At 38.2% G+C, this 126,907-nt stretch overlaps 5 protein-coding genes across 8 annotated transcripts in view; 2 read left to right on the plus strand and 3 right to left on the minus strand.

Moving 5' to 3' along the window:
• The first annotated feature begins 942 nt into the window (after window positions 1–942).
• Window positions 943–40,379, plus strand: znf276 (zinc finger protein 276). Its single transcript, XM_065291160.2, has 11 exons — window positions 943–1,280; window positions 11,648–11,918; window positions 13,966–14,012; window positions 14,538–14,843; window positions 17,681–17,765; window positions 24,298–24,384; window positions 27,628–27,732; window positions 29,274–29,349; window positions 29,441–29,558; window positions 39,586–39,685; window positions 39,759–40,379. Exons 1-11 carry the CDS (start codon window positions 1,184–1,186, stop codon window positions 40,078–40,080), a joined length of 1,614 nt encoding a protein of 537 aa, XP_065147232.1. The 5' UTR covers window positions 943–1,183; the 3' UTR covers window positions 40,081–40,379.
• Window positions 40,380–40,937: 558 nt separating this feature from the next.
• LOC135788075 (Fanconi anemia group A protein) lies at window positions 40,938–100,287 on the minus strand. 3 transcript variants are annotated; one of them, XM_073813411.1, is made up of 43 exons: window positions 100,071–100,241; window positions 99,930–99,981; window positions 99,627–99,736; window positions 86,266–86,338; window positions 85,501–85,643; window positions 85,321–85,416; window positions 76,993–77,060; window positions 75,579–75,685; window positions 74,489–74,581; window positions 74,220–74,277; window positions 74,005–74,117; window positions 59,700–59,776; window positions 59,126–59,267; window positions 58,906–59,039; window positions 58,661–58,771; window positions 58,395–58,490; window positions 58,218–58,280; window positions 56,217–56,299; window positions 56,071–56,131; window positions 55,837–55,886; window positions 55,657–55,733; window positions 55,419–55,517; window positions 54,892–55,010; window positions 52,260–52,330; window positions 51,952–52,051; window positions 51,394–51,569; window positions 51,220–51,313; window positions 50,561–50,734; window positions 45,878–45,951; window positions 45,659–45,787; window positions 45,297–45,366; window positions 44,694–44,851; window positions 43,619–43,727; window positions 43,472–43,531; window positions 43,286–43,390; window positions 43,093–43,208; window positions 42,828–42,951; window positions 42,671–42,733; window positions 42,494–42,596; window positions 42,281–42,356; window positions 42,057–42,201; window positions 41,900–41,983; window positions 40,938–41,557 (listed from the first exon to the last, which is right to left on the minus strand). In XM_073813411.1, the coding sequence occupies exons 3-43, from the start codon at window positions 99,672–99,674 to the stop codon at window positions 41,477–41,479; spliced, it is 4,023 nt and encodes a 1,340-aa protein (XP_073669512.1). In that variant the 5' UTR covers window positions 99,675–99,736; window positions 99,930–99,981; window positions 100,071–100,241; the 3' UTR covers window positions 40,938–41,476. The 3 variants fall into 3 exon arrangements, with proteins under 3 accessions (XP_073669512.1, XP_073669511.1, XP_065147230.1); XM_073813410.1 differs by having other exon boundaries at window positions 99,924–99,981; XM_065291158.2 differs by lacking the exon at window positions 99,930–99,981 and having other exon boundaries at window positions 100,071–100,287.
• A 2,635-nt stretch (window positions 100,288–102,922) lies between these two features.
• Window positions 102,923–106,070, minus strand: slc10a3 (solute carrier family 10 member 3). Of its 2 annotated transcripts, none has more exons than XM_065297970.2 (2): window positions 105,943–106,070; window positions 102,923–105,714 (listed from the first exon to the last, which is right to left on the minus strand). In XM_065297970.2, exon 2 carries the CDS (start codon window positions 105,673–105,675, stop codon window positions 104,302–104,304), a length of 1,374 nt encoding a protein of 457 aa, XP_065154042.2. In that variant the 5' UTR covers window positions 105,676–105,714; window positions 105,943–106,070; the 3' UTR covers window positions 102,923–104,301. The 2 variants fall into 2 exon arrangements, with proteins under 2 accessions (XP_065154042.2, XP_065154041.2); XM_065297969.2 differs by having other exon boundaries at window positions 105,859–106,063.
• A 1,131-nt stretch (window positions 106,071–107,201) lies between these two features.
• On the minus strand, window positions 107,202–118,008 carry chmp1a (charged multivesicular body protein 1A). The gene is made up of 7 exons (XM_065291156.2): window positions 117,861–118,008; window positions 117,527–117,546; window positions 117,349–117,426; window positions 111,636–111,782; window positions 111,337–111,465; window positions 110,387–110,580; window positions 107,202–108,653 (listed from the first exon to the last, which is right to left on the minus strand). The coding sequence occupies exons 1-7, from the start codon at window positions 117,865–117,867 to the stop codon at window positions 108,632–108,634; spliced, it is 597 nt and encodes a 198-aa protein (XP_065147228.1). The 5' UTR covers window positions 117,868–118,008; the 3' UTR covers window positions 107,202–108,631.
• A 6,091-nt stretch (window positions 118,009–124,099) lies between these two features.
• LOC135788073 (zinc finger C3H1 domain-containing protein-like) overlaps window positions 124,100–126,907 on the plus strand; it is a 26,179-nt gene continuing 23,371 nt past the window's right edge. The window contains exons 1-3 of the mRNA XM_065297972.2: window positions 124,100–124,625; window positions 126,268–126,660; window positions 126,741–126,817. Coding sequence (XP_065154044.2) covers window positions 124,244–124,625; window positions 126,268–126,660; window positions 126,741–126,817 — 852 coding nt within the window. The 5' untranslated portion in view covers window positions 124,100–124,243. The remainder of the gene's footprint in view (window positions 124,626–126,267; window positions 126,661–126,740; window positions 126,818–126,907) is intronic.

Raw genomic sequence — 126,907 nt, forward strand, 5'->3', positions numbered from 1 at the left:
CAATAAAACCAACAGAATTCCCATTAAAACCATTACAGCTTTTCAAAGAAACCACTAAATCTATTGGAGTCATAATGGTTCCTACTGGTGTCCAGTAGATACCACCGTAAGTTTTCAAAGGTGTTCTTTTGGTCCTTAATGGTATCCAATAGACGATGCATGCCACCAATAGAAGCAAGCAAATTACCAATAGAGACCAACAGGGACCATAACAATGTCCAATAAAACCATTAGAATTCCCATTAAAACCATTACAGATTCCGTAATGGTCTCTATTGTTTTTTTTCAGCAGGGCTGAATTTTGTAAAAAGTCAGCAATCCAACTGCAAATTTTGCCAATTGCATCGTCTCTTGGGTCTTCTTCCTCATACTCTTCATCTGACTTCTTATCCATACAATTGGTAAAAAATACCATTAGAAAAAAGTTTGTACAATTTTGAGTTGTTATGGTTGCTCGATGACAACTGTGTTTTAGTTGTGTTCAACGTTTGCCTGCCTGCATTTATAAAACAAGTGCATTAATTACTGTTGTTACATTTTTAAATATTAGTATTTTTGTCAGTTTCATAAAATGCGTTTTTGCAGCTTTTCAATAAATGATTCACAATGATTCACATGCATCGTCTATTGGATACCATTAAGGACCAATAGAACACCTTTGAAAACTTACGGTGGTATCTACTGGACACCAGTAGGAACCATTATGACTCCAATAGATTTAGTGGTTTCTTTGAAAAGCTGTAATGGTTTTAATGGTAAAATATGTGTTTTAGTGAGAAGTTTGTGTTTAGAGTTAGAGTTTTGCATGATCTGACAAATGGGTTAGGCCCTTATGATTCTGGTTTAAAGAGTGGGGTGTTTTAGCAATTCAGAAAAACTGCATTATTAGGAGCCTTGGTGGCGCTGTGGGCAGTTTTGGCGTAATGACGTCAAATCCGCTGTGTTAGTGTTGACATTAGAACACTTCCGGTCGTGATATTTGCTGTCGGGGTTTTGTGACATAATAACATAAAGAAATAGAAATACAAACATATATTTAAGATTTCATAAATTATATTCATAACTAAGTTTTTAACTCGTGCTTTTCAGAGCACGTGGCGCCAGTGACTGCAGATGTGTGATGTGTTGGTGAATAATAATATAATCAGAGCCCTTATTGACCACGTATCGATCAGTGAAGAAGATGAAACGACATGCGCGCAGAGTCAGTAAAATAAAGACTGTTATATCTGTGGATGAAAACACAGCAGACAGAGAGCAGAAAGCACACAAGGAGACAGGTAAGATCAGAATGAGATCAGTCTCTGCTCTTATGATTGATTTACCTCAAAGCAGTTGTCTTTAGAGCGGGTTTCATACAGGTACCATGTTCATCTGTTTTAAATATTTTGTAACCTGTCGCTTATTTACAGAATGACGACGTCATGATCATCTTCTGTAAGCAGCTAGAAAAGCACTTTAACAAAACACGCGTGCTCTATATAATGAACAGAAAAACGTGTTATATAGTCGTGATGGTTTTGTAACACCTCGCAGTTTTGACAATACCTGCTTAGGTACGTAATTTATGTACTTGTTATGTTTTTAAGTAAAAAAATTAATTTAATTGTTTAACCGTTGTATCTGTAGTTAAACTATTGTAAAACAAATAGAAATCAGCCATATAAAAAACTTTGTTACAACACCTTTTCCATGATTAAATCATGTTTAGTGTTGGATTTATATTTTGTCATTCAGCCGGTGCGGTGTCTGAAGTTTCCTAATTACCAAAAAACAAATACATTCACTCATTTTAGATTTCACTACATAAGACTATATTTTACTAGTTTGTAACTGAATTAGTGAGTAACCTTTGATCCAAGTCGGACTAGTTTGTATTTTTATGTTTGTTTTGTGTTACAAGCACTGGTGATGGCACTTGACAGCTGTATAGATTTCTATATATTATGTCATATTGTGTTAACTACACAATATTAAATAAGTTTGAAACTCTTATAAAGTCCTAATACTCATTCAGATACTATGGTATTAAGAGGCAATTTACAACTGGCATTAAGATGCATTTTGGTCAGTTAGATTGTAAGTGGACGATGGTAGACGGGTGTAAACAGGGATTGACCAAAATGCATCTTAATACCAGTGGATCACAAGTGGACAAGAGAGACACATTGACGTTTACATCTGGCATTTTAATTAGTCTCTTTTGTCCACTGTCAACTGCTTTGGTCCTGATTACTGAGGGGGTGGTCTGTTGGCGAGTCCCTCTGCTGTTGTTTAAACATGAGTGGGAGAAATTATATGTTTAAATTGATGCAAACTAATATTATGACAGAGTCCGCTGCTTTAACATGCCGCACAGATTTACAGTATTTACAAGCTTTCTCTGATATATTACAGCAGTTGATGACATAATGTTGTGCAAATTTTAAACGCTCCCAAAATGAAACAAAAACGAAAGAGGCAGAGAGCGTCAACTTTACTTAATTAAATAAAAGTATAAAGATAGCACTGTACAAGTGTGCACTAGATTAATAGGGAATAGTAGGCGACAACCTGCGTGTTTTCACCACAAAAGCAATTTGATCAAATGTGTTTTCAGCTACCTCTGAATGTGGTTGAAAGTAGACAAGCTCAAGGGTTTTACATTAGGGCTGGGATAAACGATTATTTTTTAAACGATTAATCTAGCGATTATTTTTTCGATGCATCGATTAATCTAACGATTCATTTTCCCAAACCGATTCGAATTCGATTCGATTCGATTCTCGATTATCTCTCCATTAATTGACAAATAGCAATTTATACATTATGATTTACCATATCTGAATGAAAAAATACTACTTACTTAACATTGAAATATATTTTTATTTCCCTTATAATTCCAAAATAAAAAAGACAAGTGCAAAGTAATGCATTTTTTCATCAGAGGTAGCAGTCAATACAACCTTAAAAACACAGACCTAGCTTACTGTAAAAAGTGCATTGTGTAATTCTTCTTTCAGATGAAAACAACCACAACAATTGAAAAAACACATTAACCAATGTAACCTTGAAGGCTTTAAGCTAATACACAGAGGGCTTTTCCAACAAAAAATAAATAAAAATTAACAGCGACAGTGGGAGCCAGCAGCCTTCCTGAACCAACAGAATTGAACATTTATGTTGAAAACACATAGGCCTAGCTTACTGAAAAAGTGCATCTTTTAAATCTTCATTCACATTAAAATAACAACAACATACAGTTATACACTCTGCCACTCATCTTTTTCTTAAAATCAAAATTCAAAAATAAAAATCAACTAAGAGTGTACAAGAGCAAAATAATGCATTCTGATGTCTAGCATTCAATGAAAAAAATAAAAAGATCACCTAGCCACCCTTTCTGAGAGGTACTGAAAGAATACTGTACCATTGTAAACTTGGGGGCTTTATACAGAAAGTGCTTTTCCAACAAAAAATAAATAATGAAAATAAACATTCAGAATTCAACATTTATGAACATAGGCATAGCTTACTGAAAAAAGCATCTTTATTAAATTGCAAATAAGATATAAGACTCTGACACATTCCTTTCACCTTAAGAATACTGTGTGACTGTGTTTGTGTCATTCAAACAAACTAGACTCATATATTGGAGTGGAGGAATGTGAGCATTTCAACATGCTCAGGAGTCAGGCTTGCCCTTTTTTTAGTAACAATGTTCCCAGCAACTGAAAAAAGCCTTTCAGATGGCGTTGATGTGGCAGGTATAGACAAATAGGATTTGGCTACTGCTGCCAGGGCGGGGAACCTTGTGGCGTTATCCTTCCACCATGTAAGAGGGTTATTATCCCTTGGGATAGGGTTGTCCCCAAAATACAAAAGCACCTCTTTTCTGACTGTCTCACTGTCCCCATCACCATCCTCCTGGTCCATGTTTTCTTCATTGCTGTCTTCCCCCTCAGAATCTGTGCCCAACAAAGTGTCCAACACAGAGCAGGACCTCTTCTTTGGTGGGGAGCTTGCTGGGGCTTCCTGCCGCATAGCTGCCTGTAACAATCTCCGCTTCCTTCTGATATCAAGAGCAAGTGTCTGTATTTGTACTTGTAGTTTGAGTGCATCATCTGCTGGAAGGAACTTCAATTTCCGAAAACGGGGATCAAGTGCAGCAGCAATGAGAGACACATTTTTCCCATCCTCTTGAAATACAAACACCTCCTGCCACCTTGACAATATCTCCTCTTCTGCTTTGGTCTGAAAAAAGGTCATTGCAGCAGAATCAAATGATTTATTTCGGGTGGATTTCAAAAGACCCTTCAGCAAGGGGGGGAGAACAGAGGCAGTGACATAAGATTGACCACTAAGGAAAACTGTGGCTTGCTCATAGGGCTTGAGCACCTCTACCAGTTCCTCCAGAAGAAGCCACTGATCGTTTTTCAGATCAAGATAGTGCTTTCCGCGCTGTGTGATTTCTGGATCTGATAGCGTCGCAACCACTGGCCATCGCTGCTCTAAAAGACCTTCAATCATATAGTATGAACTGTTCCAACGGACTGCTACATCCTGTATCAGTTTATGTTCAACTGTGCCCATCTGTTTTTGTTTTAACTTCAGCTTAGTGGTAGCTGGCTCACTTTTTTTTATGTGTTTTACGAGGCACCGTGTAGCTGAAAGTGCCTTGTTAATCACAGGGTTGTCCATTGCATGGTTGACTACCAGTTGTAGTGTATGCCCAGCACACCGATGGGATACCACCCCAAATCTCTCTTCCAAGATTTTGAGAGCTGCCACAACGTTACGTGCATTGTCGTGGACAATAGCAAGGACATTCCCAAACGAAATGTCAAATTTTTCTGCCACATTCTCCAGCCAGGAGGAAATGTTTTCTGCTGTGTGGCGTTCTTCAACTGGCAGTGTTGTCAAATTGAAGGAGACAAGATCCCAACTGTCATCAATAAAATGACAAGTTACCCCTAAGTAGGCTTCTGTGACCAGACTTGTCCAGGCATCAGTGCTAAGGGAGATTTTGGATGTAGCCATTTTAAGTTTGTTTTTAAGTTTCTCCACTGAAGTTTCATACTTGTTCTCCATCAGAGTAGTGAAATGGCGCCTAGAGGGCAGAGTGTAACCTGATTCAAAGGTGGTCAGCATTTCTTTGAATCCCTCGCCCTTAACCACAGAAATTGGCCTCATGTCTTTAACGATCATTGATAAGACGCTCTCTGTAAGAATGGCAGCCTGCTGGGGGGTGCAGGGGGTTGTATTTTTCTTGTGAAAGTAATTTTCCACACTATTCTTCATATTCCTGAAAACAAAGTACACACACAAACGATTAAATAAATATAATAATAAACCTAGGACAACAAAAAACCACACAATATACAGTACAGGCCAAAAGTTTTGACACACTTGACTAAAATGTTAACTATGATCTTAAAAATAAATTTAATTTGAAGATGTATGGCTCAATCCATAATTACATTTGTAGACAAAAATATAGCTGTGCCAAACAGATTACTTACTGTTAGTAGAAAACAACAATTGTATTTAACAATATTATTTATGAAATAGATGACTTACACTGAATATTGAAGAAAAAGCAGCCACTAAGAGCCTGGATTAAATTTTAAGTCCTTTAATATTCTTTAAAGTTCATCCTAAAGTGAAACTTCAAGAAGCTGCTTTATAAAATATGGTTTTGCCATTTCAGATAACAATATATAACACAGTTTTGATTTATTTTGGATGCTTTTAGTCACCAACATAATTCCCACAGTTGCATTTGTGTTATGCCATAGTTTGGACGAGTTTATTATAATTCTGTTATCTGGAAAATATTTAAATACAGAACGAGTGAGTGTGTCAAAACGTTTGGCCTGTACTATACGATTTTTCCATGTATCCACCTCAGCCTAAAGGCTATGCCCATTGATTAAATATCAACAAGTTAGGCTAATAAAATCCTATGCGTGTAACATAATACGTCACTTGCGCAGTCACGGCAAGACAGTAAACACAGATACATGTCACATTAGGGACTATTACGGGTGCCAATATTTCATTTAAAACCGGAATAGTCCTGTGCTCACTGACCCACCGACGACAATCAATGAAGACATAACATAACATAATAATGTTTACTTAGGTTGCTTAAGCGTGTCATTTCACACATTGAATGCACGATTATATTACATATAGTAAGTGATTATTACACAGAAAACATACACTAGCCTAACTCTTTCGCTATCGACAACGTATTATAGCCTACCTCAACATCAAGTGCAAAGTTGGGAGTTGAAAATTAAACTTACGGTGCTCTGTCGTCTGAAGCTGCTCCCGGGTGGCGTCTCTTAAGGTGCTGGTGCATTGCCGTGGTGCTAGAATGGAAGGCCATCTCCATTTTGCAAAGACGACATATTACGGAATTGTTTCCTTTAAAATTAAAGAATTCCCACACTTTAGATGAACGAGTGCGTGTCGCCCTTGCACATCTGAGAGCCGCTCGCGTTGTTGTTACTCTCCGGCGCCGCCATTTTGGGTCTGACGAATCGACGCGCGTTTTTTGCGTCGATGTATTTTTTGCGTCGACGTCATCGATTACGTCGACGCGTTGTCCCAGCCCTATTTTACATCCTGTTTACACCTATCAATTTAGCCTCATCTACTTGTGATCTGATTAACACCAGGTGTAAACAGGCTAAAATGTGTCGCAAAAGGCAAAAGAACTGATTAAAGGCCGTTTCACACGGTATGTGGCAACCGCGAGTGTTTAGTTCTTCTTCAATAGAAGATGTGCGGAAAGCGGCAAAACTGGGGCGGTTACAGAGATGATGCGGAGTTGGTCCACACACCTTGCTCCTGCACCCAAAATTCTGTCCTTTCTCCAGACATGGTACTTCATGGCAGGCGCCGTTGAAGATAAACATAATTGCACTAAATGCTGCACAAAACGCTTCCAATACAAGGGAAAAGCTGAAGCCGTGCGTCGGTTTTGCCGCTTGCTGTGTACCAGGGTGCCCCCATCCGGAGTTTTTGGGCCGGTCACCTTTCACTGGAAGCAGCAGATAAAATTATCAGTTACCGATCCTGGGATCTATTTAGAACCTTATTGATTATGTAGCATCATTTTTATTTTATATTTTGAGCCCAACCGATATACCGTTTTGTCGGCCGATATGAGCCTGTTGCAGATATATCTGTATCAGTGTATAAGCCGCAGATATGCAGCCCATATGAAAGTTTTTTACAGAGCACAGAAATGCTTGTAAATGATGTAAGTACTTGTTCGTCCAGCAGAGCGCGCTCCATTGTTTGCTACTGGCGACTGGGTAATGACACCAGCCAACCCTTTTACTTCAGTCAGCGGTCTCTTGTTCAGGCAGCGGCAGACAAGCAGTCAAGTGGTGTCTTTACATCATTTTCACCTAGAGACTGAGATAGACGTAGAAGAGACTGATTATTAGGGCTGGGTATCGATTTAAGATGTTCCGGATCGATTTGATTTTTATCAAGAGCTATCAAATTGATTCTATTTCAATTCTCGATCCGATTTTCGGTTCCGATTCTCGCCTTTATTTTTATACCCGATTCTCGATTCAACTCAATGAATATAGATTATATAAAATATTATATTATATTATAATATATTAGAATATAGACTGAATGAATGAATGACAGGCTCACCTCTCGCTCCTTGGTAACATCGCGCAAGGCAAAAACAAAGGGTGACCTCTAGTGGAGAAGACCAGTAATTAGATTAACTTTAATCTTACGTTCAATGTTTGAGGAAATAAAATGGGAAAAAATCGATTCGTGGCCTGTGAGAATCGATTTGGGATCAACCACAGAAAACAAAACGATTAATCGAAAAATCTATTTTTTTGCCCAGCCCTACTGATTATAGATGTTTTAAAACAGAAATATAGTTTACCTTAATAAATAATAGGGCTGGGTATTGGCAAGGGCCTCGCAATACGATACATATCACGGTACATGGTCGTGATCCAATGTATTATGATACGATACAATACATTGCTTGTTGTAATACATTACATCATGTTTTCTTTTTTTAGCAAAATTTACTGCCATTTTCTCACTCCCGCTAACTTCTGAGACATTGTCCGAATGGCTGTATATGACAAACAACTGGACAGCATGGTTTTTGTTTTATATTGATACTAGAGATCGAAATATCGTATCGATAGATGTATCGATATTTTTGCACATCCCTAGTAAATAATAGTGTTTTTTCATTCAGATGTTTAAGCTACAGACAGACTTTGCCGTATAGGAAGACTTATTTCTAAAGCCTGCGCTTTTATCAAAATAAACTGGTGAAATAAACTTTTACAGAAGCTCTGGAGATTCATATGACAAATCCATGAGTGTCACACATGTAGTATGTTAAACTGCAAAATTTATTCAATGAAGAGACGCGCAAAACAAGCAGATTTTAATCCATATCACGACTTATACCTGTATTTCTCTGCAGAAATATGATGATGTGCGTCGTGGATGTAACGCCAGAGACTGCAAGTCTGGAAAACACTGTTATGGTGTTCTTGATTCTCAGCCTGTGGATGTTTTTCACTAGCCTGGGTGCCAGCCGATCTTAGCCCCGCCCACAACATTTTGAGGAACGGGAAGATCGGTCTGGAGTTTCACCGTTGAGTTGCTACTATGCTCGACCCAAAGCTGGTCGAACCAATCAAATTGTCAGGGCGGGCTTTATATGATGATGGACAGATGATCAGTAACGTAAATCAACCACGTCACCAAAGAGCGCGTGTGTTGAATCTGTTGTTTACAACGAAATGGCTGCCGCGGTAGAAATCAGATGTGTGGACTCTGACATTGAGTCTGTTCTAAAAGATATCGACAGAGCATTGACTTTAAAAGAGGAACAGAGAAACGCGAGCAAGGCATTTGTTGATGTTTTTGCCGTCCTACGGGATTCGACAAAAGTTGTCGCACTTATGAAAGATCAAGTTAAAGAAGCAACTAAAATGGGTATCACGGCGATGCAACTCGGTGTGCACGACGAGATGTATATAACAAGCAAACGTAATGGGTATCGTCGTGGATGAAGTTCAACTAATGTACAAATGGTAAGAGATAGTCTTACTGTATGACTTAATGTGATATAAATGAAATGTTGTAAACATAGTAGGTGTTGATGTACGTTCGCAAACTCAGACTTGTAGTGTGTGTCGTAGCGAAATAACTAGCAGTTCGGTCAAGCTGCAAATACGTCATTTCAACATACGTCTCACACCCCGTTGCTCTGATTGGTCGTAGGTCTATCCAATTGAGTGCAGAGGCATTTTTCGGTTGAGACACGCCTCATAATTATAGCTCAATGGAGCGGTATCAGACTCAAATTCTGACTAGAATTGAGTATGACAACGTCAGGCTAGTTTTTCACCGCTAAAAGGAGTTTGGGAACTTACAATAATCTGGGATATTACAATAAAGCACAGATTAGTGTTGTTGGGCGATATGCCCCATTTAAAGATCAACCTACTGTCAGCCTGTGAGTTCGCGGACACACGATAGTATCAGGGGGCGGGGCAGTAGTGTTCTCATTTATTTATTTGTTCATTTTTTACTCATTTATGAAGTCACTTGATTGGTGGACAAAAAAGAAACAAGGGCAACACGGTCATGACTGCAACCACCTTAAAACTGATAACATTAATCAGAGCACGGAAAAGCCCAGGCGCTCTAAAATTTTCTGCGTGCCAGGGAGCGGGAACAACACACTCGCTGGTTTTAAACCCCTGCGCTTCTAACAACCCCTCTAGTGCATGGAAATGTATGAGGGTATTACAAGCTTGTGTCCAAATCATGTGCATTACAAGTTCAGGTGCTAGAGTTGCTGTTCAAGCGTGCTGAAAATCCTCCTTTTCGAAATGTACGTTTTAAACGGAAGTAAAGATAACAACCATGCATTAGGAAAATTAATAATTGCTTTATTTAGGCTATAGTATATTTTCTATAGACGTGTAAAACCATATTTTGGCGGATTGTTTTTTACTTTCATTGTTTTTACTAGTTTGCCTGCCCATTTAGTCTTAATAATTAATGGAACTTAAACAAACTTGGCTTGCTGTTCTCGAAGGCAGCTCGAATCTTGTTCGGGCTCGAGACCCAATTCCAAGTAACAGAACGGAAGAAAAATGCAGTGAAGGAGGAGAGATGCCAGAAGAATTGCGGCTGGGCACAGAGGCACGGAGACTCACGTTTACCATATGATTTTAATGATGATTGACAAGTTTAGGTTCCTTTCAAACCTACGTTAAAAGTGTAGCCATTAAAATATTATTAGCCTAATAGTTTATTTTGATCATGGTGCTACGATCGATGGATAATTCTGAAGTTGTTTTAAAGAAGAATAAAATAATTACTTTTCAGTCATTTGCGCTGTCACACATTTGAACGGGTCCGCATATGTACATCATTGCGACGTACATTTGCAAATGATTCATAAAGTCATACCTCCGCAATTCTTTGATCGATTGTGTTTTAGAAGTACTGTATGCTCAAACTCTAATGACAGCAATGTGATCGCTGATGCGCTGGTAGAGAGAGAGAGAGGCGGAGAAAAAGAGAGAGAGCACGGCTCTGTTCAAAAGTGGAAATGATTGATGTTATTTGAAGTTGGCTCTTACAGTACAAAATACCCAATTAAGCTATTACGTGGCTATTATACACATTTTTTCGGGACGTTCTTGCGACCTCTGCTGTAGAGGGCTTTGTCTCTGGTCCTGAATGCAGCATTGCAGGCTTTTAAGAGAGTCGTGATATCTATTTATACAGGACTTCTGGTTGGGAGATAATAATAATTTGTTTTTCAACAATCAAACATGGAAATGTATTATGTGTAAGGTAAGCCTTATAACTTGTAAATCTTAGAAAAAATCAAGACTTTGTAAAAGAGCATACTATGACCCCTTTGAAATTCAAATTTTTGTGTTTTGAACTTGGATATTTGATATAAAATAGTTTACTGTTACACAGTACTGTTTTTTTTCATGGTACTTTTAATTCTTGTACTTGAAAACATTTAGCAGTTTGTGATGTATAATGAGCACTAAATGTCTCTCATAGCACACTACACTCATTCTTCTCTCGTCAGTAGTAAGTCAGTATTTAATTTGAACATTTATTTATAATAAAAATTTAAGTAGCTTTTTAAACTTTGTATGGTAATACTACAGTGGCCGAGAAGTGCAGAACAAAACAACAAATTAAAAACACAACAACAAATCCAGTGACAAAATAACAAGTCAAAAAACACAACAACAAATCCAGTGACAAAACAACAAATGAGAAATCAACTGACTTGTCTGACTTGTCGTTGTGTTTTCTAAATTGTTAGTTTGTTTTCTGACTTGTTATTTTGTCACTGGGTTTGCCTTTATGTTTTTTGACTTGGTATTTTGTTTTTAAAATTTGTATGTGTGGTTTTAATTTGTTGTTTTGATTTGGACTTCTCAGCCACTGTATAATACTGTTAAAACTCTTCATGGTGATACTATTTAACTTTTATGGCACTGCTTTATATTGTTGACTACCTTGATACCTTGTTATTTCTGATTTTATTTATGTTGAGTACATAAATGTTATAATTATTATTAATATTATTAAAGCCTTTACTTATTCACAGGCAGGGTGAGCAGTGAGTTTTGTCGGTTGTGTCATGGGAAGTTTTCAACACGGAGATTGCGACAGGCATTTGCACAACTGCAGGGAGACTCCTGTAGCGTTTATCCTCTGTTCTGCACAGACTTCCAGCAGCTCTTAGGAATTCCCATGATCAGAGATCCCAGTTTGTCCCAGTTTATCTGTAACAACTGCCATGCTCAGTTCTACAAGTGCCACAGTATCCTTCTGGACTTCAGGAACAGAGTCAATTTGACGCCCTTCTCCAAAGACAAGTAAGAAGGACACCACATTAACACAACTTCTAGATGTCTAGCTTACATTTTATCCCAAACCACAAAATAAATTAGAAAAAATTCTTATCTTAAAAAATTAAGTCCACACTTTGGTTGTCTTGTTCATCTAAGTCTCGAACAAACAAGTTAAGGGTTAGCCATCAGGGCCCATATGAGTATTTTTCTAGTCTAGTTTTTACAGTGTATTTCACAGTATTGGATTTTCAGCCAACTCAGTGTTGAATCACTTTGGCTGTTTAGCTTTTTTAAATATGAAAGTAACCATATTTGAATAGGAGAAACGACATACATAAAATTGGATATTTCAATATCTGTAAGAATTTTGATGATACTTGATATTACCTCAGTAATAAAAAAGTGATTTATGGGCTCCAGACTGCGACAAAATCGTTGCATTTTGCAACCCGTTTGTAAGACAACACAAGCAAGTACCTGCGCATGTGCAACCTGCAAATTTGGTATTTCTTCTAGTTGTTATTTATTGCTGAAAGACGAGTATGCAGTGGCGGATTTCTTGTGGCACTTACATTTTTAAGTTTAATCAACTTGAAATTACAATTAAAGCTATGGTCTACGATTTCAAAGATTGTTCATTATTAATAACCTTGTTTAGATGCTGGTTATGGTTCTACAGTAAAATCCTAACAATATGAAGAGAAAAAAGAATGAAAAAATCCATTCACTCTATTGGGTGTACAGCGGCAGAGAACTTGACCAATGTATGCTGTCCGGCCGGACAGCTTACATTGGTCGACTGCTCGCATCCAATCCCCGCTCCACTTGAAACTCCACCTTGCGCTCGCGTCTCCACCCCACCCCGCCCGCGACATGAAATTTCTGACAGTGTATGGTAGCTAGCAAAGTAACAACAGCTCACAAATGGAGAAAAAACTAACCGACGGCAGCAAGCGGCCCATGCTTGAAAGAAAGAGAAAGTCTGTAGAAGAAAGAGCAGAGATATAAATGGAGACTCAAACGCCGGACTCAAAGTCAAATTTATATAGGGTCTGCCATTGACCGTTAGAGGAAGCTTCAGGGAGATATGGGACTGAAAACTCCATTTGTGAGCTGTTGCTACGCTGACACGGCAGACTTTTTGTTGAGCAGGTACGCATTTATTTATACGTTTATGGTGTGCGGTGTTACATAAATATGTCTGACAACATGCTCATGCTGCCGGTCGGCATTGGAATGTTAGCTGTTTAGCATCGCATATCATGGGTCAAAGTAATTATATTTATTAAAGTGCTTGAATTTCAATAAGCCTAGCGGGTTTCTGTTCGAGCTGATCAGAATTTGAACAAGATGCGTTGTGTGTTGCTATAACGGGATGAGTTTTTTAAAACTTACTAACTGTCTCAGGCGTTCTCTACCGATTTTCAACATCGTAGACCATAGCTTTAATTTCAACCTTATTGACTACTGAGGAGCTGTAAATTATAAAAATAAAGTTGAAATAACTTAAGCTAATTCATCTTAAATTTTAACAACAAGCGCTCCTCTACATTGCTCAAAACTTGTGTTTGAATCATGGTTTAGTCGGTAGGAATTTCTTTAAATATGAAAACATATACTTTACAAGCTCTATGTCAGATGCAGGCAGAATTATGATAATGACGGTCCTGTCCATGTCAACAGGCCAAGGAAGTAAACTTTTGCCTAGAATCCGTGTGTTTGTTGTTGTCCAAAAAAAGAGATTTCAGTTGAATACAATAACTAATGCTAGGGCTGTGGTTTTCTTGCCGTGATTTTGTGTGGCTCACTACCATGGTATGTTTTTTACCCTAATTACCCTAGTCACTTTAATGCTGACTTATGATACATGAATGACAAATAGTAACAAAAATAAAAATGTATTTTTCACAATGTATTTGTCAAATTGTTTTCGGGGTAAAACAAACACTAGACATGTATTATACAGGTTTATTTTTTTTATGTTTCATGAGATTATATACTCAACTATTATATGTGAACAAATGTATTGTTTTTTTTTTTTAAATGACGGTAATCACAATGTCACCTTCAGGAACAATACTACACACTCATCATCAAAGGAAGACATCTGTTTATTTCGTAAGTACATGCTGGTTAATGATAGGGGTGCACCGATATATCAGCCGATAATGCTTGCTGTGCTTCTCAATGAATTACGGTGAAATACCACTAATCCAAAAGTCAGGAGGCACTGTCGTGCAGAAACTTAATATGCGCTGCAGACGAAGAACCATACACCCGCAGCTATGACACGCAGCTCCAGGAAATGGCTTAAGGATATATTTATCTTGCTGTTCTCTAAACCTTTTCAGGTATTTTTATGATAATAAAGAGTATGTATAATGATTATGTTGCTTTTTCAAATGCATGTTTTAAACGACTCAAACTAACAGTGATTTCAGATCGATAAGTACTAACTGATCAAAAGCCGTAGTACATGAAATAGCTGTGAATAATATCGGCTGTGTGATTCAGAATAGTTTTCAGCCACATATTATTAGTGTACATTGGCATTTATCGGTGCACCTCTAGTTAATGATAATAATCATGGTTTATAGGTATTCCTGTAAGTGTTCTTGTCTTATACTTTTTGTCATTCGATAGCATCACACATTACGTCGAACAGCAGATGTTTGCACAGTTTGGTGTCGTGGGCTCATAGTCATGCAGAGAGCTGCCATTCCTGCCCTGACCTGCAGGAGGTGCTGGAGGGACAGTGTCGAGGGACACTGAAGGCACTGTGGGGATGTGTGGATGGGCACACTTATGTGATGAACACAGGTGCTGGTCAGCCTGAAAGTAGCCAAGCCGAACCAAACGATAAGAACCACCACTCAGGATCCAGCCATGATGGCAACCAGATGACGAGACCCAGTAATGCTGCTTCACCTCAGAGTAACAGCACAAAAGGTGAGGAGTGGAAGTTCATCCCAAACTCTTTTTACAGAGGTATATTAGCAGTTGAAAGTTAAGACACTGATATTAGAATAAAAGTGAAATCACCAAAACCTACTCAAACCTAAAACTGAGGCAAAACATGATCCATGATCCAAAATAATAATTTTGGATTAATCTCTGAAACAAGGTCACACATACATTTATGTTTGGTTGCTCAGTCCTGCTTTCAGTTTATCACATGATGTGTGTTTTCCCTTAATGAGCTCTTAAATTTAGTTGAGGATACAAAAATAATTTCTGCTATTGCTGGTGGTTCTGGTTTTCCTAGTAACAACTAGGGCTGTGACGATGACCGCATCACCGCAGTAATGAGATGCCTACTTTTTTATATTTTCATAATTTATTTATTTTGCTGGTGAAAGTTACAGAAGTCATATTCTGTATTATATGAACTATACACAAAAGTCATTGTTAATCATAATTTACTGTCTTCCATCCTGTGTTCAGGGCTTCTAGAGAAAAAACAGTTTTCCGCACAAGTGGGAGGGATGGTCCATTAAACATATATAGGAGTTTATTATGTGCGCGTGTCTTAATTACTTAGTTTCAGTACTTGGTGTCTACAGAAAATGTTCAATTAAATACACACAAATAGCCTACTGTCACGGGCGCAATCTTCTTAAAGACCAAGCGCATGCGTCATGCCCAGGTGCCCTGATATTTATTGCATGGCATGGAACGGTACCAACTCACTCACTGCGCGAATAACAAAATCTCAAGTGCATTTCGCGCATTGGTAATGATAAGAATAGGATAATTATTTAAAACTATAATGCAAAACATGCCAACTATAGTTATGAAGGCTAGCGCGATCGGCTGTAGACCTATATGTCTGACTATCGTAGAGAGGAAATGTCACTATCTAAAATCATATCTTGTGATGATTAGCTATCATGTGGTGTTTGTCGGACTTGGGAGCACCACACACATACCTTAGTAAAGCATAAAACTTTAGCCCAGCAGTGACAGTAGGGAATCTCCAAGACTTTTGCGAGAGGAGCGAAGTACAGCAGTCAGGCAGGTGAGCGCTTACTGACAGCGTGACTCGCTAATGCTGTAAACTATTTTCTCCAGCTCGGGATCAAAAAACTCTTATTATCTTCTTGATTATGTAAATGGACAGCAGAAATTTAAAGCATTAATTGGAGTATCCATAAGTTTTGCGCAGTTATTAACGGGATGATGCAATAGGCTATTTCGTTTCGTATCTGCTTTGAAATGTTAACTATAGCAACATGAAATAGTAGTTATTTTCGATATAATAGTATATTATTTTTGAGTTTAATATGAATTATGGAACAGTTTTTGTCATTGTTTGTAACCCATTTTATTGTGCAATAAATTATTTAACATTCAACCAGTTGCGTTTGGAGGAGTGCGTTAAATGCACGAAGTGTTACCCGATACTCTAAAAATGTCTAAAGAAATTGGAATCGAGGTTTCGCTTACAAGAAACAATGTTGAGCTTGGCATGTTCTTTCTAGTTTTTTTTTCAGGTTGCTATTCTATGAAATGTATTGTACAAAATGGGTTATAAACAATGACAAAAAAAATTCTATAATTCCTATTACATTCAGAACTTATAAAAAAGCTATGTAAATACATATAATGTTGTTATTGCTAATATAATTTGTTGTTTTAATAATAAATAAGAATACCCGATGCTTTGCAAGGGGGCTTTGAGGTCGTTTGGGCTTTGGGGGGTTACTGTTGTCTGTTTACCGCATAACCGCGTAATTTTTTGATGCTTCACCCGGTGATAAAAAAATCCTAACCGTCACAGCCCTAGTAACAACAAACAAATTAGTAACCGTCCTTTCAGTAAATGATGAAAGATTGATGACTTGAACTCCACTGCTTTACTCTAATTTGTAGTTGCCTCTGAAAGTTGCATAAAATTAATTTATTCTTAACTTTGTTGCCCACTTCCTGACGGTTCCATTGAAATAGACGAGATTGCGCAGCTCTGCCTTTGTTAGTCTGCACTCACAGCACACTTTATCATCCGTACCCAAGTACGCTTATGTCATTAAAAGATGTGATTGTTTTAAAGGTGACATAGAATGATTGAACGGAGTATTTATCCTTGTTCTGTGATGTGACATGTAGACAAAAAAATTTGTTTGGGTCTGAAATGCCTTAGAAGCTTCCTAAAAACCTCTCTCAGATAGCTCTTTTAGGGTGGGGGATTTTAAACAAGTGGTTTTGCACCTATTTGGCTCCCCCTATTGGCTTAACTTGCAATCTCATTACTGATTGGCTGACTTTGCTGCCACTCAAAAAATGTAGCCAATTATTTTAAAGTGGAGGGGCAGTTAGATGCCTGTGATGTCATAAGCTTCAGTTTTTCAAATTGGGCCATTTTCTGGCTGACATTTCTAAAAGAGGAATTTCTATGAGACTGAGATGTTTAGCATGTTTAGCACTTTTTGTATGTTTGTGAATGTGGGTAGACTACCATTATTCAACAAAGACAAGGTAAAAATGTTTTTTCATTCTCTGTCCCTTTTAAAGAAAACTAGAAGATTCGTAATTAGGAGTGTATGGCTTTCTGTATGTTTCGGGGGTTTAAGGGAAAATTATAAATTGAAAGCGTGTTTAAATAAATAAATGAATACATTTTGGTAGTTGTTGGTTAACAGTGTAAATGATTTGGGAAAGAAATTCAAGGCCACCCTGAGGTTTTGTTTCTTTTACATTGGGAGATGAAACAGATTGCTTGGTTATAGTGCACCCTTACTGTATGTCATAATGTAGCATGTGATGTGATTGTGTTGTTCATCTGTTAGATGTGCAGAACTGTGAGACCATGAGTGATCCAGTAACAGCATCTGTGATGGAAAAACATCATGCAGACATTGAACTTTCAGACAGGTAACATTATCATGTTTTTAAGTCTAAAGAGAGTGGATTAATGTTAGCCTTCACTAGATGTATCTTGTCTGTATGGAATATTCTTACCATCTGATGAAGATCCTGTTGCTTTGGTCGTCATGTCTTCTAATGTCTAAGATTGAAGTCATCTACAGTGCACATCACTAATGTTGACAGCCTTGGCAATTGAAAAAGGTGGTGGAAAAATGTCTTTATTGATTAACGTTTTGATGATTTTTTTCTTTAAAATATTAATCTGGCTCTCTGAGATATCAAACAACTGCAAACAGGGTTTCCCGCAGCATATTTCAGTTAAGGCGGCCCGCCTAAGCTTGGAAACCCTACCGCCTTAACTACTGTAGGTCGTCCAAAAAAAGGCTGTCACAAGGCTGTTCGCTGCACAAAAGGCCGTCAAGTGCATCTCGGAAAATAGAGCGTATGCGCATCACACCGCAAGCGGGGACTCGCGCCACATGGCCGAAATGAGAAAGACCTGGTCCGAACCGTCTGGAGGCTAACTAGCCAGTTGCTAAAACATCTCGGAGAATAGCGCAGACGCGTGTCACATCGCGAGCGTGCACGCGCATCACACGGCCGAAATGAGATAAAGGGGCTGTTTACACTTGGTATTAAGATGTGTTTTCATCGATCGGATCACAAGTGGACACATTACGTTTACACCTGGTATTTAAATCCATCTCTCTTGTCCACTTTCGACCGCTTTTGTCCTGAATTTTTTTACACCATTTTTGTACTTGCAACAAACGATTATTTTGATAATCGATTTATTTAACAATTATTATAACGATTAATCGCCTAATCATCGATTAGTTCGATTGACTAATCAGTACGTTTTATACAATTATTTGGCTTTTCATTAACTTATTCTAACTTATAAATAAAAAAAATCACTTCAGCTTTTGAAATAGTTGTTTTGACGACTTTGAGCAGGAAATTCTCATTAAGTTTTGGATTTCTGTCCAACTCAAATTACACACAAATGCTCTCTAAGCATTGTTTAAATATTCTGTTCTCTTTTAAAGCTCCACTGTGTAAGATCTACTCCCATCTAGCGGTGAAAATCTATATGACAACCAACTAAATTTTACTTTCTAGCCCCCCCCCCCATTCAGAACGCGTTTTAACTCGTACTGTGGCCGTGTCATGCCAAGGTTTACATGGCTTCCAGTAGCTACAAAGCAAAAGCTAGGGATGCACCAAAACCACTTTTTTGGAATACGAGTATGAGTACTTGCATTTCAGTACTTGCCGATACCGAGTACTTAATAAAAAAACATGATTTCAATTTACAGGTAACAGCTTAAGTCATATAATTTAACAAAAAAACAAAGGACTAGTTTTCCAGTTTGTTGTAAACTCTGCCTCTTTGGACAACATAAGAGGCATTAACCCCTTACACGTCGCTCAAACATAGACATTTCTCAGACCATGGTATCGATTCCAGGTATCGGGGGACTTTTAACGAGTACGAGTACTTTAGAAAATGTGGTATCGAGGCCAATACCAGTATCGGTATCGGTGCATCCCTAGCAAAAGCAATGAAAAAATGAACAATGTGCAATGTCCTTTGCCTGTGATCCATCAAAGCACACAGATTTATGTTAAACATGGAAAAAGTCTGATTTTATGATATGTCCGCTTAAAATCACATACATCCATAAATGTTGCTTAGACACTCCTTTTTCATCGACGCGAGGAAAAATATCCCAGGGGCTGTTACACTTGGTATTAAGATGTGTTTTCGTCAATCATATCATAAGTGGACGAGAGCGGCACATTACGTTTACACTTGGTGTTTAAATCCGTCTCTTTTTGTCCATTTTCGACCGCTTCTCTCCAGATTACTGAGGGGATGGTCTGTGGACGAGTCCCTCTCCTGTCATTTAATCATGAGCGGGAGTAATGACGGGTTTAAATGGACGCAAATTAATATTATGTCAGAGTCCAACGCTTATGTTTTAAGTAAACATGTTACATGTCCGTGTATATGTAAGAGCTTTCTCTGATATTGGTGAAATAAGATCGCTCAGCTTTCACACGCTTGTAAAATGAAACGAAAGACGCGCAGATCAGTTTTATAAATGAAAGGCTAAAAATAGGGCTGTCACCGTGTGTTTGTGCTAGAGGTCAGAGAAGATGAAAAACATTTATCTCAGTACCTCAGATTACATAAATGGGCGGAGAGACGGCGTGTGGCTGTTCGAACACATTAAACCACATGCATGTTTACCCTAACAAGTGTTATGCATAATCATGCTATAGTTAGCCAGGGAACTATAAAACTTCAAGTTTACAACATAGACTGTATAGATGTAAACGAATATGCTGAATTACCTGTGGAGAAGATATAAAGTGCAACTTCTGTCTCCCTTGAGTCCCATCTTGGAAAACTAACATTACTCCAATATTGACTTTCGTCTTCTTGTTTTTCCTGTCCTTTCATTAACTTATTCTAACTTATAAATAAAAAAAATCACTTCAGCTTTTGAAATAGTTGTTTTGACGACTTTGAGCAGGAAATTCTCATTAAGACTGTCTTGATGACGTATACCGCCTACACATGCAACCTCGGGAGGCTTCAGCTAGCGGCCGGCGTGAGTGTAGTCTGAAAGCGTGAAAGGCGGAGCTTGAATTTCAGGAACTTCCCTTGTCGGCGAATGTATTTCAAAGATTGAGGCACAACATGGATGCGCCAGTCGAGCGACTCGACCGTATGTATTTTAAATAGCAGACGCTACACTTACGAAAATACTTTGATTAGTGGGTGGAAGTAATTACACATGAATGAGCACATACTTTTGAAAGAAAACATGGGTTTTTGCTAAGAATTAACTCAAAAAAGTACACAGTGGAGCTTTAATAAAAAATAAACAAAAACTAAGCAGCATTACAAGGCAAGGCAAGTTTATTTGTATAGCACATTTCATACACAGAGGTCATTCAAAGTGCTTTACATAGAAATTAGAAAACAAAAAATAAAAGATACATGAATTTAAAATATCAATTAAAAGAAAATAAATGTGATTTTAATAAAAACTGTTTAAATGTGTGAAAAAGAATAAAACAGGAATACAAGTATAAAAAAACAAGAGAAATAAAAGAATTAAAATAGTGCATATAAAATATAGTGCAATCAGTTCGGACCCAGCATAGTGCTCATTCAGTAAATGCATAGCTAAACAGATGTGTTTTGAGTCTGGATTTGAATGTGACTACTGTTGGAGCACATCTGATCTCCTCTGGAAGCTGGTTCCAGCTGCGACTGGCATATTAGCTAAAAGCTGACTCTCCTTGCTTTGATTGAACCCTTGGTATTTCTAGCTGATGTGATCCTAATGATCTGAGTGATCTGTTGGGTTTATATTCAATGAGCATATCAGCAATGTATTGAGGTCATAGTCCATTGAATAGATTTATATACCATTAATAATACTTTAAAATCTATCCTAAATGTAACTGATAGCCAGTGTAGAGACTTGAGGACTGGTGTGATATGTTCATAATTTCTGGTTCTGCTCAGAATCCTGGCAGCAGCGTTCTGAATGAGCTGAAGCTGTCTAATGGTCTTTTTGGGAAGGCCAGTGAGGAGGCCATTACAATAATCCACCCTGCTGGTGATGAAAGCATGCACATGTTTCTCTAAGTCTTGTCTGGAAACAAAGCATCTAATTCTTGCGATATTTTTGAGGTGATAATATGCTGATTTAGTTATTGCTTTGACATGACTACTGAAACTAAGATCAGACCCCAGAATCACACCAGGATTCCTGACTTGATTTTTAGTTGTTTGACCCCTAGTGTCAAGGTATGCATTCACCTTGAGGACTTCATCTTTGTTTCCAAACGCAATGACTTCAGTTTTCTCTATGTTTAACTGACGAAAGTTATGTCACATCCAACTGTTAACTTCAATGCATTTGCACAGGGAGTCAGTGGGGCTGTAGTCATTAGGGGATAGAGCTAAGTAGATCTGAGTGTCGTCTGCATAACTGTGATAGGCAATTTGGTTCTCTCTCATTATTTGGCTTAATGGGAGCATATACAGGTTGAACAGAAGTGGCGCAAGAATTGAGCCTTGCGGGACTCTGCATGTCATGGATGTCCACTTAGATTTATGGCCACCTATACTTACATAATAACCTCCCCCTTCTAAGTATGACCTGAACCATTTTAGGACCATCCCAGAAAGCCCGACCCAGTCTTCCGGCCTGTCAAGAAGTATGTTGTGATCGACAGTGTCAAAAGCAGCACTGAGGTCGAGTAGCACCAGCACTGATAGTTTGCCTGTGTCTGTATTGAGGCGAATATCATTTCTTATCTTTATGAGCACTGTCTCTGTACTGTGGTGTGGTCGGAAACCAGATTGAAAAATGTCAAAGTAACCATTAGAAATTAAGAATTTGTTCAGCTGATTGAAAACAACTCTTTCAATGATCTTGCCTATGAAAGGAAGATTTGAGATTGGTCTGTAGTTGCTCAACACAGTGTTATCCTCTTTTTTAGGAGGGGCTTAACAGCTGCCGTTTTAAGCGACTTTGGAAAAGTCTGAGAGTTAAGTGATGAATTTACCACTTCTAGGAGATCTGCTTCTAAACAGTTAAAGACACTTTTGAAAAAAGATGTTGGGAGTGTGTCAAGGGCACAGGTTGATGTTTTAAGATGCTGTACTGTTTCTTCCAAAATTTTACCATCAAATGCTTCGAAATCAGACATCGTAACTACTTTCAGATGTTGTGGTCTGACTTGTCTGACCCCGGCACAGATCAACGATGTGCTGATCACCTTTCTGATAATATAGATTTTCTCAGAGAAGAAGTAAGCAAACTCTCTACATTTGCTGTCTGAGAGCATTTCACTTGGAATGTGACTGGGGGGGGGGGTTGTTAGTCTCTCTATAGTAGCAAAAAGAGTGCGTGTGTTATTTATGTTGTTGTTTATTATATTTGAAAAGAAAGTCCGTCTAGCTTTGCCTAGTTCCACACTGAAAGCACGAAGGCTGTCTTTATAGATATTTTAATGGACTACAAGTTTTGTTTCTGCCACATGTGTTCAGCTTTTCTGCATTGTGTCTCTTCATATTCTGCACCGTTGTTGAGTTTCGCCAAGGTGATTTTTGCCTGCCATTCTTCTTCCTAACTTTTACAGGAGCAATATCATCGATTGCACTCTTAACTTTTGAATTAAAGGAATCAAGGAGAAAATCAAAAGAGTCTTCAGATATGCTTGGTGTTAAAGATATAGACTTCATAAATAGCACACTGGTGTTCTCATTTAAGCATCTCTTTTTGACAGACAGAGATCTAGTTTCAATAGTAGGAGAGATCAATATATCAAAGAAAATACAGAAATGATCAGACAGTGCTACATCCTTAATAAATGTTTGCACCCTTACTGATAATTAAATCAAGAGTGTGTCCAAGATTGTGTGTGGGTCCATGTACATGTTGAGTCAGATCAAAAGTATTTAAAACAGCTGTGACATCTTTTGCCATAATGCTTTCTGACTTATCTTTGTGAATGTTAAAATCTCCAGCAATAGCAAAACAGTCAAATTCTGAGGAAATCGTTGATAACAGTTCTGTAAAGTCCTCAACAAATGCTGGAGAGTATTTTGGGGGCCTGTAAATAATGATAAGTAGAATGTGTGGGGTACCTTTCAACACAATACCTAGATATTCAAAAGACTGGTAATTCCCAAATGACACTTGCTTACATTGATAGACATCTTTAAAAAGAGCAGCTACACCTCCACCTCTCGTAGCATTACAGACAAAATACTTTTTAGTATTAAACTTCTGCAGTATTATGAGCTTCTTTTTTAAACAGACTAAAAGTCTATAGTACCTAAAAGTGTTACTATAATAACACTATTTATTATCACTATCCTGACTCCTAAGCTTTATTCTAAGAAAAATAAATCATCACATTACTGTAATTATATTGGTAACACGTTATAATAAGGGTCCATGAATCATAATCAACTTAGGGGTGTAACGGTTCTTGGTAAAGAATTCTTTATCTAGAAAAAATGTTAACAGTTACAGTCATCAAAGAGCTTACCTATTAGCTTGAAGAATTGGTATTAGGCATTGGTATCTGCCGATAATGACGACAAGAAATCGGTACCCAGCAGGGCTCAACATAAAGGACTGCCAAGCGCGAGAGGCGTTCGGGCCAGTAAAAAGTATTGTCACTTGCCCAATCGGGCCAGTGCTTGCACCTTCAGTCACTAAAATATTTTTTAATAACAGTTTGCTGTCATTTTACAGGTAAAGCAGTTGGGAGACGTTTTTCATTGGAACATGTCTGTTGTATATGTATACAGATATATTTGACTTTTGAATTATTATTTAAAAAAATGTGATACTGACATTTTTTTATTGGGGCCAGTGAAAATGTTGGTAGGGCAAGTGAATCACTTTTGCCATGTTTTCACCGCAAATGCTAGAATAAGCCTGTAACACTAATCAAGAGGTTGAATTTATGATGTTTGTTTGTTTGTTTGTTTCAGAAACTGCTTGAGTGAGGATGATGAGTGTGAAGACAGGAGGAAGAGTGGCTCATCTGAGGAGAGCTCTGATCTGAGCCTTGATAAATGGTAATAGCTGTGATGAATGTATAGATGCAGCTACATCACTGTACATGCCCTGTACATCAAAGCAAAATGTATGTTATGTGAGGGACATGACAGTATAGAGGCAGTAATATTTCATCTTTTAACCCCCAGGGGTCAACTTAATTGCCGGCGATTACACTTCATTTTGTTCTTATCAGTGCAAAAGAGACTCAAAATACTCTAATTTTGGACATAAAAATATACAGTTATACATGATTCAAAACTTTAAAAAAAAATTTGTATCCACTCATAATACAAACAAAATGTTGTTCTTTTTGCAAATGAAGAAAACGCATATGCATGTTCTGCTCTTTCTCTTAGTGAAGTCCTTTCTAAAAAGTGTTGCAGAGTGAACTATAACTTAGCAGATAGCTGTCAGACAAACAAAAGATAAATGTCTACATAATGCTTAGAATGTTTAATTTTAAATAATGTAAGTGAAATCGAAAACAAATATTCTCACTTTATGTAATCTGTATGGTAACAACAGGAGAGGATCTTTCTTTTCACACTTTATTACCTGAGATAACATGAGTTGGGTGATCCATATGCATGGCACATGCCCTGCCATCAGGGGACAGTCATTGGCATAAAAAGCCTCCAGTTTCTCTATTCAGTGCAGTGAATGCATGTATTAGACTAGACTCTGATTTAGAATAGGGCTGGACCAGAATTTTTGATCATTCAAATATTCGTTCGGTAGCTTGGCATTCGATTTTCAATTTCATTTGACGGATTGTCATTTTCCGTCATGAACATTTTTCCGCCATCTGTCACTAATGATTGTAACAAATCAGATGTGTTGTTCTTCAACACAAGCCTAGCAGTATCTGTAGAGCTGGCCCCAGCTGAATAAGCTGCTTTTTATGTGAATTTTTCAGGGTACTCCGGTTCAACCTTAACAAAACTAACGAATTTTGCGGACATTACACCAATGAAAAAAAATAAATAGCATACTAAAGAAAAACATTTAACACTTTGTAAAAAAAATATTTTTTATTTTTTATAGGGCCAGCAGAGAAGGCCCTGCTGGTCCTGACGGCCCACCACTGCGTAAAACCTACTTTTGCAAACTCATCCTTGAGCTTTTGCCCGATTGTAAAGAAAATCGGTATGTAGCATCTATAGACCCTCAATGCAAAAAGTTATGGAATTCATGTCGATTCGTCAATCCGCAGCAAAATAGTGCTTAAAAAACTTGCCCGAATATCTCCATGAGTGTTATTCCGATCGACTCGAAAATGCCTTAGGAAAAACATTACATTACCTTCTGAACAAAAAACTCTATTGGTGCTATATTAAAATTTTCATCAGAAATGGCCGAAATTTGCAAAAAACTAAAAATTACCTTTAAATTTTGTGTTTTTTTACACACAATTGGATATAACTTCACACTGAAAAGAGATTTTTTTCACCAGATTTGATAGGCTGATGTATGACCACAGTCTGAGGCTACACAAAAAAATTTGTATGCTTGCACCACTAGTTGACCCTATAATTAAACAAAACCTCTGAAATTAAGCAACCCTATGGTCATACAACTGTTTTTTCACTAAACTAAAGTGTATAGTCATAAAACTAACTAGATGCAACACAGTTATGATCTGAGGGTGCATGCACAATTTTGTCATTGCGCCACCTAGTGGTTTTGAGAGTGGAATATGGTATTTTTTGCCTAAAACTACTGCTACAGTACAACTAAAACCTTAAGTCATCATGGATTAAGCCTTGAATGGTTTGAAGTATAATCATTGGTGCATTCCAATTCACTCCCTAGCAACCAATGAGAATACCTTATCAACCATTTTTGCAAGAGGTATATTTCTGCATAAGAACATCGTAAAGACATGGGGGTGGGCTCTTTTGACTCATGACACCTAACATTTTGTTAGCTTAGTATTGCCACTGCAAGCACCACTCACATTTTCGTCAGTGTTCTAGTTGTCAATGCTCTTCAAGAAGAGAGGGAGAGATTTCACTGAATGAGAACACAGCTTTTTTGCTGATAACTGTTATATTTTGTCGAAATCAAGAGATTTTCCTAGGTGCTTTAAACTGCTCATCTGAACTCAACTTTACTTTCTCCTGTGCCCTTTTTGGCTTGAACCCGGCAATTGCTGCTTGCAGCTATATTTATTGTTTATTTTGATCTTCTTTTGTTTAACCTTTTCCCCAACATTGATGAGTTATCTTGTCAATTAAGAGTAACTGCTTCCCTGCTAATGATGAGCTTTTACGGCAATCCATATTTCTGCTATGATTCACTAGATGGTGCTTTTTCCCAACTTATAAAACACTGAACCATCCTCTGATCCAAAACCCGTAAAAACTGTGTATGTTTTAATCATCCCTAGGGCTGGACAATAATTTGAATATCAATATATTTCATAGTGTATTTTTTATTTATGTATTTTTCAATAACGGTGATATGGTTTCTAAACACATTTCCGATATTTTGATATACATTACACCGTTTACACGGCACGTCTAAAAACGCGCGTTAAATGCTGGTTAGTGCGCACCGTAGTTCTTTTGTGTCATCTTTCAGAGCTAAGCAACCATTAGCCTGTCCAACTTATGTAACATTAAATAGTACTACAATTTAAAAGAGTCTCTTTTATCTGGGCTATTTATTCATATTTTCCACATATTTCTATAATAACTTATTAATCAAAACTATGTAACTATGAAAGTCAATACTGTGACTAAAGAAAACCATTAGTTAAAGACCCCTGCATTATAGCATTTATCACTGACTGATGTTTAGGTGCACCTTATTAATATTCCTGGTGAGCCTTAAAGTCTTATGTTTATTTAACAGTGAGTTTACATTTAACAATCATTACATTTAATTCTATATGAAGGCTTAATACAAATTAAAGGTGAACAACAATTTATTAGTAAATTTGTGGCAATATTGTCCAGCTCTAGTTATCCCTCTGAATCTGATCTCTTACAAAAGTTCGAAATCGATAAAAAAAAAGACACAACCTTTTACTTAGAATTAAAAAATGGAATCATTGATGCTGCCAGGCCCCATGTTACGTCCGGTCGGCTTGCCAAGCGGGAAAAATACACATGTTGAGTGCTGCGAGTAAACCTGCGAGATCGAACCGTGACATTAGAAGCGAAAATGTAATTGAATCGAGGATTTGGAGAATCGTGAGACACCTTATAATGTATGTTTATATTAGTGTGAATGATACAGCCCTTTCACCCTCACAGTTCTTCAGAGGAGAACAACAGCAAAGAGCACAAGACAGTGGAACCTAAAACCAGGAGGAAACCTGGACCAAAGCCCGGTTGGAAGAAAAACATCAAAGCAGAAAGGTAAAATAGTGTTTGATATTATGGAAATAATTATCCTCAGTGGCAATGTTATGGCATCTTTTTTTTAGTTATTAATTTGGTATGCAAACAATGTTTCTTCATGGATCTTTTGACATCTAAACATCACTGGTATGTTTTTCATTTAATAAACTTTAATACATTTTATCTGGTATAAAAAACGGTTTCTCAATTCCCAACTCTACTTCTGCTGTTAAACATGAACCAAGCAATCTCAAGTGCAGATAACTGATCTTTAGTATCCATTTGCTTCTGAATCAGTTTTGCTAGAAACACGTTTTAAAAATGTTTAAACAGCAATGCATAATGCTGTACGTGCTGATAAAGCACTACTCTTTTTCTATGATCAGGTTTCTCTTTTAGGTCAACTGTCATGATGGTTGAGCAACAGGTTTTAAAGTCTTGTTGAGCTGGGCATTGGTTTTAGGACAACTTTTATGAATGGTTTTGGTCCACTTCAAATGTTGACTAGTGTATTTCACTATATCACAACTGTTTGGTATAGGAAATTCGACTAAGCATAACATTACAAAACAATTCTGCATCATGTTTGTTGTACAGTTCTGTTCACGTAGGTCTTGCAGTTTACCGCCACCAGTTTTGTTATGAAATGTGATTGTATATAAAATTTAAATAACTAAACTGCAAGATAACAAAATGTGGGCTTCCTCTTTGAATACACATGTGGGAGAGAAAGTGAGAGAGGGTGTTTTTATCAGGTCAACTGATCAAAGCATCATGGGTTCCATTTATGGGCATCGGAAGCCAAAAAAATGTGGGTGTGTCCAAAACATTTACTGGAGTAGATGCCATTTTCTCATATTCTGGCAGGAATATAAGTGCTCACTTAACCCATTGTAATGTTAAGTCTGTGTTTTTATTCGGAGTCGTTTGGTGCGTGATAACACACAGCCCTCTCACATCCCATCAAGTTGTTATAATGTGAGTGCGCCCTATCAGTAAAGCTCAAGTACCCCTTCATACTTTTCCTTTCAGATGCAACATAAATGGGAGGACAGTATTTAAATTAAGTTTGCCAAAGGAACATATTTTTCAAAAATATAATTTGCCAAGCCATGCTATGTTTATTTTGCTGTAGAAAAGAGGAGTCAAAAGGTAAAAAAAACATGGTATGCTTTGTTAAAAAGGTCTATTTTTGAATCAATGCATTTTGGACAGTCCCTCATTAACACATGCCTTTTATAGTTGTAATCACCTCCACACACTCGCATTCTCTTCTGCCAACAGCTGAACCAACCCTAAATCCTCCACTGTTCACAGACCTGCATTCTTCACTAAAGTATTGATGTGTTTTTGTTTTGGATGTATTTAGATGCAACAGTAAAGTCATAATGTACATGAAGGGAAGTTACAGTATAATTTTAGCAATTTTCCTTTTGGAAGTGAGGATTTTTTTGAAGTCTGAAAGCAATTTTTGTAATAACCTCTAATATGTCACAAAAATGTTATGTGGAGGTGCCATTTAGTGGGATTCAGTAAACACACTGCTGCTTTTCAATTAGGGAGGAGCTGCCCACCATCTACAAATGTCCTCATCAGGGCTGTACAGCAGTGTATAGAGGAGCTGATGGCATGAAGGTATTATAAGACCACCACCATCATGTCATCATCATCATTATAATCTTCATGCATGTTTCTGCAGTGAACTTACTTAATGTGTCTGACTCAGAAACACATCAAGGAGCATCACGAGGAAGTTCGGGAAAGACCATGTCCACATCCAGGGTGCAACAAGGTCTTTATGATTGACAGATATCTGCAGAGACACGTCAAACTCATTCACACAGGTACAAGAGCACCTGAGGAATATGGGCTTTCTGTATTTTGTATGCTTTAAGTACAGCAGATTTTCTCAGCTATCAGTGGGCTGAACTGTGTATATAAGAGTGTTTGTTAGGCACAATTCAAGACTCTTTCTCCTCATGATATATTGTACACAAGATCAGACAGTTACACAGACGAAACTCAACCAGCAGATTGTACAGAATAATTAAGAGTAAAATCAGCATCTGCTAGCATTTGACTGGGACAATATCTCTCTTATAATACTGGACTTTAATGCATCTTCTGACACTATAGATCATCTAATGCAGGGGTTCTCAACCTTTTACCTGCAGCCTTATTCGGCGCTGGTCACAGACCTGTCTGTCCGGCTGTGGGGTACAAAGCTGCGAAGGCGAGGGATTTGGGTAATGGGTGGTGATTGCATATATATATGTGTGTGTGTGTAAGAGTTTGTGTGTGTGTAGGCCTTACAGGTGTCTGTGGGAGAGGGGTTAGGGAATGCAAGAGCATCTCGCTGCAGTGCTCTTCCAAGGGAGTTGTTGTTTCAGCAGCGGCCTTGGCCAAGGCAAGTGCTGGATAAAGGGGGCCGAAAGCAGATAAGATTGGAATTATTTGGTCTTGGGGCGAGTAGCCTTATTCCTTTACAGGACTACTCTCTTAATCCATTCTGGTCCATCAGCTTTTTCAAATCTGTGAGCATCTCCTTGATGTTATTCATATTGCGGGTCATTTCCAAGTTGTTATCCAAAATGCGGTTAATAGTCCCAGCCTAAGTGCTGACCGCTCTGCCCACTGCTTCAATCATCCCGGGCAGCTTTTTTTGGCTTTGGGCAGCTGTCCCCATCTTCTTAATTTTTCGCTAAACCAGGACAAAGCCTAATCCAGTCAGCAAACCCCATGTTATCATGGTTCCGAATATATAGATATCTTCAATGTCCTCCACGGAAAGAGCCGCCAGACGCATGACCCGCCACCTCTCCCATGCGTCCATCGTGTAGCCAGCTGCGAACGTTCCAGCAGGGCAGACAGGTTCCCCCAAACCTAAGCTTCTTGTCGAGAAGATAGTGTCAGTTGCGTTGAGAGACCAGTTGATAAAATCCATGATTTTTAGTTTCGAGAGCAGTGCGGAGAGAGTCTCTCAAAGTTAAGACACAAGACTATACGACATGAGAGGAGCAAAGCAGGGAAGTTTACAGGGAGGAGAGGAGATAAAATACGACCACCTTCGCTGAGGGCCTGAGCTGAGAGAGCTGGTTTTACCTGGTTTAGATATTATTTACATAAACAAAGTGTTAATGACTGGATAAATGAGGAAAATACTAGGGATGTCCCGATCCGATCACGTGATCGGAAATCGGCCCTGATCACGTGGTTCCTGACTCGATCGGAATCGGTTATTACCTTCCGATCAGGACTCCGATACATATGCAGGGTTTAAATTGGGCCAGGACCATCTGGGGCTAAGCCCCGGTACACAGACTGAAGGTCTCGCTCTGCTCCACGCCAGTGTATGCGCTGCGCTGGTACGTGTGAACTGACGCAAATAATGACATGTTTTCATTCATAGGCTTCACACACGACAAAACCGGGTTTTTACTGCTCATTTAAACGACGCGTCGATCGTTTTTGTCACTATGTGCTCAGTTAATCTACATCACTACGCAGCTCCGTGTCAGAACCTCAAGAACGCGCATATGCGCAGGAGGATCACATTACACATTGTAGAGACGAGAGATAGAGAGAGAGAGAGGTAAGAATGGTGCACACGTCGAAAAAAATTGATACAAGTCTAGAAACAAAGTATTAAAGTATCTATAGCCATGTTAACTAGATAACTGGATACAACTTATTGTATAGTTTAAAGGTGACATAGAATGATTGAACAGAGTATTTATCCTTGCTCTGTGATGTGACATGTACACAAATATTTTTGTTTGGGTCTGTAATGCCTTAGAAGCTTCCTAAAAACCTCTCTCAGATAGCTCTATTAGGGTGGGGGATTTTAAACAAGTGGTTTTGCACCTATTTGGCTCCCCCTACTGGCTTAACTTGCAATCTCATTATTGATTGGCTGACTTTGCTGCCACTCAAAAAATGTAGCCAATTATTTTAAAGTGGAGGGGCAGTTAGATGCCTGTGATGTCATAAGCATCAGTTTTTCAGATTGGGCCGTTTTCTGGCTGACATTTCTAAAAGAGGAATTTCTATGAGACTGAGATGTTTAGCATGTTTAGCACTTTTTGTATGTTTGTGAATGTTGGTAGACTACCATTATTCAACAAAGACAAGGTAAAAATGGTTTTTCATTCTCTGTCCCCTTTAATAAGATGATGTATTTTGATTATACAAGTCATTTAAGACCTAACTAGTGATTGTTTAACTAACTCCTCCTTCTTCATTTTTTCGTACGTTATCGGAAAGATTCGGTAAAGCTAATCTTTCTTTTATAAATCTGATTAAACTAAAGACTCTTCAGAGATATAAAGGATGTCATACTACTCCATAGGTACTCCAGATTAATATCAGAAATGCAGAAACAGCGTGTGTTACGTGAGCTTTAAAGTTCAGGTTTAAAGTTTGGGTCAACATGTGGCACAGCTTTAAAGCTGAAACTTATAAAATCTTATCAGAGGTCCAAAATGTCATTGAAACACACCAGTGGCTTTGCTGTCATCAGGATTAAACATGTTACCCCTTGAACCCTCCCTCCTAACAGACCACCCCCACAAAACAAATCCCAATTTAACCCCCTGTACATATATACTATATATATTCTCATTATTTTTTAACACAGCAATAGTTATGCGCTGGCACAGAGTTAGACTCTTTTGACTCCACACAGAAACAGCAATGCGTGTGGCATGACATAAGGAACATCCTGGAACTGTTTTTTCGCTCTTCTTTATTATTTTTTTATGTATTATAGAAGTATCGGATCGGGACTCTGTATCGGCAGATACTAAAAATCAAATGACTCGGACTCGAGGGCAAAAAAACCTGATCGGGACATCCCTAGAAAATACATACATTTGGGTTAAATATGTTAAATACGGTGCACCACAGAGATCAGTTTTAGGCTCTATCCTTTTCTCGCTATACATGCTGCTTCTAGGAGACATTATAAGAAAACATAACATCGGTTTTTATTGTTAAGCTGATAATACCCAGCTTTACATCTCTTTAGAAAGTTGAAACACACACCATTTTCTAAGCTGAAAGACTATTAATAATATCAAAGATGACCAGTAATTTCTTTCAGCTTAATTCTAATCATTTCTTTAAAGATAAGAAATTAGTTGATTCTATGATTAAGAACCTCAGTGTGATGTTAAAAAGCAATTTAGACTGTCATGTAATACAGCCACAATTTCAGTGTATGTTGCAGGCATCTCATTCTTAAAATGGATGCTGCTTCTTCAGATACTGAGAAGTGTATTTATGAGAGATGCACTCTTGAGCAAACTAATGTGTCCCATATTAACACTTACCATTTGACCTGGTAGAAGACCAGTGATGTGATGACAAAATAACCAGGATGTACAGTTGCAAGAAAAAGTATGTGAACCCCTAGGAATGAACTGGTTTTCTACAGTGATTTGCCATAAAATGTTATCTGATCCTCATCTAGGTCATAACAATAAACAAACACGATGTGCATAAGCTCACAAGACATAAATAATTCCAGTTTCTTGTGTCTTTTTTGGAAACACCCATTAAACATTCACAGTGCTGGAGGAAAATTTAAGTGAGCCCATGGACTAATTACTTTATTGAAAGCTTTTTTTGTTAGAAGCTGGCAAACTGGAGTCCAATTAATAAAAGGAGTTTAAATGTGTGGTTTAGTGCAACTTTGATTGATATTAAGACACTCACACATTTTAAGATTGCTGTCCTTAAGAAGCATCAGCTCTTCTGAACCATGCTCTTATAAAGATATCTGATCAAGAGATATTGCACTCCATAAGGCTGAAAAGGGATACAAAACAATCTCAAAATGTTTAGACCTCCATCAGTCTACACTTAGACAAATTTTCTATAAATGGAGACAGTTAAATACTGTAGCTACCCTTCCTAGAAGTGGGCGCACAGTCAAGATGACTCCTAAGACACCATGCAGAATACTCAATAAAGTAAAGAAGAACCCACGAGTAACAGCTAAAGGCTTGAAGACATCATTGGAACGGGCACACAGCTCTGTTCATGAGTCTACCATACGCAAGTCTTTGGACAGGCACGGTGTCTATGACAGTACACCACGGAGGAAGCCGCTGCTCTCCGAAAAACATTGCTGTGAGCCTGAAGTTTGCAAAAGACCTTAACCTGTGGAATGACCTCAAGAGAGCGGTTCACACCAGACATCCTACAAATGTGTCTGAGTTAAAGCAGTTTTGTAAAGGGGAATGAGCAAAAATTGCTTCTGAACGATGCGCAGGTCTGATTCAGAACTACTGAGAGCACTTGCTTGAAGTATTTGCTGCCAAATGAGGCTCAACAAGCTGTTAAATCCAAGCGTTCACTCACATTTTCCTCCAGCACTATGAATGTTTAATGGGGGTTAATCTTTGAGTATCTGCCGATACCGAGTCCCGATCCGATACTATAATACATAAAAAAGAATAAAGAAGAGCGAAAAAACAGAACCATGATGTTTCTTATGTCATGCCACATGCATTGCTGTTTCTGTGTGGAGTCAAAAGAGTCTAACTCTGTGCCAGCGCATAACTATTGATGTGTTAAAAAATAATGAATATATACTATATATGTTCAGGGGTTAAATTGGGATTTGTTTTGTGGGGATGCTCTGTTAGGAGGGAGGGTTCGAGGGGTAACATGTTTAATCCTGATGACAGCAAAGCCACTGGTGTGTTTCAATGACATTTTGGACCTCTGATAGGGCTGGGTACCAAACGTCGATACATTTATGGTATCGAATGAAAAACTTTGATACTTTGAGTATCAAAAAATTATATCTTTCGATGCCAAATTTCGATTCCAAAAGCGGCTGTGTCTGTGAGCCTGTACTTGCGTGTAAGGACCTAAAGCGCCGGCGATTGGCTGTCCACCACCACGTGACGGGGAGGATTTCTGAAAATACTTTCAGGCTGTCCACCTCGCAGTCACCCAACACAAGTGTAGAAAGGATACAATATGAGAAGAAAGTCTTTGTGACAGTCTTACCAATAGAGTTAGCGCAAGCATGGCAGTGTTGTCTCCGTGAAAGGCACGTCAACCAAAACGGCGCTTCTCCTAAAGTGACGAGGGGTTTCAATTTAAAGCACGCGCACAGCCTGTGTCTCTATTGTCTCTGCTTGATTTACTCGCGCCTGGTTCCGCATGGCAAGGCTTTGCGCACGCGTCTCCCACAACAGTCTCAACAAGGTGTTTAAACTTGACCCACGCGCGCAGCTTGTCTCTCTCAATGCTTATGAAATACTCGCGCCTGTCTCTCCGCATCGCAAAGCCTTTATGCCCTCGTCTCGCAAAATGGACGATGCGTTTAAACCTATTTTTTACAGTCTATGGTTTAAACTTGACTCACACGCGCAGCCCAAAGCCTGGCTCGTTATTTAAAACAAACTAAAATTCCATTTAACTGGTTTGCTAATTTCACTTGAATTAAATGCCATTGAACGCATTTTCTACTCCTTTTAAAAATCCCAAATGTATTTAATATTTTGATTATTACGAAGTTGAGTATTGTTTATAAAAAACAAACATGCATACAAATCTTCCCAGTAAAACGCAGTCACCCATTTAAATATTTTAACTTTTTGTTAAAGTTGCAGCTATAATGAACCCACAAATACTGTTAGTCCAAGCTAAATACCATTTTACATTTCATAAAATAAAGCACTGTTAATTATATTCTTAATTTCTTTATTTTTGTTTCCTTATTTGATAAGTGTGTCTGCTGGCTCACCCCTATCCAAAAAGCACAACCAGTTTTAATAATGTTACCCTGAGGGAGAAGTGTTACCAGAATTTGTTTTAATTAAGGTGAAAAATAAAAGTTGTGTGTTTAATGTATTTTTGTTAATGTTTCAATGGATTTTAAAACATGGTATCAAAAAAAGTATCGTTAGGAACCGGCATCGAAACGGAGGTATCTAAATTGGCACCATATCGAAAGATTTTAAACAATACCCAGCCCTAACCTCTGATAGGATTTTAAAAGTTTCAGCTTTAAAGCTGTGCCACAGGTTGACCCAAACTTTAAAACCTGAACTTTAAATTATGCACATCTATGACTCTGACACCCTATATGCATTTGTTGCACATGTCATTATGCACAATTGATCAAACTTTTAAAGGAAGTAATAAGAACCAACCTCCTTGACAAATTTTAGGCATAAGATAGGCTAACCAAAAAGACTCAATTAACAAGAAAAACAACGTACTTATTCAGTAACAAGCTTTATAAATTAGCCATAGAGATTCCCTAAGCTGGTCAGCAGTTAGTTAAACAATCACTATAGTTAGGTTGTAATTTATTTGTATAATCAAAATACATTATTTTATTAAACAATACAATAAGTTGTATCCAGTTATCTAGTTAACATTATGTAATAAGATGATTGATATGGCTATACATACTTTAATACTTTGTTTCTAGACTTGTATTAGGTTTTTTTTGACGTGTGCACCCTTCTTTCCTCTCTCTCTCTATCTCTCATCTCTACAATGTGTAATGTGATCCTCCTGCGCGAATGGGCGTTCTTGAGGTTCTGAATGAGACACGGAGCTGTGTACTGATGTAGATTAACTGAGCACATAGTGACAAAAACGATCGGCGCGTCGTTTAAATGAGCGGTAAAAACCCGGTTTCGTCGTGCATGTGTGAAGCCTATGAATGAAAACACGTTTATTATTCGTGTCAGTTCACACGCACCAGCGCAGCGCGTACACTGGCGCGGAGCAGAGCGTGACCTTCAGTATGTGTGCTGGCCCAATTTAAACCCTGCATATGTATCCGTCTGAAACCACGTGATCGGATCGGGACATCCCTACAAATCACAGTAGAAAACCAGTTTATTCCTAGGGGTTCACATACTTTTTCTTGCCACTGTAATTGTCATTGTCCTGGGAAGCCATCAAAACCACCACAAGGGTCGTGGCGAGATCACCAGTGTGGCATGTTATTCCCAATTCAGCACAATAGTCTATATATGTTTCAGCAGTAACAACAAACAAGCGGTTTTCGTGTATATATATAGTACTTGTAAAGTAGTTTATTTATATAACAAGCAAAATAAACAACACATAGATTACCTTGGAAATTTTTGACGAGGTATTTGTTCAAGAGTTCAGTTTAGCAACATGAACGGTCTGATTGCTTTTGCAGCTGCTATATGCTAATGTACATGTATTTTGCAATAATATCATATATTCAGTTTTTTCATAAACTTTTTCTTTACTGTAAAGCTATACCAATAATAATTGAAAACATTAAATTCTGTTGCTTAAAGGAATACCATATGTAACTGACTTTTGTCCTTTTATGTTATTAACTGTTACTTATACAGGCTAGACCAGGGGTCTCAAACTCAAATTGGCTTGGGGCCATTTCTAAGATTGACATTTAATTGGAGGGCCATTTTAAGGTTAAAAAAGTACAATACTTCTGTAAATTGACTGTTAAAATTCTATTATCTAATGTATAATAAAAGCAGTGGTTTTTATCTTTTAAATATACATTATTTTATATAAGTAAATAATTTCTTAACATTCTCTTAAATAACTAAGGCCTATTAAAACCTTCACTAAACTAACAAATACAATTTCTGTATACATTTATAAACTATTATAAAAAATTACCATCAGTAGGTGTTTGTGTTTTGATTTATTTTGGATTGTTTACAGTCATAGTATTGACTTTATTTTGTTCCATCTTTGTTATTTCACAGTTTTCATAAATTTGCTATTATATGTGGAAAAATATGAATGTGTGAGAACTGACATTGATGAGCGGAGCTTTTCTCCCAAAGTTGAATCTCTTTCAACTCTCGACGCTCAGCGCCGAGCGCGGAAAACTGCAGAGCGCTGGTCTTCAGCGCGGAAAAAAGTTTTTTTGTACACCAAAACTTTTACGCCCGCGGCCGGCGCATGCTTGGCGTTTTTCAAATAAGCCAGCAGCTAGCGGGTTTTTCCGCGCTGAAAACCGGCGCTCGGCGGTTTTTTCGCGCTCGGCCCTGAGAGTCTAGAGTTGAAAGAGATTCAACTTTGGGAGAAAAGCTCCGCTCGTCAATGTCAGTTCTCACACGGCCGCCCAATCACAGTGGAAAAGGGGCGAGACATTACCACAGCAACCAACCGGCTCGCAGTTGAACTACCAAAGTGCTCACCTGAAAAACAGCTGGCATTCGGCGTCCTCAAGGCGTTTTCAGCGCGTTTAAAAGTTTTGGTGTGTCCAGCCCCTAACAACGCAAATTCCGCTCCTGAGAACTTTAGAAAGTGAAGCCGCCTTTCCACTGCACACGACATACGGAAACGACAGTCTGAGTTCTCCCCCTAGTGGCAGTCGTAATGAAGTTTCAGTTTAATCGTATATGGGAAAGAAGCTCATTCCAGTGCAAGAGGCTTCATTCTAATATGTTTACCATGGTGTTATAAATAAATGAACGCAAATGAATGAAACAATAAATAGCTATGCATATATGACAAAGATTGCAAATTGTTTTTTGGAGAGAACATATAAAGACAAGATTAAAATAATAACGTACACAAATAAAATTATTAATGTATTACTTATTAGTAATCAAAAGTGTTTTTTAAGGATTCAAGTGTTACTAATTAAGTTAAACCAAAAGGATTAATCATTTTCACCTCACACACAGTTTGTGATTGGAATACAATGAAAAACATAACTTCCGGTCGGCATATCGCATGCGGTTTAGTCGCACAAGTTCAAATTTTTTACGAATCCAACGCTCAAAACGGATCCGATATTTACGCATCCGTAGATGGTCGGGACCTCACGCAACCCCTTTGCGACTCTCCATGGGAAATGAATGACTTCCGGCTTTTCGGCTATCGTTTGTTGTGTGCAGTGGAAAGGCGGCTTAAGAAACGCCTTGACTCGTTTTAACACGCGTTGTTAGACGCAACATGTGAACGAACCCTTAAACGTTTAATTTTAAGAATGAAATGAATATGAAACAAAGTGAATAAAAATCTTTCTGCGAGCCAGATTATGTTATATTGTTCAAAGGGGCCTGCGGGCCGGGAGTTTGAGACCACTGGGCTAGACACTATCTTTTCCAATATTTTAGATGTTTATTACATTCATATAACATCTTAGGTGAAATGATAGTTGTAAAGATACAGAAGTACAGAAAATGCATTTAATGATTCAAATAAAATACATGCATTGTAAAAAAAAACATTTGTTGGCTCATACTAATAGATTAGAACTCTCCAAGTCAAACCGACCCAAAATACAAACTTGTCTCCCTGCCCCATCTAATACATTCAAGCCAAATCAACCCAACATTTCTGTGCAACCAGGCAACCTCCCCATGATGAGCCAACAAAACCTCTCACACTGGAATTCATATTTATTTCTTAGAGTACTTTACTTTAGTATTTCTCATTGCATTATTCTAAGAATGTAATAAGGCCTTTTTTCAACATTACATTAACACTGCTTTCATTTATTATTAAGGTCCAAAGTTAATTTCATCAGTTTCTCAGTAAGCAAGCCAACAGGGCAACAGTGAAAGAGTTTTTTCAACCCCTTGACCAGAGAGAAAACCCCCTTATAATTAAATCAGGATTAGGTAGGAGGGCCAGTTCTTCGATGCGATGGAGGGTCAGGTGATCACCAGATTACAATGCGATGTGGCAGGATAAAATGTTTTTGTTTGGAAGTATGCATGTGCTATTTTTCCTTCCAAAAATGTGTAAAAACTTATTTTATATAATTCAATGAGATTCAGACTTTTATCCTTGAATCTGTTCAAATTCTTTTTGTACCGCTACCAAGATTTAAGATGACGCAGACTGATTTTTTTCTAATTTCTTTGTTGTTAGAGGTGAGGAATTACATCTGTGACCAGTGCGGTCAGACGTTCAAGCAGAGGAAACATCTGTCTGTGCATCAGATGAGACACTCGGGAGCCAAACCGTTGCAGTGAGTATGAATCTGTTGATTTGAGTTTTTTTATCACAGTGTTTCATCTTCAGAACGTCTCTCTGTGTTTTAGGTGCGAGGTGTGTGGCTTCCAGTGCCGTCAGCGGGCGTCCCTAAAATATCACATGACCAAACACAAGGCAGAGGCTGATCTGGAGTTTGCGTGTGCAATATGTGGCAAGCGTTTTGAGAAAGCTCATAATCTGAACGTGCACATGTCAATGGTTCATCCTCTCATGCAGGGCGGCAGTATCTCCATCCCTCCAGATTCAACAGCAAGCAACCTTTCGACTCCGCTTTCTGACTTCAGACCAGAACAGACGAACTCAAACCCACCAGATATGAACTATGTGCTGGACAGTTTACAGTCCAAACTCGTGGACAATGCCTTGTAATTATTTTTAGATTAAAGGTCAGTATTTCAGACGCCTAATGTGCATCTCATTAAATATTAAGAGATGACAGCTCTGTTTCAAACCCTACAGAGTGGCCTTATCTTGTAAGGCAGTGACCTTAAAGAAAACATACATTTGTATTAGCAGGAAGTCAGTCACACACTCCACACAGTGTAAAGCACACAATTGATCAGTGCTTGAAGTGAGCTGGTACAGGCTATTCAGTTCAGTACCAGACAGTATATGTATGTATTTGTGTATATATTTAATGTTAATAAATTTCATGCAATTGATTTTAATATCTTTGAATTGGTGCCTTTGAATGCAGTAAAGCAGGATATGGATGCAGCGTTTGCCATTTTGTTTTTCTGGTATGAACACACTATTCTTGCACCATCTCCCTCACTTATATCACGCTCAAACTTTGAGTGGTTTGAAATATAATCTTGAATCACATTAAAACTTGATTAAAAAGATAGACCATACCATATTGTTTGTCAACCAAGGGCCGGGTCGTTCACAAATTCTAATGGGGCTCTTAAAATTATTTAAAATAAGTCATCTCAAGACAAAAACATTAAAAGGTAAACAACTAAAATAGTAATATTTTATGAATATACATCTTACTAGTATTCTAATCCGGGCATTCCCAAACTGTGGTCCACGGACCGGGTACTGCAGGTGGTCCGTGTAAAGGCAAAATGAAATATAAAATATATGTTTTTAAGAAAAATATATTTTTTTAAGAATCTGTTGTACTAATCTGATGACCAGTTATAGTTTTAGTGCTAGTAAGCCTATTTAGAGCTGCAGATAAATTCAGGACTTTGTGTAGACATATTTTATTATGAGTAATATGAGGTGGTCCGCGAAAATTCTTTATTACAAATAGTGGTCCACACACACAAAAAGTTTGAAAACCCCATCCATCACCAGCGGGTTTTACAAACATTTCAGAGGATCTTGTGAGCTTTATAAGATATGTACAAAGAATTTACATGCTACTAAAGCCTGTACAACGGCTTCAAAATTAACTTAACCATTTTTACATTTTAAAACTTTTATTATTTATCTAAATTCAATTGTAATGAGGATTTCAATTAGAAAAATGAGATATAGAATGAAGCAGAATGTTTCCAAAGTGCCTTTGAATGAGAAATTGTGTTAAATGCTATCTAGGTAGGCAGCACACTATGTTCTGGAACAGATCTAATCATAGATTCTCATAGATGTCTCCTGATAGCAGTACTTAATGTTTTTAACATCAGTCCAGCACAGAAAGACATCAGAGACATCTTAAAGTGAATAACGTCCATTTACTAAGAATAAGAGGTTTTGTGGAAGAACATCACACACACAGCAGATCAGATGTAGTTGTCTCCGTTTGTTGTGCAACTCATGTGAAGTGTATGTCGCTGCTGGACGTGCCGAGAGCCGCTGAGATCTCTGAATCGAGCTGCTCATAATCTGACTCCAGCTATGTGACAAACACACAAACAATGACGACGTCACATAGGAACTGACAGCAGAGAAACACATAAACATTGTAACTGAAACAAAACAGAAAGCACAAAATAGGGCTATCAATCGATTACATGTTTAATATTTATAACAGCATAATTCAGCTCAAACCTGATTTCAAAAACAAAATCTATAGGTGTATTGTGTGCATAGATGCTTCTGTTTGTATGTTACCATTTCAATGTACGAGGGGTTCACTCTTGGGAATGTTTTACTAACTGAACTTCAATGATGATTTAAATCTCACTACAGAAATTATGTAAATGACCTGATATTGTTTGTCGGTCTGTGTGTATACCTGTTTCCTTTGGCTGAGTGTCAGGCTGTCTGCTGAACTCAATGAGATGATGTTCATCAGTACCTGCCGAGCTTCCAGAAGAACCTGAGACAGACAGATCACATTCAGCACATACAGAGAAGAGGAAAGTCTGAAAAAACTGAGACGCTATTCTGACCTGATGCTGCTGTGAGCCATCATTGTGATTAGAGATGTTCAGAAAAAGTTTGTTGAGATCTCTGTAGTTTCCAGCGGCCATATAGAGGAAACCAGCAGATCGCACTGTTCTCATTAGAACCTCTGACTCCAAACCAGTGAGAATACTGGGAAAAGAGTTTGATTTATACAAAACATTATAAAATAAAAGGATTAGAGATCACGTGAACAGCAGTGTTTTCATACCTGTAAAAGGCAAACGGCATCAGTCTGAGCATTCGCAGTGACATCACACGAGATGTGAAATGAGAGAGTCTGTGATCTATAAGAGACAGATAATAATAACTGTCACTCAATGGACGTTATGTCTTCCTGTGGGTGGTACATGACACGAGCAAAGGGTTTGCACACAGGTAATAAAAAAGCAGCTGTCAAATACATGAATGGAAATGCACAGACCTGATCCCGACGGATAGAACAATGGCAGCCAATCGGAATCATCCAATAAGTAAGTAAAGAGAGCCACGCTTGTCTCTCTAGCACGCTTCCAACACCCTGAATGCTAAAAACACAGTTGTTTACATCATCAGTCCTATTAGTTACATCCATATAAGTAAATGTATACGAGCATGATACCTGTCCATACAGGTGAGCGGATATGAGCTCTATTACACTGTACACAAACAGGAAGAGCAAAACCTACAGACAAGAACAACAACAAGATTTCACAAACTAATTCTGAATGATTAAATATTTAACCAGAACTATTCATAAGACTGAGGTCTGATCTCACAGGTCTGTTTGTCTCCTTCAGCAGTTTAAAGTCACTATCTGGTCTCTCCAGAAAACTCTGTAGACATGCAGCCTGTAGCCATGGTGGCGCTGATGTCACAGCTGATGCAAGCCCCTGACTTAACCTACAAAACATAAACAACATAAAGATCATGTTAAAATGCATTCATTTAAGCTGAGGTGAATGGTTCGGATAAATTTATTTGATGTTGTGCTGAATAATTATCTGTTAATGAACTGTAGCGTGTTATGTTTGAGTGTCTTACCGCCTGCTGCAGACGTAACAGTCGTCCAGCATCTGTAGCTGTTTAGGCAACACGTCACTTCTCGTCAAACGCCTCCACTGAGATCTCAACACCGCAGAGAGATGCGACCACCAGCGCTACACAACACATTACAGTCATTCTCCTGTCGTATGCTGCAAAAACATCTGAGATCTTTAGTGCAGAGATGTTTTACCCCAGCAGACAGCAACATGAGAGGACACTCCACACTGAACTGAGACAGACAGTCGTTCACAGCGTCAGTGGGCCGTTCACAGCTTACACTCGCACTCAGAACCGCCTGTAACAACAAATCAACACTAAACCACATCATCACTGAAGAGATCAGCTCACAATCATATCTGAGATCAATCTGATGTACTTTGAGGAAGTCGGCTGTCAGTCTGAGAGACAGTTGACCAGTGGGATCGCATGACCTCTTCTGTGTAAAACACAAAAATCCATGACGACACAGCAGTACATTATAGATAAAGATAAAGATCAGTGTTATTAAGGAGATGATGATGACCTGAACATCATTTATGTGTTTCATCAGTCTATCACAGTCCAGAGATTTTCTTCCTGTTGTGTCTCTTCTGACTGTAACCAGCAGGACAGCAGGAACCATTACAAGAACCCTGATCAATACAAAAATGATCTTGATTGGAAAAGTGTAAAAAAAAAGGCCTAATTCCAAAACATATATCCTTACACAACCTTAAAAAACCGGTACAGCTGACAACAGAAATGTTTCAAGGGGATCAAAAAAGTGATGCACTTGGGTGGTTTGCTTGTTGCTTAATGTCGAAGTTATTTGCTGACATGTATAAACCATAAACCATTATGGTTAGGATTTGCAGCTGTAATGAAGCACCAGTAGGCTGAGGATCCATTTGCAAACTTTATTTCACTCGTTGTCGTACAGGCAGGGTCAAACACCAGTAAACACATATATTGGGACAAGGCAATCTCGTGTCAAGGCAGGCAGCAAACAATCACAACAGTCGAAATACAGGCAGATGTCGGTGCAGGCGGCGAGCAATCAGAATAATCAGTAAACACTCCAAAATAAGCACGGGAAAATCAGACAGAATAAACGCTTAGAAATGATGCCGGGGCAAATCAAGACTTTGCGAACAGAGTCCATTCTGAGAGTCTTAAATAGGCAGAGTGATGAGAACCAGGTGCAAGTGAAATCAGTTCAGGTATGTGGGTTTATGGGAAATGTAGTCCGAATGAAACTAATACCCAGGGGATGGCTCCCTCTGGTGGTGATCGAAGAGCGAAGCAGGAGCTTCACTCGTAACAGCAGCACATGTGTTGTCAAAACTGTTATCTTAATTTGCATATCCTTATTTAAAGAAGCATTTCACCCATAGTAACATTAATCTTTATTGAAAGTGTGTCATATTTGTAGTCGAAATGTAACATACATTTAGAATTTGGTGCCTATTTGATTGAGAAAAGGGGTGTTTGTAGTCTCACCCCCTTAAGAAAGATATTGGACTTCCTTCTTTCAAAGATGCAAACTAAAACCAATAGCACAAATAACTGACATCTGTCAGTGAATTATAATGTAATCTAACAGCTTTATGCTGATATACCTGCTGACATTCTCTAGGATTTGCTGATATTCCAGCTCATGTCCAATGTTGTAGAGGTCAGGGGTCACAGTGCACCTGTCCTGGATCAGATCCCAGAGGAAATGACGCTCATCATCAGATGTCTTCTGCGGACTTACTGCCACCTGATACAACAACACCTACAGAGAGAACAGCCTAAAGGTCAGGATTAACAAAACAATAAGAAACAATTTCTTCATAAAAATTTATTTATTTAGAAAGATACAATATGTGGCCCCACATTTGTGTGTTTGTTTAAAGGCTGTTAAGAGTGATTCTACTTCATGACACACGATAGCCAGAGGCACAAACACTAAATCAGGATAGCTCAGTCAACTGAGAGGCTTTGAATCATCTAAATCACCTTTAACCTGTAAAGCCCTCAGTTGTAACATTACAACATCAGTTTAAGGTCTAATAAAATATACCTGTACTCTTTAAAACCACATTAGCCCCATTAGTGTATGAGATCGTGTCACAACATGTGAACATGACTGTGAAGTCTGATGTGCTCTAAACGCTCTGCATTTTTCACAGTCTAAAGCAAAGAAATATAAGCAATAGTGTAGAGAAATCACACAGCACCTGTAGGAGAGACAGCAGGTCAGGCAGACAGCTATCTGTGTGTTCACAGGAACTCCCTGATATATTTGATCTGCAAAAACACAGAGGACAGTCAGTCAGCACTACAGAATAAATGTTTATTAGTTCTGTGAGACTCCTGTACAATACGCATTTTCACCACAAGAGGTCACAAAGTTATAACAAAGCCATAGCTTGATGATGCTGTTAAAGCGTAGAAGGTTTACACAAAAGGCCTGCTACCAGGTACACCATGTTTATATGTAAGTCAATTGGATTGTACCCATGTAAAGGCAGTAACACTTCAGCTGTGAACATACTGAATGATAACTATAATTATTATTCAGTGGAAATATGACACTTGCGCAGTATGCTGGTCTAAAACAGCAGAGATGATGTGACTGCAGATTTGAGTGACATCTCCTCCACAACCTCCATCACACACAGACATGGGCAGATAATACTGCTCACACACCCACTGCTCATATTCTTGCCTGAAGCAGAAAAACAAGAGAGTTCAAGACAACCAAATACTAAAATGAATGACCCAATTACAAGAAATACCAGAGAAGTATAAACAGTACCTCTCTGGATCTGTCAGCGCATCTTGGCTGCGTTGTACATGAAGTTCAGCTGTGAGCCACTCCGAGAAAGAAAGCTGATGAAAGCATGAGAGTATCACAATCACATACACCGTCCATCACCCATTAAATCATACAATGACAATATGAATCAACTTTATCCACCAAGTGTGCACACATGCACAAAGAATATATTGTGGTTTCAGGAGCTTACATAACATACAGTATATACATAAAGCAATGTAATATAATATAATTAAAAATAAAGAATTGAAAGAATATAGCTAATAGCATGCACATCCAAATCCCACTTAAATCTTTGTATAAGTAAGTACTGTAACGCTGTACATTTACTACTGTAAAAAAGCATGGACACCATTCATATAAATATATACATACATATTTATATCGTGTGCATTTACATGATTATGCATGACCTAGTGTAGGATTGCATTAGAAACAATGGAAAACATACGCTGGCCGCCGGTGTAAATGCTTTGGTATGCACGCCTGCTAAAGCGTGGGTGTGCAAAATGTTCATGGTGGAGATGAAACGGTTTTTGCGCCTGGATGATTTTGTTCACAAAGATTTGTAACGTCTGAGGACAAAACATCTGTGTGCAAACAGGTTGTGTCCTGGGTGTGAGGGGTCTTTGATGATGTTACCTGCACAATCCCTCAGTCTGGAGATGTACAAGACCTGGAGGTTGGGAACTGGCACACCAATGAACCTTTCAGCAATCTTAAAAGTTTATTATAGTTTTCTTCTGTCTGATTTAGTGGCTGAACCAAACCTGGTGGTTACAGATGTACTGTACACAGGACTGAAGTGAAAAAATTACACACCCCTGTGAAGCACCAATGCTAATGGCAGTGCCGGCATGGCTGCAGACCAACTTTTTTACTAGGAGCACTGTAGTCCTTGACTGAAATTTTAGGAGCGCAAAGCTAAAGTCCACAAACAGGATTTGAGCGTAAGCCCCTGGTCTTTCAAGGTGTTGCAGCATCATGTTAACTGCATCCTCCACTGACCTGTTTGCTCAATAAGCAAACTGGAGGGGGTCCAGCGAGGGTCCAGTAATGTTCTTTAGGTTGGCCAAAACCTGTTCTCATCAAAATAATGAATCTATAATCATTTAGCTCTGTAATCTTGGATTCCTTAGGGATGATTGTGGAGCATTTGCGGCAGGAAGGGGCAATCCTGTGAAGTGTCAAAGATTTGTGTAAAGATTGGTAAAAACTGATCAGCATAAGCTTTCAGACAGGCAGGCAAGAAAAAAATCTTCTTCACAGATCTCAGATGCAGGCTGATCATCTGATCAGGTGGGGAGAAAGTGGGCAGGAGGTGGTAATGGTTGAGAGTAGAGAGAGTCAGTGCAAGGTGTGGGTATGAAACTGGATCTTTCAAACCTCCAATAGAGCCCATTCAGGTCAGATTCATCACAGAGGTGGAGATGACATCGGGTGTGTCTCAATCAGCGCCCTTGTTCAGTAGTCAGGGCACTGATCAGGGAGTCGGCCATTTTATGGGCTGTCTTAATCACAAAATCTTTCCAGTGCACTGGAACCTTTGTTTCCTAAATGCAACTCAATAACCAATGAGCATCGATGGTCCCTGTGTTCCCTTAAGCCCGTAATACACTACACAATTTTTGCTCTCCTACAATATCATTACCTTATCACACTGTGCGACATGTATTGTTTAAACTCGGGTACGAGAGGCATGTAGAGTGTACGTACGATGATGACATGGAAGCTTCGGCGGCAGCGTCACACGTTGCACAACGTCACCAGCATGCACTCGTGGTAAACAAATACCAGCGTGCAGGTCGTAGCAGCAAACAGGTCATGTCGAATTTCTGACACTGTCAGAAAACTATCGTAGGCTATCTTTGGACGCAAGACCGGGAAAACATGCCGTCTTTGAACCTCTCTCATTGTATGACATAGGACCACCGATGAAGAGCCACAATCACAGAAATCGCGACGATTGTTTCACGATGGCAATCTTTCGTCTGGGACAGCCAATAATCGTGCAGTGTATCCCGGGCTTTACCGGAAATATATATATATATAAACACTCACCAGGCACTTTATTGGGTACACCTTACTAGTACCGGATTGGACCCCCTTTTGCCTTCAGAACTGAGATGATTTGCACTTTATGACATGGCGCATTATCCTGCTGGAAGGAGCCATCATAGGATGGGTACACTGTGGTCATAAAGGGATGAACATGGTCAGAAAGAATCCACAATGCTCAATTGGTACTAATGGGCCCAAAGTGTCTCAAGAAAATATCCCCCACACCATGACACCACCACCACCAGCCAGAACCATTGATACAAGGCAGGATGGATCCATGCTTTCATGTTGTTGATGCCAAATTCTGACTCTACCATCTGAATGTTGCAGCAGAAATCAAGACTCATCAGACCAGGCAACGTTTTTCCAACTTCTACTGTCCAATTTTGTTGAGCCTGTGCGAATTGTAGCCTCAGTTTTCTGTTCTTAGCTATCAGGAGTGGCACCCAGTGTGGTCTTCTGCTGCTGTAGCCCATCCGCTTCAAGGTTCAGCATGTTGTGTGTTCAGAGATGCTCTTCTGTATATCTCGGTTGTAACGAGTGGTTATTTGAGTTACTGTTGCCTTTCTATCAGCTCAAACCAGTCTGGCCATTCTCCTCTGACCTCTGGCATCAACAAGGCATTTGCGCCCACAGAACTGCCGCTCACTGGATATTTTCTCTTTTTTTGACCATTCTCTGTAAACCCTACAGATGGTTGTGCGTGAAAATCTCAGTAGATCAGCAGTTTCTGAAATACTCAGACCAGCCCTTCTGGCACCAACAACCATGCCATGTTCAAAACACCTTTCTTCCCCATTCTGATGCTCGGTTTGAACTTCAACAGATCTTCTGACCATGTCTACATGCCTAAATGCATTGAGTTGCTGCCATGTGATTGGCTGAATAGAAATTTGCATTAACGCGCAGTTGGACAGGTGTACCCCTTATAAAGTGGCAGGGGAGTGTATATATATATATATATATATATTAATTATATTTAAAATGTAAATATATTCTTCCAATTTTATGCAATGATATGTAGGAGAATAATGACAGTGTTTTTCACAATGTACTGTTTAAAATTTAGTCATAGAGATGTTGGTTTTGCCGGTTGTTGATGAGTAACAGCTGTGAGTGATCACAACGCGCTTAAGCAGCCACATGACATAAAAATAAGTGAACAGTGTCCCAATCTCAAGTGAGCTAGGGTCCTTACTAGTGCCTTGGGAGCTAGGGAACAAATTGAGACACAGGGATCATGTGGCTAGTGATGGCTTTCAGGCCTTTTCACACTACAGCAGGGGTGTTGGCTGAAAACTGTTTTTCTAACTTTTTGGTACTGTAATCTCCTTTCAGTGCATAAGGATTTGTCTCCACTTCTGTAGGCATCCTCTTTGGCCTGGCAAAGTTGTTGAGTTTTGCTTTGAGCCAAGGTTTGTCATTGTAAAATCACAAATTACTCCTGGTAGGAATGCATATAACCTCACCAAACCTGACATATGAGGTCACAGTATCTGTATAAGCCCATCCAGATTCTGCTCTGCCTCACTGCTTCATCTTCAAGAAGTAACTTTTTATCTTAGATTAAGCTGATTTAAGTTTTTGCCTGTATGTTGGGAGAAGATGAACGAGTGATCAGAAAGTCTCAAGGCTGCTCTGGGTACAGAGTAATATGCATCCTTTATTGTGTAGCAGTGGTCCAGGATATTTCAGATTTTGGTGGGACATGTGGTGCGTTTGTATTGTGGCAGTTCACGGGTGAGGTTTGCTTTGTCAAAGTCATGAAACATGTCTCACAACCTATCATTTTCCCTTATAATTCTGCGATGCAATCTGCTTTGAAAAGCTAAAAGCCCGGTAGAGGTAACGCGCAGTTCGACATTGCCTCACTCAGCCATGTTTCCATCCAGCAGAAGCCACCCTAGTTGAGAAGTAAATCTTTTTTTTTTTGGAAAGGGAGTGGAGGTTTGCCAGATAGATACTGGGAGGCGCGGTTCTAAAGCCACACTGTTGGAACTTTACCAACGCGCCAGTTTGCTTTTATTTATTTGCTTACATTTACACCCACCCATATTTTGTACATTCTTGTTTTATGAGTTAAGCACTTGCATATAATCAGATTTAGCCCGGAGATTTCCCAATTCCCAAACTAGGACAGGAATAGATAGGAGTGAACCCTTATTAACCATGGTTTTATTGTGGTAAAAGTGTAGTAACCATGGTTTTTTTTTGGTGTATTGATTACTATGATTTTACTACACTAACCATGGTTTAACTATGGTTTTTAAAAAACATAGTTGTCAAAACCATGATTATTTTACCATGGTTTTATTCCATTTTCCATGTTTTTTTGTTTGTTTTAACTGCAGTAAAACCATGGTTCATTTTCGTAAGGGAAATGTTGTGGTGGTGGCGGGGTAAGATGCCTGTGTATATAGTATATAGGAATCACCTGCTAATTAAATTGATTATTTGAATAAAATCCAAACACCTTTCAAACTTACACCATCACCCATCGATTACAACATAACCCAACAAACCAACCATTACTTCATCATACCAGCTCTCGATATCTTGATATCAAACCATGAATTACTCTATCACAGATTCTGTAAGTACCTGATACTGAGGCAGTTTTCGCAGGCATCTGATCTGTTTGTGACTCCATAGAGCTATAGCCGAATCTTTTACCCTTCCAGTGAGTTCAGATATCTCTGTTTTTATTTCAGACTCATATTCTTCATTCATCTGTGCTCGAGTCTCTACGATGAGTCTTGTCATCACATATAGCATCTGTAAATGCAAACACACACACACAAACACATGCACACACGCGCACGCACGCGCACACACACACACAAACACACTTAAAAGTTAAGAAAGCTGACTGAAAATGTTTATGATATTTTGAACATTTGCTCAAATGCTTGAAATGAGTTTTGTAGACAAATATTATATCTCCCAACATAATTACAAAACTAAAATCTTATTAAAAAAAAATTGTTTAAAGTAGCCAAAAAGAGGACAAACTCTTTAATACTCTTTAAAAATCATCTTAGGGTGAGAGCTCAAAAAAGCTGCTGTGATGTTTTTAGCCCCAATATAATTCAATTTTTTATAGTCATACCATGGATTGGTTTTATGCCACAGTTTGATGAGTTTACTATAAAATGAGAATAATAATAATGAAAACACTAAATGTTACACTAAACTTTTGTACATACAGTATTGAGCATTAAGTTATAAAACATGTTTTTTTTAATACAAACTAATTGTACCGTTTTATAAAGTCTTTCTGGAATGAATTTCTGGAGTTCTTCTGACTGAGCGTTGGCTCTGCACAGCCCATAAGAGAGAGCAGCAACACAGAACCTGAACACACAAATCACATTCAACGTTTATAGTGCAGTTAATGCAGAGAAACAAAATGTTCTGTGTTTGTGGACTGAGACCTGAGGCTGAAGGCCATGTGGGATTTGGTGGAGCAGATAAGGGCATCAGAGAGATGCTCAGACAAGGGAAGAGTAGAGTTCATAACCTGAAGCTGAGGACACGTGTGTCTTAACTGATGCAGCTCAACCAGAAACGCTGCCAAACCCAACATGTAAGCTGAAGTCAAAGAGCTTCCCTAAAAACACACAGTATTAAAACACAATAAACCATTACAAATACTGTAAATAACAACAGAGCATTTGCTATAGAGCAGAGGGTTTCCAACTTATATGGCCTACCAATGATTTTTTTAAACATTCAGAGGACCAGCTTTCCAAATATTATGTATCAGAAAATTATTCAAAAACTAAAAGCACTGTGACATGCCTTTTACATCACTATCAAAGGTACCGCTATGTACACAAGCTAGGAATGCCACCAAATTAATGGTGAAAATTATAAGAACAATTTGATATGAAAAAAAACAAGATTTGTCAATTGAAAAATACATTTGGCAGTAGTCTACAACTGACAAAGCAGCCCACCAGTTGAGAATCACTGCTATAGCGCATTCATACCTGGTTCTGTAACAGATCCCAAAGTCTGTGTATCAGGACGGAGACAAGCCATCTGTGACCCAAAAGAACTTTCAAATAGACACTTGCCCATGAACCCTGCCTGAAAACAAACATCAAACACCTCACCTGTTACAACACAATAGAGTTAAACCCTCATCTCAATCACTACAAATGTGAGAAAATGTTTGTTCTGGTATTCAAATAAATACAGCTACCTAATGAAAAAATGTAAATACAAAATGCAGAGCAGCTAATAACTTTATAATACAGCAATATAATAAAGTGGTTTTGGGATGTACAGTATATACCTGTTAGCAGGGTTGACTTTAGATGCATCCAGTAAACACATGCAGAAATTTTGCAAGATAATATTAGCAATCTGAAATATAAAGACAGCTAAACAATAGTTCACATAATCATAAATAAATAATACAAAAATATTAGGAAGTCAGTTAAACACAGAGCCTTTAAAAAATATTTACCTCCAAATGTTATTAAAGTACATCGCATAACTTTTAGCTGAAAGCTTTTAGATTTTGAAAGATCTTATTTTTAACCATCTTTCTCTTCCACCTTCTACTAAAACTCTGATATTCATCGTCTCTATATATATCACCTCTCTAAGGCTACGTTCATACTGCAGGGCTTAATGCTCAAATCCGATTTTTTTTTTAAATTAGATTTTTTTGCAAGGCCGTTCACATTTCCAATTAAATGCGACCTTTTGTGATCTCCTGTGTGAACGTGAAATGACCCAGAAGTGACCCGCATGCGCATAAGAGTACTCAACGGTCAAGGACGTCACTTGTAAGCTAACGTTAAACATGGATGTCAACAACGGTGTAGTCAACAGCGGAGCTCTTTTTGCAATATTAAAGTTATTTTCCCAACGGAGCCAGCACAATTACAATCTTCTAGGGGTGTCCTCGACTAAGGATTTACATAGTCGAATCAGAATTGTCGAATCTTTCCATAGTCGACCGCTAGTAAAATCATATGGTTGTGTGCGTGGGTTGGGAGGGGGCCAGACCAGGTACAAATTGGCAACTTTTATTTTCTTTCACAAGCAGCACACAGAAACAACTTTCTGATAAAGTGACCAAAACTGTCTTTCAAGTGATGAACGAATTCAAAACTGACGATGCATTTATATATAATTTTTTTATGTTTTTTTTTTTAAGGTAAAATGTAAGGTAATATTTGTTTAATTATTCCTCATAACATAACAAGCCACGATCTACAGAACATCACACAAAAAACATTTTCATAACTAAACCTAAAAAAATAACAAAGGTGATCCTGCCTTGGAAATCTCCGGCTACAATTCAGTGTTTTTATTTAATTTGGAGATTTAGCGCGTCAAGCAGTCATGACCAAAAAAAACCAGACAAATGAGAAATGACAAATAATATGTGATTGTTACTGTAAATGATAAAAACTAAGGTTTATATACAATTCATTAAAAGTTAATTTATAACAAGAAAAACACTGAAATTAATGATTTTATAGACACTTCGCGTTATTATTTAGCACAGAAATACCTGCTTGCTTGCTTTGACTTTGATCATCTCTGTATTCACTTTAGATACAGAAAGACCTGATGATATTTTATTTATTACAGGAATCTCTTTGCTATCATTTGAAATTGAACAATGACCATAATTTTGAATCACAAGAAAGACATTCGTGTCAGGCAGAAATAAAGGTTTGGTGCAGATATTTTCCGTTTCAGCACCGAAATTTAAAGAAATGGTTTACCTGTTTTGTAGTTTAACTTTTGACAAGATAACCAGTCTGTTTTAAATACATTTTAAAAACTTATACCCGTCGAAAAACATCCGTTTTTGTATGTTTAGTTTGATGAACTTCTAAATATGAGATGCAGAGCACCTAGCCCGTTCGGCTAAATTGCATGCGCAAGCATGGCCAGCACGCAATAGCGCAACATCGATACAACGAAAAGCAATCCAAAATTTACAGATTTAAATTAGATCAGAATTTACGTTTATAATAAATACAATTTTTTTATAAAATAAGGTCAGAAATAACAAAGTGCAGAACAAATGTGCAAAATGTCTCAAGTGCACGGAAACAAAACACAAGCCAAATAGATAAATCAGATAACCCAGAGTTATTTATAAATAAAATAAAGAAATTATTAAAAGAACGAAAGTATAGTCAGAATTGCCAGCTTTGTCTTTTAATGTAGAAACAAAGAGGCAATGGTTTATAAACATAGAAACCTCTTATGGACGTGTAGACCGGTCACAGGGGTTGTTGGATTTATAAACGCATTTAAAAAAAATATTTATTGAAAGCTGCTACTTCACATATTATTTTCAGCATTATAATAATATGCTATATATTAATATATTGGGAGAAAGCTGTTATATGTGAAATCATATAACGTGTGCACCCATACGGCCAAAATATAATGATGTGGAGCAGTGTTAGCAACGTCCGTCATGGCTGTCGTCATCTCGTTCCCACCTATTTCAATGCAGAATTATGACGTTTGTAGCGTATCAATGACGTATGGGTCGGATCTATGTGCCCTGGTTGTTCAGAGGGAGGTCGCATTTCAAAAGATCGGATACGTGTCGGATTCAGGACCACATACCCAAGTGGCCTGGGTCACATTTGAAAAGATCAGATCTGTGTCGTTCAGACTGTCATGAAAAGATCAGATACAGGTCGCATAGGGGCAAAAAAAATCAGAATTGGGTCGTTTCAGCCTGCAATGTGAACGTAGCCTAACTACTCTCCTTGTTCAAGTGTTCAGTTTTTTAGGGCAGCCATACAGTGCCCCGAGTTGTGCCATGATTTTCCAGTTTTCTTCTGATGGACCATAGATAAAAGCTAACTGTGATTTAACACCTGGAGTGTAAATGGTTAATAAAGGCCCTGTACAGTGAAAGCAGTAGTATTATGTGTTCATACGGCAACGTGTGTTAAATCAGGAGACTGAAGTTTCAATGTGATGACATCACTTCCTGTCTCTTCATCACTACCAACACTTCTCAGACACAGTGAGACCTTGGAAAGCTGAGCACAAACATCTGAGAAGACATAAGACAGCATGGTTTCCAGATCTGTGTGTGAATATATAAAATATGTGTGTAGGGTAAACTTATTAAAGCCCACTATAAATAATAAATTATTTAAGATAATTCAACCCTTTTGTTAGAGAGTCGGGCTTGTAACATGAAGAGTTGACAGTTTGAGTCTCACGGCCAGCAGGTTGTGACTGAGGTGCCCTTAACCCCAACTGCTCCCCAGACGCTATAACCTTCAGTGGTCTTCAAAACCATAACAAAAAGACTCCTGCCATATATCCCAAGTGTTATAAAGGCATATGATTGGCGAAACAGCTAAAACATAATCCAAGTTGCAAGACCCTCAGCACCCCTACACCACATTTTAATGTGTGTGCATGTGTGTTTGTGCGCGTGTGTGTTTGTGTTTACCACCATCAGGAGCTCCATCACTTATAATTTTCCTCAGAGTAAGAAAATGTTCTTGTAGAACCGTTAGAGAATCTTCATCCTCCAGAGACTTGCACGCTCCTATAAACACACAAAACAGAGTACAGCTCTCATTGCTTATACCGTGTGCTTTATTTAACATTATTTAACACATAACATTAAACCACATGGGCATACAAGAAGTACACAACATAAAGTCATGATGGATGTGATGAAGCACCTTCCTGTTGTGTGCGTGTCTCTCTTTGACAGGACTCTCTGTATGATGTGTAGAGAGCAGCAGGAATTTTATCTGCTCTGGAAGAAAAACATTAATTTTATCATACACAAACTATGATCATATACACAGAGATACGAGTATGGTGTATTTTAAATAAGTAAAATAAGGTGACGCACATACTTTTTCAGGGCCTCGATGAAGCTCATCCTGGCATCTGCTTTCACAGGAAGCTGCAAAATATATAGTTTGTAACTACTTGCGTATGTTGCAAATATACATGCACTTAGCAGAAAAATCTTTAGTCAGTACTCTTCAGGGGCCAACAGAGCCCTTGGTTTATTTTGCAGCACAATATTCCTGACTAAACTGATCGATAAACATGAGAAGCTTCTGTAATCGATCACGACAACTCACCACACGTGGAGAGAGGAGAGCGGGTAGAAATCGAGAGAGGAAATATGGCCTCCGAAAAATACTGTAGACAAAATGGACAGCCCAGTTAGAAAACAGTTTGTTTGTGCATAAATGTGTTGTGTAATGTCTGTGTTTACTGACAGTACCTGGCCTCTATTACTGTAGCTGGAACTTTATTGGTGGTTGTAAAGAGAGTTACAGCTTTCTCAACATCCTGCTGAGCTGGACACTTAACATGCACACACACAACTCATTAAACTCAAACATTTACACAAGATTTATTCAAAAGCACCTATTACACATTCATTCATTTGACCTTTCATTCAATGTGTAATATAGCTGTTTGTACATGTAAACAATCTGCAAGGTTATAAATCCCAAAGTCAATGCTGTAAAAAGAGTTTAAAGGGAGTCTCCAACAGATATCAAGTGTTAAAGCTGTGTAACTAAATTGTGAACTAAATTAACTTACAATTTATTCATCTTCAAGCTAAAGAAGCCTTAATTGTATGCACTTTTATCTGACGCTGTAAAGTTTAAAACAATCAACAGTTTACTTGGTCCTGACTCAATTCAGGCATTTATACGTGTAATATAAAGTATTTAGTAACAGCAGACTGAGTTAGCCATAGGGCTGAGAATCGTACGTCTGCTCAGACCCTGATGTGTCTCTAAGCACTTTTTCACGTCAAATACAGTTTTTATAAATATGGACTTGCCGTGGATTTTTGCGTATGCACTCGCAAAAACGATGCAATCTGTGCGTCCGCACGCTTTATAAATGAGGCCACTGGAGTCTGTTTAAGTTAATACGTTTGGAGATGGGGACTAGAGCTACTCTGACTGATAAAAAAACCCCAAACATTTGGAGTTTGCTCTGCACAAGAAGAACATGCTTAAGTGAGCCATGCCTTACCAAAAAGAGCTTTCAGAGGAGCTACCATCAAGAATTGTTGCTTTACATAAAGCTGGAAAGGGTTACAAAGTTATTTCAAAGACTCTAGAAATTCACCAGTCTTCAGTTTGTCAAACAATCTACAAATAGAGATGCTTTGGAACTGTTGCTACTCTACCAAGAAGTGGGCGACCAGTCAAAATGACACCAGGAGCACTACAAAGATCATTGGAACTTGCGAACATCTCCATTCATGAGTCTTCAATACGTAAAACACTAAAAAAGCAAAGTATCCATGGCAGAGCACCACAAAGGAAGCCACTGCTTACTAAAATAAACATTGCTGCACGCCTGAAGTTTGCAAAATAGCACTTTGACACTCCACAGCCCTACATCTGTCTTGGAAAGGGCTTGTCATATTTTCATGAAAACATCATCCTAACTGTAAAGTATGGTGGAGGAAATATCATGATTTGGCCATGCTTTGCTGCATAAGGGCCTGGCCAGCTGGCAATCATTGAGGGGAAGATGAATTCCCAAATATATCAGACAATTCTTCAGGATAATGTGAGAATGTCTGTACGTCAGCTGAAACTGTGTAAAAAGGTGGGTGATGCAACAGGACAATGACCAAAACACCGGAGCAAGTCCACAACAGAATGGCTTCAGAAAAACAAAATCTGCCTTTTGGTGTTGCCAAGTCAGGGCTCAGACAAGTAAGAAAGAAAAAGTATGTAAAGCTTTTGGAATTTCATGGTTTTCTGAATAAATTTGTCATAAAATGTGATCTCATTAAGTCGGTGGTTCTCAACTCCTCGTATATATATATTATCTCAGCTTTTTGCTCAAAATTTTGTATTTTTGAATACCTACTAATAGTTGAGAGGTGATGAAAAGAGAAGAAAATGAAAATAGGATTTCATTTGATATATTATATGTTTATATTTTTTACATTTTCTGTAAGGCAATACACTTTTGAGAAAATCATAAAATATACTGGTGCTGGCTGCACTTATTAGTATGAACAAAACAGTGTGTTTTTTTTCTACTTTTTAAATCATGTAAATGTATTATAGATCCCGAAAATAAAATTATGAACTTAAAAATAAACATAATATTGTCTCTTTAAACTGAAACATTGAAACACATCTGATTAAACCAAACTATTTCAACCCAACTTTTTAAACTGAAGCATTTACACACAAGTTAATAAACCGAAACCCTAAGCATTCACACAGGACATTTGACTTACATTAACAACGCCTGCTGCTGACCCATTCACCACCTCAAATATCCCCGTCTCCTCCAGTGACACCTGTGACACATTACAACACAACAGTCACTCATACAGTAGCATATATCCATCTACTTTCTGTCCATGAGAGTACACCAAAGACAACATAAGGATCACACTAAGATGTGCTTCAACCTTCAGATCTGCCAGACGAGTCTTAGTAAGGGTGATGTATTCCTGCAGGAGAGCACGATGCTTTGCCCTGATATATGGAGGATGCATGACATGAACCTAGAGAAATATTAGAATAATAAAAGAAATGAAAGCAGATATCAACCCATGATATCAGTTTCATGTAATACATGCTGTATGCTACATGATATTACTAGCTCTACAAGTATTGGTAATTAGTTTGCATAGAAAAATGCCACATAAACACAGAGTGTCTATCATAATCTGACCTTCAGATATTGTGGGGGTTCAAATGGTACCAGATCTGACAGGAACTTAAGGAGAAAAACTGTGGACTTCTTGCTGCTACTATGATAACCACTGGCTCCACCAAACGACAACTGAATGACAAAATCACTTCTTAATAACCACCAAGCATAATAAAATACAAAACATCTTAACTTGCCACAATGGGTACAATCAGGAATATGCTATATCAGCATTAAATACGTAAGCACTGAGGAAAATCACAGACTTTAAACCAGTCGCTGTAGGAAGGGAAGACAACGGGACCCTCGAGTGATGCCTGTCGGGCTAACAGGAATGATGTAATCATTTTCTCCACATCATAAGTTTCAAATGCAGATCTCAGCAATCTGGATAGCAGATCTGAACAGACAGAGATCAATAAGTGACAGAATGATTTGTATTGAGGATCTAATGTAAAAACTTAAGAGCTGCGATCAGCTGTGTACCTGTGAGGCAGCTCTGCGTCTGAGAGTGATATATCAGTAGACACGACAGACATGAGAGAACATGACGCCAGTTCACTTCATGAGTCTCTAAAACCTGTTGCAGCTGACATAACAGAGACTCCACACTGGACACAAGACAGATCTGAGAGACAGACAGACAGAAAGACAGTAATGCACTACAACTTAGACGAATTAATACATACCACTCTTTTCTCAATGCGTGTACTTAATCGTTGTACAGCGCGTCCATTATCTTAGAACCATTCATTCATTAGGATCCAAACAGGGATAAATTTAGAAGCCACCAAATACTTCCATGTTTTTCCTATTTAAAGACTGTTACATGAGTAGTTACAGAAGTAAGTATGTGGGCATAAATTATCCCTGTTTGGATCCTGATGAATGAATGGTGCTAGGCTAAATGCTTACATTCACAAAGCACTGTTTAACGATTAAGTGCACACATTAAGAAAAGATAGGTATTTAATAATTCGTCTAAGTTGAGGGAAGAACATAGTAAAATATTTAAAAGCTGATGTTTTCCTTTAAAAGAATGTGTGGTGAAGACATTTACCTTACGAAAAAGAGCTGTCAGTAATGGAGAGGTTTTAGCAAAGGTCCATTCACTCTGTAGAGCAATGGCATCTGACACTACAAAATGAACACAATTACACACACAGTTACACACATAACAATTACAGTCAAGCAATGACACAGCAAAGTTACACTAAAAGAAAAGGTCAGTTAGAGAGGTCAGAAATGTATTTAGCGTTGTTGCCTTATAGGAATAAATGTAGAGGTACAAAATCTTGGTGGATTTAGCAACAAAACATTCAGTAAAGACTATCAGCAGCACAGAGAAACCTGAGTCGCTAAATCATGGTCTTTACAACCATTACTGGTAATATAAAATTCATACTTCCAAGAAATTAGTCTGATATGTATCTGATGGCCATGAACCCAGCCTAATGGACTGAGGCTGCCAATGTATTTGCACTAAACTATTTGCCTGCGCTATCGCCTTTGCCTAGAGAAAAGTGCTGCAACATATTTTCCTGAGGTATTACAAATAATTATTTAAATATCATATAGTTGAATGTAGTTCAATTAATATATGAGACATGATTATTGAATGTTATACCATGGTCTGTTTAAATAGTCGATTCTGATTGGCTGGAAGGTGTGCATTAAAACCGTTTAATGCACAGGTAGTTCCAGTCAGTTTGATTACAGTTAGAAATGAATCCACTACTATAAACATTGGTAACCATAGTAACACAGTTACTCTTGCAGAGCGAGCGAGCGAGAGAGAGAGAGAGAGAGAGAGAGAGAGAGAGCGAGGGAGACGTGAGTGCGTCTCTCTTTAAAGTGCGTCTCTCTCTCTCTATGGTGCTTCTCTTTCAGTTGTCTGTCTATCTCTTTTAAAACATCGCTTCGAAATTTCCAACTGTTTGATTTTTGTTTTCATTTAATGTAATGCATTTCAATAAATGTAATGTGTCCTTATATAGTAATCGTGGAGAGACGCCGGTTTTATTTCACACTTTACATGATTCATTTAAATAAATGACATGATTAGTTCAAATAAAGATTGCCTTGTCATTGTCAGTGTTGCCTGTCATTAATAAATTATTTTAATAAATCATTTAAAGAATCATTAAGTTAGCTATATGTTTAAGCAAGGAGGGGATGGGTGATTCTCACGAAACCATTGGAACACCACGGCACTAATGATTTTAGCTATAAAATGTGTAATATAGTAATATTAAAAAGCATCAGAATTAACACAATACTGTGTTCTACCTTGCACAATGTTTGATTTTAACATAAGAATTTATAATTTGTCAATTTTATCTAATTTTCTGCTTAAATTCTCATTACCGCAATGCGTCTGGCTATGCTTGAACATGCGTTATGTTGTAATTAAAACAAATTAACACAAAAATATTTAGAAAAAAAATAAATGGATGTTTTGCTAGACTACTTTAGATGACAGAAAAATAATTTACTGAATATTCATGTATAATAATAATGAAGAAAAATTAGGAAAATGTTGTGTCCATGCCTGATGTTCTCATCCTCCGAAACACTTTTTAAGCACACATACATAATTTTAATAAAGTATGATTTTGAGTGACCAAGCACATGGACCAGTTACTTCAAGATGGCTACCAGGTAAGATCATCCCTTTATATCTTTCCAGTTAAATTTGAAATATTCTCTTGTCAGAATGCTTACACGACATATTGATTATCATTACCGAAACAGGTAGTTTTCTACATTTGGAATTTTTTTGATTTACAATTTTTTTATGAAAATGTTCTTTATTAAAGTCTAATTATATGCACTGAATAAGAAATGAGCAAAGCCTTCATGGCTTCTCTATTTTTAGCAAAACATACTGGGGTACCTCATCCTCCGCAACACCATTCTCATATACCGCAATTATTTAATAGCAGTTGCGGTAAAGAGAACTTCTGTTTCGGAAATGAGAATTTAAGCATATTGTTTATTACTTTTAAATATCTCTTATGAATTTAATACAAATTTAAAATGTAAAAACTGTTGATATTTTGCTTTATGATGCTTCATTGTAGACAGTCAGCAAGTGAGAAAAAAGCTTAAGGAAAGGCCAGGTTGACAAAGTTCAGGGAGAAACTTTACAACAACCCAGGTAGCCTACCTAAGAAAAAAATGGGGGGAGGGGTAGCCCACGCTTTGGTGACTTTCCTCCCAGTGGCAGCGGGGCGGCCCAAGTGAAGAAAACAAAAGTCAAGCTTGCTTCTCTGGGGATCTTGTGGGGTGCTCCACTCAATCTCCAAGTCCTGCATGGCTTTGAAGAGAATGCGCACCAGTTCCTTGTAGAAGGAGGGCTGTGTGGCTGATGCACCACGTGGAGCCTGGTCCCAGTCTCCGTCCAACGCTCTCAGAGACATCTCATCTTCCTCCGCTGGAAACCCAAAGGAAACAGACATGGCAGCTCCCGGTTCAGGACACAGGCTCTCGGCGACAAACTGAAGTGGTGAGAGAGGGGAGGACGGCCACCTGCGGCTCTTTGCCGGCAGTGGGACACTGCAGTAAGAAACATCCAAGGGCGATGTTGAGCCGGGTCCTGAGCACCTTCATCGGGAGATCCTCACAATAAGGGACACCCTGAGCCAACAATTGCCGCCTTTGGGTGGAGAAGCCCCAAGCAGAGCACACAGAGTTCGTGTGAATTGGGTGGGTCCATCAGACCTCCGCACCACAAGCAGATTTGCGACATCCCGGAACATAGAGAGGGCTGTTTACATTTTAACCTGAATTCAATTTTGCTGCCTATGAAGTCTGTCCTAAAGCATTTCTCATTGTCATTGTCTCATATGGCAGCGAGTCAACACGTCAGCTGTCTAAGCTTTCGGACACAGCCTCTCTCTCTTGCGCATTAATGGAAACAGATACAGAATGATAAAAGGTCAGAAGACCAAATCATATCCAGCAAGTAGGGGTGACCCCGAATAGTCGAAGATTCGATGCATCGATAGGAGAAGCCTGATTCGACTACCAATCTCACAGTCGAATCGTCGCAGATGTGTTATGAAAAGAGGATCATTCAATTTTGGCCGTATATGGGTGCACACATTATATGATTTCACATAACAGCTTTCTCACAATATATTAATATACTGCATATTATGATAATGCTGCAAATAATATGTGAAGTAGCAGCTTTCAATAAATATTTTTAAAATGCGTTTATAAATCCAACAACCCCTGTGTCCGGGCTACACGTCCATAAGAGGTTTCTAATAAACCATTGCCTCTTTGTTTCTACATTTAAAAGACAAAGCTGGCAAATTATATTATGCCTTTCGTTCTTTTAATAATTTCTATATTTTATTTTATTTATAAATCACTCTGGGTTATCTGATTTAACTATTTGGCTTGTGTTTTGTTTCCGTGCACTTGAGGCATTTTGCAAATTTGTTCTGCACTTTGTTACTTCTGACCTTATTTTATTAAAAAAAATGTATTTATTATAAACGTAAATTCTGATCTAATTTAAGTCTGTAAATTTTGGATAGCTTTTCGTTGTATGGATGCTGCGCTATTGCGTGCTGGATATGCTTGCGCATGTAAAGGAATAGCTGCTTTATTCAAAGATGCCTTTCAATGCAAGCAAGTGTAACTTGGTGATTACCAGTGTTTGGAATATTTGTGTATTGCTCTAAAAGGTACACCACGCATTCTATTTACAATTATTTAAAGACCTCCCAAATACACCTCAGCATTTGTTGATGAATTCACTGAACTTTTATCAACAATTTCCTCTGAATTTGATTATTTTGTTATTGTTGGAGATTTTAATATTCATATAGACAATGCAGAAAACAATACTGCAATTGAACTGTTAAATGTTTTAAACACTTTGATCTGACCCAGCACGTGCAAGGTCCTACACACAATCAGGGACACACCCTTGATCTGCTCATTAGCAAGGGTCTAACATTTCATCCACTGTAATCAAGGATGAAGCTCTATCTGACCATTTCTGTGTTTACTTTGATTTATTGATCTGTCCTGCCACTGATGCTAGATCTGTCTATGTCAAAAAAAGGTTCATAAATGAGAACACCAGTGAGGTATTTATGAATGCTATATCAATGTTGCCAAACATATCAGCAGACTCTGTTGATGTTCTACTTGAAAACTTTAACATAAAAGTTAAAGATGCCATTGATGGTATAGCTCCAGTAAAGGTCAGGGTGATCACTGGCAGACGTAAAGCACCCTGAAGAAACACATCAGAAAAGAACATGCAGAAAAGCTGAACGTATTTGGTGGAAAACAAAACTTGAAGTACATTATAGCATCTATAAGCACAGTCTTCGTGCTTTCAATGTAGGCACAGCTAGACAGACCTTCTTTTCAAACATTATAAACAACAACATAAACAACACTCACACTCTCTTTGCTACTGTAGAGAGACTAACAAACCCCCCAAATCAAGTTCCTAGTGAAATGCTCTCTGAAAACAAATGCAATGAGTTTGCAACCTTTTTCTCTGAGAAGATCAGTAATATCAGAATGGCGATCGATACGGCCTCAAATTTTACTGTGGTCAGTCAGATATCATTGCAACAACCTCAGAAATAAGTCATTCTCTCAGAATTTGACATAATCGATATAAAAACCTTGGAAGAAACAGTACAATATCTTAAAGCATCAACTTGCAGCCTTGACACGCTCCCCACATCTTTTCTCAAAAAGGTTCTGCTTAGAAACTGACCTCTTAAAAATAGTAAATACCTCTCTGATCACAGGCACTTTCCCAGAGTCATTAAAAACAGCAGTTGTTAAGCCTCTACTAAAAAGAGTAACCTAGACAAAACCATACTTAGCAACTACAAACCAATCTCAAATCTTCCCTTTATAAGCAAGATCATTGAAAAGGTTCTTTTCAATCAGCTGAACAAATTCTTTAACTCAAATGGCTATCTGGACAATTTTCAATCTGGTTTCCGTCAGCACCACAGCACAGAGACAGTGCTCATAAAGATAATAAATGATATTTGCTTAAACTCTGATTAAGGTAAAATATCAGTGCTGGTGCTACTAGATCTTAGTGCTGCCTTTGACACGGTAGATCACACCATACTCATACATAGACTGGAAAACTGGGTAGGGCTCTCTGGGATGGTCCTCAAATGGTTTAAATCATACCTAAAAGGGAGAGGTTACTATGTGAACATAGGTAACCATAAATCTGAGTGGACATCCATGACATGTGGAGTCCCACAGGGTTCAATTCTTGCAACACTTCTGTTTAATTTGTATATGCTCCCACTTGGTCAAATAATGAAAAAGAACCAAATTGCTTACCACAGCTATGCAGATGACACCCAGATATACTTAGCCCTGTCACCCAATGACTACAGCCCCATTGACTCTCTATGTAAATGCATTGACGAAATTAACTGTTGGATGCGTCAAAACTTCCTCCAGTTAAACAAAGACAAAACTGAAGTCATTGTATTTGGAAATAAAGATGAAACTCTCAAGGTTAGTACTTACCTTGGTAAATGGACTGCATTTATATAGCGCTTTTAACAGACCTATGGCCATCCAAAGCGCTTTACAAGTTTGCCTCACATTCACCCATTCACGCACACATTCATACACCGACGGAGGTGTCAGCCATGCAAGGCGCCATCCAGCTCGTAGTACTTACCTTGACTCTAGGGCTCTAAAAACACAAAATAAAGTCAGAAATCTTGGTGTAATTTTAGATTCTGACCTTAATTTCAGTAATCACGTGAAAGTGATAAGCAACCAGCTTACTACCATCTCAGAAATATTGCCAGAATAAGAGTTTTGGTCTCAAGAAAGGACTTAGAGAAACTTGTTCATACTTTCATCACAAGCAGGGTGGATTACTGCAATGGACTCCTTACAGGGATCCCCAAAAAGACCATTAGACAGCTGCAGCTCATACAAAACACTGCTGCCAGAATTCTGACCAGAACCAAAAAATCTCAGCACATCACTCCAGTCCTCAGGTCCTTACACTGGCTTCCTGTCACATTTAGAATAGATTTTAAAGTATTGTTACTCGTTTATAAATCACTTCATGGCTTAGGACCAAAATACATGACAGATATGCTAACTGAATATAAACCTAATAAAACTCAAAACAAGGTGCGTCAGCATTTAGTTATTATGCCACCTCTAGCTGGAATCAACTTCCAGAAGAGATCAGATGTGCTTCAACAGTAAACACTTTTAAATCTAGATTAAAAACACATCTGTTTAACTCTGCATTTACTGAATGAGCACTGTGATGCTTCACACTGACTGCACTTTGAAGGGATGGTTCGCTTTGGAATGGGGGTTCTGTCATCGTTTTCTCATCCTCGTGTTGTTCTAGACCTGTGTGGGTTTCTTTTTTTCTTGTGGGCACGGGGGAGGATATTTTGGGAGGTGGTGGTGAGTGAGCAGCGGTAGATGACCGTGGACTTCAATGGTGGGAATAAAAAAAAGAAAAAATATGATGGAACTTCTTACCATCATTTCTTAGTCATTTATCACAATACTTTAAAAAAAAAAATTCCTACTATGGAGGTCTATGGTCGCTTGCTGCTGTGTGTTTGCCGTTGTCATGAGCAATCCAGTCCCCCCGAGCAATTCTGCCCCCCTAGGACCCCGTGTAATTCCATTGGCTGAAAAAACTCCTCATGGGTAGCCTTTGTAGCGCCTTATTACAATTCCTTCAAAATTTCGTGATGATTTATATCGTTAGAATGTTGTTAAAATTACAATTGGTCTATTTTAAATTATCCGTTTAATATAGTAGTATATAACTGATGCTCTAGGTGGTGAGATCTACCAAATCTCGTTCTTAGATTTTTTTTAATTAGCTTAACGTGACGTACCAGCTTAGCATACAGCTATCGGGTAAAATAGCTTAACACAAACACCAGTTGCACTCACCGTAATAACGTAATGTCATTTTTTTTAATCCTGAGGTTTAAAAAAATATGTTTCACGTTCAGATAACTTAGTAATCAATAACATAAAATTGAAATGTGTTTTTGTTGTGTAAGGCAATTAATTGGGTTTTTAGGCGATTACGTGTGTCATTACGTGCTGCTCACGTGTTTGCAACATGAATATTAGTTCATTAATTATATTATTTTTGTAAGCTTTTATTTTAAAAATATTTTGTATGCTTCTATTTTGTAAAAAGTACCTAGCTTGCTACACCACTAACGCAGCTTCGATTAGCCATTAGCATCAAGATATCGCGATGACAAGTTTTTGACCAGGCATTACTGCTAGGTACCAATTGGGGTCCTAGGGGGGCAGAATTGCTCGGGGGGACTGGATTGCTCACGACACCGTCATTTCTCGGGGTATCTTCTTTTGTGTTCGTCGGAGGAGGGGCATTCGTGCGGGTTTGGAGCATCGTGGGGATGGGTGGATGGTGACGGGGTTTTTTCATTTTTAAGTGAACTATCCCTTTAACTCAAGTAACTTTTACTCCTGTTTTATTCTTTTTAACATTTTAAACTGTTTTTATTAAAATCACATTTACTTTCTTTAATTGTTATTTTAAATTGTCATGTATCTTTGTTTTATTGTGATTTTATCGTGCATCTTTTATTTTTACATTTTCTTTTTTATATATTGTTTTCTCATTTCTGTGTAAAGCACTTTGAATGACCTCTGTGTATGATATGTGCTATACAAATAAACTTGCCTTGCCTTGCCTTGCCAATAGACTAAAAATTATGATATATGTATGTTTTCCAAAGAAAAACACTGATAAAATACAAATATTAAAAAAAATACTTTTAAGTAGAAAGTAAAATACTTAAGTAGTGTCCACCTCTGCTTGATAGTGAACCTAGCAACTTGTTAACCCACCTGTGGTCAGTGGACGTTGGCATGAACGATCTATTTACTTTTCCTTTTTCTTTTTCCTGTTTCTTGGCAGTTTGTACACAGATAGCTCAGAATTATTGTTAAATCTTTTTGTACAGTCTATTGCACAACAGCTTTTTCCCATTCAGACGCATTTTCCCTGTGTTTTTGCTGATTTCACACTGTACACAAATTCTGCCGCTCTGTCTTTTGCCACTCAGTGGGCGTAACCGCAGTCACTTCGCCGAAGGTCACGTCACGTGCATACCCTCTATAACTTCCTCATTCACTCATGGTCTCTTTAATACATGGATCTCGTAAAAGTGTACTGTTGATACTGCCTGACTCTCCTCTACTCTATTGGCTTACTAATCATCGTCTTCATTGAAAACTTTCTTCATCTACGTTAAGGAAAGTGTCTTTTGTATAACTGTGACTGTCAAAGAAGTGTTTGTGTTGGAGTTGCTTGTTTCTTTTCAGTATTTAACCTGATCATACCATCTATTACCATCACTGTGTCTGGATCTGTGTTACATGTCTAATAAACCATCTGTTGCTTTTACCTCCGTTTCTTCCCATCTGTCTACTAACAGATAGACGTAACAAAATGGTTCCCTGTCGAGAACGTTCTCTCGACATTGCGTCGAGCTGACGCTATGGGATTGATCCTTCAATCACGATTACCCTGAAGCCTTATTGCACAACGTCAATGCAGTTGGATCTTGCGCTGGCCAATGACGCTCAAGACTGCAAAGGAGGCGTGGTCTTCTTACTAAAATAGCCGTCCTGAGTGAATATCTTCAGTATTTTCTCTTCACGAGCTGAAAGATTTTCCCTACGCCTAGACACCTGTTGAAAACGCATCTAGACGGACTTCCCTCTTAGCAGTCCAGGATGTCCCGAATATGCTCGCGGTGCGGAGGTCATATGTCTGGGGCTTCTCCATGCAGAGACGGCGTTGGTTAGATCAGAGTGCCCTCATTGTGAGGATCTCCCGATGAAGGTGCTTAGAACTCGGCTCAACGTCGCCCTCGGAAGCTCCTCGCTGCAGCCTCCCACTGCCGCCAAAGAGCCGTTGGTGGGGGCTCAGCCATCTACAGCAGGCGCTCGCACATCAGAGAGCCGCGCCTCCCCCCCCACTTGCTCTCTGGTTCAGTTCGTTGCGGAGAGCCTGCGTCCTGAACTGAGAGCTGCCAAGTCTGTCTCCTTTGAGGTTCCGGCGGAGGAGGATGAGATGTCGCTGACGGCGTCTGATGGAGATTGGGACCAGTCTCTGCACGGTGCATTGGAGGCGGATGTCCAACCCTCTTTTCATGAAGAGCTGGTGCGCATTCTTTCCAAGGCCGTGCAGGACTTGGAAATCGAGTGGAGCACCCCACAAGAGCCCCAGAGGAGCAAACTCGACTCATGGTTTTTTGACTCGGGCCGCCGCGCTGCTGCTCCGAGAAAAAGTGCCCCCTTTCTCTCCGACCTGCATGATGAGGTCACCAAAGCGCCAGCGGGTCGGAGATTTTCTCTAAAGTGGATGGACCGGAAGCCCATGGATACCTGCGTATCCCCCCGTCGAGGACGCTGTGGCGGCCCATCTTTGCAATTCGTCCTCCTCCTTGGGTGGTGAGGCTTCACCACCCTCTAAGCCATGTCGCATGACGGCGCATCTGGCCAATAAAGCTTACGCTGCATTGGGAGAGGCTCTGTCGGCGCTGCACACCATGGCGGTCCTACAGATTTTCCAGGCGCAGCACTGAAGGCTTTGGACGAGGGCAGCACAGATCTGAACACCTTCAGGGATCTGAGGGCGGCAACGGATTTCGCGTTGAAAGCTACTAAAAAATCTGCGCAAGCTATCAGATGCAGCATGGGTTTTATGGTGGTGATGCAGCGTCATCTTTGGTTAAACCTCACTGACCTGAAAGAGGCCGACAGGAAGACCCTGCTAAACGCAAGCGTTTCTCCGTATGGTCTGTTTGGTGATGCGGTGGGCACCATCACAGAGCATTTCTCTGAAGCGATGAAGAACTTGAAAGCCATGAGCCATTTCCTGCCTCGCCGTCCTGCATCTCATGCTCCGACGGGTCCGCCACCGTCTAGACATCGCTCCGAGTCTCCCCGTTTCAATGGCGTGAGAGCGTCAACAGTCCGGGCTCAGGACGAGTCGATATTGCATCAGGAGATCTGCAATCTCCTCGCCAAACGAGCGATACAGTCAGTTCCGATGCAAGAGAGAGAGAGCGGTTTTTACAGCCGGTACTTTGTCGTCCCGAAAAAGATGCCGGTCTCAGACCGATCTTGGACTTGAGACTAATCAACAGAGCATTACACAAACATGCTTTCAAAGTGACTACACTGAAGCAGATCCTCGCCCACATTTGGCCCGGGGACTGGTTTATTTCAGTGGACCTAAAGGATGCTTATTTTCACATTCAGATCGCACTGCACCACAGGCGCTTTCTGAGATTTGCATTCAAGGATGCTGCATACCAATTCACGGTCCTCCCGTTCGGCCTGGCTCTCGCCCCAAGCACATTCACGAAATGTGTAGGCACAGCGCTGTCCCCGCTGAGAGCGGGAGGCATTCGCATCCTGAATTATTTGGCTGATCTTAGCGCAATCCAGAGATGCGCTCATCACTCACAGAGACGCAGTACTTTTGCACTTAGACAACCTCGGTCTGCGTGTGAATTTGCAAAAGAGTGCTCTAACTCCGACGCAGGAGATTGCATTTCTAGGTGTGCGTCTCGACTCAGTCTCAATAAAGGCGTTCTTATCAGAGGAGCACAAACGAGATCTGACGTTTGCTCTGAATGCATTCAGCCATGGGTGCACCGTGCCACTGAAACGGTTTTAGAGACTTTTAGGCTTGATGGCAGCAGCCTCCCCGGTTTGCCCACTCGGCCTGCTCATAGGTGTGATTGGCAAAGGACAAAAAAGCAGGAAAATATACGGCACATCTACCATGACATGGCGACATACATCCGCATGCACACACACACACACACACACACACACACACACACACACGTATATAAAATGAAATACAGTTTAAATATAATTTGGGCTCAAAATTGATAGATCTGAGTGGCCAATCGTCAATCTGCGTGGCCAAGTGCCACCCTCACCATTATGTAGCCTTGCCACTGCATCAGACTGAACAAAATCATTTTGTGCATTTAAAGGTAAATACATCAATGTGGTGCATTTTGAGAGTAAAAATAAGTGACTACATCTATGAGGATTTTTATGTTCTTGTAAACAAATGTGTGCCCTTTTAGTAAAATCTTTGGTTGCATATTGTAATAATAAGGCACACAAACCACATACACAACTTGATAAATGAGATTCGCCATTGGTCAAAACATGTTTAATGTTTATAGAATAATTAGTGGGGGCATTTAATACTGATTAATTATTGATTACAACATTTGAACGCTGAATTTAAAGTAGATACTGTAACATTATAGTTACTTAATTCAAATGATGTTGTGACTTTCTGGAAAGGCAGTCAAGTGCATTTGTCTTTTGGATAGTGCTTTTGGCAAAGCATCTAACAGTAAAGCGCTACACGTTTCACAAACCAGATCCATTAATGTGTGTGTTTGTCATTATATTATTCTGTAATCGCAAGCATTACTGCCAGATTCACAAACCATTAAGAGGAGCAAACGTATGCGTGTGTTCGTCAGGATGACTTTGGATCTGATTTGCGGGGATGCGTGTGTTAACGTATGTGATTACAGAATAATTTAATGCAAGCAAACTTTTCAACAAAAACGCAACTTTATATTGATATCGCGAGACCGCATTTCACCTCGACGAGAAATCTGATATTTACATTACTGGCATAGCCTGATTTGAAACGGACAGTTTTGTCAAAGCAGCAAACACCTGGCTGGTTCTCTTAATTTCTTACAAAAATTCTGTTTGTCTCTGCCTATTCCTTCTATCCATGCCCAGCGCCACTGATTTAAGTCCTTTATCAATTAGGTCGTCTTACCTAGGCTAGGCTTTATATAGTAACTCTTCATCCCGCTGACAACGTTAACTTGTTATGACTTCTCCGTGGCCACGCGGCATCTGGACCGCAGCTGGACCTCAGCCGCACCTCAAAGACCCCTCCCTATTCTACTTCTTATTGGCTAGTTTGGTTGAGAGTGAAAGATGTGTTCCTCTCATACTATTTGTAGGCAAACGCATGATTTTTTTTATTCGTAGCCAACACCACACGCTGGAGATACGGCTGCAAGCTCTTTAGTGAGCTCTGCTTTGAATGAAGTTCCATTCGTGACAAATAAATAGAATACTTGCGGAGTGATATGCGGTAATTTATAACAGTGCCTTGCACCCCCCCCCACACACACACAAATTGGATTTGCATTAGGGATGCACCGATAGGATTTTTTTGGGCCGATACCGATACCGATTTAAACAGACAACTTCTGGCCGATACCGATGCCGATACCGATATTAAACACTCGTATACAATACTATACAGTTGGTCTATTAGCTAGTTTATTTCTGCATCAAATTATTTTTACTGAACATGGATTGGATCTAATTAACATTTTACTGACCAACATAATAAAAGAGGCACAAATTAAGCTAAAACAAATATAATAAGACAGCATGACAACCTTCAAAGGTGGTTTTTGCTATTCAGCATTTATTTTATTAACAACATGAACTCATTTTTTTTACTTATAATGGATTTCTTTATGCAGTTAATTAATAAACAATCGGTATCGGCCTTTCTCGTGCTATTGCCGATATGCCGATGGTTTCAAATTCATAAAAAATCAGCCGATAAATCGGTGCATCACTAATTTGCATGATTGACGAAAGCCTCATTTTCAGGTCAGCAAAGCCGGAATTCCGGATTTATCCGGAAGAATCACACCCCTGCCTGCTCTATATGCGCCCGTTACAGCTATGGTTACGATCCAGGGTGCCCAACAGGGCGTAGATATCAGGACGAGCGCGCATTACAGTTACGAACGGATGTATGCGAGCGCTGAGACCCTGGTTGGATCCCAACCTGTTTAGCGGGGATGCCCCACTTGGGCTGGTTACGAGACGGAAAGCAGTCACAACGGACGCGATGTTAACGGGCTGGGGAGCCCTATGCGATGGCATCCCGGCTTCGGGCTCCTGGTCGGAGACGGAGCGGTTGTGGCACATAAACCGTCTAGAGCTCAAAGCCGTCTTTTTAGCACTGCAGAGCTTTACGACGCTGATCGGAGGCCATCATGTTCTCGTCCGGATGGACAACACTACGGTGGTTTCATAAATAAATCACCAGGGAGGGGTGCGCTCCAGGCCACTGTTCAGACAGGCAGAAACGATACTGCTGTGGGCGGATCGTCATCTCCTTTCAACAAAAGCGACGCATGTACAGGGCAGTATGAACTGCGGAGCGGATATGCTGTTAAGGAACGGCATTCTCCAAGGGGAATGGAGATTAAACCCCCTATCTATCGAGCCGATCTGGAGTCAGTTCGGGAAAGCAGAAGTGGATCTGTTTGCGTCCGAGGAAAAGACACACTGCCCGCTGTTCTTCTCGTTGATGAGCTCTCCTCTGGGCGGGGAGACGGTTATATGCCCTTAAGTGGTCGGTATTCGCTGCGTGGTGCAAAGAGAATGAGTTTGACCCGGTGAACTGTCCCGTGTCGGCTATTCTATCCTTTCTACAGCACAGAATGGATACAGGAAGCATGCCCTCCACCCTTAAAGTGTATGTTGCTGCCATTGCAGCTTTTCATGCTGAGATTGGGGGATTGATCTAAACACTTCCACAACTTATACCCTGGACGCCGTCCGCTCGCTAGATATGTTGCTTAATTCATTAGCGTTTACTTCTTACCCGCTTAATGTGGTAGTTACGCTAGTAGGCTGACAGGCCCTGTTATGGTTTTTAACTGGTGCTTAGTACAGTATGCCGTTATCCGGCTGGTCATTGAAATTGTTGCATGTTATTTGCTTCGCTATGCTTGGCCTATCTTGCCGTATGCACGGCGCGGTTCTATACAATCTGCAATGTCGAGAAAACGTTCTTGACAGGGAACGTCTCGGTTACTATCGTAACCTTGGTTCCCTGAGAGAACGTGAATGAGACATTGCGTTAGCTGCCGTGCTCATGGCTTCGTTAGGCTGTACGCTCGTTCAGTCGTTTTTACTGAAGATATTCGCTCAGGATGGCTGCTATTATAGTATGAAGACCACGCCTCCTTTGCCGTCTTGAGCGTCATTGGCCAGCGCAAGTTCCAACTGCACTGGCGTTGTGCAATAAGGCTTCAGGGTAATCGTGATTGAAGGATCAATCCCACAGCTTCAGCAACTGATGCAATGTCTCGTTCACGTTCTCTCAGGGAACCGAGGTTACGATAGTAACCAAGACGTTTTCTGTAAAGCTGATTTGAAAAACTTTGAGAAGCGCTATACAAATAAGCTTAAATTACAATTTTATTACAGTAAACTCTCACCTTTAAAGATGGGTCGATGTGTAAGAACACGCATAAGTGTGTGCGTGAAGAACCTCTGCAGTATTTCTTCAGAAACACAGACACCAAACACTGTGACATCATACACCTGAACCCTGCTCACAAGAAACATAAAGACTCAGATCCCAATTTATCTGAATTATTTAACTATTAACCACATCGGACACCAGATCAGTTATTGATGGTGAAATGTTTACCAGACTTTAGTGGCTAATGTCTGATCAGTCTGTTTATCAATCAATGATTCCAGAAACCCTGAGAATTAGAGATAAAACATACATCTGATCAGCATCTATACTATCATTAAGGACACTACTTTAGTCTGATCACTGACTTTCTGGATCACATGGAATACCAAAAAGCCAAAATATACAAACCGTATCCTTTTTGAAACCATACAATGTGAAAATTACATGGTACAGTAATGCACTTAACTGGTAAATAAATGACAGTGGAAAAGACGTACATGAAATCATGCTGTCCAGAATTGAGCAGCATACATCAGTGAGCTTATGACTGGAGTCTTCAAATCCCCTCCGGAGCAGAACACATGCTACAGCTACAACATTTCAAACACACAACAGTACAACACACAATACAGTATAACAAACAGTACAACTACAACTATTTGAATACATTAGGGATGTGCATCTCCATAACGGAGTACGATGCATTACACATCTGGATGCATAAAGTAGCCTACGATGCAATACATTTAAGACATATGAAGCAGTTACTGATGCCATACGTTGCGATTCACCTCATTACGGTGCAGTCCGATTTTGATTCAGCACAATGTCATTCAATGCGCTATGATGCAATGAATAAAATATGATGCTATGCAATTTCATATGGTACAGATAGTTTCCACAAATTGGATTTGTGCATGAGCGTCTAATCTATTATAAGACAACTTTAAGACTACACTGTAAAAAATTATTTGTTGTCTTAATTTTTTTGTTTAATCAAGTCATTTCAACCTACTATTATTTATCTTGACTAGAAATAAGTTGTTTTAACTTATAAAATATAGTTAAAATATGTCAACTTCATTTTATAAGACGTAGCAACTCATCTCTTGTCAAGATAGATTTACAGGTCATTTTAACTTACTACTATTTGAGTTGACTAAACCAAAACAATTAAGGCAGCAAAGGATTTTTACAGTGTAATGATATTGGACCCACTCACTTTTTCTCTAATTTAGCGCATTTGTCTGTTCACTTGTCAGAGTGCCGTCAGTCAAATCCATTCCACTAGACCAGTGCTTCCCAATCCTGGCCCTCAAGCACCCCCTCCCAGAAAGTTTTAGATATCTCCTTATTTAACACACCTGATCCAACTAATCAGCCTCCTTCCAAAATGGTAAATTTGGTTAACTTTTTGGAATGGGGTCCTCAAGGAACAGGATTGTGAAACACTGCACTAGAGGAATGCCCTAATAACAGCTCAAGCGTCATAAAAACTGAGTAAAGTTTTGTGATGATGTACTGTATGTAGATCAAAGATCAAGAGAAACTGAAAGATCAGCAGAGAGAAAGGATAAAGATTCTTACTGGTCAGAATGTCATGTTGTATCTGTTGGTCGTCTGGTGGTGTTGTCGTCATGGAGACACACAGAGATTGTAACTGATCACTAATCCATGAGCTCATTGCTGCATCCCTGAACATGACACCATAAATACATTGTGTTAAGAATAAATAATGTTCAGTTTTTGTCACTCTTTTGTTGGTTTAATGTAGTGACACTACTTCCTGTTTGCTGCTGCCACTTGATCAAAATTTGGAGCTATGTCAAGTTGATCTTTAAACTACAGTAGGGCTGGGCCGATACCACTTTTTCATGTCTAATACCAATATCGATACCACAACCTTGAGTATCTAATGATACCGATCCAATACCATCTCTATCGCCCTCTTTTAATCAATTAAGCTACATATAACACATTTGTTAGGCCTACACAAAGCATCATGCTTCAACAAAGCTACAGAACTCAAACGTTTTACTGTGCAACAAATGACTGTGCAAATTCAAGACTCAATGAAACATTGTGCAATACTGCTGCTTCATTTTTATTTAAATGTTCAAAAAGACTAGTAGCAACATTTTTAGTTAGTCAGCACAAAGATTTAATTTAAGGTGTAACTTTGGACAAATTAAAGTGCAACTTTGTGCAAATTGATTTTTCTCAGCAAGTTGCGCTTAATACCAAGTTGCCATGACATTTAAGGACCGTGTTGGATTGGATCGGATTGTACTCCCCGACTTCTACATTATTAGATCCGGCCATTTTCGGCAATACCGGACTAATATCGATACTGAATATCGGATCGGCCCACCACTACTTTAAACCTCAATTTTTTTCTTAAAATACAAAATTTAAAACATATCATCCCTCGGGTAAACATACACAAAACAAATATCTAATACATAACAATCTTGAGCCCCAGTTACCTCTAATCTTTTCTAGACAAGGGCAATGATATTTGGCAAGTGGAATACACAGTGGGGGGCTGCGTCCACCCTGAGCAATTTCACACACACTGGGTGGCTTTCTCACCATTGTGGGAATGCACTTTGTGTCTATGTTTAAACCTTGCATTCCTACGGGCCTTTGGAACAAGTACAGATTTGACCGTGTTCCAGGTCAAGCATGTGTTGGTCCAGAGGGGCAACACAGTGACAGTGGCAGACATTACCGCAAGGGTAGATTTTGTTTACTTGCCGATTGCATCTTTTGTAGTTAGCAAATAACCACTACATCAATGACATGGCAGAGAATCTCTTTGCTCCTACGCACAAATATATATGTATTTAAATTGGGGGGCACTGGCATGCAATTTTCACCTGCCAAATATTAGCCTTTTTTTAGAAAAGACCAGAGGTATTGGGGCTCCCAGGAACTAACCCTTAATGTCACAACACTGATTTTGTTACAGTTGCAGAAGATCATGTGATGATCTTTGTACCTTTCCAGCAGGAACTCCAACGTAAGGATGTTGTGAGTGTGCAAATGATATATCACTTCCAGGATAGGCTGTGTACAAATAAAACAATGTCAGCATCATATCGTTCTGGTTCAATAAACCATGCATGCCCACAAAAAATATCAATACAAATAAAGCTCTGTCAATACCATTTGTAATACTGTCCCTGAAAAACCATAATTACAGTACGACACTTACATATGAAGTAAACGGATCCAGGAGACAACCATGAAAATGCAAAATATTAAAAGCTATAACCACAACAAAGCCAAAATATTTCAATATTTTATGTGTTAATCTAGGGACCGATTTGATTCGATTGTTATTTTACAAGATTAAAATATGATTAAATTTGATTAGTGATTTAAAACTCTCATGTCATGTTCAAAGTTACCTTAGGGTGTATTCACACCTGCCCTGTTTGGTTCGATTGAATCGAACTCAAGTTCGTTTCCCCCCGTAGTGCGGACCTTTTGGGCAGGTGTGAATACAGCAATCGAACTTTGGTGCGGACCAAACAACCGCACCGAGACCCAGCTGATGAGGTGGTCTCGGTCCGGTTCCAAACTAACTCTGGTACGGTTCGTTTAAGGTGTGAACATGTACCGACCTCGATTTGCACCAAATTTATATTATTGTATTATATTATTGTTATTCTGCTAGTGGGAGAACGCTAACAAGCAGTTTATGTCGTGTATATATATACTGTACGGCAATGATTTTGAATAACTTTATTGTAATAGCAGAATATTATGCATCTAAATCCGCATATAATTTAACTTTTCCACGATCGCGGAAAAAAGCATAATCAAAAGAAATGTCTTGCCAACCTGCATTATTTGTTATTTCATGGCAAAATAATAGCAGAAATTTAAAAATGTCGTATTATATATATTTTTTTAATTTTCTAATATTCTTTGATACGGAGTAGGCAACTTGGCAAACATTTCTGCCTTTATTTTACTTCAGTCTCTCTCCAGCACGCTGCACCCCATTACCAGCAATACCGCGGCCCACAAATAATAACAGTCAATCAAAATCTCCGGTGCACATATCACAACGTTATCTTTTTTAATTTTAAAGTTTTAAATTGTTATCTAGTATAATGCATTTATCTCATGAGGATACATACGTGAAGGTCTGTGTGAGGTGTGTGCCGCACCTGCTGTCTCACATAAATGCCAAAAACTGGTTGAAGCAATAATGCATTTCAATTTTCGGTTTTTTAGTCCTTATATTAAGTTGTTGGGAACTTGGGACACAAAAGAAAGGCATCTGTCCACAATCATATTATCTCTGCGTTAGAAACATGTGCGCATTCCGTCAGCGCGTGAGGACCGATCTTTTTCCTTTCAGGCTTTGAACTTCAACGGTCCGGTCACATACACGCATAAAAATAACACACAAAGTAAACACATATTATAGGGAAAAAAAATTTCTTTGGACTTGTGGCTATTGTGCTTTACTGTAGGTAAGTCATTTTCAAACGTTTTAAAAAGCGACCGTAAAAAAACAAGATTACGCCACGTAACTCTCTCAGTGTTGGCGATAAGGATTGATTTATATGTTCTCATTAATATCAAACATTTATGCGGCTTAGGTTAATTATTTCAAAAACATTTTTCTTAAATCATCCTGGCAACCCAATTTTTAAAACCACTGTATGACAGCTGTCTAGGTTAATCAAAAAACAAACAGTGTATCTGTATCTTGAAGTATGAAACATGTAGCAGATAACCGTGAAGATTTGGATATTATAATAGAAAACCTAAACAACGTTTGCTCTAGCACGATGGATGCCGTTGCTCCCATACGAAAAAAGAGAATCAAAGAAAAAACGCCAGCTCCATGGTATGACCATCATACTGCAGCCCTTAAAAAAGTAGCTAGAAAAATGGAAAGAAACTACCGAAACACAAAGTTAGAGGTATGGCGTTCAGCATGGAAAGAGAGTGTTCAACACTACAGACAGGCTATTAAAACCGCCAGATCTACCTATCTCAGTACGCTTATTAAAGAAAATCATAACAACCCTCGTTTCCTCTTTAGCACAGTTGCGAAACTGACTAGAAACAAAGAACAAACAGAAACCAATAGTAAATTCCAACACAATAGTAACGACTTCATGAACTTCTTTACTAACAAAATTATTTCTATTAGGGAAAACATAGAAACTACGCAAGCAGCCACCACTCTACCCAATAGTACATTGACCACTAGATTATCATACGAACATCTTGAGTCATTTAAACCTACTACAATAGAAGAGCTCTCTAAATTAGTAACGTCATCTAAATCATCGTCCTGTATATTAGACCCCATTCCCACAAAATTACTAAAAGAGGTATTTCATGTAGTGTCCGACACGGTACTAAATCTCTTTAACTCATCGCTAGAATTAGGATACGTTCCAGCAGCTTTCAAACTAGCAGTTATTAGACCGCTCATTAAAAAACCAAACCTTGACCAGGGAGATCTTAATAACTTTAGACCAATCTCAAATCTACCTTTTCTTTCTAAAATATTAGAAAAAGTAGTGGCAAGCCAGCTACGCACATTCATAGCGAATAATAATACATATGAAAAGTTCCAATCAGGATTCAGGCCCCACCATAGCACAGAGACAGCGCTGCTAGAGTTACAAATGACCTCCTATTAACATCCGATCGTGGTGAAATCTCAATCCTTATATTACTAGACCTTAGTGCAGCCTTTGACACAATAGATCACAGAATCCTACTCAATAGACTAGAAAACTATGTTGGCATCAGTGGTCAGGTGTTAGCCTGGTTTAGATTGTATCTAACCAATCGATATCACTTTGTTTATGTAAATGAGGAAGAATCCTATCACTCCCCCATTAAATACGGTGTACCTCAGGGATCAGTTCTAGGCCCTATCCTATTCTCGTTATATATGTTACCTCTAGGAGACATTATCAGGAAACATAACATAAGTTTTCACTGCTATGCGGATGATACCCAGATTTACATCTCGTCACATCCTAGCGAAACCCACCAGTTTGCTAAGCTAACAGACTGCATTAGTGATATTAGGGACTGGATGGCACATAACTTTCTTATGCTAAACTCCAATAAGACAGAGATACTTATTATTGAACCAAATCGCTCCAAACATAATATGTCAGATTACAAGTTGCCCATAGATGGCTGCACGGTGGTGCCATCTTCCACGGTTAAGAATTTAGGCGTAATGTTTGACAGCAATCTATCTTTCGATAGTCATATCTCCAACGTCTGCCGCACAGCATTCTTCCATCTTAGAAATATCTCAAAAATACGCCATATGCTGTCTGCATCAGATGCAGAAAAGCTTATCCATGCTTTTATGACCTCTAGAATAGACTATTGTAACTCGTTACTCGGGGGATGCCATGCAAATCAGGTAAACGCAAGAGTGCTTACTCGATCTAAAAAGTATGACCACATTAGTCCAATTCTGCCATCTTTAAACTGGCTACCAGTTAAATATTGCATACAATTTAAAATATTACTAATCACCTACAAAGCCTTAAATGGCCTAGCGCCCTCGTATATTAAAGAACTACTATCAGAATATAATCCACCACGTAAACTGCGATCACAAAATTCGGGTTACTTAATTATCCCTAGAATATCAAAAGTGTCTAAAGGTGGTAGATCCTTTTCTTACTTAGCCCCTAAGCTCTGGAATGATTTACCAAATAATGTTCGAGTATCAGACACAGTCGAACAATTTAAATCTAAACTTAAGACATTCTTCTTTAACAAAGCATTCACATAGAATGTCCAGTAAATGTACTTTTCCCGCAGTAGTTATTTTGTCTAGAATAAAGCACTCACATACCTCATACGGGTAATTTACTCTTGCCGCAATAGTTAGCCTGTCTGGAACCGAGCTGAATTAAACCACTATAATGTATGACACTTGCATTACATGCGAACGGCCCCTACGCTAATAGAATTCTGTTTTTGTCTCCCTGTCTCGTCCTCGACCCTGAGGACAATGAGACAAACAGACCCAGTTCCTGTTGCTGTGAAGGTCATCGCACCACTGATCTACTGGATGTCCTTCAACGTGACGCCCAACCGATGCACGACCAACGGCCACCGGCTGAACCAGTTTAATCCGCTTACCCGCTTCCTATCCCTACCGTGTCTATTTATTATAAATATAAATATTAATTTCTCCCTAGGGTTTTTTGTCCTTCTAGGATTTTTTCCCATTGGGTTTTCTCCTAGGGGGTTTTTTAGTCCCAGGGAGAGTCAGCCAACTTTGGCTTAACTTAGCACTTTACTGTATACGTTACATTATTAATATGCTCGCTTACACGGTTTTTTATCCTTAGCCGCTATATTCTACTTCTTATACTATGTATTGATTTTCAATGTTCTCCTCTACATCTACTCATGTAAAGCTGCTTTGCAACAATTAACAATTGTGAAAAGCGCTATATAAATAAAATTGAATTGAAAGTATTTATTTGTCATATTTTCATTTTACTCATCTGTTCTTATTAGCATATAGCACTCACTGTTTACTTAATTATTTAATTACTTGAGAACTTCTAATTTAATATTATACAAGCATTGTTATCATAATTAGAGAGAATTATTATATATATAGCGCAAATTTCTGAAAATTACTGCCGCCAAATTACCGTCCTGTTGATCGCAAAAATAAATTGTGAAATCCTGGAGGGACTGAAATAATTGTGTTTGAACAATTATTTTATTTATAAACTTTGGGTGTTAGTAACATAAAATAAACACATCACGTGGCTATAGACCAGTGATTCCCAACCCCCGGTCCAGTGCCGGTCCGTGGACCCGTTAGTGCCGGGCCTTGAAATATTCCCAGAATATTTCCAGAATTATATTTTATAATAATAATAATAATAATAATAATCTTTTTTAAATGCTATGACATGTAATGTTATTTAATCCAAAACATAAACAATAAATCAATTAAAATGTGTTTCTTTGAGCACCTTGCGGACTACAAATTAAGCGCGGTGCACCTGAAGTGACAGAAAAGTATGTGGAGAGATGAGCGGGCTTCAACAAATAAATCAACGAGTAAATGCGCATTACATATTCATATAACTCCCGTCCCCAAAGTATAGACCGTTTCAGCAGTAACAACATAAACAAGCCGCTGTCGCGGTCCGCACGTAACTTCCGGTAAACTCCGCTAATAATAAATAACAACAAAGTTCTTTAAACATAGTTTATTTATATAACAAGCAAACAAAACAACACATAGATTACCTAGGAAACCAAAACATTTGTTATTTTCGACGAGTTTAGCAACTAGTCAGAACATTAAAAAAACGAAACCGGAAGTAAGGTTCGGATCCAGACGTGTATCACGTGCGTCCGATGAAACCGTCTATATTTTCTATTTAATTTTCAATTTTGCAAAATAGAAATATCAGTAAATAACAATTTCAAACAATATAGCTACTTTTTATATTTAATTAATTTAAAAATATTATTTTGACTGTTGTGGATGCGCTCTTCCTGGAACAACGTGCTGAAAATAACAAATACCAATAAATTCACAACAATTTAGTAATAAAATAGTGTTTTCATCGCTATTATTAGCTGTGCATTGTTGTTTGAGGTGCGTGCGTTAAATAGATACCAGTAAACTGGAGCATTGCTAGCGCTTTATTTAACGCAAATAAACGTATCCTGACTAGATGATATTAATCAGATATATACAAAATAAACATAACATTACAAATTATATATGCACAAAATTAAGAGAATGCACAAGTGAATTCGAACTAAGTTATGTGCCATTCAGAATGACTCATGTTGTGGACGCGCTCTTCCTCGAAACAACGCGACACGGCAAATAAACCAAAATAATTCACAATGTTTTATTACAACATTGTTCTCTTTATAATGTTATTTAATATGATAGTCCCAATAGTCATTATTAGTCATGCAGTGCCGTTTGAGCTCCACGCGCTGAAGCTGCGGATCACCAGGTAACACTTTCTGCATTCATTTTTAACCAAATGCATCCTATCATAAGATAAATCAGATACACAAAATAAACACAATATTATAACTTACATTTACCAAAAGCTAAGAATGAACACGCAAACTTATAGTCATGATATAGTGTAAAATGATCCCAAACATGACTCCGGCACGCTCTGCGTTGTTTTGAATGCGTGCGTTTTTTCCACATTAAAATAGTTTTGTTCTCATTGGTCTGGCCTGGTATTTTTTGTTAAAGGTTAAAGCTTAATCTCTAATTTAATACTTTTAAAAATTATTGGCTGATTAGTGATTAGGCTGAACAAAAATACTGTGTATTTGATATTGTATTCTAAAACTGTCTGACTGTTGAAACTGGCTCTTATTTTCATACAGTTAGTCTTTGTTGTCACCTGTTGGTAAGTGAAAACACTAAGTTGCTGTTGAAGTGATTGTCTTTAGTGGTTCTGGAGAGATTGGACAGGTAAAACTGGTATTAACATACAATTTGCCATTACTGCCACCCGCTAGTGAGTGAGTGCTGTGTAAGTTGCTTTTGAAGTAGACCTAATTGTATGGGAGAAAAGGGAAACATTTTGTGAACCGGTCTGAAAGTTTTAAAAGATATGCATGCAAGTATAGCCTTTGTTGCCACCTAGTTCATTATATGCAATTAAATGATAGGCTGTTACTGTTTTTCAAACGATGCATCTTAAAATTGAGGCATTCAAATTCACAACTGGTCCCTGGAATTTTTTTTATGAATATGCTGGTCCCTAGCACAAAAAAGGTTGGGAACCCCTGCTATAGACCACTGTCTGAATAGCTATTTGTATGAATAATGAAAGCAACGCAGCGCATCTCTCTCTATCTGTGTGGCGCAAAAGCCTGATAACTTCATACCTGATCCGTCTTCTGCACAGCGCAACTTTCAGAACATGCTGTCTTTGCAAAATATTATATTATAATATCATTTAGATGACATTGTATGTGCTCTTCAATATAGTGTCTAGATTTTATAGTTATATAGTTTATAGTTATATATATAGTTTACCTGCTGATAACACCCAATCAGTAACAGAACAAATATTGCATTAAGAATTATATCCATGATTTTGCTCTTCCTGCTTTCCTCCACCTGATAATTTGTCCAATGAATGAATGACCTTAATACACATGTGGTTTTGTTTACCCATTTTGGTTCACTTGCAAAAAGGGCAGTGTGAATGCGAACCGCACAAAAAAAAAAACATTTTATTTTGTCCGGACTAAAGCAAGTGAACTGGTGTGAATACACCCTTAAACAGCATTAAAACCCCTATTAGCTTATACACGTCTGTGCTATGATACCAAAAAGGAAGAAAGTAAGATGTTTGTCAAGTATGGAATGCATACTTAAAATGTGACCACTGCGTTTAACCAATCACGATTTATACTACTAATACCTGTCTGATATTGATGCTGAATCGCAAAGGCGATGTTATGCACAGCTCTTTCATGTATTATGGCTCTTAGAAAGTCCTTACTGTGATTTTGAGTCATTTATAACAACTAGGGATGCACCGATACCACTTTTTTGGAATACGAGTACAAGTACGAGTACTTGGATTTCAGTACTTGCCGATACCGAGTACTTAATAAAAAAAACATGATTTAAATTTACAGGTAACAGCTTTAGACATATAATTTAACAAAAAAACAAAGGACTAGTTTTCCAGTTTGTTGTAAACTCTGCCTCTTTGGACAACACCAGAGGCATTAACCCCTTACACGCCGCTCAAACATAGACATTCCTCAGACCGTGGTATCGATTCCAGGTATCGGGGGACTTTTAACAAGTACGAGTACTTTAGAAAATGTGGTATCAAGGCCGATACCCGATACCAGTATCGGTATCGGTGCATCCCTAATAACAACACTCGTTAAAATAATAATTCTAAATATTTTTATTATCATCAAAATACCTAAAAAGATTTGCTTAAGAATATGCTTATAGGCATTACCTGGAGCTGTCGCAACGCATATTGAGTTTTTGCACGGGAGCGCCCTCTGGCTTTTGGATGTAGTGGCATTTCACCATAATTCATGTAGAAGCATGTCAAGCTTAATCGCACAATTTGCGCAGCTAATAACCAAGTATTAGTTTAGTAAATGTTTTTGTTGCATAACAAACAAGAGTAAAACATATCATCAACACTTCACCTGCAAACAGATTTTATGACTTTCGTTAATTTTATCTGGGCAGCTTAAGTGAACTGGCATCAATACTGAGCTGATATTGAACTAAAGCCAGAATTTCATGTAGACACAAACACACCTGAAGTTTTGAGCACTCCTGCCACAGAAGTTCAGGACTCAACATTCCAGCAGACAGAAGTTTCTGCATGGTCTTCAATAATTTGTTCACATCAGCCTGTTCAAACACATTTTATATCCAATAATATATCCAACAGAAAATCCTCAGTTTAACTGAATTTATGTGTGAACAGACACATACTCTCAGTGTGGAGTCGAGCAAAATGCCTTTAAAGCCTCTGTCAGGAAATGTGCTTAATTTCTGAAGGTTTTCATACAGAAGTCTTACTGACAGGAGCTCAACTGGAACCTTCATCTGTTCCGATAGCCTTCGTAATTCCTCCTCTGAAAGTTAACATATAGAAAACAAATCACACAATGACAGAAGAAGAACACTGAACAAACATAAGTCAAAATTTAAAGAGCCCAACAATTTAAAAAACACTTGATACAAAAGCTTAGTCAGACTCAGGACTGTCATCCTTTCAGTGGTTGAAGATCAATAGTGAGACAACCCTTAACTTGCTTGGGATTTTGAATCACACGTAATTATTTTGAAAGATTCATAATAGTCACTTGTTCACAAAGAAGACATTATGGTTTGAGCTGTGTTATTGTTTTGTGCAGGGAGCACAAGAGACTCATGATGGTGGTGTAAAAACACATGTATGTACTGTACGTAAATTACATAGAACACAATTCAATCGTAAATGTACTGCAAAATCTGCAAAAATGTTAATAATTAAATTAATGTTATATATATTATTACCAGTTTGAGAAATGTTTTCTAGAAACAAATTTACATGTTGACTAGTGATTTTTTGAGGGGTCAATCAATAGTTAATAACCAGTATTTACTTTCATTAAACCACGCCCACAAACTTTGATGCTTTGCTGACTGTATTACAGACATGTAATGAAAATTGAGATGAAGTAACCACAAGTGTAATGAAGATGCAAATCTCACCGAGAGCAGAAAACTGAATGTCCGTGTTCAGATCCAGATGCTCATATTTGCCACAGCTAAGGTTACCATGTGACTGTAAATGACAGAACAACATTCAGTTATGTATACATTGTACTGGAAATTTTTATTGTTTATTTTTATTATTCATATATTGTATCTGTTCATTTGCTATTTTACTCAAAAATGCTTATTCGTTTTTTTTTTGATGATTGTTTAACTGTTAGAGAGGATTAGACAGTGCATAGCAAGTGCATACCCAGGTCGACAAAGATGCAAGATAGCATTTCAATGTTAATGGTAATTTTAGGAAGTATGTAGGTTTGCAAAACAGGAAGTATGAAATGTTCTGAGAGTTCAGTATTTATAGGTAGAGCTGAAACAACTTAGATGGGCTTTGAGCTTTGGGACATAAATTCACTGTGATCATTGCTCCCAAGGATCTATTATGTAAATGTCAATAATAATATCAATGTGTAGTTGTTTGTAGTTGTTTGTGCTTTATACTGTAGTTCAGAAATAAAACAGACATAAAAAGTGCATCACCCATAAAAACTGGGATTTAAAGGTCACGTTCTTCCTGATACCATTTTTAAACCCTAGTTAGTGTTTAATGTTGCTATAATAGCATAAATAATACCTGTAAAATTTTAAAGGAGACATATCATGCTAAATCCACTTTCTTAGCTCTTAAATGCATTTTGTTGTATATTTATAGTGTTTAGAAGTACATAAAAGTTGAAATTAGTCTCTTCAGGTGCTTTGTTGATATCTTTTTTATTCTGTTTTGGTCATATTTTCCAACCTGTTCTGATTTTTCTATTATCTATTACATTTTTTGAAAAATTACGTCACAGTATTTGCAGCGGAACTGCCAAATAAGGACATCGACTCCCAGCCCAACACTACGAGCAATCCGCCATTTTCAATTTCTCGCTGCGATATTGTAGTCCAAGCTCAAGGATGCAGAAGTTACGAGAGAGTAAATCAAAATGTTCGGTTGTTGAACCTGTGCCTGGTTGAGTTTTATTTTTCACGGAAATGTCATTTTTTTGTGCGCAAAGCACTTCAAGGATAACTATTTCACCAACCTCCACCAGTATAACGTAGGATTTGCCGATAGACTTCGTCTGATTGAGGGGTCAATTGCTTCTATCTTTGGAGACGATGAGCAGAGCACTTCGGTAAGCTGTAAATAACTTTAAAGAACACGGTGGTCATGGTTTAGCAGTGCTGTTTCTCAATCCGAAGGCTGCAGCCTGCGGATGTCGCATGTGGTCATCAACCCGGGATTAAGTTATAGCATATTACAACAACTTACAATTAACTAAGAATAAGACAGCCTTGATGACGTATGCAGCCTAGAAATGCGACCTCCGGAGGCTGCGGCCTTCGGTTTGACAAACGGCATTAACACACCATTGCGATACCTCCATATGAAGACGTTGTTCTGCAGCTTCGTCGTCTTCATTTTCATCTCGCTCCATTTCCGACTCTGGCGCGAACATATAAGGCTGGATGGACAAGTCTTCCGTTGTTGACATTTTGTGAATAACGAGTGAATAAAAAGTTTCTGTGCCGCTAGATAATCGTATCTCTGCTATAAAACTACAAAAATGGCCGAACGGGGTGGAGTTTAACCGAGTGTCACCTCTGCAACCTGGAGAGGGGGCAGGGTATGACGTGCATTTAAAAAGACAGTACCAAAACGAGTTGCTCTCAGATGCACATCAGAAAAGGGGTAGAAAGGGGGCCTGTGGGGCTATAATAATGATGAATTCAGACCCAAGCATTGCAGTTTTGCTTTATATAGACCACAAATAGATGATTTATATGTAAAAAGGACAGATTTAAAAGCATGATATGTCTGCTTTAAAGCTCAAAGTTCACTGCCAGGCGATATATTTTCTTCAATATAATTCCTCTTTAAAAGCCTACAACGAACGGCCGGTTTGGACTTGCCCTCTATTTCCTGCTTTAATGACGTCAGTAAAACAGTTAATTGACTAAACTCCGCCCACATGAATACGTCAGTCACCAGCTTTGGCTCAAATGGCTCTGCTAAGCTAAGCTGCTATCGAATCACAGCACACTAAACAAACTACACAATCAGAACTTGTTACGTATTTCTGAAGGAGGGACTTCACATAACAAGGAAGACATCAGCCTGTTTTGAGGACAGTGAAAACAGCGCTATACAGATAAGTAAATTGTGTGAAAAATACAGCGTTTTTTACACGTGAACACATGTTATATTGCCCACTATAAACACAATCAAAGCTTCAAAATCAGAGACAGAACGGGAGGTTTAATGGGCCATTGAACCAGCACAGGTGAAATCACAAACAGTTGCTTACAAAATATCTTACAACTCCAGTCCAGGGGCCTCATTTATAAAACTTTGCGTAGGATTTGCGTCAGAAGTGGCGTACGAAAGAAACATAGGACGCGCGTACGCACAGAAATAATCGGATTTATAAAACCGTGTGCACGCACATCCTACGCATTTTTCCCTTAATAAATCACAATCAATTCTAAATGTAGCACAGCTTTTGCGGCTTCATGACACGCCCATAGTTGTCCATAAATAGTCCGTGAAACGCCCACAAGTTAATATGCATTGATTGCGAAATCATGGCAAACACAGAGAGGAAATCAAAAAAACGTAACTTCACTCAATGTGAAGTAAAAGTTATCGTTGGCGAGGTGGAAAAGAGGAGAAAAATGTTTTTTGGAGGGCACAGTGTGGGCATTACTAATGCCAAAAAAGGCACTTGAGTGGCAAACGGTGGCAGACTCCGTAAATGCTGTAGCCTCACAACCTCGGACCGTGGCCGAAATAAAGAAATGGTCGGACATCAAAGTCGAGGCACAAAAACGTCTAGCACTCCATCGCCAGAGTGTGTCTGCCACGGGTGGCGGAAAGGGGACATTGTTCAGCGCAAATGTAATTTCTTGTTGCTTTCTGAACGGTTTAGACATACGCCATACATTGTTTTATCAAAAATAAAACACACTTAAGGCATATGCATGAATACCATAATTCCGTAGATTATGAAGATATGGTTTACTATGAAAACAACTTTCCCCAGTGGACAATTAATACATCTATCTATTTATTTATCTATCTATCTATATATCTCCTTAATTATCTATCTATCTGTCTATGTAATTGCATCTATATCTGCTCCGCCAGAATATCAGTTTTGTACATTATTTCGTTCTGTGAACTATATTCTTTATGAGGATGAATTGCACAACATGCCAATATTATTGCAGAACATATTTCACTTTTCTTTTAGCAAATATGTGTTCATTTGAATTTCTGTTGTAATTTTCGATTTCTTAATTTTTTTGTTTCACTGCTGATCGATCAAACGGGTGTTCGTGTAAGGCTGTTAATTGTAAGACTTGCTTTGTGAAGTCTTCATGTTATTTATGAGAGGCAGTGTTGTCACTTTCACGTGTTTCTTCCATCTGCCGACAGTGTCGCCATTTCTCATTTCACCCGTTTTTGTGCGTACGCCTGGGTCAGAGCTTGCGTGACGGACAGCACATTTTCCCGTCAAGTTTGCTTTTTATAAATAACAACTATTGCGTAGAGAGTGGCGTACGCCTTCTTTTGTGTGTACGCAACGTTTATAAATGAGGCCCCTGGGCTGCATTTAGGGTTTAAAAATGGGTAAAGGAAGAACGTAACTTTTAATATCATTTAAACGGATGAGTAACAAAAAAATAAACCCCTCTTACAGTTGTCATGAAGGGCAAAATTTGCTATACAGACCAAAAACTAATTTTGTACCAGGATGTAAACACATTTATTTGCGGTTTAAATCACTTCATCAGAGACATCAGAAGGTTGCCCCTCGGTTAAAGGGGTCAAATTGTCAGATTGCATGTTTTCCTTTGTTTTTAGAGTGTTAAATTATGTCTGTGAACATAAAAGATCTGTAAAGTTGCAAAAATGAAAGTTTCAAATTCAAAGAGATATTCTTTTTAAACGTGAAGCCTCATCCACGCCCACCTAAAACGGCTCGTTTAACACGCCCATGCAGTTAGACGTCATACTGGTTTGAACATTTTTATAACACAGCCCTCATATATACGCAAAGATAGAGGGTGTAACTTTCAATCATGCTGTAGTATTGTTTTTTCCGCCATGTCGAGCAGACGCTGTGTTTCGTTGCAAAACTACTTTGGTTGGCATTCCAACAGAGTAAACATTAAGAAACCAGTGGTTAGGTTTTATTTACAACACTGTTTCAGAACATTACAGCCCAAATGTTCGATTGTGTGCTGCACATTTTAAGGAGGATTACTTTCTAAACATCGCGGAGTACAACCGCTGGATGTACACAAAGGCTTCGTCTAAAAGGTGGAGCAATTGTAACTTTGCAACCACACTGACATCCTGTAAGTAGCCGATGTTTTCATATTTAATAAATTTCCTCACTGACGATTCAAAGACGAGTTTTAAGCAGAGACGCGCCTGTGTTTTAATGCATTTCCTAATGATGATCCAAACGCGAGATTTGAGAAGTGCAGATTAGTGATTGTTTGTTGTTTCTACATTCACAAATGCAAACATGGTTTATGTTTTAGTATCCTTTCCTTACCATCTGTTACGTTCTGCTCACATCGCGCTGGTAAAGTTGATAGATTAGCCATCCGTGTTTTCTGGGTCCAATTCAGGCTCGTGTTGATAAGGTAGTACTAAATATGATAGTATCTCGTGGCTTTCACTATTGTTTTGGGAGCTCATCTTCCAAAACTTGGCAAGGAGCGTCATATTTCCGATTACGTTACTGAGGTATTCGGCCAATCACAACGCACTGGATAGCTGGCCAATCAGTTCACACCCGTTGACACCGCGCTTTCTAACAACGATGAGCTTTGTACCAAATGACCTGTTTTAGATGGGCGGGACTTAGAGGTGCTAAAAAAATGTATGGTATGTGGAAAATAATGATTTTTTTAACCATAAACCACACGAACACATTGTATTACACCAAATACACAAAGTAAGTTTAAATCATTTTGTGCATATGCATAATATTTTAATATATATATATATATATATCATTACATTATACTGTAATTAGGGCTGCACGATTTGGGTAATTTTTCCCATTGCGGTTATTGATGCTAAAATTGCGATGTGCGATTGCGATTATACTAAATGGTATCATGAGTCAACTTGATGGGTTTTAAAGAATATCCACACACAGTTTAGCTAAAATGTGTATTTGTAAAACTAGAAATGTTTTCGTATTGCCACGTGATGTAGCAACAGCTCAGTGTCAGTAATCCTAAATCCAAAATACCGCCATACAACAGACATAGAGTTTTTTTTTAGCTACCAGATCACTGTAAACCTCCTCTGTATCCATCTTCGCTCTGGTATAAGTGACGAAGCACACCACACACGTGCATGCCACACGTGCATTGCCGTTTTTGTTCATTTTTCTTTCTTTTTTTTAAACAGCAAGAAAAATCATCAAACTGTTATCAGAAAGTTTGTGTTCACAAGTCCACACATTTATTTATTTAATATAATTGCAACATTTTGCTGTCATATAATTGCACAGGCTGACATTGCGATTGCGATGCGATTAATTGTGCAGCACTAACTGTAATATTTGCCTATATCACTGCACAGTAATATTGCAATTGTGTTTAGAGCTGTAGAATTTGCTTCTGTTCAGTTGTATACCCAATGCTATTTTAAAGGAACAGTATGTAGGATTGTGGCCAAAACTGGTATTGCAATCACAAAACTTGTGGCTAAAACTGGTACTGCAATCACACAACTGGTGGCCAATACACAAAATGACAACATAAACATCAGTTAAGGGGTTCCAACTCCACTTTTTAAATGACAATATCCTGGCCAGACCACTGTTGTCAGTGATATAAGTATTTGAAATAAAAATGATTTCTTAATGTCTAGTGAAATATCAGGGCCATTTTACGATTAATTGATATAAATTTCTTACATACTGTTCCTTTAATGTTGCATTGGTGTTAAGTCATTTTCATTCAATCCTAATCAAGCATTTCAATAGTTGTAATGATAGTTGTTCATTGTGTGTAAGGAGAGAGAGAGATTATAGATGAAATTAACTAATAATATCTTATAAATTTGTCAACAGAAAAAAGTGTGAAAGACCCCACCGAATTGACCATGCTTATTGGCGTATGCAAGAAGATTGTGAGTGCCTTTTCATACTCTTGGAAAAGAAGAAAAGAGTTGAAGAAAGCCCAGGCAGAGCACCATCTTCCCTTTCATCGGCTCATCACAGAAACACCAACAAGGTGGGGGTCACGCCAGATGATGATCCAGAGAAGGCCCTATCACAGGTACTGAAAGCAGACATGAAAACCAAACACCTGGTACCCACTTGGCAAGATACAGATGTCTTGGAATCTATAAGCTGGACCCTCGACCCACTGATGGAATTCACAGACGCGCTGTCTGGAGAAGATTATGTCAGTGTGTTGTACATCAAACCTATTCTCCATCTTTTCAACAACACTGTGCTTGCTGCAGTTGATGATGACACAGAGCTGACCAAGGACATGAAAAGAGTCATCCTAGAGTACTTAAACGAGAAGTACTCAAACCCAAAAACGGTTGACCTGCTGGATATGGCCTCCTTGGTCATTCATAAAGTCCAGAGTGGTAGCAGAAATTCTGTCACTGTTGAAGGTGTAACCTGCAAGTCAGAGAGCCACTCCCACACACAAGCACAGAAGCTGCAGCTGATGGTGCTGAAGCTGCTGTTTAGAGGCAATCAATGAAGGTAAAACGGAGCCTGGGAAGCTTTTTCAAAAAGGCCTCCTCAGATGGCACAGCTGCTCTCACTGACAGAGAAACCATCAAAGTGGAGCAAAAAAGTTACCTGCAGACAATTCAGGATGATTGAGAGACTGACCCACTGGACTGGTGAGGGCTGCACCAAGCTAATTTTCCAAGGGTGGCTACACTGGCCCAGAAATATCTCTGTATCCTGGCCACAAGTGCTCCTCCAGAAAGGACATTTAGCTTTGATGACAAAATTTTTACATGCCACCGGTCTCTGTTGAAGTGAGAGACTGTTGACAGGCTTGTGTTCCTGGCTTATAATCTTTAGGGCCTAACAAATGACAAATGGTGTGTATTAAACAAAATCTCAGTGAGTGCCTGATTTTAGGATTCGTTGTTGTGTTGCTTTTAAACTGAAAAGACATCAGACAGTTTTTCTGTTCTTTGCATATTTGGTGTCCTTTAAGAAAATAACTTAAACGACAATTCCACTTTTTACTGTATATAAAGGCATTACTGTAACAGTAGTATGATGTTTTGCTGCAATCAGTAACACTGATAGTGTCTCTATCCTCTGTTATGGACTGCAGCTGTAACGTGTCAGATGAGAACTGGCATTGCCGGCTAAGCTGAGGAAGGGCCATGCTTTTGTTGCTTGCTGTTCTGTGTTTTCTTTGTTTCCATGTCACGTAAAGCTGCTTTGGAACAATGAACAATTGTGAAAAGTGTATAAAGTGCTTCTGCGTTAGGTTGCAGTGGTCATGTGGTACAAGTTGTAGCTCTTAGACAACTTAGTCTTCAAGCTGTAATTATGAACTCTATGAGGACGCGAATGCTTTTTACACACTAAAATCTTGAACTGATGTTGATTACGTTATGGCGTGAACACACCTATAGTACAGATGTACAGTATTGGATATTTGCTGATTTCTAATATACCAATAATTTTCAACTCATTTTAGCCGACAACCAATGCCGATATAAGCCAGCAAAAGCTGTAACTTGTTTCATCTTCAGAGGTCCAGAGTTTTTAAGTATAATTAAATGAAAATAAAACATTGCATTCTTTGTATATATTACCATTAATAATCACAGACACCAGCTAGGCTATCACTTGCACTGATCCAGTATACTGAAACATAATCACAGACTTTTTACATACTTAAAACAACCATTGTGGTAAGTGTCTTAATATCGGTATCGGCATCAGTCATAAAAAAAAACACATATCGGTTGACCACTAGTGCACATATGAGTAAAATTGCTTATAAAGTTTAAACTGGCAACACTTTAAATATCAATACTTTTGTGATAATGAATAACTGCAATGACAGTGTGATACTGTATATATGCAATAAATGCTGTTAAATAAAAGATGTGAGGGTGTGTCATGTTGTTGAACCGGAAGCATGCAGCCATAAGCTGCTCGTAGATACATTGTAATTGTTCACAATGTAATAGGCCTTTTAGACGTGACATGGCAGTCGCAAGTGTCTAGTCCATTTTCAACCGTAGATGTGAAAAGCGGTGAGAGCGATTTGAAATCAGACTCCTCATGATTTCTCAAATAGTTATTGCGGTACTTTGATGTCATGTGCGTATTTCTTACGTTGAATGTGTGACACTACAGAAGACTATATACTAAATAAACTATGTTGTCCTGTAGCTGCCTATTTTTTATTTGTCTTACAAAAGAGATGTCAGTTTTAAAAAGTAAAGTATGCTGCTTTAAAGTGCCCATCTTATGACTGCTTTTCCACAAGTTATATAGGAGTATGAGTTCCATCAAGCATGTTTCAAAAGTTGTTTGCTCGAAATAGCTTGTAGGAAAAGATTGTTACCCATCTCTAGTAGCCTCTGTTTCAGGGCAGTTCAGATTGTGCCGTTTTGAGCTAGTCTTACATATTTATGAGCTACTGCTCCTTTGATCACGCCCCACTACTAACGTCATGTCCCCGTGCGCGTGCTCAGTGGTATCGTGATCAGTACAGACAATACTGTATTATTATTTTATATATTATTATTATTAACGGTTTATGTTGCCAACAGACAAATCATGCAGAAAAGTATCACTAATAAGTACACTACAGGAGAAGAAACTCATGACACACAATGATTCCTGAGTAAATTGTGATGTTACGTTAGCAGTCACAACAACAAACTCGTTTTCCCTGAACAATGCGAACATATTCCCATTATAAAACATTTTCAAACACATTATTTTCGCAAATTACATAAATTAAGACCCGGCGGGGGATGTATACTGCTTGTGGACCGCATGCTAATTGCTAGAAGCTAGCGGGAGGTCCGGACCGTAAAGTTATAAGGCTCGGGGGTTAGCATCGTCAGAAAAGCCGGGGCTGTAAGGCCCGGTCTCGGTGTGTCAAACTCATCATGACACACAAAGATTCCAGCGTAAATTGTGATGTAGCAGTCTGAACAATACACTCGTTTTCCCTGGACAATACTAACATATTCCCGTTATAAACATTTTCAAACGCATTATTTTCGCAAATTACAGAAATTAAGACCTGGCGGGGGATGTATACTGCTTGTGGACCGCATGCTAATTGCTAGAAGCTAGCGGGAGGTCCGGACCGTGTATATATCTATGCGGACCGTAAAGTTATTAGAGGCTCACCTCGTCAGAAAAGCCGGGGCGTAACAGTTACGGTCTCGGTTAGTTTGGCAAAAAGCTTTTAGCTCTAGCATCATAAATGTAGTATTTTGTGACAGAAGATGACAACATGCAAAATATAACGTGACTTCTTACCTTTAATGATGAAACAACGCGATCGCGAATCGAATCCAGTCTGTTTCAGATGTGTGAATGATCCATGAAAGTCCAATAAAATACATCCAATTACCATTTTTGTCCACAAATGCTTATAATCCGTGAAATATAGATACATAGTCTGTTGTTTACATCAGATTTCGCATGAAGGTCTTATCGCCTACAATCTGAGGACTGTTTGCGTCGTAACACACTGTATATAAAATACTCCGGGTTCCAATAACCACGCGTTAAAACTTTGTTTTTAAAAGTAGGTGGAAGTATAATCCATAATATCCAAATAGCGCTGTTATTTCCGTGAGACATGATAACAGCACAGAGGGTCTCATTCAAGTGACTGCTCTATGCTCTCTAGCTACCTGGTGGGTGGAGACCTGCGAGTGGGGTGGTGGGCGGGAAAATTCAAACTGAATGTGACGAAACTTTTTGTTACGACACAACGGAGCTGAGTTTTAACTCGCGCAATCTGAGACTCAAGGCAGAGGACATTCAGAAACCTGTATCTCACTCAAAACAGCATGGATGGATTTTTTTCCAAGTTTGTATGCGTGTGGGAGCATCAGAGACACAAAATAACACCCCAAAACCCAGAAAAAGTGAGTTTTTCATAATACGGGCACTTTAATTCCAAGGTAAATCTGTGTTTTGTACAGTGTGACATGCTGATATTGCTAATATTGGCATTTGGCAATACTGCAGTCTTTTATCACAAAGTTTAACCAAACTTTGAACGTTTGCTGCGGTCAGTCATTGTCCCGAGTGTAATGTACTGTTTGCTGTCAGAATCAGGTGCGTGCATCATATCGATTCCCGGTTGTTGTTGTTGTTTTTGGAACGGGTTCTAAAATGGCACTTGATACCCAACCCTAATTGCGCTGCCTTCAAATTGCCTATCTTGACCTACATTTTTTATATTGCCATTGGTTTAATGGGTTGACAGGTTAAAATATTAATGCAACAGTTTACATTTGCAATTTCAAATATTTTTTAATTTAAATAACTCGTCCAGACTCAACTTGAATTTGGTTGTTAGGGACAGACTTGTCTGGGACCCAACACTAGAGAATACAAAATTGTTTGCAATGGCAACTGTTCCAAATGTCTGAACACACACACTGCTGTCCAGAAAAAAAAATGTATGAACTGCAATTGGCCTCTGTGTGCTAAATGAAGTAATGGATTGTAGAGAAAGCCTTACTATGATTCTGTAATGGGTACTTACCGCAAGCACTTAAAAGTTATCAACACACTGGTTACCATATTAACTTCATATGAATTTTATATGAATATAATACCAGTAACTAAAGAAAGAAGAACTGGACCACAGACAACAAAACAATGAAACCCAGTAAAAGCAATTGTATAGACCAGTTCAAAAGATGTAAACAACACTGGTCCAGAAGCACTTCCTGTTTCCGGTTTTTAACACTAGATAAATGTTGGGATAAAATAAACTAACAGAACATATAAACCTGAATTAACTGAAGTTAAACAAACATCTTAAAGATAATAATATATGTAAAATAAAAAAAATAACTGTCACAAACTGTAACAGGAAGTGTTTCTGGACCAGTGTTGTTTACATCATTTGAACTGGTCTATAAATGGACATGAAGAGTGGAAACAGTACACATTGTACACACACTGGGGAAAAGCAGCTCCAAAATAATCATGTTATCGTGATAAATCAACATTCTGACATTGTGAGAAATGCCATCCACCAGTGATGGCTTGTGATTGCTCATCCGAGAGGCGCAAATTCAAAATATGTATTCGGAGTGTCATGTGTATTGCTTCTGTTTTCAAAATGTGTGCTGTTGCGCCATGTGAACCATGTGCATCACGTGTTTTGTCAAAATAAGTGCCTGCTGCCAGGCCCGGATTGGCCATAGGGAGAACCGGGAGGATTCCCTGTGGGCCGGTCTGTTTTTTTTTTGGCAGTTTATTGGAAAAGTATCAAAAGTATGTTCCATTATGTGTTCTTTTTTTAACACAATGTAGGCCTACCTTAGCCTACGTTATTTGGCAATAGACATGATCTAAGTACCAAAAAATAAAATACAGATTTTTTCCATTTGTTTCCAATGCATACTTGATAAATCTTGCTTATGTATTGTATATCAGGGGTATAAAATAGAAATATAGAGGAAAACACATTTGTTTCCTTAAGTTTTTGAATAAGTTTACTTGAGTAATATTAAAATGTCTTATGGTAGGGCTGCACGATTATGACACAAAATAAACTTCAGTATTTTTAACGTTTTCTATTTATTCATCCACCGACACCATTCGCTCCAATTCGAGCTCAAAAACAACAACCGCCTCACCGCCCGGGCTTCATAATAAGAGACCCCTTTTAGCTTCGGTAAACAGTCATGTGAAATATTAAACAATATTTAGTATAGAGCTATAATGTACATAAACACATTACACATTTTTATTGTCTTAAACTTAAAGGTGTAGCGGAGGATTTTCTTGAATTTTAGAAAAGAACCGCCTTCTGCACTTTAAAAAAAATGCAATTGCACAACACTCCTGATTGACAACTAGGAGGACCAATTGTCTTGATGATCCACCCGGAAAAAGAAAATCCTCCGCAATACCTCTAAGGGCGCACTCACACTATCCAAACCAAACCGTGCTCGGCCGCGTTTGACCCCCAAAGCCTGGTTTGTTTGACTAGTGTGGTCGCTCTGTTCCGTGCCCGGGCGCGGATTGGTTAATCGCGCGGCGGCCGGGTTGCAGAGGTGGGCCGGAGCGCGGTTCACTTGGGCTCAGGCGCGGAAGGCTGTGGTGTGAGAGTAATCAATTCAAAAGGTGAAGAAGTCAGTTGCACGACCACTCACATTCATCTGCCTCCGTAAAAACCTTTTGATGCGAGCAGTGGGTTTACGTGAATTTCCGAGCTGCACACGTGACAGATCAACTAAGCAACATGATGACATGTGAGAGGGCTGTCTGTAATCGTGCACCAAACGACTTCGAATAAAAAAACACAGACTTATCATTTCGGTGGGTTCCAGTGTTAAGAGAGAGCGCTTTACTTCCTGCTTTTTTCAAAACAATCGCATCTTAAGGACGAAAGCGCGCCCAGACTCGGATCGATAAAAAGTACAGTGTGAGTGCGTGCACCTGGGGGAGTAGGGAGGGGTGACAATCGCGCTGGGGCATGGTTTGGTTTGGATAATGTGAGTGCGCCCTAACACTGCAGACTTATACTACTGAGGGTTGAATGATATAATTTTAATAGTCAGTTGTGAACTAAAGTGGGCCGGTTTAAGGCATGAAACTCCAGGGCTGAAAATGAGTACCACTCGGGCACTGCCTGCTGCACACGCGTCAAAACTATTTATGATAAAGAGACGCTCACGTTCACAAAATATGCACAAGACACTCCCTTAACAGTAAACTCTGATTACGCATAAGATTATGCGAGTATCTGGCAAATGTGAGCGTCTCTTTAAACAAACCCTTTAGACGCGTCTGCAGCGGGCACTCATTTTGACAAGACATGTGATGCACATAGGATCTCTCAAAGCGCAGAACACATATTTTGAAATGACGAACCACACATATGACTGGCTACATACATGTTGTGACGAGCTTTGCATCGAGCGCCCTAGAGAAAAAAAAAGTGAGGGCCGCCACTGCCAGACAATGCTTTAGTCATGCTGGTTGTATAGCTTAACCTGCTTTCTTCAAAAGTACTTTGTTATAAAAGACTCCTTGCAATAGACTAATACATTAATCTAATTTCAGACTCACTGTGATTTCCTGCAGAAATTCTGATGTCTTCTGATGTTTCATGAACATGTTGACACATGACTCATGTAGTTCTTTCTCATCATCTCCGTGTCTCTTTATGGGTCTGCGTGCTAAACACACACAAAAAGAATATTACAGTCTGACTAACGTGTATATGAATAATAAAGATGAAATAGATGAATAAACAGTGCTAATAATGACATGTACATGAGTGACAGATGACTGCGCTATGTTCTGTGTAAGTGTTCGTCTTTAAACACCGAATAACAAAGTTGATGAATGAACAGAGCTGATGACATGTACATGAGTGACAGATGACTGCGCTGGGTTGTGTCTAAGTGTTCGTCTTTAAACACTAAATAATAAAGATGATTAATAAACATCATGAATAATAATGACATGTACATTAATGATATAAGACACAGACAGTTTGTCTTAACTTACCCAAAAGGGATCTGACAGTCTCGATGTTTGATGACGGTAAAGTGTTTGAAGTCGGGCTGAACATTCTGTAACAATTAAACCTCAATCTATGTGAGATCTCATATGAGAATAATTCACCTACGAAATTATCACATTTGAAGACAAATCAAATCACAATCACTCATGAAAGAATTCGCGCGTTCCCAGTCAGACCACAGCCAATCGTCTTCTTTTTCTTCTTCTCCTGGAGTTTGATGGAGGTTGATAAGACAACTTCTTGAGTTTTACCGCCACCAACTGCACAGGAAGGTAAAGCATTAAAAAAATTGGGGAAAATAAACAAAAAGGAAATATTGTGTAATAAATTTCTTTGAATTCTATTTTCCAATCTTGTTATTTTAGGATTATTAAATACTTCTTTGTATTTCTGTCTGTTCTTTTATAAATTTAACAGGGTTAAATTGATTGAGCCTATTTTAAAATGTTTAATATAAAAATTACTTATTAAATGTAATACTTCCTACATGCTCTCAGCTTTATCATAAGATAAACATAATCCTCTTGGTGTTTACCTATGTTTAACCATTTGTTTTAGCAATCACAGATACATAAACACCTATACACAAATGCGACATAAAAGGAAAGAAGAAAAATAAGAATAACAATACATAAAATACTGGGATAGAGATTAATTAAATCCATAATTTGATGAGTTTTAATAGTGATTATTATTAATTAAATTTCTGTGTTGTTTGGTGAAGAAAAATTGATTATAACTACACTAAGTATTGAAATATTAGTAGAGCATCAATACGATTTCCAGTAATCATAGCATAAATATTTTTAGGTGTAATGGGCCATCACGACCGGCACCTCCAGATAAGGCTCCCCTAATCTGGGTATGATCCCAGTGGATGACTGTTCATCCGAGGTGGACATTACTTGAGTATTTTAAGTACATTTTCAGAGCATCTCTGCTTTATCAGAGTGTTTGTCTTGGGAAAAAAATTTACTTTACTAAAAAATGTTCACTACATTCTAAAGCATAGAATCATACTTTGTATTTCCTTTATATTGCATATTCAAATTGATTTAATAACTAATTACATAAAAATTGTGTACTTTTACTTTTCTTAGTAAAAGTACAAAAGTATACTTTTAATTAAGTAAAAAATACTAGATTAATGTACTTAAATATTAAATATAAACCCAAAACTTGAAATTATGAATTGTAGTGGAATAAAAATTATGATAATATGCTTTGGAAGGTATGTTTTCAAAAGAAAAACACTGATAAAATGTAAATACTTAAACATTTAATTTTATGTATAAAAGTAGTGTCCACCTATGACAATTAATGAGTTAAACCAGAATTGTAGTTGAGTATTATTTCCTGTCAGTAAAACCTGTTCTTCTTTTACTAACCTGTTTTGAAAATTATACAGATGTCTGACTTTTGTTTTCCTGTCCCATAATTTTTTCCAACTTGTATTTATGATTTCGCTAATCTTCCCTTTACTACTGCTTTCCTGAATATAATGTGAACTTTAACATTCATGTTTATTCACTATTTTATCTATTACCTTTTTTGACATTTGCACGTATAATAAGCTAAATTGAGGATAATTACTGGTCCATTTTTGAGTTTTAACTTTGATCCTTTGAATATACTGCTGCCACTGTCCTGATATAGGATCATTTTAATAATCTGTAAACATATATGCATAGGCTTTACTCATCGCTTATATTGAGAAGGATCTGAAATCACCATATTCTTAATGGCCGTGCTTGTACTGCTTCAAATATTTAGAGCAAGGAAAAAGATGTAGACTCATATCTTTAATCCAATACTGATTTGATCAGCACTATCTATCTGTTGTAATGACAAGCTTCCCACCGATATGATCCTGTTTGACATCTAAATTAAGACACAAGCACTGATAAGGTAAAGGGCCCTATTGTTTTTCTACAGATAATTAAAGGTGCAGTGTGTAAATTTTAGGAGGATCTATAAACATGCAATACAAGTTAGCAGTGTTCCATCGAGTCCATTCCTATAGTTTTGGATTATCACAAAAAATAAGATTTGTGTTACACGTTTTGTCCAAGATGATAATCTAAACAGATGAACACAACTTGTTTTGAATTTTTACAGTCTAATTGAAATGACTAGAAATATAAAGCTAACCTTAGGCTACAATCGATCTACACCACAGACTCTTGACATCAACGTCATCAAAACCAAGCTTCCGACAGCTCTTTCAAACTTTATTTAACACATTTAAAAACATCTTCCCTGATGAGGAAATGCCCCCCCCCCCCCCAAAAAAAAAACATTGACTTTGGGGAAACAGAACCAGACATGCTAACTTGCTTCAGATTTTACCTCACAAAATGTTATCCCTGCAGCACTCTATGGGGCGGTTTCCCAGACAGGGATTAGACTAGTTCTAGACTAAAATACATTTAAGAGCTGTCCAAACTGAAAATAACTTGCACTGACATACAGTATCTTAAAATGAGTGCCCTTTGGGTGCACAAAAGTAATGTTTTTAGTAAGGCATGTTGGTTAAAACTAGTTTCATAATTAAACTAAGGCCTTGTCCTGGCTTGTAATCTCTGTCCAGGAAACAACCCCTATAGCTTGGTCATGGACAAACCCAACAGTATGCTGGGTTGTTGTTACCCAACTATCTTGTTGCGTGATTCATTGAAATACTTCCATGAATTTAGTGCTTGAAAGAGAATCTAACTATGTCCATGCCTTTTTAGTGCTAATATTTCACTGTGCCTAAATCCTGACAGCAGTTTTTTTTTCAAAAATATTAATTTGGAAATAAATAATAAAAGATGTAAATAAATAAAAAAACAAATGTATTCAATGTCCTAGTGTTTGTATTTCACACTGTAGGCACTGTGTTAGTCAATTCACAGGAATTTAAACTTATACAGTACTACAGATAACTCGGCTTTAAAAAAACAGACCAAAGATCACTTGATTTCACCTGCAGTAAACAGAGCAAAGATCAAGCACATTACACAAGCGCAAAGTAGGTAATTTTCCTCAAATCAGAAAAATTCAACCAAGATTCAACCACTTTGGCCTATCCAATACTGGCCATACCTTAAGAAAATACCACAAGCAGTAGCCCTGTTTTCATCTTGTTAACATGTAAATACATGCAAATAGTAATTCTGTTTTAGGCCCTTATATGGAAACAAGAGGCCCACACAAAAGCTTACCTTTAAGAACGACAATGACTTTAAAGCAAACCCAAATTAACATCATTTGCACATGTTGAACCATTTGATGACATATCATTATTGTCAGACATCATAATCTTAAACTTCAATTAATCTGCAATCACATAATTGTTTTACAGACAACGTGAATGTGTACTTTATTTCTGTGTAATATGTTTCAATGAAATCATGTTCCGTAATTGTAGAAAGGGTGAAAAATATCCTAGACAGATTTTATCATAACATTGGTAAATTTTACAAACGGTACATTTGTCTCTTTCAGTTGCTGAAAGAAACACGTTCTTCCAAACCACCCAAAATCTCAAGTGTATAAACCAGCAGATTCTTTATAAACTCAACTCATTACTAAAGTTTAAATAAATCATTTCTTGAAGGTCACTGAGATGTGCTACTATTTGTAGTGATAATCAACTCATAATAGGTACATAAATTAATTAAACTTAAAATTTGCCCGAGATGTGTTCATCTTTTATGGGTTTAACATTTGCATTTGTAATGTTTTGCATGTGCAAATGTGACTTTAAAATGCAAAAACTGAAATATTGCACCTGAGCACAGAAGAAGACTTCTGCAGATGGCATTGAGCTGTTGTTAATATCAAAAAGTGACTGTTTTGCCTTTTCAAAATCATTTATTCGCACATCTTCATCATTCCAGTGTATGAATTCAATCACATAAACAATCAACAGCAACATTATGGCACAACATCTCAATCACACATCTGTAAACAAGATACAAACGCTTTTAGTTACAAGATAGAAAACAAAATTACATAGAAAAATATCTTGTATATTATTTCATAAAGGCTGTCGTTGTCATACACATAAGGTCATTAAAATTTTATTTAAAAAGAGGCTGAACTTATATCGGCCACACTGAGCAAAGGCTTTTGGTTGTAAGACAGAAACACTCAAAACTGTCCGGGGACGGACTGGTATCAGTGTTCACTGGCAGTATTGTTTGGCAGCTATTGGCTTTAAATCGGTGATCAGGTGGCAATTCTTGAAGTGCGTGGCAGGCACAGGCGTTGGTGGGCAACATGAGCGAGTACCAATAAAAGCATCTCTGATGTACTGCTAAGTGCCACTATGAATGGTGCCTGGGACGCGTAGTCTGCCTCGGCCCGGTGGAACGACAACTGCATGACTGCCAACGCCAGGAGACTGTTCTGCACGCCCACCTCGATACTGACGGTTTTCCTCTGGGGTGACAACAGCCCTGCCAGCCGTGCCATCCCGAAACCAACCAGCAACCCAAAGACAGGCACAGTTACGCCCACAGCCACGATTTCAGATCGTACATTTGCCAAAATAGAGGACCCCATCTGATAGGCCATGAAGATTCCTCCTATAATCAGCACAAAGCTGAAGGGACGGATGAGGGACAACAGGACACTGGTGACCGTGGGCAAACGGAGCTTCACCAGCATTCCCAGCGAGATTGGAATGGCAATGAAAAGCAGCGTGCCAAGAATCTTGACGAAGGGCACGTGAAGAGCAGCATGAACCCCCAATACCCATCCGTAAAACGCTGAGGACAATGGCATCGCTGCAGCCGCAACCACGGTGGACGTCAGTGTCATGCAGATGGCCAGTGTGACATCTCCACCCAGCAGCAGACTGTAGAGGTATCCTCCACCACCGCCAGGAGCTGAGCATGTGATAATCAGACCCAGTGACAGCGCTTTGGGAAGGGACACCACGCGGGACAGGCCGTAGGCATATAGTGGCATTATAAAGAACTGTCCTACCACACCCAGCAGCAGCGGGACTGGTCTCTTGATCAGACTCAAAAGAACATCCACGTCCACTTTGCAGCCAAACGCACACTTATTGATGAAGATGAGCGGCAGCAGGGCAAACAGAACCGGGTTCTCTGAGAAGTGGGACAGCCCCCCGGTCTCCAGGAGCCGGGTGGCTGGGTCATCACCGCCTGCTGCCACCCTTATGGAGTAGTCGGCCCGCTCCTCAATCAAAACTGGATCGGAATCCCGGTCCAGACCCAGGAGCTGAATAAGTAACGGGGCTGTTCCGGGTAGCCCAGACCGGATGCTGATGATGTAGCTGCTTACGTTTCCAGTACAGTCGCTTTCACTCACGTTGAGGATGGAGATCACATCTGGGTCCAGGGATCTCACCTGAACTGTCTGTTTTAGGCTCTCTCGACCTTTCCGCACTCCAGAGCTGCGGTAACTGCTGGAGATAACGATAACGCCACGTTTGTTTTGGGGGAACTCAAACTCCTTTGAGGAGTCGTCGCCGATGTGCAGGTACTGGACTGGGTTGACCTTCTGACTGGGTTTATCTGAATCTTCTCCTCGAGTAAACAACAGCAGACAGCTCAACACGAGCAGTGTCTTCATGTCTCCACCAGTCACAGCTTTACAGAGACCCAGACACACCTAACAAAGTCATTCGATAATTACAAATCTCAGGCATACGATCAAATCATCACAGTTCTTCATATGTTCCTCTAATGTGCTCATAAAGCTGTGACTCACTTCTGTAATAATAATAATATCATGACGGTTTATACCGGAACTTACTCATTGCTCACTCGATGAACACACGCATAAACATCCAGTCCGAGCAGTTCATATATTTTAATTTAAGCGTATAACGATTAATACTTCTCATGATTCTCGTCTTCAGTCTCTTTATTTTGGTCTCGTCATCTCTGCTCGTCAATCCGGTCTAAGCAGCTCGAGCGGTTACTATGGGCGACTCCCATTGAAATGCGATACGTAAGAATGACAGTTGAACAAGCAACAGGGATTTCAAAATGGGAGGAGCTTACTTGAGGACGCTGTTCAGCTTAAATCGCTCTATCTAAAATCATCTGTTTAATTTTAGAAACATATACTTTTAAATAAACCATTATTGGGGTGTATTTACATTTTTACTCCAGATTTTATTTATCTAGTTTTAAGGCAAGCGCGTAACTTGATATGTGTGTACTAGTTTTAATAGAGTATTTGGCGCTATGAGCCGCTGTGCGCCTCCTGCAGGAAGAAACAGATTACACGAGACAAGTGCATGCACCCTAACGGAGCTCTGCCAGCAAACCGAAGCTCACGGAAGTAACGGAAGCCGATTGCGGAATAACTGCGCAGGCAATCGTGCTTATTTTTATTCTGTTGGAATTTGATTTTATTATACTGGATTAACCGATATGTTACAGTAATTTTGAACAGCCTACTTTTGAATGTATATTTAAAAGTCTCAAAAATATTATCTGATCTAGTAAAGAAACCCCAGAATATCCATAGAGAGTTTGTGTGCTCGAAAATAGTTCTAATTTAATTTATGAATAACAAAAATTATTATTTATTATAACACGGGTTAAATGCTTTATTCTCATTGGTTGTAAAAAGTTCCACGAGTATGCATTATTTTTTTTAATATATATCAACAATATAGCAAGCAAATACATTTCTAATTTTACAATCCATATGGCAAGAAATTTGTTCTTTGCAAAATGTATTTTAAATATATGCTAAATAGAAGCTAATTCTATAAGTAAATTTTTGAACTAACATATATTTCATTTTAACCATTTAAATCCCGTTGTTTACAGGTTTGTAACAAAGTTTTTTCTTCCAATGCGACGGAATTCTTTTTATACTCTTTATATTTTTATTTTTAAAATAGATCTCAAAATGTACAAAAAAGGCCAACATTTTTAGGGGGCATTTTTGTAACTTTTTAAAATATATTTAAAGAACATATATTTTTTGCCATGTGGGATGTAACGTCCCCGAAACACAAACAACATTTACATCGTCAATATTATTGTTTTCTTTAAGACTTTTATTTTGCATTCTCAAAAATCTCACATTTATCTATAAATGGCTGGGTTATTTTTGATCCATTGATAAATATTGTACAGAACACACCGCTGGGTTATTATAACATAGTTGCATAACAACAACCCAACATTGGGTCATTTTTAACACATCTTGGTTTTTCCAATATTTACTCAATATGGGTCAAAAATATCCCAGCCATTTTTAGAGAGTAGATGTGCAAAATGATGGTGTAAGATAAATCTATTTTATTTATAAATCTAAGAGGTTTTAACATTTGTTGTTGGGTTACAGTTACAGAGGTTAGTTTTACTCTGAGGCATGGTTAAACTTATGCTTTTTTTAATTGTTTAAGCACTGCACTTTCTGTCAATATAAACTCAAAACCACCTAATCTTGACAGAACTGAGATAGTATAACCCATTCCTAGCCTTAAAATAATGAACACAAACACAACAGCATTGTCACTAGTGATAGATGGATATATTGCAGTGGCCAATATTTTGATATTTTATTTATTACCGGGATTGGCCAGTGCATTTTTTACTGTTACTTAAATGTGTTGTTTGTAATTAAAAGACACTCAGATGTTAAATCTGACAGACAGTGAAATGAACATTATTCACTTTTAAACATGACATTATGTTGTGTTGCACATAACAACTGTTAAACAAAGCCTTATTCAAACCGTACAACAAGTACTGTCAGATCCAAATTAATTATGTCTTGTAAATATGTTTTAACGTTAAAAGGGTATATTTATAAATAATATGCATAACAAATGTTTATTTAGTTTCACCAATTTTCTGTTCGTCGCTCATTTACTGTATTTACATTTTTAAAAAACCCTTATCGGTCGATCACTAATTGTCACATTCCAAATAACATTTTTCAGTACTAATATTTGACTTTATTTACACAATAATGCACAAACACACAAAAAATTCAAATACAAGGAAACCCATAAACCCATAAAGGGAGCCAATACATGGAGAAACTGACGAGAAATTAAAGTAAACACAGAGCTGTAAGAACATGCGTTTGTTTTTTTATGTTATTGTTGTTAGATGGAGGCACTGATGGGAAGAAGCACCTACTAACTCACATGTGTTTGGCAAAAAGACATGAAGAACCAAAGCCATTGTGTTTGTTGCATTTCATGTACTGTATAGGACAATATGACATCTGTGACAGCTGGTAACACTCGTGTTATCGCAGCAACTATACATCTGCACAAAATAAACACAAAATATGAACACAATAAAAAACAAAAGCTCCATACAAAGTAGCATATATAAGATTAGATTTGTGACTTTCTGATTGGTATCAGAGCCATGTTTGATGGCAGAGATACAGTCCAATAAAGAGCCCAGATAATACAGGAGAGGAAGAGAGTATTTCTTTTCTAGTTATCAAGAGTGTTGTATGTGTACATAAACAGATTGATTGGGATAACAAAGTGTCAACGTTCTGGTAAAGTCCTCAGAGCTAGAAGAGTTATATCTTCACACAATCAGTTACGTAAGGCAGCCAACCTGCAACAAAATATCAACATCATGAGTCACATATATGTAATGGCACAAACATGTCCTATAAAAAGCATTCTGATTAAAGCAAGATTCATGTCATGACAGTTTTCAATGAGCCTGTTCTCGGCCTTGGCAACTGCTCTACTCTTCTGCAATGGTAACATCTTAAAAACATTAACATAACACAAACTATTTAAAATATCAACAGATCATGTGTGATTTTACCAAAAATGCTTCACAGGCCTGTTGATTTAGACCCTGTAGAACCCAAAAGAGGTTAAAACAGTGTAGACTGACTATTGTGTCATTTGTCTACTAGCCCAACATTTAATATTATTGAATAGGTTTGTAATAGTTGTGCTCGACTACATGTGGTGCTGAGCAGACCGACCAGTGTACGACATCAAGGTACTGCAAGGTCTTACTGTAGTTTGATGTCATACGCCGACCTGTTTGTCTCAAAATATGACATTGTGAAGCAGCAGTTCTGGACTACTCTATTTGATCATTCACAATTGAAATGTAGAAGGCTAGCATACATAGTTTAATTGTTGCTCACTCCACCGGCACAACAACAATAACCTTGCTTCTGCAACCATCTGATGTGTTTACGTTTAAAATGGAGTAAGAACGTGACAGTCAAAAAGCTATGCCAGACTCAATCAGAGCGTTTATTATAAAAGTTACAGAAAAAAGAAAGTTGGGGTGAGTGGTCTGTCCAAAATCTTAATATGGTATTCAAATCAATATTTGTTTAGGTAATTTGTTAACAATACAATTGTGATAATTAACCAAATTTTTTTATTTTAATTACATTAAAATCGGTTAGCCCTGAAAAATACTTATTGCGTTAATCGTGATGCAATAAGTAACAATTAAGTAAATAAAGTAAACTATGTTATGATGGTTTCCTCCAGTATTCACCATAATAAATAACTTTATCTAGCTGGTGACAAATATTAAACAGAAGTGCAGAGCATCATACAAGAAGTAATTTGCTGTAATGGCACCACCCATGGAGATGTAAGGAAAAGTGGATAAGGTATATAAAAAGGTATATTCTGGCAGATATGGTATTCATTCCAAATTATTGTGAAATAAAAACCAGAAATGTTTTACATATTGAAAACCATGTGGTTATAGAGTTCTAGAGATTATAGAGTATACATAAAAAATTGCAAATAGAAGGTAGAGTCATTGATGGGTGTAAAACAAAAGATAAGAAATAATTGTCTGAAAGTCTGAAATCAGTTCAAAAACAACTTTATATTCTAAAACTGATTATATGAGTCATATTTGAAGCTATAGTTGCCAATGCAAGCACACAGTTATTATTACAATCTATATTTATACAGTATCTACAGCGGTTATGTTAAATAGTGTGTCAGACTCAGAAGTAAATTGTTGACTATTATCCTAAAAGATACATGTCTGGAATCTAGACACAGACAATTATACATTTACTGCTCAGTGTCAGATTTTCTTATATTGTAATTATTAGATAATGGATACAATAGCATTACAGTAACAGTGGACATCAAGCTAATCAGAACAGAATCACAAGATAATGTCTAGATCAATATTTCAAAAATATTAATCAAAACAAGTAATAGAAACACTACATAAAATATTTCAGAAACATAACAAAATGACAAAAACTATTTATTCTAGTTTTAATTGTTTAGTAATCATTTGTTAAAGTATTAGATAGAATAAAACATTGATAGTAAATCAAGTACCGTCTAGAGAGTTGGTCTTCTTTATCCTGTGCGCGTACTGATGTTTCTGCCAGTGATGTGGCTCCTGCTGGGAGTTGACTGAGCTGATCCATCACCTCCAGACCACTCTCCTCTGCGATCTGCAGAATCAGATCATCCACCTGATCCTGTGGTGTTGTCAGTGTGGTGGCAGAGCTCATCGAGTCCTCCATAACCTACAGAAAACACACAAATAAATAAAGCCGTTAGTAATTTCCCTAATGCATGGTTCTTTGATCTTTACTTCCATTTTAAACTTTATACATTTCGCAAAGGAGGATTTTCAGCACTTTTTTAACAGTAACTCAGCTACACCCCCCAACACCCGCCCGGTCCACACATTTTTTTTAAGCTGAAACTGGTTTTTGGTGCAAAAACGTTGGGGACCCCTGGGCTAAAGATGTGGTCATTGATGTAAGTTTTGATGTTCTGCAAATGCAGTCTTTCCCTGCACTATGATGTCATAAGACGCAAGACATTTTTTATTTGATTATGATGATTGATATAGGTTTGTCTTGTTTGAACACATCAAGGCAGGGAAATGGGTCTGCCTCAAAAAAGGTTTTCATTTCTTACAAATGAGCTGATAAAATATATATTAAAGAATTATTTTGTGTCCATGTATTTACTCATTTGGCAAGCAGCTGTTTAATAAGCAGAATAATGTACATCCAGCTCTTTTGCTAATAAATCCCTTCATGGTTATACAATAGTTCAGCCTGTCTGGATTTATTCTTACATAAGACTCTTGACTGATTAATTTATGGAAATCATTTTGATATAATCAGCAACTGAAATTCAAAATGGTGGTAACAGCATTCGAATAAAAATGGAGCTTAAAACAGAGAAAAAGCACATGTGAAGTAGCGTCACAGCCTGTTTTAGAGATAAGCAGTCTTAATGATGATAATGGTGACTATCGTAGCACTTACCGAGGTGTGAACATCTAGATTCTGAACCTGGGTCTCAAACTTGTCCATAACAGCTGACACTTTCTGCAGGTCCATTGAGTTCAGAGCCTTATCCAGAGATTTAGTCACCTGTGTCATGTTTTTTGCCACCTTTTACAAGAAAAAAAATATTAAATTATTATTTAGATTAGATCATTAGGTAGCTGTTCTTGTTTTCCAGTGGCTCAGGGAACACACATCCAGTTAAAAGAAATGTATAGATAGCAAGCCCTGTAAGTCACTTTGAATAGAACTGCCTGCCAATTATTTCATTATCTCACCCCTTTCATAGTCACTGCCGTCTGAACCTTTGAGGCCACAGCATCCACACGAGATGCCATACGCAGCCAGTTTAAGCCCTCGTTTTTCTTGCGAATGGCATTCTCTGCGTACACCCGTGCACATTCCACATTCTTCTGCTGGAGGGCCTAGAGAAACACACACAGAAATTAAAACACCACATGGAAAGTGATGGTTATTTAAATATAACATAAACTAAAATATTTCATTCATTTAGAAAGCTACCATGTAATAAACATACAACACATGTATTTTGAAAGCGACAGTCGCCAATGTAAAGTAATCCATACTTGAAAAGTGATTTCTGCCTTTAACCCCTCCTAGTGGTGAACCCACACAAACACAACCCACACACACCCTGCACATTAGTAATGTTTTACTTAATCTACTGTCATCTTTTGCTTCATGTAAGGGTCTTATCACATTGTTGGTGTTTCCTTGAAAACACAACAGAACAGATTACTGCATTTTTGCACAGATACTCTGAGCAACTAAAACAGCTGAACTCTGCTTGACCGGCGATCTCTAGGAGCAGAACTGGACTCAGTTCTAGAAAATGCAAAGAACAGACTTGTGTTCTTGTGGAGACCAGTCTTTTGCAGGGAATCTTGGGAAAAATACTTGAAAGGATGCAAAGACACACCTTTGGGAGAAATGTTCTGCGCTCTTCCTGTGGGTTACCATAATATGATAAACACAGTCGTGCCTGCAGCCATATGGTTGTACGCACTGAAGGCTCAAATGAATGTTGTTTTATATATTAAAAAGCATGAGAAAATAAAGAAAAATAAAGGTGTGCATTTGTGTGGTGTAAAGTGGCTGAATTGGTGAAGATTAGACTGATTAGGTAAGTCTTTTTATTGGTGCTTCTCTACATATAAAACAATAACAGATTGTAACAGTAATTCTCCCTGTCCAGTTGGTGGTAACTCTGCATAATATAATACAGGTATTTTATTTCTTTTGATTTCTTCGCTGCGCAGACCAATCTGCATATAACGTAAAAGTTATGCAAGAGCAATAATAGGCAGTCACTGGTCTCAAAATGGTTTAAAAAAGGCTTGCTTTACATTTTGAAGCAATTATTTATGGTTGCCTTGCTTATTCCTTGCCATTTTTATGATGTGTAAGTTTTGATTTCCATATTTGACCCCACCGGTGTTAGGGTGTTTTCACATATAGTTCATTTTAAAAGAACCAAACCCAGTTCACTTAGGGTGTTTTCACACCTAGTTCATTTGAGCCCTCCAAACGCTCTCGGAGCAGTTCAGGGTGTATATGTGAACAAACCAAGTGATCTCAGACCCCCCTAAAAAGACCCAAAACTGAACCGAACTCAGACCACGTTTGGAGGTGGTCTGAGTACGGTTCGCTTTTGGGTTCTTTTGTATTTATTTTTGAGATGTGAAATCAATGAGGTCCCGGTGCGCTTCGAGTGTCGTTTTGACATTGTCTCAAAATAAACTGCTGCACAGAAAGCTGGGGTCTGAGTTCTTATGAAGTTGTGATATGAACAAGAAAGGGTCTGAGATCACTTTTAGTCTGAAAAGGACCAAAAAAAGACCTGGGTCCTCTTTTGAGTCTACTATATTGTGAACACCAAAAGGACTGAGGTCATATTCGGCTAGTTCCTTTTCTGGTTCACTTTAAGTGAATTGGGTTTGGTTCTTTTAAAATGAACTATATGTGAAAACACCCTTAAAGTGAATCAGAAAAAGAACTAGCCGAATGTGAGCTCAGTCCTTTTGGTGATCACAATATAGTGGACTTAAAAGAGGACCCAGTTCTTTTTTTGGTCATCTTCAGAAGTGATCTCAGACCCTTTCTTGTTCGCATCACAACTTCATAAGAACTTAGAACCAAGCTTTCTGTGCAGCACTTAATTTTGATATCAAAATGACACAAAGCGTATGGAGGGCTAAAACGAAATAGGTGTGAAAACACCAGTTAATATGACACGAGACTGTAGTGGTAGTGTTGCTCTGTATTTATATTTGTAAATTAATTCATTATTCATTCATTAATCTTCATTATTGTGGTGTTGAATATGTAAAGTGATGCACGGTTTATGTTCTCTTTACAAATAAATAAGTGCATATTTTATCACAAATGCTTGCCCTGTCAGTTCATAAATGAAGATAAAAATGTGATAAAAACAAATGTCTTATTATCATTAAAATATGAAACTTAAAATGACTGGAAATAATTGATTATGACGGAAATACTGTTTTACGTCCCTGTCTGAAGCAAACTCTGAGTTTTCCTGCTTTGTGAGGGTTTGGCAGCATTACCCTGTGCATACCCTGATATTAGGTGCCCCTGGATTAACATATAATTATTTAACTTACTATCAACATTATTTTAATGCATGCTATTGCTGCATTTAGTAATTTTTAAATACAGAAATGAAAATTTGAAAATAGGAAGGCTATGTAAATGTTGCAATTGATTGTTTGTGCTTTCTCAATTAAACATACATATAAATGTAAATTTCATCAAACATTCATTTTCGCATGTTGATTCCTTTATTAAAGCGTAACTAAACCCCTGGTCAGAGCCTGACTCCACCCACTGGCAATATTTGAAAAATGCAAGAAAAGTGGGCAGATCCCAACGGAGATATAGGGGACGAACTAAGCTCGTACCAAGTGTGTGGTGAGATCGTAACAAGGGCGTGGTGAGCTTGAACCTGCTTACGTCACAAGTTATTTTTTGGACCCAACATCCAATAGGAAAATTCAACTGCAGTAGCCACCGTTCAACCTGAAGAGGGCAGCACTCAGACGTTTTTACACCATATATTGTAGTATTGAAACACTTTATATCCAAATGTCAAAAAACTTACTAAAATCAATGAACAGCACTTATAAAGCATCATTCTTACAGATCATTAACTAAAAAAAGTTGGTTTAGGGTTTAGTAACTCTTTAAAGGTGCTCTACGCTAGTGCTGCAACGACGCGTCGACGTCATCGATTACGTCGATTATGAAAATTTTTACGTAAACGTCAGATGTTACTGGCAGAGAAGACGACTGATTCGAGTTTATCATGAAAGATAGTGTTTTCCCACAGGTTCTCTATGTGCTTGTGCGTGAGCTCTCTCTCTCTCCTATGCCCGCGCATGCCTTCTGTAGTAACTCTGTGTAATGGCAATTTTTTAATTTGCGCCGAATTGTGAGTTGTCATGCCACCGGGTTGAAGGTTGCTCCTGCCAGCACTTATTCAGCCCCACTCGCGTAATTTGCCGGCTTTAAAAATGTTAGCGCAAGACGCACGGGTTGCTTTTCAAAGCGCTCGCCTGTGAACACGAGTTTAGATTTAGATGGGTCTGTATATGAGGGCGTTTGCCGCGCGTCTAGATGCGCGACCTGATACGAACGGCCACTTAAATGAAAATGAGACAAATAATGAATGATCTATGAATAGTTATATTATTCATCGTCTTTTGATAACAAAAACTTATTTGATGCAAAACTCATCAGTTTATTTAAAACGTTTCATATGAATATAATGTTTTCTTAAGTAAAACAAGTCCATTCAATATTTGTTCTTTTATGACACAAGGTATTTGGCAATGTACATGATCCTAGTACTAAAAATTAAGATAAGGATTTTTTATTTTTCCTCCTGTTCCTCTGCATACTTGATAAATCTTGCTTGTGTATTGTATATCAGGAGTTTCTAAACTTTTTCAACCCAACAGGTAATCTCAAGACACACCATTTAAAAAAAAAAAATAGAAATATAGGGGAAAACACAAACACATTTGTTCCCTTTTAGTAGCTTTTGAATATGTTTAATTGAATAATATAAAAATACCTTATCTTAGGGCTGCAAGATTAGAGCAAAAATCATAATTGTTTACTGTATTTGCATTGATATGGAAATTATCTATTTAAAAAAATACAATGAATTGCAAGGATGCAGAAAACAGTTCACTATTGCACACTTATGTATAGGCTACTGAGGATTTAACTGTATTATTTTAATATAGTCAGTCATGAACTAAAGTGGGCCGGTCTAAGTCATGAAACTCCAGGGCTGAAAATGAGTCCCACTCTGGCCCTGGGTGGTTTCCATTAGCTTAAGCCAGAACTAGACCTTAGTTTAATTAGGAAATATAATTAGTTTAAACAAACATGCCTTACTAAAAACATAACTTGTGTGCATTTTGAGGCACTGATGTATTTTAAGATATGTCAGTGCAAGATGTTTTCAGTTTGGACAGCTCTTATATTTATTTTAGTCTAGGACTAGTCTAATCCCTGTCTGGGAAACTGCCCCTATATATCTGACAACAGAACAGATAATATGTGAAAATAGCATTCAGTTGTGTTAAAATACAATAAAACAAACAATAACTGTCAGATCAGACAGAGAGTAGAAAACAGATTATCCAACAGGTTAAATAGCTAATCAAAAAAAGAACACTGTATTAATAATAAAAAATAGTCGTTAGACTAGTCGACTAATCGGAAAAATAATCGCTAGATTAGTCGACAGAAGAAATAGTCGTTAGTTGCAGCTCTACTCTACGCGAATTCACGCGTTTTAGACCATAACACATTTTTTGTTACACTATCTGCTTGCTGCCTGTCCGCTGATTAAACTGTAAAAAAACGTGATCTCTGTAGACAGCACAGGCTCTTCCAACTTCAATATAAACACAGTGGCCAAACCTAGCACCACGAAACAAAACAAAGTGTTCCAGCCAATAAACGACAAGAAGGATTTGGGGGTGGGGGTTGGACGCGTTCATGAAAGCACGGAAGGGAGGGGAGGAGTAAGCTACGCTCCGTTTGTTTGATAACAGTTCAAACATCAACAAAAAGTGACGTCTCGCAGATTTGCTTAGAGCGCCTTTAAATGTTAACAAGCAAATGTTTACTTTGACCAGCTTTATCGCCTAAAACGTAAGATATTAACCTCTTACCTTATCGTAATAACAAATAACAGACTTGATTTGAAAAATAGATGCAAATAATATATTTATGAGACTTGCCTGTTAAATATACCCAAAATGATGAAGTAGCACAGCTATCTAGAAAAATTAATGGCCAATTACATAGTAGTTAAGTGTCATTTAATCAACATATTGACCAGTTATAATAAGAATGCCCAATCACAATCAAACACCCAATCAGTTGTGTTTTCCTTAAAACAAAGTAACTCTCTAACTACTATAGTCTGATGATGTATCATTGGAGAAACTAACTAGTCACAAGTTGTTTTTGAAAACATAGTAATTTTGTGGTACATCTGTCATTTGAACCACGCTGTTTCAACAACATAATGACATCACATACAAGTTGTAGTAATAATGTCCATTAATTAAATTGGATAAATGACAGATTAATACAGTAAATACAAAACATGGCATATGAAAAACACCTGAATTACCGGCATTGCAATCTTGTGTGGTTGTAACTACAGCTCTCAACATTTGACAAGCAATATTAAAAATAATATTTATGTGCAACAACTAAATCCTGGACTGTATGTGCACATGCAGAGTTGTCAAGGTAACACTGGTCTGTCAATCATTTCGCCAAATGCATACACAAGACCATAAATCCCATACACCCTTCAAAGAGCTCTGCCCATCAAAGGAAGTAGGCCCTACGGATCAGAACGCCTAATCACAAATATTCCAGAAACCTTATAAAATCAAATAAATGTATCAGTTGTTTCACCTTTTTCACTTTAGCTTGTTCAGTTTTTGAGTCTTTCTCTGCCTTTTTGGCCAGACGCTCCAACTGCTTTGATGTGAACTATAAAAATGGTAGGATACAATATGAAACAACATTGATTTGTGATCAACATTAAAATACACTAAAACTGAAATAAAGAGAAAAACTTGATATATATTACCTTTAACTGGAAAAGCGTGTCTATTTAAAAGAAGAGCATGTGATTAATAGTTAATATAACAACAGAGTTACTATGAGTTTGATTCTATTAAATAATTGTTTCAACGAAATACATTTGCAATCCTGACTTCTCAACATGACACGCCTAGTTTTACAGCATATACGTTCATATTTAGGTTGCTCGGAAGTGAACAGTGTCATAAATAACTTATTTTCTTAAAAAAAATCTCATATAAGCGTAATAATAACAATGACACAGTAAGTTAATCTTGAGCTGTAACCAACATCGCCAGTTACATATAAATTAATATCAAAGGTTAATGAGTGTTTCTTACCGTCCATGGTGCTGTTTAAGTTTGTTTATATGAGGTCTGATGTTTAATAATAATGTTTTTTCTGCTGATTTATATTTATTTGTCACTGCTGTCTGAGCTGTACCTTCTTCCGGGTTTAGTTGCTCACCGTCATCACGTCACGTGCGATCTAACTTCCGCAGCCACAGCCCCATCAAGAGGCGATTATGTGTAATTACGACACGTTATTGTGCATTTTACACTAATATAATATAAAAATCAAATAACCAAAATTATATTCACTTTATAACCAACATTAAGTTAATATGATGGGAAGTTAATCTTTAAACCAGGATAAAACTTCATCTCATCCATCCATTTTTATTTTAAGTGAGATTTGTTCCTCTTTGAGATCAGTGGTTTGTATAATAAAGTGTGAACTACAACTGCTAAATTGTTTTTAAATGTTCCAGTCTTTACAGAATTTGGCCTAACTGCCTTCTCTAAATATCGCACCTTTTTAATGGAATTAAATCTATTATGGACTAATTAAATAGTGAAACATGTTAATTTTTTTTTCAAATCTACAGATTTTATGAATGTGCTGTCTATTTAACTGTGTGTATTCTCATTTTGTGCTTCCATTTTGGCCTGGAGCAGGAGTCCCTGGAACAAGATAAGTTTAAGGCAAAATGTGTAGAAAAAAGAAGAAGAAGAAGAAGAAGAAGAAGTACTTACTTTATCGCAAATGTTTTCAAAAATGTCTGAATACAGAGAATTTGACCCATGTTATGACCAAGGGGCAACCTTTCAATCTCTATCGTGAAGCCAACACGGAAGTGACATAAACCCCATTCACACAGACCTCTGGTCCCAGAAAATACCCGTAAAATTGCCAGACAAGCGTCTGTGTGAACAAAAACTCGTTCCGTTAATCTTCTGGGATCGTTGCCGGAAAGAGGACCTAGTAAGATATGCGGGTAACCCTCTGTGTGAACAGAAAGCCGCAAGAATGCCGTAATGGGCGTGTCGAAGTGAGGACGCGCGCGTCATCATCACAACACAAGTTATGGTTCAGCTCCTTACAACGAGAGATAACATGCATATAAACATTCACCACGAGAAATGGTGCAAACTAGATTGAAGCAGTTATCAGGAAATGATAAATGAGATGCATAAACAATGACGCACGTGCCGTAGTGAGGACGCGCGTGTCATGGCAACATGAAGTTGGTTCAACTCTTTAAAATGAGGGATTTACAACATTCACTACGAGAAATGTCAGCAAACTGGACTGAAGCAGATATCAGGTAAATTAGCTCGTCACTTACTGCGTTGAAACGGAGATCATTCAGCAGAATAGAACTGTGCGTTCACGCGCTCCTTTGTAGTCTTATCATAAACAAAAATGAGTTGTTTCTGGAGAGAGAAATAATAAAAAATATGCAAACTTCAGACGCTGCGTAGAAGAGACGGCGGGACTTTCAACAGGTCACGTGTCTTTCCGGGACTGGGTAATCATGTCAGTGTGAATTAATAAAATATCAAACTGTCCCGGAAAATTCCAGGATGCCTGTCCCGTGTATCTTACAGCATATCTGTGTGAAAAGGGCTTTAAACTGCAATTCGTCAACTGGCAGCTAGAAGCTGGCTCCACAAGGGTGTCAATCCCATGGCATAGCCGCATGTTAAAGGTCACATTCTTCCTGATCCCATTTTCAAACTTTAGTTAGTGTGTAATGTACTGTTAGAGAATAAATAATACCTGCAAAATTATAAAGCTCAAAGTTCATTGCCAGGCGATATATTTTCTTTAACAAAATTCCACTTTCAAAGCCTACAGGGAACGGCCGGTTTGGCTACAGACCTCTAATTCCTGGTTGAAAGATGTAAATGGCTGTTTCTCAAATGCGTTCTTCAGCGATCTTGCGTCCTTGTGTCCTCGCTCTACGTCATCATTTGAAGTCGAAGTTCAATTTTAATTCTCAAGAATGCAAGTACAGAGGACGCATGAAAATACCTGAATGTGTTCTTGATATAGAGGATGCATCAAGTGTAGACTTGCGCCCTGAAATCTGGGGAGGTCAGGTGACCAACAAGAAGATCGCACAAATCTCAATTCTCATAAGTGCCTTCTGTGTTCTTGTGAGCTTCTGAGTTCGTTCTTCCAAGATGGCCTGGCAAGACCGATCTCCACGAGAACGCGAGTTCGTTCTGTGTGTTCTTGGAATTGAGAAACAGCCAATATAAGAGTTTTTGACTAAACTCCACAGAACTATGTCAGTCGCCAGCTATGGCTTAAACGGCTCTGCCAAGCTAAGCTGCTGTCGAATCAAAACACACTAAACAAACTACACAATTAGAACTCGTTACATATTATTAAAGGAGGGACTTCATATAGAACAAGGAAAACATCAGCCTGTTTTTAGGACAGTGAAAGCAGCGGTATAGAGATAAGTATTTTGTGTTAAAAATGCCGCCTTTTTAACAAATAAAACATTAACAAATGTTGTATTGCACACTGTTAACACAATCAAACCTTTTAAAACACAGAAAGAACGGGACCTTTAAAATGGCCAACTTTACAGCAGAAATAATTTTTTTCACTGCCTGGTACAAAAAGTGCTTTAGGTCTATAATTTTGTCCTTCATATGGGGGGGTACATTTTTTGTAACTCATCCATTTAAGTATATTGTAGCAATGCATAAGTTATTTTCTTGTCTGTTCATTACACATCTGTTCTGTAAGAGTTAAAACAGAGTCCCTGTACTCTTTTTCCGTGTCATGCCTAAATTGTAAAAGGGTTGTTGTAATGTGTGGGTAGGGGTTTTTGCTCTCTGGCACAGTTGGACGCACATGGGTGCTCAAGTAAAGCCTTCAGCAAGGGTTCTGTTAAAATGAATGTCTGGACATTTTTCTTGGATGTTACAATATTAAGCCTTAAAGTACTGCATAATTAAGGACTTGAGTAACAGGTGAACTGTCACTGCTGTCACTACTTTCGAGCTAGGCGGCACGGTTTCAGCCACCAGCTACCTCAGTTTCACCCACGTCCCGCCTCTTTACCCATTTTCTGCTATCCGCAAATGATGCACGGTGACGCGCTGCCAAGATTGTGACAGCAGGCCCCGGCAACTTTTGGTTTTAAAAAAGCTCTTCACAAACCTATGTGATGTCACGGACACTACGTCTATATTTTTTTACAGTCTATCATTGCATAGGTGTAGTACATTAAAATCACATAATATCTCTGTCAGCATTTTTTATAACGTTGCCAGCAGCAGCATTTTCTTTATGATTTTCACAAAGTTTAATGTCTTCCAGAAAATTGTCTTCTTTTAATATATAAACATACAATATATCAAATAAAAGAACAGACCCTCTGCTTTCAATAAAACAACAAAATTTCATAATATATTCATTTTTTCTCTTTTTTCACCTCTCAAATCTTGTAGGTTTCTTCAAAAATACAAAATTTTGAGAAAATTGCACCTTTTAAAGAACTTTAGTTAGAGATCAGAATCAGAACAATGATCAAGCTTTTGGATCAGTGTAAGCAATAGTGTTTTATAAGTTGGGTAAGAGCGCCACCAAAGTGGATAACAGCAAAAGAATGGATTGCCATAAAAGCTCATCATTGGCAGGGAAGCGTTTTTTTCTTAATTGACGAGATAACTTGTCCAGGACAAAATTATCAGTCTCAATAAAACAAATTTTCTCTGAAACTAAATAACTCATTGTCAGTAATGCATCTTTTAAAGGTGGAATTACAAACATATAAACATTATCTTCCTTAATAATTGAAGCAGATCAGTATATTTTAAGTTTTGTTAGGGGTTAAGTTAGGTTAGGTTAGTTTCTTTATTGTACGCATAACACAGATAAAGTTTATCCCACCTAGTGGGACAGCAGACATACTGATGGAAATTTTTTATAGTCTGTTTTAGGGAGTCATGATTAAAATCACAAAGACAGTTTGGAGTGAGATTGACTGTAACCTCTGTACAATATCAAAGACTATATAAGTAGCTGATGTGGAGTTCGCCTTCGGGTTAGTGTAATCTGAGGGATCTCTTAAGGTATATAAAATGGTCTCAAGGACACCCATACAATTTCTACATCAGGTGTGCAAATACGCTCTCTGACAGTAACAAAGGAACAATGTCTGTGTGTGTGGGGGGGGCACTCACACAGATAAACCAATAGATGCATGGGTCTAATTACTATGCCCATAAAATGATAGATCTCTTGGAAATGTAATGTGCTTCAATAATACAAGTATTCCAGGATCATGCAGGCAAGGTAAGATGTTCTACAGTCCCTGCGTGACTTTTAGCCTGCCACACCTCCTCCACTGCCATTATGTCAGCTGCAAGGTCATCAGCTGGTAGCTGCTTCATTTAATTCATTTAAACATTGTGAACCAAAGAATATCATGGACGCTGTTATATTTGACAGAGTATTAACACTTAATGACATTTTAATGATATATTCAATTTGTATCACTTGTAAAAAGTGGTCACTTATGTTGTCTTGGTAATGTGAGACAGAGTTTGTTATATGGTTGTATATCCTTATTGTCATGCGTATTTTATTTTATGCATGTACCTATTTCTTTTTAGTTTTATAAAGGACTTTTTATTTTGGTGTGTTGTGGAAACGGGAGAGAAAAAAGCTTTCCCTTTTGTCCCGTGTTTGTTTAGGCTCTCTGTGCTTACTTGAAAAAAGTTAATAGTTGAGAAAGTTAATTGAAAAATTAACTATTTTGTTATCATTGCTACTGGTGTATAAACATAATTGTTCACTTCATCGCTTCATTTTATTTTGAACAACCAGAATTTTGTTTACAGAAATAAATCTTTATTTTTTGGAAAGATGGTACTTAAACCACATTTAATTTGTTAATCAGTTAATAGATGACAATGGTCAATTTTATTCCTCTTTAGAATTCTCTAAAAAAAGTATTTGTGGATTTCATCAAAAGAGTATTATATTGTATTCAATGCAATTCCTAGTGGTATAAAAACTCTTTTGAAAGGTGCACAAACAATAGCCCTACTTCTAGTAAGTAGTATGTTATAGTTGAAGGGGCTTTATTTTTCTGATAGCAAATTTGATAATCTTTTGTCCATAGACTCATAAATAGAAAATGTATTACAGCATCTTGTTTAAAATTGATGATGCTATCATATTAGAAGATGGTTTGGTCATTTCCACACAAATATTTATTGTCAAAAGAAGTCACATTCAAAATATTACATATATGCTACCCTTGTAATAGTGCTCTCAATAATTATTTTCAAAGTATTGAAAAAACAAATCCATTTTGTGATATGGAACTTGGAAGAGACATTTGTACATCTTTTATGTGAATGTGTATAAATAAAATAATGTATGTTACCAGCAATACATCAATTACAACCTAACTATTGTATTTACTAGCTGTTGAACTAATATTTTTTGCTTCAAAAGTGGATAACTCACCTGTAAACATTATTAAACAATTTCATAAATGTTTCTAAGTTATAAAAAAGCTTTTTATTTTATTACTTTTTGTTATTGCACTGTAATTGTAAAGGTGTTTCTAACATTAAAAACAACTAGTTTGAGATTTATATTCCCTTGTCATTTTTGAACTACACTAGAATCCCTCACCCCGCTGTAAAAAATAAAAAAGTAACTTTTACTCTGAGTAAAGTTAAAATGACTCACTTTTTACTTTTCCTTGAGTAGATTTTTAGACCAGTAACTTTACTTGTACTTAAGTGAAATATCATTAATATTTTGTGGTTTTAACACTTTAAATATTATTTTCTTGTATCACAATTCAAAATATTTTATTCAGAATATTGTTAATATTTTTTATTTTACTCAGCAAATTCCTTACCCACAAATGCAAATTCAAGAAGCCCATTTTGTCAATATTTCTGGGCGATTATAATTCTTACGATTTGTCTTTGATGGGCATAAAAACAAAAAATATCTGAAAAGTCAAAGATTGCTTTATTTAACCTAATTCCCCTCTGCCGTTTTTCTTTTTTCCTTTTTTATGTAATTATTATAATTTTCCTTATCATTTTTAAATCCGGTCGGATATTGTTACAAATGAATACATGATACAATTTTGTAAGTCTTTTGGAATTGTTAAATAAAAAGACCTAATGGCGGCCAAGCAAATCACGCGATATTTGATGAGTTCAGCGAAAGGCACGAGGCGAGAACAAATTGGAAACCACGCGATAGTTAGACGAAGACCCATAGGAAAGACGATTGGTAAGTGTAGTCTCGCGATGTTTAGATGTAGACCAGCAGGGAAGTGTGTTGTTCTATGAGAGCTGTTTCGTCGAGCTGACGCGACGTTATTAAAACATAATTTACGATGAAACACAATTAACGCCTATTTAAGTGTCGGTCAGAACCAGAAATGGAGGCAAACTCGACCTGTTCATCTCCTAAAGAGGATGGCGAGCTGGAGGACGGGGAAATCTTCGACGATGAGCCGCAGAAACAGCAGTCGCAAGACGCACGGCCTCCGCGACGCGCCCGAAACAACCGCCCCGCGATGAACAAGAGGGCGCGTGTACCCGGACACATGATGAATAACAGCGCTCCGGTGCCGATGAGAGGCTTGATCCCCGCAGGCCCTCATCCGCCATTCCCCGCCGGGCTCCGGCAGGGCTCCGGCTTCTGGGAGCGCAGTCACGGCGCGTTGGGCCGCTTCAGATACCGAGGGCGCAGAGCGTCAGACTGGACACGCGACTGGACGGAGCGATTCACGGAGAATCACGGCAGCCGATCAGAGAAACGTATCCTTAACGTACACCAGCGCAAAGTAGCAGTGTAATACCACGTTGTTTAGACGCATGCCCTTTAAATACCACGAGTCTCATTGAGATCTCGTGGAGGCGATACCATGGTAAATAAATGAATACGGCAATAATTAAGTACGAGGCTGGTATCACACCATTGTACCCATACAAAGTTACAGTCATCTTACTGTGCTGTCATAGTAGGATGAATGAATGTATTCCATTGCTGTGCTTTATTTTATATCTTACCTTTATTGTGTAATATTAAATTGGCAAAGTCCACTTTAAAGCTTACTCAAGGTTTCTTGCAACAAATACAGACATATTTTTCATGAACATTTCCCACCTGTTAGATTATTTGTATGATTCAGCTGCATAGATTTCATGAGAAAGACCACCGAGCTCAGCAAAGAACAGAAAGGACACACAAGTTTAGATTCTAATAACTTTAATGATCTTCTTCTAAAGCAAAACAAGAAAGACAAAATCTTTTATACCATTCAGAGAACAAACAAACTTTTACTGATTGGTTAAGCAATTAACATGTGTCTAGATGTTACGCTTTAATGCTCACTAACGTATTATTTATATAGCTTATGTGTGTGAGTATGCAATTCATGAGTGCATGGGAGCAAGAGAGAAAATAACTTCTGTTGATGCCTGAGCAAAACTCTCAGAACAGGTGGCTAACAGAACACACAGGAAGTTCAAACACAAGTGAGAGCCAAAACAATAATTTTAATTCTTACACTTACCTACCCACACACATGTATATACCAGGGATGCACCGAAATGAAAACTCTGAGTCTGGGCAGATTCTGAAAATTCTGGATGCACACTGATACTAAAAACTTAATTTTAGTTTTTGTATAATTGTAATAATTTAGACTTTTTTATTATTAACTTAATAAATGTGAGTTGGACTACAAATCAATAACTAACTACAAGCCAAATATAGCTGCAATTATGGAGACAACCCCAACAAGGGCACAAAAGTAAATTGAGTTGAGTTTGGGAGAGCAGTTTAAAAAAATGTCGTAAAACCTCATGATTTTAGACCAATTAATAAAGAAGTTATCAGTAAAAATAGCCAAGTTTGTTTCATATCTTTGTATTAGTGGCAGTGGGATGAAACGGTCATGCACAAGTCATGACATGATGACTAATCCAAGTTTCAAGGCAGTTCACCAAAGTTTAGCAACGATACAGCCCTGTATCCAGTGTGGTGTACTTTGCCAGTATTGATGTTACATTTGAACCAAGGCAACTGAGCTTGTGTCAAGCAAAAATAGTTGTGCCAGATGAAGCCTCAATTTGAAGCATGTGGTGTTAAAGCGTTAAAACACAGCTGTTTCAGCTCCAGTCAACCTCACTATAGCTTTGAAAAATTTACTTAAATGGGTGGATGCTGTGAGAAAAACAGGAATGAGTGGGCAGGGCAACTGATATAACCTAGTATTTACCTAGAATAGCAGTATTACAGAAATAATTAAACTTGATTATTGTTTCAGTCATGAATGTTTTTAGTCTGTTTTCTTAAAAATGGAAAGAAAAAAATATGTGCCATGCATTTTTATTTTAGTCAAAAGTTTTTAGTTGTATGCTTCTCTGTTGTTTGGTTCTTAACTGCTGTTCTCAGAGAAAATGGGTGGCAGATGTCAGGTGAGAAGGCCAGTGAGTGGACTTTCTAAACCAGAGACAGTAGATGAGAGCTTTGAGGATCTGCTCATGAAGTATAAAGAGATCCAGCATGAGCTGGAGTGCATCAGGAAAGAGGAGAGAATGGCCCTGAAAGATGATGAGGTCGCACTGGAACAGCGCTCGGTGGGTACTGAAGCGGGTCCGCCGGCTGTGACGCTGCAAGAGCCCATGTCTGGTGTGACGGAGAAAGTGTTTCAAGCGTTCAACATCCGACCACTCAGACAGAAGCTGCTGACCCCTGCGGAGAGAGACGCTCTCAACGCAAGTGTCACAGAAGATGTCCAGAGACAGGACAGTGATGAGACGCAGAAGGAAACTAGTCTGGATGATGGTATTATTTTGAATCCTTATAAAGCAAATCCTTTGTGACGTTTCGGACAGTTCAGCTGAGCAGATGTGTTTGTCTTTTAGGTGTAAAGGATGAAGACTCAGAATCAGACCTTAACATCTCTGCTGTGAGTTTAGAGTCCACAGCAACCTCTGGCAAGGTACACGTTTAACATTCACTCCTCAGACAAAATATGATAAATGTGTCTGAATGACAAAATAATTAAACTTAAAAGTGTAAAAGAATATAT

Source organism: Paramisgurnus dabryanus, chromosome 23 (genome assembly GCF_030506205.2).
Source record: "Paramisgurnus dabryanus chromosome 23, PD_genome_1.1, whole genome shotgun sequence".
In the NCBI taxonomy this organism is placed as follows: Eukaryota; Metazoa; Chordata; class Actinopteri; order Cypriniformes; family Cobitidae; genus Paramisgurnus; species Paramisgurnus dabryanus.

Coding starts and splice junctions, on each gene's coding strand:
- chmp1a (XM_065291156.2), bottom strand. Junction 117,427..117,526: donor ACACGCTTTTCCAGTTAAAG/GTAATATATATC, acceptor CCATTTTTATAG/TTCACATCAAAGCAGTTGGA. Junction 111,783..117,348: donor AACAAGCTAAAGTGAAAAAG/GTGAAACAACTG, acceptor GTGTTTCTCTAG/GCCCTCCAGCAGAAGAATGT.
- znf276 (XM_065291160.2), top strand. CDS start 1,184: ATGAAACGACATGCGCGCAGAGTCAGTAAAATAAAGACTGTTATATCT. Junction 29,559..39,585: donor CGTCAAACTCATTCACACAG/GTACAAGAGCAC, acceptor CTTTGTTGTTAG/AGGTGAGGAATTACATCTGT. Junction 39,686..39,758: donor TCGGGAGCCAAACCGTTGCA/GTGAGTATGAAT, acceptor TCTGTGTTTTAG/GTGCGAGGTGTGTGGCTTCC.
- slc10a3 (XM_065297970.2), bottom strand. CDS start 105,675: ATGAAGACACTGCTCGTGTTGAGCTGTCTGCTGTTGTTTACTCGAGGA.
- LOC135788075 (XM_065291158.2), bottom strand. CDS start 100,134: ATGTTCAGCCCGACTTCAAACACTTTACCGTCATCAAACATCGAGACT. Junction 58,281..58,394: donor CTCGTCTGGCAGATCTGAAG/GTTGAAGCACAT, acceptor AATGTGTCACAG/GTGTCACTGGAGGAGACGGG. Junction 55,887..56,070: donor CTCTCCTCTCTCCACGTGTG/GTGAGTTGTCGT, acceptor TATATTTTGCAG/CTTCCTGTGAAAGCAGATGC.